The 105,251-nt window shown below is 35.7% G+C and overlaps 2 protein-coding genes and 2 long non-coding RNA genes across 4 annotated transcripts; 3 read left to right on the forward strand and 1 right to left on the reverse strand.

Annotated features, from left to right (window-relative positions):
- The first annotated feature begins 19,178 nt into the window (after nucleotides 1–19,178).
- LOC123540964 (uncharacterized) lies at nucleotides 19,179–23,164 on the forward strand. Its single transcript, XR_006684326.2, has 2 exons — nucleotides 19,179–19,449; nucleotides 19,925–23,164. It is a non-coding gene; the product is annotated as an uncharacterized LOC123540964 (long non-coding RNA).
- Nucleotides 23,165–40,905: 17,741 nt separating this feature from the next.
- On the forward strand, nucleotides 40,906–43,437 carry LOC123540774 (putative uncharacterized protein DDB_G0286901). The gene is made up of 2 exons (XM_053525956.1): nucleotides 40,906–41,210; nucleotides 41,246–43,437. The coding sequence occupies exons 1-2, from the start codon at nucleotides 40,906–40,908 to the stop codon at nucleotides 42,042–42,044; spliced, it is 1,104 nt and encodes a 367-aa protein (XP_053381931.1). The 3' UTR covers nucleotides 42,045–43,437.
- A 19,976-nt stretch (nucleotides 43,438–63,413) lies between these two features.
- LOC123540589 (uncharacterized) lies at nucleotides 63,414–80,550 on the forward strand. The gene is made up of 7 exons (XM_045325761.2): nucleotides 63,414–63,534; nucleotides 70,101–70,222; nucleotides 71,004–71,170; nucleotides 72,576–72,700; nucleotides 73,458–73,569; nucleotides 74,951–75,090; nucleotides 79,098–80,550. The coding sequence occupies exons 1-7, from the start codon at nucleotides 63,507–63,509 to the stop codon at nucleotides 79,160–79,162; spliced, it is 759 nt and encodes a 252-aa protein (XP_045181696.2). The 5' UTR covers nucleotides 63,414–63,506; the 3' UTR covers nucleotides 79,163–80,550.
- Nucleotides 80,551–92,509: 11,959 nt separating this feature from the next.
- On the reverse strand, nucleotides 92,510–94,347 carry LOC123539238 (uncharacterized). Its single transcript, XR_006683944.2, has 3 exons — nucleotides 94,066–94,347; nucleotides 93,286–93,474; nucleotides 92,510–93,024 (listed from the first exon to the last, which is right to left on the reverse strand). It is a non-coding gene; the product is annotated as an uncharacterized LOC123539238 (long non-coding RNA).
- Nucleotides 94,348–105,251: the final 10,904 nt, after the last annotated feature.

A 105,251-nucleotide genomic window follows, 5' to 3' on the forward strand; every position in this document is an offset into this window, starting at 1 on the left:
TGCTAGACTCTAAAATGATTTCGCAGACATATTTATTTGACAAATCTCTTCGAATTTCATCAATTCTTTTTCGTAAAAGCACTTTGCCCACATGGAGCATGGATAATTTTGTCTATATGGTGGTAAGAAAAAAATCAGAAAACCTTATCTGCTGGCTTTTCTTAAAATGTCTTCACGGTGCTCAATGTTTTTTGGGTGAACCTCTTCCAAATTCCACCAAATAATTCTATTTAGTGAAAAAATATGGTCTCCATGGGGATGGGCTAGTTTTCCCAATATGGCCTTACGGAAATTTTTATCCAGAATTATTGACCTTTTTAACATAGAAAATCAGTATTTCTCGGTTGGTTTTTGTTTAAATTCACTTTTCTTGAATACTTACTGTAGCTTTGAAACTTCATACATTTTTGCCATTGACTAAGATAAGTAAGAAGGCCAAGAAAGATTACTCTTCTTTCAACAAAGTTTCCAGCACTTCCAGACGAGCATTGGTAGGCAGTGCTCTTGTCTCCATCTTTTGATTAAATTATTTTCAGCAGAGTTATGATCCTTGATTTGTCAAATTCTTTGATGTGTGCTACTTCTTCTATACTGCTGGTTGGAATTCCACCAAATTTGTCCAAACAGGAGTTTCCACTGCTGAGCCTAGTTGTGTATATCATTAGAAGTTATGGTTGGTGATTTTAAAAGTGACTACAGTGCATGTTTATTGGGAACCTTGATCATGAAACAATCGTTTTCATGAAAACATTGACCCTATAAGTGGTGGAGTTTTTTTGGTGTGTTTTTGTCGAAATTATGCTATTTTCATAGAATAATAATTTACCACACCTGTTCTTTTAAATCCTTTTATTGTTTCTTACTTGAAATAATTTTAGCAATGTTTAACATTATTAGGGCAAAGATTATATTCCGGGTAAAATGTCCCCCCAACAAAGGAAGGGGAGTATCTGTTTCAGTCTGTTGCTGTTGTGATTGTATGTTTTGTCAGCGGTGTCCGTGACAATCTTGTGCGCATCTCTCCTCTACTTGAATATGAAATTCACCAGATTGTACCAACAGTAGTTGTGCTGGCATGTAGTTCTTAAAAATTTCAGTTATGGACTTTGTTTTTTTTTATGATAACTATATCTAGACCAATCTTGTAATCTCATCCTTGACACAATTTAATGAAACTCACACAGTGATCATAACAACAGTTAGTGTGCATGGCTGTTAGGTTCTTTCAGAATTTTTTTGCGAGTTATGGACTTTGTTTTTTGTTATATACTTTTTGAATTTATCCACCTGACATATTTAATGAACTTCACAATGTCAGTCAACGTATTGCATAAATTATTCTTAGGCAAAATGAGTTATACTTATGTTCTGTAACAATATGGGCCGGGTTATAATAGATTCACCGGACGTCCACCGATGGCAGGATTAATTTTTTTAACCATTGGACGAGGGCGCATAGCCGTGTGAAATTATTCTTGAGCGTATATTCCACCTTAGTATAGTAGTTCCAATTAAATATTGATTACACGATTAAAATGTAAATAGGTTTTGGTATAAATTATTTCGATTCTAATATGTCTTTAATCTAAAAGAGTAGATAAACTATAGTAGCGCTCTTTCTTGGTCTCAACAAAAAACATTGATGTCATCGCACGTTAAGTGACATCATTCTAGCGTAAGAGTGTTTTAACAGAGAAAAGCATATTAGAATGTATGATACACCATTGAACTTTTTATGGACATACTAGTATGCTTCCAAATAGAGTAAATTCTAGTAATCATGATTCAGGGCAAGTGCCAAAGTTCTTATGACCTTTTAAAACTATTTGCTTTCAAGGTGAAAATTTTGTTTGGATAACTATGTATAAATAAAGGTTTAGACTAGAGAACTTGTTTGATTTCTGGAATAGAGCGATTTTGGTTTGCAGGGGTATTTTTCAATTGAAATAGGAGGGTCAGAGGGGTTTCACTGTTTTTTAAAAATAAAACAAGAAACATCTATGGAGTGGGAGGTGTTTGTTTAGAAATCAAGAGCAGAAAAATTTTGTTCTACACCCACATCGTGGCAGTTGCAATAAATCAATAATCCATTATTCTGCAATATGGTTATATTTAACACCAAGTTCTGCAGTTGTACATCAGAATGTAAATTGATGGAGTTATTCATTTGAGAGATTTTGACTTGTTCATGTATACATAGAAAATGTTTTTAGCAAGTATGGAAGGGATTTCAAAGTAAATGAACTCTGCAGATGAGTATTTTGCTCTTCTGTTATGATTTGGTGTATCAGCATTTTAGTACAGTTCACAAATGTTAATATTACTTGTATTTATTTTTAAATGTTGTAAATTTGAAATGTTTAGTACTGAGACTGGTACCTTAATAGATATTATAAATTTACTTGCCTTCATTTGTGTTTGATTAATTTCACATACCTCACACTACTTAACCAGCAACATATAGTTTGCAGTGCCAAAAATGTAACATATAGATAACTTGTTCATAAGTATAATATATTAATATGAAATAAGGCAGTGCCTCAATCGGGAATCATTACAGTCCATAGCTTGCCCAGAAATATGCGTTTGTATCAATTTAAAGGTAGTTTTTGGAATAAACAACAGTACTGCACATATTTGTACTAATGTGCAAGACGTTGTGGTTCGGACAAGTTATGTGAATGCTTATTACGCACAAGGAAATAGCCTATTCTTCCAAAAAATCCGAAGTCAGATGCTCTGTGCACGTGCCGGAAGACCACATTTTTTAATTCGCTAGTATATCTCATTCAGTATATATCACATGTTACCGTAGAGGGATCGATTCCCTATTACAAAAGCATGGATCTCTATCAAGGGTTCAGCTGGCTTTCATAGCTAAAAATAGACAAAAACCTATAAACGACTTATTCTCATGAACCACTTGATGGATTTTTACCAAACATGGTCTATAGTATCCTTGTATGGTCGTTTATCAGGTTTGGTCAATGGTTCAGCTTAGCCTTGTAATGAGACCACCAAAGCTTAAAAATAGAAAGGCCTTTAAACAACTTTTATGAACCAAACTAGGTGATGGATCTTCACCAAACTTGGTCAGTAGCATCATTGTAAAGTCCTCCCTGAAGATTGTTCAGATGGTTTTGCTTGCCCCTTTTAAGGGCAACCAGAGCTAAAAATAGAAAAGAAAACCTTTAAACAACTTCTCATGAACCACTGGACGGATCTTTACCAAACTTAGTCAGAATCATTTTTGTAAGGTCCTCTCTAGAATTTGTTCAAACGCTTCTGCTTGCCTCCTTGTAGGGCCCACCAGAGCTACAAATAGAAAAAAAACGACTTCTTCTCGTGAACCACATGATTGATCTTCATCACACTTGGTCTTGAGCTTTTTTGTTTGGACTCAGACTGTGTTCAGAATTTCAGATGGATTTGCTTTGTCCCTTTAAGGGGCCACCAGAGATTTTAAACGAACTCGCCAGAGCTAAAAGAACCCTTGAAACAATTTTATGAATCAGTTAATGGATTTTGACAACTTGGTCAGAGGATCCCTCTCATGTTTATTCCAGTGGTTGTGCTTGACCCCTTTAAGGGGCCAGCAGAGTTAAAAATAGAAAAGGCTTTAATCAACTTGACATGAACCGCTTGATTGAACTTCTCTAAACGCATCACTGTATGGTCCAGTCTCTCAAATTTATTAAAGTGGATCTGGATGACCCCTTCCAGGGACCGTCAGATTTAAAACTAGGAAATACTGAGTTCCTTCAGGGCCAATGCCTCTTCGCTATGAACAGAAAGGTACGATGACAAAGCGCGGTACAATGAAGATAACATGGCAGTTCAATGGCTCAACATGCCAGTAATATATTTACAGTCAATCGTACAGTCATGCTTTGCTATCATTCTGTCGCGCTTCACCATTGCACTGTCACTCTTTACCATTGTACTATCACGCTTCACCCTTCACCATCATACCTCACGTGTCACATCGTACTGTAGCAGTTTGCAATTATGCTGTCACTTTGTGCCATCGTACTGTTGCGCTTCACCATCACTTCTCTGTATACTTATGAATCGACTTTAGTTAAAATTTGTATAGTATTGTCTACTCTATCACATGATCAAATTCGGCATGAGCATTGTTAAAATGAACACCACCAGACCAGATGTTATTTGAATGAATTTCACCCGACAGCTGCCACAAAATCTACTAGTTTAGTAACACGTAAGTTGTCCAACGATGACTTATTGATACTTAGGCGTACAAAAATGTTTGTTTCCGGTATCCCAACCTACCCGTAATTTTTGGCCCGACCCTAAATGTTTTTATGGCCTTGAAGATTTTTTTTTCAACTTTTTAACAAAAAGTTACAAAACTGCACGTTTTATGCTTTAAACATGGTCAGTGATGTTGGAAATCAACTTACTGATGCTCTAAAGGCATAACCCCCCTTATTTGTATTCATTTTTTGACACAAAATTAATTTCCGAAAAATCCCACTTAAAAAAAATTCCTTTCACCCCCCCCCCCCCCCCCCCCCCCCCCATTCCCCCTAAAAAAAATACCAACCTATCACCCTAATTATTTTGAGCACGTTGCCAGAAACACATTTTTACGCCTTTCTGTTGCCTTCTATACCCCCGCATTCTCAGAGAAGAGGGTGCATGTTGTTTTGATGTTCTGTCGGTGAAGAAACCATTTGGCTGGATGGCTTCCTCACATGAAGAATTCAATGCCCCGAGTGAGGCTCGAACCCACATCAATGAGGGGCAAGTGATTTAAAGTCAGCGACCATAACCATTCGGTCATGGAGGCCCCCTACTTAGATTAAGAAGTCTTTTGCCACACACGATACTGAAATGTTCTTGGCAACCCTCTTGGCACCCCATGTAAATGTGTCCAAACGATTTAATTCATGAGTCTTTAAATCTTTCGGACACATTTACATGGGGTTCCAAAAGAGTTCCTGAACCTTTCAGTATTGTATGTTGCAAAAGACTTCTTTAAGTGAAATTATATGCATTTTTCAAGTAAAAATCCCGTTGAAATAGATGTGTGTAAAACGGATGGAGGAAATTATAGCTTTTAACCCAACATACCAAACTCTTCCTGTTACCAGTACGAAATAATAAGTTTCCAAAAATGACTTTTCTTATTTTGACTGGGGCAGTCTTTTTAAGAAAAGTCAAACTGCACGTAGGAGTTGCTTCCCTTCTACTTCAGAAATATCTAGGTTAGGTAAATCACTGCGTAGAAGATTGAAGAAAAGAAATATTATTTTTTAAGTCCGATTTCTTTATTTCTTAAGCATCAACTTCAAATACTTATGCGGCATTACAGTTAATTTAACACATTTAAATGCACATTAACCGACAATTGCTTTTATAGAACACTCACCAAACACACACTATGTACAGTAAGATGCGCATAATGTCACTTTAATATAAGTACAGCTTTCCAGTTTCTGGCCCCAAACAATGCCTAAAATTGTTCATGTTTCTTGCAGCATACAATACAAAGGTGACTCAGGAATTAAATCTTTTGGACACATTTATATGGGGAGCCAAGAGAGTTCCTGAACCTTTCAGTATTGTGTGTGGCAAAAGACTTCTTAATCTAAGTAGAGTTTTCCAGTTTCTGGCCCCATGCAATATTTAAACTTGTTCATGTATACAAAGATGACTCATGAATTAAACCGTTTGGACACATTTACATGGGGTGTCAAGAGAGTTCCTGAACCTTTCAGTATTGTGTGTGGCAAAATACTTCTTAATCTAAGTAGAGTTTTCCAGTTTCTGGCCCCATACAATATCTTAAATTGTTCATGTTTATAGCAGCATACAATACAAAGGTGAGTCATGAATTAAATCTTTTGGATACATTTACATGGGGTGTCAAGAGAGTTCTTGAACCTTTCAGTATTGTGTGTGGCAAAATACTTCTTAATTTAAGTAAAGTTTTCCAGTTTCTGGCCCCATACAATATTTAAAATTGTTCATGTTTTTTGCAGCATACAATACAAAGGTGACTCATGAATTAAATATTTTGGACACATTTACATGAGGTGCCAAGAGAGTTCCTGAACCTTTCAGTATTGTGTGTGGCTAAAGACTTCTTAATCTAAGTAGAGTTTTCCAGTTTCTGGCCCCATACAATACTTAAAATTGTTTATTGTTTCACCTTTGTAATGCACCATTACATAATTCGTTATACTTTGAGAGAAGCAATTTTGATTGTCTGTGATTTCATTTATTTGGTGCAACAGTATTTATCTTTTTACACTCTGTTCAGTATCATTTTTGTGTATTAGTATTTAAGTATGACTGTACTTCCTCAATCTTTTATATAAGGTTTTATTGTAAATATATAGTCTACAGACTATAAACATGCCTCTTCAGGTCAGGCAATTGTGACAAGGACAATAATGGAAATTAGAAGAATATTCTCCTTTTAGTGTTATCTTAAAAAGTAAGGCAAATCATATAGCGACCTGTCCTTAACACCAGGTTTTCAAAATCGGTATAGATACAAGGAACTTCTAATAAAGAAATAATTCATATGTGAAGAAAGCAACCATGAGAGTAACAGCTGTATCACTCGTGCTTTTGGTCTTGGCGATGGTTTACACCACGTCGGCTTTCTCTGCCGAGAAAACCAGTGAGTATTGCAGTTTGAATTATTTCTTTCTCTGATACATTTACAATTACTTATATAAATTGTATCAAGTTTTGATTTATTTCACTAATCTTACTGTAAAGACAGGATTATTTCTTATTTCTAATGTCCTATTTAAATACCTCTAAAAATTCAAAAAGAAACAGAATAAAAAGGAATGTAGTTGTCACTTTAGTAAACATTTTTACTGTATTTCTAAGGTTTTAGCATAAGGCAGACTGGTACACATTTTGAGATCACTTGCATAAATCCGATTTTTAGCTATCTGAACCGAAGGTTCAGGGTAAGCTATTAGTATAGGTGGATTGTCCGTCGTCCATCCCCGTTGTCCATATTTTCACTTAAACATATTCTCCTCTGAAACTACTCGTCAGAATAAATTTGGTCTGTAGCATTCTGGCGAGGTCCTCTATCAAGTTTGTTCAAATGGGGGCACTTTAAAGCTGAACATAGAAAAACCTATGAATCGCTAAATAGATTTTCATCAAACTTGGTCTGTAGCTTTATTATACGTTCCTCTCTAAAGTTTATTCAAATGGGGGCACTTGGCCCCTTTTAGGGGCCGCTAGAGCTAGAAATAGAAAAAAACCTTTAAAGGTCTTGTTCTCATGAACCGCTTGATGGATCTGCATTAAACTTTGTCTGCAAAAGTATAATATTATGGTCCTCTCCCAAATTTGTTCAAATGGGGGCACTTGGCCCTTTTAGGGCCCGCTAGAATAGAAAAAAACTAGCTAAACTATAATAATGCATATTGGATAAGGGAGAAAACTGCTAAACAGTGTACTGTTAATTAATTCTCTTGAATAAGCATAAATTATATACATATATACGACTTTTTAAAATCTTCTTGTCTGAAACCGTAATGTCATGGGCTTAGATATTTGGCATGTAGCATTATGTAGTGGCCCTTTACCAAGTTTATTTCAAATCATGTCCCTGGGGTTAAAATTGGCCCGCCCCTCACTGGTTTTACATAGAATTATATAAGAAAAACTTTTTTTTCAAATTATTTTTTTTTTAATTTGAGTAATGAAATTTGTTCAAGCAAGCAACTAAACTCAGGTGAACGATATAGGGCCATCATGGCCCACACCTGTCTTTATAAATCTATTCTAGGGGATAGAAAATACCTACTGTATCTCGATGTATTAACAACTTGTTTATGTAAATCAAAAATATATGATAATTCTAGGTAAGTTTGATATCTTCAATCTCAAGGTCTTTTTACAAATTTTCATAGCGGTTTTCGCAAACAGTGAAGCACAACTGCTTGAAAATTTCATTCGTGATGCGTTTATCAAAAAAAGGAGAAAAGAATTAGAGAAAGCTTATCATACAAATTGTAAATATCGTGGTATGAATGACCTTGGGGACATCGGTTTAAAATATTCCTATTCGAAATTTTAAAATACGTGTTGGTACTACCATTTCTCTTTTAGGGAGGAACAGTGCGTGCCACAAGATTCTATTTTATCTGTTACCCTTTAAGCATAAAGATTAGTAATATAGTGAAATGTTTGTAATACTCCCACAAACGAAGTTTGGGTGGGTATATAGGAGTGAGCTTGCCGGCCGATCGGTCCGTTGGTTTTCATGGTTTCCGGACAATACCACATGAAAGGCTTGACAGATTTAAATAATGTTTGGTATACAGGTGTAACATAATAAAATACAGGTCAAGTTCGACTTTGCCTACAAGCCACTATTTCTTGACGTAGTTATGGCCCCTTTCAAACATAAAATTTGCCAAGCACATGGTTTCCGGACAATAACTCATGAAAGCTTTGACAGATTTAAATAATTTTTGGTACACAGGTGTAACATCATAAAATTCAGGTCAAGTACGACTTGGCTACAAACCACCATTTTTTGACGTAGTTATGGCCCCTTTCCAACTTAAAATTTGCCAAACTCATGGTTTCCGGACAATAACTGATGCAAGGCTTGTCAGATTTAAATAATTGTTGGTACACAGGTGAAGCATCATAAAATACAGGTCAAGTTTGACTTTTGCTACAAACCACCATATTTACGTAGTTAAGGCCCCTTTCCAACTTAAAATTTGCCAAACTCATGGTTTCCGGACAATAACTGATGCAAGGCTTGACAGATTTAAATAATTGTTGGTACACAGGTGAAACATCATAAAATACAGGTCAAGTTTGACTTTTGCTACAAACCACCATATTTTGACGTAGTTATGGCCCCTTTCCAACTTAAAATTTGCCAAACTCATGGTTTCCGGACAATAACTGATGCAAGGCTTGACAGATTTAAATAATTGTTGGTACACAGGTGAAACATCATAAAATAAAGGTCAAGTTTGACTTTTGCTACAAACCACCATATTTACGTAGTTAAGGCCCCTTTCCAACTTAAAGTTTGCCATACTTCTGTGACAAGGCCGTATTGTTGGGGTATCATTCGTCACAACTATGATAGTTCAAGTTTGTTTTCGTTTGGGTTTAGCGTTGCTATTCAGCAGTATTTCAGTTACTTAACGGCGGGTACTTAACCAAACCAGTGTTCCTGGATTCTGAACAAGTACATAACCAGCTCTCCGCAAGTAGTTAACAATTTCTTTCTCCACATGAATCAGTGGTAGAGGATGAATGATCTCAGACACCATAATTTCTTTCGTAAAACCTGGGGATCGAACTCGCGAACCGTAAATCTCCGCTTTTTGATATGGATACAATAAAACGCCAATTACAGCAGCGCTTGAATAAGTTCGAAGAAAATGGTTTTAAAGTTTCCAAATCAAAAATCAAAAACCAGACGTTTTGTTATTAAAGGACCAACTATATATATAACGTACACACTGGAATTTGAATTTCGAAGCTTTATTTAAATCGGTCAAGTAATAAGGAAATTATAGGCGAAAATATGTTTCTTGAACATGAATCGTGGTTTTTCTGTCTTTAATGCTTTTTATTATCTTAAAATCTATTAAGTAACAAGGAATTTTTGCACAAATCCAGTGAGCTTCACCGTGTGTACGACACCGAAATGTCATATAGGGCGCCACCTTGTGTAGGATGACGTTGGTGTTTATATGTGTTAATGCATGCATATGTCTGTTTACTATATAAAAAAAATAAGACTCTTTAAAATGGAACCACTATAACACCTATTCTAAACTTTGCATAGGTCCCGTCGTTTTTAACTTAAAATTACCAAATATATGGCTCTCTACTAGTCTTTGGGCTATTTCTATTGTTTTAAAGATGAAAATGTCCGATTTTGTAGCAATTCTCCTAGATTTGAAAGATGCCCTAATAATACTCTTTTTTTACATCCTATCAGAGCACTATCTTCAGCAATTTATCATAATTTTACAGAAATGATCAATTCACATAGATCTCTTATCAAGAATTATAAAACTACTGGAAAAAATTATTACACTTTTTACAACCAAATGGTTTGAGTTAGTTGATTTTGAATCACTTGTCAGTCACCTGCTGATTCTAGAAAAAAACACTTTCAATCAAAAGCTTGAAATAACTATATATCATAAAATAACAAATAACTTAAAAATATTGGTACAAATAACTTTCTCCCCTTAGATTCATAATCACCATTTGCAATACATGTATTCACAACATGACGAAAGACGCCAAAACAGGTAAGATGATAGTTTAACAAGTTTAACTATTGACTTTAAAATAATATACAAATAGTTACCTAGAACAAGCATAGGGTGGATACAGGATTTTTATCAATGTGGCCCGCTAAACTGCAAAATATTTCGTCGTTTTCATTTCCTACCATATTCAGGTCCGATTTTCAGCATTTTGATAATTAGTAAATTTCTTGAGGCTTGTGTTCGACAAACCTGCAAACCTACTGGGGGGGGGGGGGGGGGGTTAACAATGAAACATAATTGTTACTGTCAGTCTCAATTTCAATTTCTGCCTGTTAGATCTATACGCTGTATTAAAGGTTTTTTGAGAACCCTGATTCCATTTTAACCACTCTAAAATTGCTTGAGTTCGCAGGGCGTTGGAACGGGGTGGGGGGGGGGGACACGGGGGAGACGTGCCCCCGTTGATTCCTGGCCATAATTTAGTTTTACAAATGAAAATTTTGGCTGTGCCCCTTCCCCCCCCCCCCCCAACCGCCCCCCCCCCCCCCCCCCCCCTCAATATAATTTATATAATTATGAAAACATAAGTTGTGCCCCCAATCATAAAATGCCTCCTATATAGAAGACCCAAGTTTTATCTTCATCTTGGTTGGTCATTGCATATTATCGCTAAATTTTACAAAAAGGGGTCTGCTTTAATGTAATGTTCATTTCAATAATGAGGACGGTATCCGCTCGATTGACAGAAACAACGAGGATGGTAACATGGTACATCGTCAGAGGTATCCCTTTTTCTACACAATGTCTTCGAAAAAAACGCTCTAATTCTACTGTGCTTCCAGTTTTTGTGAAATGAAAGCAATGGCTAACACACAGAATGCCATATTTTCATTTTCTCAACAAACATTTCCTAATATAATCCTAAATAATACCATTATTTATGAAATAGATAGCATCACCTTAGAATATCTTCATTTTCGTGACAAAAAGACCCATATTTTTTCACAATTATTCATATGAGATAGAAATTGGACATGGATATAGTTAAGGTATGATCTTACACATTCAATACTAAAACTTTACAAATCTTCAGTAAAATATGGAATAAATACCTGTTTTAGGTGTGAATATCCAGTACACCTACATGTACATGTATATAAATCACACGAGGACGGTATCGACAAATGAATGTTATGTATACTTTAATATCTGTTGTTTATTTTGAATCGTGCACGAGGAGGCTAAGAAGATACTGCCGACATACAATATCTGAGAAATATACAGTCCTCGACCTTATATAACACGCAAATGTTGTGCAGATATTATTTTTCCAACAAGAGAACATTGATATTTACGTAAAAGCAAAGTACCAAGGGCTTAACCTTTAATGGTACGACTATGTTGCAGAAAAACAACTCTCCGTCCTTTATTTGAAGAAGTCTGAAGTAAGGCATAACTGTGACTTGCACTTGAATAGTCACAGTATCAATATTTTATCAAAATTAATGACACGTTTGGTTTTCCATATTTCAGATATGACATTCCTTTAGTAATCCAGGTGTGTAAGAACAAGCATTTCTAACATATCAAAACAAATCAAAAATATTTATTTCAAAGAGTTGTACTACACATATCCATTGAATTGTTTACCTTTGTGACAGTTTCGGTACTCCATTGGAGAACCTTCATCAGACTGAGACCTCCGCGGGAAACTGACGTCACATGGCGGGTTAACTGCTGGACTGGTTCCCAGCAGTAAACAAGGGCCTGTTTGCCTTGACGTTTGCCTCCCCCGCTGTGTGAAGTGACTCTCGAGCTTTCTAAGAGATGTATTGTCCTCCCTATCCATTATCTTCACCCCCTCCCAATCTATCACATGATTTTGTCTCGCAATGTGATAAGTCACTGCACGTGTGTGCTCTATCGATTGCAGATCTCGTGTAGGCTGTCGGACTGTTTTCGGGGTCTTTCGCTTAGTCGTTTCCCGAGCCTACGACTTGTCTCCCCGATGTACACCGAATCACAGTTTTTGCATGGAATCCGATATACACAGCAACATATATCTTCTTTCTTTGTCTTGTCTTTTGGGGTGAACCAAAGTCCTGCGCAGTGTGCTATGTGGTCTCATGGCTAACTTATGTTGTGCCTCTGACACATTCTTGACATTGGGATAAACAATCATCCCTTTTAGATATACTTTCAGTCTCTTTCTGTCTTTTACCCTTCCCTCTTTTGTCTTTGTTCTTCTTTTCCACTTGTTCCACTATTTTTGTTATAGTCCACTGAGGATACCCACATCCTTCCAGGGCCTAGCGTATGTGCTTGATTTCTTTGTCTTGGTCATCCTTCTCTGGAACCACCGAGAAGCACCTGTACACGAGTGTTCTCACGACACTATAACAAAAATAGTGGAACAAGTGGAAAAGAAGAACAAAGACAAAAGAGGGAAGGGTAAAAGACAGAAAGAGATGTGCGACAACGGATGATGTGAGTCAAATTGTAGATACTGGTCAGTGTGTGAAGTTTCCGGTAGATTAACAACTTCGCCATTCCGTCTTCTTTCCTTACTATCAACGTGTCCAAGAAAGGAATCTGACCCTCACTTTCTTTTTCATGTGTGAGTTTGATGCTATAGGTTGTATCCACTTGATTCAAATGCTCAGTTAGATTGTCCACTTGTCCTTTCTTTATTATCTCTAGAATGTCATCCACATATCTTTTCCAAAGTTTGTGCGCACACACAATTGGTGATATAGCTATCGCTTCCTGTTCTAACCATTCCATGAACAGATTCGCAACTAACGGGGAGACTGGCGATCCCATGGCTGTCCCAAACTTTCATGAATAGGGACGAGGGGGGGGGGGGGGGGGGGGGGGGGGGGCTACCAAATGAGTCCTATCTACAGGCCCTTGTTTACTGCTGGGAACCAGTCCAACAGTAAACTCGTCATGTGACGTCAGTTTCCTGCGGAGATCACAGTCTGATTTCTCGAAAGCAAAGAGCACCACAAACACAGCCACAGAACCACGCATTTGCAAAGTAGGCCCACAACAAAAAGAAGCTGTAACGGAAAAAAAATTATAGACGGTTTGCTTCAAAAATCTAACAAGTACATGACGAGCACAAACATAAATTTTGGAATTACATTTTTCTTAAATTCTCGATAAAATTATGTCACTGTTATAATCTATTCCCATAACTTAAACGGTTATGTATTTTTTGTAGATTTTATTAAGGTTTGTCATCACAAGCTATGTCAGAGACAGCTAAAAGCTTGTTGTCATTTCGGTTTTCTCACGTATTTTCTACCGAAAATACCTATTCAAACAGAAATGATGGTTTGATACAGTGAACGTTGTCTTATCAAAAGAAATTTGACTAAAATGCCTCGGTTACGGTTATTTGATTTAATGCTTTTTATTATCAATATGTATCATCCGTGAGAGACAGGGTCTGGTACTCACTGCTTGTTTATGCTGTTGCTTGTGTTGTCGTCGTTGACATCGATGATGAAGATGATGATGATGATAATGATAATATTGATGGTTACACTATTTTTAATTAGTTTACAAAGGTAAATAGAAGGAAATATAAATGTAATGCAACCACACAAAGACAAAATGCTATTACATGAGTATCTTTTCACATTGAATTAAACATTTGTTTTGTTTCAACGTGTTTTATAGATTCAGTGTGTTAAGATACAAATTATATATTTTTATCGCATCGATAGCTTCATCGAAATTCCTTTTAATTATATACCTATTATAGATCAAGTCTATTTGACCAACGTCTTCAAAATGGTGCATATCAAAGTATGAAATGTCATTTGCTACTCCCACGACGCCAAACATGTAGTAAAAACATTTACTTGTTATTTTCTGATAACACTAGCTATGCAACACTTTAAATAGAACGCATAGCAACGTATCTAAATTTATAACAAAATTGACAATGTCTGTTCAAGGACATTTTGCCGATACGCGGGCGACATAATAAACTTAATATCTTTTTAATCGTTGTGTAAAAACTACATGCTTTTTGGTGTGTTTTTTTTAAATAACTGGTCTCAAAATTATAAACATGTATTAACACCTGATAATTATGTTGTTAGTCAAATAAAACAATTTCCAACAAACATACACATTATAAACGAAATAGAGCCTAGGCCGTTGTAAAAATATAGGGTTTCTATGAATGCTTTCAAGATATTATATGCTTATCTTTCACTAATATACTAAAACAACTTCATAAACTTAAGGGAAGCGGTGGTCTAGTGGTTAGGGTGCAGGTCGCTCAACCTGGAGATCATGGGTTCCAACTCACAACCGTACCTTCTCATCACGCCATGTACCCGAATAATCCTAACTCTGTTCAGCGACCCTAACTCAGTGCCAACATGGCTGACAGAAAGACGATGTATGTAGTTAATTTCCTTGTCTTTTTTCGTGTTTTTATGTGAGTATGCAATGTTAGCGTAAAACTTTTGATAGTCATAATATCCTGTATTGATAACATGTTTTGTGTACTAAATATTTCAGTCGAAATGTCACATTATGTGGCTGGAATTCATTAAAATGTACTCAAAAAAGTCTTCAAAATGAACATGTTTTATGTTTCTAACTGTTTTAAAGTACCAGAAATTGCAGTAAGACCTTACTTATTAAATGTATTAGTTCCATAAATATATCTTTGACAATGTTTAACAGTATCAAAGTTTGAAATCGATTTTTATAGCTTAAAAATTGTATTGATTATGAGGTGGGTTTAAATTTGCTGATAATTCCTAACTGGTATAGGAAACAGTGCTGGATAAATACGAACTTAGAATGGATAAACACCTAACCAAACGAAAACTGCTGTTCGTCTGTGCTTTTTTATGGACTGCTGATGCTCGAAGTTCTTTGATCTACCCGCCCCTTCTGGGATGTGGGATTCCTTATCCAACTTATCCGACTCGTGATTTTTTGCGGGCGGACAAGTGCATTTTTCATTCTGTGTGTCCGCGGACAAGCATACTTTTTCAGGTATATAATAAGAAAACATAAAATCATTTAGATTGTGTCTTGCTTCAAGTGTATGGAGGTGATAAAGATAATGGGTTCTTTGACTAGGTCTCGCGCACACTGTAACTTGGTGACTATGATAAGATATCAGAGAAGATTTACATACAAGAAGATTTATTTAACGTCGGAAAGGTATAAACATATAACACTAGCTTAAAGCTATTTTCCGACAAACACATGTAAATAAGCTCAACATAAGTAAAACAGCTGTAATAAAATGCAAATATGTTAAAGCACATTAAAGCAAGTAAAGCATCTGGCTCTAAGTAGATAAGAAACAAATCACAAATTATCACATACATGTTACAGCGCATTAAAACAAAATAGCACATATGTACTAGCAAATAAAACGAAAAAGTAATTTACACATACAGATTTAGCACATTTAAAGCAACATAAAAAAATAACTGACACTACACAAAAATAAGAAGAGTCACATTTTACAACATGCATTTAAAAAAAACATAAAAGAAGAAACCATATACAGCTAAAAGGACATAAGAACTACTTAAAGTAACTGAAGAAAAATATTTGCATCATCAGCATATAGCATTCTGTAACTAAAACTAAAAACAAAGGAAAACAAGGGTTACACACAGAGAACTAAAAGGACATTTAAAGACATCAGAAACGTAAACAACTATAAAAAGTATTATGTCAAGTTTGTAAGTCGAATTCCAACTGCTGAGACAATAATCACTGTCAAAGGAATATTTGACCCAGTTAGTCAGCCAAATTAAAATCAAAAGCACACAGAGATCGCAAGTATGACTAAACAAGTCGGAACATTTAAGGTCTTTCTCTGAATTCATCTGGCTTTGCACCATTGCGTGGGGCAGTGTTTCGGGCATGACCTCAAAAGATCCCGAACACTGCTTACGCGATTTCAGACTTTATAAACGTTAAAGGCAAAATTTCAACAGCTTATATTTTACACAGTTACTGTGATATCTTTTCTTTTCATTGTCCTAAATAAAGAACTCGATCTCCAGTCTATTTGCGCTTTCATGAAGGTTTAATATTACAAATCAGAGCAAGTGAAATTTGACTATGGACAAGTGGATTTTAAGTGTCCGTGGACAAGTGAAAAATGTAAGAATACCCACACCCCTGTCCCGTCAGTCCATGCATCACTCCCCCACCCACCACACCACACACACACACACACACACACACACACACACACACACACACACACACACACACACACACTTTTCTTCCCTATTTACCGTCTGAAAAATATCATATTTAAATTAATCATAAATCTAATCCCATTTAAACAATATCAAAAATATTCCATTAGCACCTGTATAAAAATCTCTTACACTAAACGATATACAAGATTTGAAACAAACACAATTCTTCTGAAACAGTGTGTGTGTGTGTGTGTGTGTGCGTGTGCGTGTGCGTGTGCCTGTGTGTGTGTGAGAGAGAGAGGGGGGGGAGAGAGGGTTGGGGACTACAGAACTTCGAAAATCGGTGGTATTAGATAATTTCTTATGTAAATATAATAATTTTGACTTTTATACTGAGTTATTTTTAGGGTGTATCCAGATTTTTCCGAACATTGCTATTTGCATAGTATTAAAATTATGAAAAAATATTTGACGTAGTGGGCATACTATAACATCTTAAATTAATGACAAAGTTTGAAGACAATACGCTTATAAGTAATGTTACAATAACCAGACCATGAACATGTCAACTCATTCATTTCTATAGAATACTAGTCAGTTAGGTGTTTATCCGTCACACAATTTCGTGTAAGTTAGGTTTTTATCCATTCCTCAGTAAACTGAGTTCGGTTTTTATCAAATCAAAGTTAGGTTTTTATCCCTTTTCGCTGTCAGTACATTGAACATGTATTGTGTCAACATGTAGTGGGTTGAACAACATAGTGTAAAGGGGCATATAAAGCAGTATATCTAGCTTTCAAACAACAAAATAGTCGAGGCATCAAAAGCATAGAAGTATTTTTAAAGATTTTTTGTAAAAGTTTTCATTGAAAAAAGTTGTCTTGTTCGTCGTTTTTCCACTGAATACACAAGGTGATATATCTAACATGTTACATTTTGAAATAAATATACACTTGATCAATGGAGATAGATATAACAACAGAAACACTCCTTTATACATCGTAATTACACAGAAAACCAAGTTGTATCGGCTTTACATCCGCCATGTTGGCACTGAGTTAGGGTCGCTGAACAGAGTTAAGATTATCCGGGTACATGGCGTGTCATGTGACTCCGGTACTTTTTCCCAGGAAGCAGGTCCTATGTTCAAATAAGCTTCAAGTTTTTAACACAGTGTAGCTAAAATTAGTATAAATTAAGTATATGATATATCTAGAATTACATTCATAAGTAAATATGTGCTTACTGTCAAGCTTTTTACTGTCAGTAGAAGTTGTACTATATTTAGTATTGTATTTACTAAGTCTGCGCCCCGATAGCCTAGTGGTAGAGCGTCCGCTTCGAGTGTGGGAGGTCGTGTGTTCGACCGCGTCTTACCAAAGACGTGAAAAATGGTTCCAGTAGCTCCCTTGCTTGGCGCTCAGCATTAAGAGGGAAATCGGCCTCTTCTCGTGGATTCCATCAGGAATGAGGTGTCGAGGGTGATTTATATAAGTTGTAGAACTTGTTTCACAATTGACCTAAGATAAATTAGTATAAACTAAGTTTGCCAGACAGTGTTGTTTATACAAACAAACATGTTTTTGTGTTTACATAAATACTGTTAGGAAAAGTGAAAACTTGAAAATTTGATTTTGTTGAAAATATCATAATAATGTAAAAGGTTAAACAATTGAAAACATTAATATACACGGTAGTTTGATGTTATCATAAAGGTGCAACCACTGTGGTTAGAAAATAACCTTTGAAGGGATGAAATTAAATTACAGTAGAATTCCGCTATTAAGACCACCCATGGTTCTTTGTAAAACTGGTCTTATTAGCGGTCTGGTCTGATTAGTGGACAAGGCTATACGGGGAAGGTCTGGCAGATAATACACATCGGAATACAATCAAGACGCAATAATGGCAAACACATTGTTCAATTTATATGTAGCTTTATTTTCTTACGGATCAAACTGTGTATTAATTAAGGACGCACTTAACTGATAATGATTTGAATTTTGTTCAATTAAAGACAATTACAACAATATCAAACCTTTTCAAACTTCATTCTCCGCTGAAATCCCAAACGTATTTACATTAATAATAACAAACAAACACCGTTTAGATCTAATTAAATCCGTTTTAATCCAGTCAATTCGATCAGCGGGCATTCGTCTAATTACAAACAAATTAATTATTTCAACAATTTCTTATGTTGAAATAGCGATGTAAAACACCAAACATCTTTAAATAACAATTTCAGACAATCAAACAGTTTGATACGTTGTTTTAAAGACTTGTTAGCAATTAACGGATAAATACACAATCAAAGAGCTATAAAAATAAATAGTATTTTATACTTCTTTGACACAATGTACACGCTTAACGTGTTAACACGATGTCGCATGTGTTAATTCCCGCGGCGATTCGCGGTAACATACAGAAAAATTTGAGTGGTCGTAATTGCGGTGATTTATTAAGTGTGAAAAAACCAAACAGTTCTGAAAATGGTGGTCGCATTAGTGGATTAGCGGTCTGGTCGCATTTTCGGACAAACGACCATTGGTTTTAAGAAGGAAATATTCCGTTCTTTGCAAAATCGGTCGTATTAGCGGTGCGGTCGTAATTTCGGCGTGGTCGTAAGTAGGAATTTTACTGTAATTGTATTTCATCTATAACTGTTCATTTTGTCAATATTTAAAATTTTGGCATACCAACTTTGAAACTGGTTAACATTGATGTATCTGGTTTCATATATTATGTCATACTTCACTTGTCTTATTACAAATACACAGCATGCTTTTTTCCGAAAACTTATGCAATGGAGAATGAGTCAGACGCATATCCTTGAAAATACTTTGTGTGTCAAAATGCGCGGGACTATTTTAAGTATTTCCTGTTATGATTGAAATCACTATCAAATGAGCGCGCAATCATATTATGTAACATTAAGATAATTATCGCACGCATTTTCGGATTTGATTTAAGGAATAAAGAGGGTAAGTTGAATTTTGAAAATATTTCATTAAAGTATTGAGTTTAAGGTGAAATTTAAAGATACAATTTTTTTTTAAAAAGATAATATATTATCTTTGCAGTTAAATTTAACAGACAATGCGTTTTAAAGATTAAGAATAGAATAGTAAATATGAACGAAAAAATGTCATCAGGTTAAATTTTATGAGCACAGCTCGGTATTTAATTCAGTTACTCACACATGAAGAGGAACTGTGACTGAATATTCTTACATCCCTGTCGCACATAGGAGTATGTATATAATTTATTTTACAGTTTTGCGGAGATTTGATTATAATTATTATTGTCCAAGTTGGCTGCAGGTATATTCGAAAAATGTGTATTAAGCAAAATCTAATACATGTAATGATCTGCATAGAATGTTCTCTTAAAGATATATATGTGACTTTTTCTATTTAACAAAAAAGTAACTTATTCACTCTATTTTTTTATTTTCAGGTTGAGTCGATCTATTAGCTTGCAAGATCAATACGAATGATTATGAAGACTTTATGCTACAATTTGCTGTTACTGTTATGCATGCTTGTATTCATTGATGAGCATGTCCTGGCGTTGAAGACCAGTCGGAACCGTTCAGGCCACAGTGCACTTTTCAGAAGCAAAAGGAGAGCTTTACCCGAACTGAGATATGATTGTACCAAGATGCCAAATATCTGTAACAACATCCGCAATGCTCTTGCTGAAGGAAAGTCAAGATATCTCACTCGCTCGAACAGCGGAATTTCCAGTAATAGAAGAGCTGCATGTGGCGGTGTCAGTGCACCTAGTGGGATGTCATGTGACGAGTATCCATTTGCATCAACCAGACAAGGCGGGATAGGAGCTAGGACGGCTGTTGTTCCCATGAGAGAAAACTATTCTCAAGGGGGACAACTCAGTGCTTTTTATAGAAAAAATAACGTTAAAACCTACGGCCGCAATTCACATTTCTACTTAGCATACCCTTGAACTGATAAGAAAAAATATGAGTGACTGCTCAATGCTGTTCTGTGAATATAAATGGAATACTGTCGATTAAATAAATAGCAATACTTTTAATTATTTTCAAAATAATATACGTGTGTAAAACATTAACGCAACACTTAGTTTTAAGTAACATCTTAAGGAGGTAGGTTACCTTTATATTTGTATGTGCGCATGTCCAACCGGAAGCTAACGTGACGAATTACGACGACGTTTACGACAAACTAAATGTGTTTGTATATTCATTCTTCTAAAAACAAATCATAGACCTGTCGTCGATCTGACGCTTTATGGTTTAATAATGCAGAAATAATGAATAAATTGCCGCAGAAACGCTTCAAAACAATGTTGCCTTAAAATGACGTCATTGACGTCATGACGTTACGTGTCAGTTACCGCGCAAAATTAATAGCTTTTATCTTGAAAGAAGGTAATTCTGTGCATTTTCTTTATTCAGACTATTTTCAAGTAACCATTATTTGCTGAAATATTTTTTATGAATCTTTTGCTCTGAATAATAATCAATATTTTTCTTCTTTTATATAGTTATATTGAAATGTTATGCGGAATGTAAGAAAATTGATGATGGTAACCAATGTTATTTGGAATATAGTTGGGTGAAAGGTTACTTGTTACAGCCATTTTCAGATAAAAAATCTAGCAGTTTGATTTGTAATACCTATTTTACAGGTTCCGTTGATAATTTGTTACTTATATACTAAAACTAAGATCTAAAATTGTTCAAATTTCAGTAGAAATTGTGGTTTCTTGAATTGAATTGATGTTACCATGGAAACGAAGCCCGTGACCTATGTATCTAAATGTAAAATTCAAAAGCGTTGACACTAGTCTATTTAAGAAACACAGCTTCGGCTTTTTATTTTCATTTCAACAATATCCATGAGAATAAAAGTAGCATGCTGAACGATTTTTCCATGAAAATTCCAGATGAGGGGTACTGCTGTAAGTATTCTAAGCTTAGAAATTTGTTTGAATAAATGCAGATACCACGAAAATATAACTTACGTTAGAAATAATATGTTTTAAAGCTACATCAGCTAGAAAGATAATCTTATTCAATATTTTTTTATAAGAAATTACGACTAAAAGCAAGATATAAGCCATTTTAAATATCTCTGTTGCCATGGTTACTTTAAACTTTAAGAAGAATAGGGTACCATGTATAGTGCTTGGTATTTTGCTAATAATATTACCCAAATATTCCATGTTGGTCATTAACAGAATGGCACTGAAGCCGTCGAAAACCCCTATTTTTATACATAGTTGTTTAAAAATGAGAGAAAATGTGTTACCATGGAAACACGAGCCCCGCGACATATACATTTTAAGCTTATATTAGAAAGCTAACGTGCATACTGGTAAAATTATAGATTATGCTGACTTCTACGGATATCAGTGAAACTAAAATACAGTGAAAAGTGTTAAATATCCGTATTTTCCTTCTTCTTTTAATATGAAATACCTTTGGAGGGTCATGTTCTTCAAACCTGGATAAAAAATGAACTTGAAGGGACAGAGACAAACGAAACTGAGATTTTAGCAGTTAAAACTTCATATTACACGAAATACAAAAAGATGCTGCGGTTCAACTAATTTGAATTTACCCTTGTAACAAGGTAACCTACCTCCTTAAACGTTACTCTAGATACTTTTCTGAAAATTGGACTATCTGTAGACAATTATATTGTAAATGTCAAATAAAATTTCAATCAAATATTTTCGCTCATTTTTACGACAACGTCCCACTTGTCAAAGTCAGTTAAATTGGTGTTTCTATACAAGTAAATTTCATTTTCACACAAAAACAAATTATTAAAAGTAAAATTATCACTGTTTTGCCAAAGCTGGAAAGAGAAGCGAAGTTTTTGAAGATATTTTGGGAAAAAAGTATCTTCACTTTTGTGTTCATATAATATAAACTTTACTAAATAAAATGGCATCAAGGTCAACTATACTTTAAATGCCATCGGCAAGTGGCTGTTATTTCCGGTTGGAATTACAGACCTAAATTTTAAGAAAAAATGTCACGGCATGCAACAATAAACTGTACTATGGCTGTTGTTGACATAAGATTGAAACTGGAGTGGAACTGATGTAAAAATTAGTCCGTCTAAATTTTGGTATCGGGTCATATGACGTGGCGGCAAAATTATTATCAAGCTTTATCGGCAGTTATCACAGTGAATGCATGATAAAGCTAGTTGACTCCCATTTAAAACAAAAGTATCACTTTTAATAACTAAATGTAAATATTTGATCATATATGTTAATCAGATAAAAATGTGCAATTGTTGGGTTAGTATTATTATTAGTTAGCATTGACATAGGGCAAGAGCATTACATTATCTCACGGATGCCCAAGTAGACTTTGTTGTTTTGTGTTGCTTTTTTCCTATAAAAAATATTTTGGGACATTTTCTCTCTATTCTCATTATCTGAAAATTGAAACTGTTTTAAAACCAGTACAAAATATACTGAAAATCTTTAACAACACCAGTATATCTCGGAATAAGTCCAGTTCCAAACGAAAATGTTTTAGGCGATAGCAATATATATCACTATTACTTGAGGAACTGACTGGTGACATAACTAGGCACACCAGACGACAACCACTCTAACATTAAAGTCAGAATATGACATAAATTCATTAAAATACTGACTATTAATGGATGCGCTAATCGACTTGAAACTGTTTCCAACTCTTTTTTTTCCAGATATACATACACAGTTTTATGGCTAATTAAGTTTAAAATCTGAGCATTTACAATTGAATTCTCATTATAGATATTTTGTTATCAAACTTCAAAATGTTCATCCAACAGTCATAGCAGCAATACTGCTGTTACTGCCGTTACGTCCAACAGTCATGGCATTTTTACTGTTGTTACTGCCGTAACGTCCAACAGTCATAGCAGTAATACTGTTGTTACTGTCGTAACGTCCAACAGTCATAGCAGTAATGCTGTTGTTACTGTCGTAACGTCCAACAGTCATAGCAATAATACTGTTGTTACTGCTGAAACGTCCAACAGTCATAGTAGCAATACTGTTGTTACTGTCGTAACGTCCAACAGTCATAGCAGTAATGCTGTTGTTACTGTCGTAACGTCCAACAGTCATAGCAATAATACTGTTGTTACTGCTGAAACGTCCAACAGTCATAGTAGTAATACTGTTGTTACTGCCGTAACGTACAACAGTCATAGCAGTAATGATGTTGTTACTGTCGTAACGTCCGACAGTCATAGCAGTAATGCTGTTTTACTGTTGTTACTGCCGTAACGTACAACAGTCATAGTAGTAATATTGTTGTTACTGCCGTAACGCCCAACAGTCATAGCAGTTTTACTGTTGTTACTGCCGTAACGTCCAACAGTCATAGTAGTAATACTGTTATTACTGCCGTAACGCCCAACAGTCATAGCAGTTTTATTGTTGTTACTGCCGTAACGTCCAACACTCATAGCAGTAATGCTGTTGTTACTGCTGAAACGTCCAACAGTCATAGCAATAATACTGTTGTTAAGCTGAAACGTCCTACAGTCATAGTAGTAATACTGTTGTTACTGCCGTAACGTCCAACAGCCATAGAAGTAATGCTGTTGTTACTGTTGTAACGTCCAACAGTCATAGCCTTAATGCTGTTTTACTGTTGTTTCTGTCGTAACGTCCAACAGTCGTAGTAGTAATACTATTATTACTGCCGTAACACCCAACAGTTATAGCAGTTTTACTGTTGTTATTGCCGTTACGTCCAACAGTCATAGCAATACTACTGTTGTTACTGCTGAAACGTCCAAACGTCATAGCAGTAATCCTGTTATTACTGCTGTAACGTCCAACAGTCATATCAAAAATACTGTTGTTAATGCCGAAACGTTCAACAGTCATAGCAGTATTCCTGTTGTTACTGCTGTAACGTCCAACAGTCATAGCAGTAATGCTGTTGTTACTGTCGTAACGTCCAGAGTCATAGCAGTAATGCTGTTTTACTGTTGTTACTGCCGTAACGTCCAAAAGTCATAGCAATAATACTGTTGTTACTGCTGAAACGTCCAACAGTCATAGTAGTAATCCAGTAATCCTGTTGTTACTGCTGTAACGTCAAACAGTCATAGCAATAATACTGTTGTTACTGCCGTAACACCCAACAGTCATAGCAGTTTTACTGTTGTTACTGCCGTAACGTCCAACAGTCATAGCAATAATACTGTTGTTCCTGCTGAAACGTCCAACTGTCATAGTAGTAATCCTGTTGTTACTGCCGTAACACCCAACAGTCATAGCAGTAATCCTGTTGTTACTGCTGTAACATCCAACAGTCATAGCAGTAATACTATTATTACTGCCGTAACGCCCAACAGTCATAGCAGTAATGATGTTGTTACTGCTTGTAACGCCCAACAGTCATAGCAGTAATGCTGTTGTTACTGCTTGTAACGCTCACCAGTCATAGCAGTAATGCTGTTGTTACTGCTTGTAATGTCCAACAGTCACAGCAGTAATCCTGTTTTTATTGCTGCAACGTCCAACAGTCATAACAGTAATCTTGTTGTTACTCCTTGTAACGTCCAACAGTCATAGCAGTAATACTGTTGTTACTGCTTGTAACGTCCAACAGTCATAGCTGTAATCCTGTTTTTATTGCTGCAACGTCCAACAGTCATAACAGAAATCCTGTTGTTACTGCTTGTAACGTCCTGCAAACATAGCATTTTTACTGTTGTTACTGCCGTAACGCCAACAGCCATAGCAGTAACACTGTTGTTATTGCCGTAACGTACAACAGTTATAGCAGTAATCCTGTTGTTACTGCTTGTAACGTTCAACAGTCATAGCAGTAATCTTGTTTTTATTGCTGCAACGTCCAACAGTCATAGTAGTAATCCTGTTGTTACTGCCTGTAACGTTCAACAGTCACAGCAGTAATCCTTATTTTATTGCTGCAACGTCCAACAGTCATAACAGTAATCCTGTTGTAACTGCCTGTAAGGTTCAACAGTCATAGCAGTAATCTTGTTTTTATTGCTGCAACGTCCAACAGTCATAACAGTAATCCTGTTGTTACTGCTTGTAACGTCCAACAGTCATAGCAGTAATCCTGTTTTTATTGCTGCAACGTCCAACAGTCATAACAGTAATCCTGTTGTTACTGCTTGTAACGTACAACAGTCATTGTGCTCAGTAATCCTGTTTTTATTGCTGCACCATCCAACAGTCGCAGCGGTATTACTGTTGTTACCTCTGCAATTGATATACTGTTAAAGATTGAGAGAAGCGGTGGCCTAGTGGGTAAGGTGTCGACCGCTTATACCAGGGGTCGTAGGTTCGAGCCCCACTGGGGTCACGATCATGAATTCTCGTATGACACCAGTACTGGTTTTTCAAGGAAGCGGACTCGAGAGTGGTTCCAATAAGCTTGAAGCTTTTTTCACAATCGAGCTAAAACAAATTAAAATAAACATGATGCTAAACCCAAAATAAACAAGCGTTTATTGTAAAACATTTATTATGCATCATTTAACGCACATGTCCCAAGTTTCTTCAAGTGTTAATGGTAAAACTTTTAGTTTTAGTTTAACAGTGACTGAAACATTCACTAATAAAATGTATCTACATGCGTATCTATGTTGGAGGGGAATAAAATATTCTTGATATCATTATACAACATAATTGCACACACAACATGGCATGATTAATCATAACTGGAATACAACATTTCAAACGTACCTCGCGTCTTACGTAAAGGTTCTGGCCTTCATATAATAGAGAAAAAAATAGGTATCAGGAATTTAATGTTATACTTCTTCAGAAAGATACTGACAGACTATATGTTATGGAAACACATGAGAATTAGTTGTTTTTACTTATTTTCACACTGAAAATTAAAAAAAAAGAGTTTGTGACGCTTTACTCTAGGACGGTGAACTGTCTTTATTATAAATATAGATATTTAACACACGTTAAGTAATATTCCTCCGTGGTGTATTGGTAAAGACAGCTAATGCCGCTGCGGCCCGGGTTCGATTCCGACTCGGGCAACTTTTTCTTTTCAGGTTTTGGTATTAAGATAGTTTAGATACAAAAACTCACGTATTAATGGTCATAAAATGACCAAACTTCAAGTTTTAAGAAAGATCAGTTTTAACCAAAATCTAGAGGTCAGTGTCATTAACACAAACCGTTATAAATCTTCTAAACCTGTTCAAATTTACTGATTGTGGAGGTTTAACAGACATGAAACAAATTTATCCATATTTATGAAACTGTCAATTTAAAAAAGTAAGAGAGCATTCAAACTTTTTTAAAAATTATTTGCACTTTTTCAAATATTTTGTCTGATATTTCGGATTCTGTATTGAAACAAGTAGATCTATATCATCAACAGAACCCATGCACAAAGTTATGTTTTGCCTTAGTTTAGATGCACTTATTCAATTTCCTGTTTAACACGTCATACAAATAAAATAAATTTGTTTAGCAGTGTTGCATGAAAAATGTTTCTATGGATAACCAGATGTATATGTAGTAAGTATTATAAGTATATTCATACAAGCTCGTATAATTGAGGTCTGTGAAGTTGGCTGGAAGATGGGTATTGGAGTTGGATATTCAATATCTAGTTAGGTTCTAATTCCCAGCCAGCTGTGAGTTGAGTATTCAAACTATCAAACGCTAATATCCAGTCAGAGGCGAATACACAGCTAGCTATGAGTTTGGGTATTCACATCACATAAGAAAAATTAATACACAGCCAGAATCGTAAATCAAGCTAGCACTGAGTTGGGTATTTAAATTACCTAAGATGAATATCCAGCCAGAGGTGAATATACAGCTAGCTCTGAGTTGGATATTCACGACACATACGAAAACTGAATACACAGCCAGGATTGAATGCCCAGCTAGCTCTGAGTTGGGTATTCAAATATAAAAGTCGAATATCCAGCCAGAGGTGAATATCTTGCTAGCTCTGAGTTGGGTATCCAAATTAAATAAGATGAATATCCAGTCAGAGGTGAATATACAGTTAGCTCTGAGTTAGATATTCACGACACATAAGGAAACTAAATATACAGCCAGGTTTGAATACCCAGCTAGCTCTGATATAGGTATTCAAATATAAAAGACAAATATCCAGCCAGAAGTGAATACCCAGCTAACACTGAGTTGGGGATTCAAATAAGCTAAGACGAATATCCACCGAGAGGTGAATACCCAGCCAACTCTGAGTTGGGTATTCAAATAAGCTAAGACGAATATCCACCGAGAGGTGAATACCCAGCCAACTCTGAGTTGGGTATTCAAATAAAAAGATGAATATCCAGCCTGCTGTTAATCATGACCTAGCTAGCACTGAGTTGGGTATTCAAATTACCTAAGACGAATATCCACCGAGAGACGAATACCCAGCTAGCTCTGAGTTGGATATTCAAATTACATAAGACGAATGTCCAGCCAGAGGTGAATACACAGCTAGCTCTGAGTTGGATAGATATTAACGACACATAAGAAACTAAATATACAGCCAGGCTTAAATACCCAGCTAGCTCTGAGTTGGGTATTCAAATTACCTAAGACGAATTTCCAGCCAGATGTGAATACCCAGCCGGCTCTGAGTTGGGTATTCACGACACATAAGGAAACTGAAAATACAGCCAGGTTTGAATACCAAGCTAGCTCTGATATAGGTATTCAAATAAAAAAGATGAATATCCAGTCAGAAGTGAATACCCAGCTAACACTGAGTTGGGGATTCAAATAAGCTAAGACGAATATCCACCGAAAGGTGAATACCCAGCCAACTCTGAGTTGGGTATTCAAATTACCTAAGACGAATATCCAGCCAGAGGTGAATACACAGCTAGCTCTGTGGTGGATATTCAAATGAAAAAGACGAATATCCAGCCAGAGGTAAATATCCAGCTAGCTCTGAGTTGGGTATTCAAATTACCTAAGATGGATTTCCAGCCAGAGGAGAAATCCAGCTAGCTCTGAGTTGGATATTCACGACACATACGAAAACTGAATACACAGCCAGGATTGAATGCCCAGCTAGCTCTGAGTTGGGTATTCAAATATAAAAGTCGAATATCCAGCCAGAGGTGAATATCTTGCTAGCTCTGAGTTGGGTATCCAAATTAAATAAGATGAATATCCAGTCAGAGGTGAATATACAGTTAGCTCTGAGTTAGATATTCACGACACATAAGGAAACTAAATATACAGCCAGGTTTGAATACCCAGCTAGCTCTGATATAGGTATTCAAATATAAAAGACAAATATCCAGCCAGAAGTGAATACCCAGCTAACACTGAGTTGGGGATTCAAATAAGCTAAGACGAATATCCACCGAGAGGTGAATACCCAGCCAACTCTGAGTTGGGTATTCAAATAAGCTAAGACGAATATCCACCGAGAGGTGAATACCCAGCCAACTCTGAGTTGGGTATTCAAATAAAAAGATGAATATCCAGCCTACTGTGAATCATGACCTAGCTAGCACTGAGTTGGGTATTCAAATTACCTAAGACGAATATCCACCGAGAGACGAATACCCAGCTAGCTCTGAGTTGGATATTCAAATTACATAAGACGAATGTCCAGCCAGAGGTGAATACACAGCTAGCTCTGAGTTGGATAGATATTAACGACACATAAGAAAACTAAATATACAGCCAGGCTTAAATACCCAGCTAGCTCTGAGTTGGGTATTCAAATTACCTAAGACGAATTTCCAGCCAGATGTGAATACCCAGCCGGCTCTGAGTTGGGTATTCACGACACATAAGGAAACTGAAAATACAGCCAGGTTTGAATACCAAGCTAGCTCTGATATAGGTATTCAAATAAAAAAGATGAATATCCAGTCAGAAGTGAATACCCAGCTAACACTGAGTTGGGGATTCAAATAAGCTAAGACGAATATCCACCGAAAGGTGAATACCCAGCCAACTCTGAGTTGGGTATTCAAATTACCTAAGACGAATATCCAGCCAGAGGTGAATACACAGATAGCTCTGTGGTGGATATTCAAATGAAAAAGACGAATATCCAGCCAGAGGTAAATATCCAGCTAGCTCTGAGTTGGGTATTCAAATTACCTAAGATGGATTTCCAGCCAGAGGAGAAATCCAGCTAGCTCTGAGTTGGGTATTCAAATTACCGAAGACGAATATCCAGTCAGAGGTGAATATACAGCTATCTATGAGTTAGATATTCACGACAGATAAGAAAACTGAATACACAGCTAGCATTGAGTATCCAGCTAGCTCTGAGTTGGGTATTCAAATATATAGACGAATATCCAGGCGAAAGTGGATATCCAGCTAGCTCTGAGTTGGGTATTCACATTTCCTAAGACGAATATCCAGCAAGAGGAGAATACATAGCTAGTTATGAGTTGGACATATACGAAACATAAGAAAACTAAATACACAGCCTGCACTGAATACCCAGTCAGCTCTGAGTTGTGTATTCAAATATATAAGACGAATATCCAGCCGGAGAACAATATCCAGGTAGCTGTGAGTCGGGTATTCAAATATATAACACGAATATCCATTCAGAGGTTAATATCCAGCTAGCTGTGGGATGTGTATTCAAATTACCTAAGAATGATACAGAGGCTACTGGGACGCTGTTATCTCCCTTGGCACCTGTTCCAGGCACCGATTCTTGAAAGTCTGCGAATCCTCCTGAAAGTGTCGCAGACCGTTCTCTATTATTATGCTTGGTTGCATTCCATGCTTCCAAGGGATCTTTTTACAGATTTTATTCATAGGGTGATTAGAAATGCAGAGCAGATAGCCCCTTTTAATTTTGGATCAATAATTACACCGTCCCAGTAGCCTCTGTATCATTCCGACCCATTAAGAACGGTCTGTGACACTTTCATGAGGACTCGCAGACTTTCAGGAACTCGTGCCAAGGGAGAAAACTTCGTCCTTATAGTCGTTGTTTCTTTTTTAATCATTTAAAACGATCTGTGACACTTTCAGGAGGACTCGCAAACTTTCAAGAATCGGTGCCAAGGGAGAAAACACCGACACAGCAATCCCTGTGTCTTTTCAAACCATTCAGAACGGTCCGCGACACTTTCAGGAGGACTCGCAGAATTTCAGGAATCGGCGCAAGGAGAGATAAGACTTACCAAGTAGTTTCTGTTTTATTTTCAAATTATTAAAAACGGTTTGCGACACTTTCAGAAACACTCGAAGACCTGCAGAAACCGGTGCCAAGGAAGATAACACCGTCCCAGTATCCTCTGTATCATTTCAACCCATTAAGAACGGTCTGTGACACTTTCAGGAGGATTCGCAGACTTTCAGGAACCGGTGCCAAAGGAGAAAACATCGTCCCAATAGTCCTTGTTTTTGATTTTTTTAATCATTTTTAACAGTCTGTGACACTTTCAGGAGGACTCACAGACTTTCATGAATCGGTGCCAAGGGAAAAAATACCGACAGAGCAATCCCTCTGTCCTTTCAAGCCACTCAGAACGGTTTGCGACACTTTCAGGAGGACTCGCAGATATTCAGAAATCGGTGTCAGGAGAGATAAGACTAACCAAGTAGTTCATATTTCTTTTTTATATCATTTAAAACTGTCTGCGACACTTTCAAGAACACTAGAAGACCTCCAGGAACCGGGAGATAACACTAACCCAGTAGCCTCTGTATCATTCTTAGGTAATTAGAATACCCAACCCAAAGCTACCTGGATATTTACGTCCGGCTGGATATTCGTCTTTGGTAATGTGAATACCCAACTCAGAGCTAGCTGGATATCCACCTCTGGCTGGACATTCGTCTTATATATTTGAATACCCATTTCAGAGCTAGCTGGGTATTCAATGTTAGCTGTGTATTAAATTTTCTTATGTGTTGTGAATATCCAACTCAGAGCTAGCTGAGTATTCACCTCTGGGTGGATATTCGTCTTAGGTCATTTGAATATGCAAATCATAGCTAGCTGGATATTCACCTCTGACTGGATATTCGTCTTTTTTATTTGAATACCCAACTCAGAGCTAGCTGGGTATTCAATCCTGGTTGTGTATTCATTTTTCTTATGTGTCGTGAATATCCAACTCAGAGCTAGCTGCTGTGTATTCACCTCTGGTTGGATATTCGTTTTAGATACTAGTAATTTGAAAACCCAACTCAGAGCTAGCTGGGTATTCACTTCTGGCTGGATATTCGTCTTTTATATTAGATACCCAACTTATTGCTAGCTTGATATTCACCTCGGGCTGGATATTCGTCTTTTATATTTGAATACCCAACTCAGAGCTAGCTGGGTACTCACCTTTGGCTGGATATTAGTATTTTTATTTACATACCTAACTCAGAGCTAGCTGGGTATTCAATCCTGGCTGTGTATTTAGTTTTCTTATGAGTTGTGAATAGCCAACTCAGAGCTAGCTGTGTATTCACCTCTGGCAGGATATTCGTCTTATGTAATTTGAATATCCAACTCAGAGCTAGCTGGGTATTCACCTCCGGCTGGATATTCGTCTTAGGTAATTTGAGTACCCAACTCAGAGCTAGCTCGGTATTCACCTCTGGCTGGATATTTGTCTCTTTTATTTGAATATCCAACTCAGAGCTAGCTGGGTATTCAATGCTAGCTGTGTATTCAGTTTTCTTATCTGTCGTGAATATCTAACTCATAGCTAGCTATGTATTCACCTCTGGCTGGATATTCGTCTTAAGTAATTTGAAAACCCAACTCAGAGCTAGCTGGATATTCACTTCTGGCTGGATATTTGTCTTTAATATTTGAATATCGAACTCAGAGCTAGGTTGGTATTCAATCATGGCTGTATATTCAGTTTCCTTATGTGTCGTGAATACCCAACAGAGCTAGCTTGGTATACACGTGTCTGGATGGATATTCGTTTTAGGTTATTTGAATACCCAACTCAGAGGTAGCTGGATATTCACTTGTGACTTGATATTCGTTTTTTTATTTGAATATCCAACTCAGAGGTAGCTGGATATTCAATCCTCACTGTGTATTAAATTTTATTATGTGTCGTGAATATCCAACTCAGAGCTAGCAGTGTATTCACCTCTGCCTGGATATTCGTCTTAGGTAATTTGAATACCCAACTCAGAGCTAACTGGGTATTCACCTCTGGCTGGATATTCGTCTTAGGTAATTTGAGTACCCAAATCAGAGCCAGCTGGGTATTCACTTCTGGCTGGATATTTGTCTTTTTTATTTGAATACCCAACTCAGGGTTAACTGTGTATTCACCTCTGGCTGGATATTCGTCTTAGATATTTTGAATACCCAACTCAGAGCTAGCTGGATATTCAACTAAGACTGGATATTCGTCTTTTATTATACCTCACTTTTGTCTACAATGGTAAAATCCCATTACCCGAAAAGGAGATATTTTGACTATCAGAAACATTTTCAGTCTTTTTGACACGTGACCAAGCGAAAGTGACTGTCAGGTCATGTGACCGCGCTGATATTTTGAATGTCATATAAGGGCAAATAACTGCTTCAGGTTTTCAGCCATATGATTGCGTCCCTTGTACACAGTGTCATATTGTAATGACGTCGCTATTCAGTGTGTACACAACTGATTACCGCGCTAAAGATGAAACTGTTGAATTAAATGAACCAGAAACGTTTTTAAAACTTTTTTATGTGTTTAGTTTTGTTCGGTATAATAAAATAAATACCATATGGCAGCGTGTGTGACATTGATATTGTCAACCCTCGGAACAGAATGTCACCACTCGGCTATCGCCTCGGGTGACATTCTGCCCTCGGGTTGACAATATCAATGTCACACACGCTGCCATATGGTATTTATATAATATACTTGAATACCCAACTCAGAGCTAATTGGATATTCGATTCTGGTTATGTATTCATTTTTCTTATGTGGTGTGAATACCCAACTCATAGCTAGCTGTGTATTCGCCTCTGACTGGATATTACCGTTTAATAGTTGAATACAAAATTCAGAGCTGGCTGGGAATTAGAACCTAACTAGTTATTGAATATCCAACTCCCAATACCCATCTTCCAGCCAATGTCATGTTATACCAATGCTTTGATAAAACATGGCGGTGAGAAAGGTGAGTGTTGCCCGTTTTATGATACCCCAGTCACACATACGGCGCAGATAGCTACGTCCAGCCACGGGTAGAAACGTAGTAATCCGTATCGATCCGTACCTGAGCCGTACCTTAAAGTAGTAATCCGTATCAATCTGTATCAATCTGTACGGCACAGGTACGGATCGTTACGGATTACTACGATTTTCTGCGTAGCTAGACATAGCTATCCGCGCCGCATGTGTGACTGGAGTATTAGTCTGCTATTATGTTGCATGGTAACATTCTTCCAAAGGATCTTGTTGGCGATTTTATTATCTAATAGAACTGCTAGAGACAAGACTAGTTCGTCCAATTTCATATTAGATATAACTTGGTCAATATTGCACGAGAAGTTCCTTCTTAATGATATAATACGGTAATGACGCCTTGAAACAGGAAAAAAGCATAATTACAAACTAATGCACTGGCGTACTATAGGCCCGGGTTTGCACGTAAATTTTCAGAAATGGTCCTGTACGAAAATAGGACCTGTTTTACAGCTGTATAAAAGGCCTGTATTTTGAAATTACAGCTGTAAAAAACCTGTAAGTGGACATTATGACCAGAAATACAGTTGAAATTTACAGGTGTAAAACATGCAGGTCTAAAAATACAGCTTGAAAGTTACAGCTGTAAAATGGTCATGTCTCTAAATTACAGCTGTAACTTTTTTGGAGGGAAACATTAGCATAATTATCTGCCATCTTTAATGCATTTTGGAGAGATATAACTGACATGACAGAGAAAATTTAATTATCTAATATAATTATAAAAGGCAATGTATAAGTAGGCCTACATTATATACATTAACTATTTACATTAAAGTTGTTAAGTTTCAACGAAATAATGACAGGATTGTCATATGTTTTCATGACAAAGGACGATTTTTTTTTATAATTTATTTTTAATATAATCATCACATGATACATATTAACACATATCTAGCTAAATACTACAGAAGAATAATAACAAATTTCTTTTTTTAAGTTCTCAAAAATATCGTTTTCTATATGTGATGAATTTTTTTTTTTTTTTTTAGTTTGCAACAGAAAAAAAGAGAGATAATTTTCTGTCATAATAATAATAAAAAAAACCAAAAAACACTTGGAATAGATAAAAAAAAGGGGATTTTTTTTGTTTTGTTTTGTTTTGTCGTCAAATTTTTGTTTGTTTTGTTTTGTCGTTTTTTTCTTGTTTTGTTTTTGTCGTCTCCAGTTTCTATTTACTTACACTGTTCTAAATTATAAATAAACTGTCAAAGGAATATGTATATATTTATAAAACATGCATATACCTATTTTTTTTTTTTTTTTTTTTTTTTTTTTTTTCCTTTGAATATGATTTTCATCTGCTGTTATCATAAACATGGACCATTTTCTTTCATGATAGTTCATTTTACCACACATGAAGGCTATTTCTCTTTCTATACTGATTCTTATTTTCAAATAATGCATAAATGACTCAAAATATGGAACTCTTTTTCTATTTTTCATTTGAAATATATAATACTTCACCAAATAAATGATAAAGTTTAATACACTATTTTTCACATTATTTTGCAAAAAACCAAAACTTACACTTTCTATATCAAACTTTACTTCAACATTCAAAGAAAGATTTATAAACAAGATCCGATGCATTGTTTCTACTTTGCATCCTACTCTGGAATTTTGCAGTTGCTACACTGAAAACATATATCATATTTTTCTGTACTTACTGGAACATTTATCAGTTTGTCATTTTTGTAGTTATTGCTACACTTTCTAGAGAATTATGATTCATTTCTTAAACTTTTTGTATCTCTGCTTTCGTCCTTTAAAATAATTTCCTTTTTCAACACCTGTAAGGCGTAAAAAAAATTGTTCGTCTCCGGTATCCCGACCTACCCTAAATTTTTGGCCCGACCCTAAATGTTTTTATGGCCTTGGAGAATATTTTTTCAACTTTTTGACAAAAAATTGCAAAACTGCACTTTTTATGCTTTAAACATGCTCAGTGATGTTAGAAATCAACTTACTGATGCTCTAAAGGCAAAAGGTAGATCTTCAATCAATTTGTTTGATTGTTGGCACTTGAAACCTTTTGACATTAACCAAGATGATCTTACATGTAAAAATATGTTATATTTGTTTCATGTTTTTAGTTATTTTAACAATAGTCAACAACATCACATACAACATAGATGACGTCACAGTCTTCGTGTAAAAATGAGTTAGGCTAAACATTCTTTGGGATTTATTTATTTTTAGAAGTATTACATTTTAATACGAAGGTGTGTTTGTACTTTGTTCGTGCAGTAATAATGTACTTGTCTACCTCTTTCTAGTGAAGAAGTTCCTGAAAATGTTTTGACTACTGCGTGAATAAACAGCGTGTTCTCGGATCAAGGCGCGCAGCTCTGCAAATAGGCCTCCCTGTAAATCTGCTATAAATAGCACTGGCTTAAATCGGTCAATTTGTGCTATTTTTAAAAACAAAATTTACAAAGTAGAGATCTAAGGTTATCTTAATATATGTACATATATGTTCTCCCGTGACTGTGATACTGTTAAAATTGAGAAAAAATGCATTTAATAACTTAGCTGTGCGTGTGTGCATGCGTGCATCGTGTTAAAAACAAAGAAAATCTCCTATATAAGTGACCCCCACCCCCAAATACCAGACTTTTTAATCCCCAATATACAAGATCCTGTCTGGTCCAGTCTGATCAGGGTCCATAAAACCCCTGTAGACTTGACATGTAGCCTAATTATTGTCAGACAATCATAAATTTTATTGCCTACAGGTAAATTGGTTATTTCCTGTGTTTTGCATTTTATTAATTGAAATGCTGTTGTTTTTTTAGTCTTTTTTCAGCATGTACACAAAATTTTAATTGTTAAGATGCTAATTTTGATTGCTCAGTCATGTGAGTAATGTCCTGGTCAATTAAATTATATCTCTTATAGCAAAGCAATTCTCACTATAAAATAATTATTCAAAACTTAATAAGAGAAATTACAAGTTTGTTTATTCAATGATTATGATCTTTTTATCAAAAGTAACAAAATAAAAACGAAACAAAAAAGATAATTGCTGGATTTTATTAGAAATTAAAGAAGCGTTCAGTTGCATTTATAATAGATAGAGAAGGTATATAGACAGAAGGATGTTATATATTAAAAATGCTTAATTCCTCTTGTGTTGTTTAAATAATGTTAACTTTCTTTTATGTATAATAAAATCCAGCAATAAAGCTATATCATTGTTCACAATAATTTATTACTTCTAAAAGCTATGTGCCTGAATGCATTTTTTATATTTTTGATAATAATAAACAGCAATAATGAGATGTCATTGTTAAAAAACTTACTTTATTAAAAATATGATAAAACACTATTGTATCTTATCACTTTGTTTATTTAGCCCTAATTCAATCAAGCTTTCTAAACTCGTTATAAAGGTGAGAACTGATTTGTTATAAAGGTGAGAAATATCACCTGCAATTTATTTACTGCACAGTAGCTATACAGTAGCTTATTATGATAAACAGAAGCAAGTCTACCAATGGTCCCGACTTGTGTATTGGCCCTTATCGCCAATAGGCAGACCTTATCATCTCCATAGGCCACATACCAGGCATACCAGAATCAATGTCTTTAAGCAAACTGCTATTTCACTATGCCAAAAAAATCATGCCGAAATTGTCCGGAAAATGCATTGTTTAAATATAGACGGTTTTATTTTGTATCTATAATAGAAGTACTTTTCAAAACCATTCTAATTCCAGATGACAGTCTTCTTGTGCATACATGATAACATTATCTCGTGTATGTACATTATCGCAACAAGGTCAATGTATGTTTTTGCATATTACGTAGTTAACTTAGCACATAATCGGAATTGGTCTGAGAAAAAATATATAATTTACTGGTGAGACACGCTTATTTTTGGATTATTTCATTAAATAGACTTGTGAAGTAGTTCTACTGCATTCGTCCGTTCGTCGGCGTCGGCTTCCCGAGTTGGTCAAGTTATTGTATGTATTTGCTGCTGTCTCAGTAGATCTATATACTAAGGTAAATGGACTGAAAGTTCATACACTTGTTCAATGTAATAATCTGACATGAAGATTTGTGTCTATGTTCTATTTTATATCATGTTCAATAATCGGTCACATATGCGTTTAGATCTAGTTGTTTATATATCTGTTCAATTATCACATACAAACAATTAATTATGTCAGCATACGGAAAATTATAATTTACGACTACGTGGTACATTTTAAGGTGAACAAAGTATACATTTTCTATGGTGGGTGATTTCTGCCATTTCGCGTTTTCGCCAAGCGACCCCGTCGAGCGAAAACACGAGAATTAACAAGTTAAAATGGCGGGGACGTGGGGCAAAACCTCGCTATTTAGCGGGAGCGCGGAGCGAAAACTTGCTGTTTAGCGGAGTCGTGGGGCGAGATGAAGTAACTGGTATGTCGGGGGCGCGGGGAGAAAACACGATAATTAGCGCTGCTTAAACGTCGAGTTTTCACACCGCGCCCCGACATTCATGTTACTTAATCTCGACTTTTCGCCTCGCGGCCCCGCTGATTATCGTGTTTTTGCTCCGCGCCCCCGCTAGATAGCGAGTTTTTGCCCCGCACCCCCGCCATTTTAACCATCTTAATCCTCTTGTTTTCGATCGGCGAGGTCGCGGGGCGAAAAGTCGAAATGGCACAAATCAGTCACATAGATAATTTCAACATGTAACAATTACAAACGAAAATGCAAAAAAATCGAAATTAGAAAAATAAAACGGCGAGGTCGCAGGGCGACAACCCGCTAATTAGCGAGGTCGCAGGACGAAAAGGCGAAATTTAAGCATTACAAAGGCGGGGGCGCGGGGCGATAACTCGCTTATTGTCGGGGTCGCGGGGCGAAAAGATGAGATCTAGTAATTAAAATGACCAGGGCGATGGGGCGAAAACACGATAATTAGAGCTCTTCAAACGTCCGAGTTTTCGCACCGCGCCCTCACCATTAGAGTTATTAAATGCCGAGTGTTCGCCCCGCGACCCCGCTAATTATCGTGTTTTCGCTCCGCGACCCCGCTAATTATCGTGTTTTCGCTCCGCGCCCCCACTAAATAGCGAGTTTTCGCCCCGCGCCCCCGCCATTTTAATTTGTTAATTCACGTGTTTTCGCTCGGCGGGGTCGCGAGGCGAAAACGCGAAATGGCAGAAATCAGCCACCATAATTTTCTCAGAATCTGTTAGTATCATCCTTTGCTCGTGAAGTGAACTATATCCGACTCATAACCTACTGAACAGCTATCATAGCACGTGAATGAATTGTTGTATAATAACACACAGTTTTCAGCCTTCTTTTTTTAATAGGAAAATGAATCGGGTCATGTTAGAATAGGTTTTTATAAGTAAGCCGGTATCACAGTAACTAGATCTACTGGTAGGTACGGACTAACACTTAACACATTTGTTCTCCGTGGTGATATCACAGATAAGGCTCAAGTTTCGTAGCTCTATTTTGCATTTTTACCAGTTTGTAGTTATTCCTCTTTATTCGACTCAAGTTTTTGCACTTGTGGGAATAGATTGAAACTTCATACACTTGTTCACGGTGATAATACAGGACATGCAATGCACTTGTACCATCGTTCTGTTTTACAAAGTTATACCCTTTTCTTAACTTAGCATTTTTATGTAACCTGATACCTCATTAAGTACCGTTAGAGGCTCAAACTTGTTCTTTATGTCTTTGTTCTTATTATTTTAACCGTTAAATAGACAATTTTTGGAATGATCGACCGTTGCAAAACATGTTTATCGAGTTTGGGAATGTTGTTTTCCGACAGATGAATGTTATTCACATGTGTCATAACTGCGCGCCACTTGTCGCAGACTTTTTTATATTACTATGTAAGAGATTTCATGTTAAGGATATTTCTAGTTAAGCAGGCAGGTGCCATCACTGTTTTTAACACCATTCTACACTATCTGGACGATCTGTTAAACATGAGTAACCCGTATTTTGCTCCTACACATTTTTGTGTATATATATCCCAGACAGCTTCCGTTAGATAAGATACCATTGCTTCTTTTTTAGGTTATATCTCTAACTATTCATACAAATTATATGACAAGAGGCATTTTCGCTTATCTTCATAAAAATGTGCCTCGTGCAATATCTTATGTGGTTTATATTTCACAGCAGAGACAGCACCATGTCGAGGACTTTGACTTTCGTACTGTAAATATTATCAGAAAGCTTCTCCAGCATGGCAACCATTATCATAGACTTTGCAATCTGTTACTGACCTTTATGAAAGAATTCTGCATTAGTTTTTAAATGTTCCTGATTCTACTGAGATATCACAAATCGGGCGTAGCCATTTTAGACCGTTATTTATCAAATTTTAAAGGAGGTAATAAAATTAGCTCTGTCCGTATTGTTCTCTTTAAGGCTGAGCTCCTTTTCCGTTTGTCACTACGCTTACGTTTTCCCCTTTGATTTGGGAAATATATTTTAGTTTGCATGCTTTGTTGACAAACAAAACACGGTATCTGAACGAATAAAAAAGTCATATATTTGGCAACAAAGCACGCAAAACTAAACTCTATTTCCATTCTAACACGTTCGAATTACACCAGGAAGGGATACTAATCTGGAATCCCTATTTAGGCAGAATAGGCAAAAGCAGGTCATTTTGCGAAACGTGTTCTAATCGACAAGACAATACACTGTAAAATCCTTCTTTGTTTATATAAAAGAAAATCTTAAAAGTGTTAGAATGTGTGATAATAGGACAGGTGAGGGACTCCACGCTTGATAATAACGTCTTGCTCCGTCGTACACGTAATGGTCTTTCTCTTGGTGCTCTGGCTTCTGTAATGTAATCGGGTAAATATGTTAACTGTATTTTAGGTTTTGATTTATATATCTTAACGGGAGCATAATTGTGTTTTACTATGTTTTCCTGTTGTTACCTTTCGTGTGAAAGGGATTTCTCTGGTGAAGAGTGATTTTATGGGATAATCCACACTGTCTTTTGATGGCTGGTGTTGAAATGTGAGGTTTGAAGCCGGTAAACTAGTTTGAAACCCCAGTGATGGTTTTGCAAATGACCGTTCCAATGTGATACCTTGCTGCGTTCCTCCTTCATGAATGTTACTTCTGTGTTTTTTTTATATTACTGCATTCATTTTTGTTTATAGAAAGCTTTCTTGATTTTAAATGAGGTCGTGATTCTTTTTTCTTTTATTTCCAGATATACAATGAAGGTTTTCTGGAGTCTGTGCCTGTTACAAGCATTATTGTTGGTATATGTCTGTGCGAAACGGGGAGGAGGAAGCAGACAAAGTGCTGCTAGTCAGAAAAGCAGCCGAAGTAGCGCAGCAAGTACCGGAAGTCAGAAAAGCACACGAAGTAGCGCAGCAAGTACCGGAAGTCAGAAAAGCACTCGAAGTAGCGCAGCAAGTACCGGAAGTCAGAAAAGCACACGAAGTAGCGCAGCAAGTACCGGAAGTCAGAAAAGCACTCGAAGTAGCGCAGCAAGTACCGGAAGTCAGAAAAGCACACGAAGTAGCGCAGCAAGTACCGGAAGTCAGAAAAGCACTCGAAGTAGCGCAGCAAGTACCGGAAGTCAGAAAAGCACATGAAGTAGCGCAGCAAGTACCGGAAGTCAGAAAAGCACCCGAACCGGAAGTCAGAAAAACACCCAAAGTAGCGCAGCAAGTACCGGAAGTCAGAAAAGCACCCGAAGTAGCGCAGCCAATACTGCAAGTCAAAAAAACACCCGAAGCACTTCAAAAAGTAACACAAACCGGAATAACGTTCGAAATACTGCAAACAGTAATACAAATCAAAAAAGCACCAGCGGTAACATAAACAGAAAAGTAAATCAAAGGAGCACTCGAAGCGCCAAGTACAGTAACGCTCATCTGAAAAACAAACGGAGCGCCATAAACACCGTCAAAAACCAGAAAAGCAAACAAAGTGTTACAAAAACTGTCAAGAATCAGAGAAACAAGCAAAGCGAATCAAGAACTTTCATCAATCAGAATAGCAAGCCAAGAACCATACACACCAGTATAAATCAGAATAACAAGCGCAATTCTAAGACACCTTTACCATCGCTTATATTTGACTGCACACGTATACCAGAAAGTTGTAAAAACATGAAAGATGCTATTGACAACGGGAAACCTAGATATCGTTCTCGAACTAGCGATGGTATTTCAAGTAACAGACAAGAGGCATGTGGCAAAACCCGGGCACCGAGCGGGATGTCATGTGACGAATATCCGTTTGCTTCCACCAAGGAAGGAGGAAAAGGCGCTAAAATATCTGTTATTCCGCTCGAGGAAAACCGTTCCCAAGGGGGACAACTCGCAGCGTTTTATCGGAAACATGGTGTCACAACATCCGGTCGTAAATCAAAATTTAAACTGGAATATCCGTAATAAAAGACTGTGTTTTCCAAATGGAAAAACAATGATTAACAGCTGTCATAGAAGCAAAATAGAATATAAAAATCCCTTTCAGAAAAAAAAACTTCTAAATTTTTTCAGCGCATCTAACGGAAGTAAGTATCCACAAAGAAAACTCATTTATGAATATTGTTCAAAAACAAGCACTGAAAAAACATTTTGAGAAAGATTTTTTGTGAAAGCGATATGCATTTGCAATATAGTACTTAACATATTCTTTGAAAGTTAAACGTTTACTTCTGTAGAATTTGGAGATTTAATGCTTATATAAGTCTTTTTCTTACAAAGTACAACTATGGACGATCTAAAGTGATGCAGTAAAGGTGTGCAAATGAAGGTTTGATTCTAGTTCAAGTGCACATTTTTTGGACGCGATATAAACTGTTGTTCCATAAATAAAAATGTGATATTCATTGTTTATTTATTTAAATTATACAGTACTAGTCTGCAGGCTATAGTGCAGAATTCAGGAACTTCAACGGGGAACTACCGAAATCATTCAGAATTCATCGTTTAATTGACTAATCTCCCTTTAAATGATATACGTTTACCATGTATTCTGCTTTTAACTATGGACTTTCACAAGAGCGTTATGGTGGTGATTAAACTGTCATTCTTTTTCTAATTTTACCACACTTTGACGGTTCCATATACTAACTTAGCGAAATACGGTTGAAAAAAGTCAAGGGATGAATACTTCAAAATAATTATCCAGTGTTTGATTCAGAATGAACTACCGCCGTGTAGAAAACATATTGAACTTGGGTATGATGACGCTAATAAAGTCTTTAAATCGCACAGCGGAGCTTAAGCGTCAATTTATTAAATTACGGTGACAATCTGCCTATAAAGTGATGTAATATGCTCTACCTGTATAAGTCTAATGTGTCCAAAACTATCGAGTTTGACTCTTTAATTCCACGTGCATCAACCATTTTGAGATCGGAAAGTTTAGATCTTCTGATTTGTTGATTAAACTGACCAATGGCAAGACAGCAAACTCAGTCTTATAACTGGAAGAGGATCTGCCTTCGTCAAGAGGGCTAATTCCCCCATACGGGGATATTTTTTAATTAACGATTGATCTAACATTAAACAGTTGTTCCATTTTCAAGAAATATTAAAACTTTGAATGCTCACTTCATTCGCATGACTGGCCCCACTACGCTATGGACTCGAGACCGCGCAAGGGATATAAAATGCTTTCATGTGCTGGCTCACGGAAGATCAGGTTCTACCCAGGTGCCCGCTTGTGCCTGAATTTATGCTCTGAGAGGTACCTTATACCGTCTTCCATAAGCAGCCGAAAATTCAGCAAATGACCTGTATAAACAACAAATATATATATAAAACATTGACTTTTCTATTTTGTGTACAGTGTTATGTCTTGATGCTAAGACCTTGGACTTCCGAAAAACATATCATTTGTTTATATTGAAATTTTCGCAAGAAATCGGATACCTCAGTGGATGAACTGAATTAATATGAACTTGTGAGAATGTCGATGACTACTGCTTGAAGGCCACACGTTCAAGGTGTTAGAAATAATTCCCATTCAGAGAGCATTTGACGCTCCTAATTTGTCCACTTTAACATTGGGTTGGACCAGTATACCGACAGCTGCCGAAGTTATATGCATTATTACATGACTTCTTATATAAATCGCCGTTCCATAGTTTGTGTTTGTGTTTACAGAGCAAAAAACGCTAAAACTGTCGAAATTAATTTCTGAAGTCATGGAGACACAATGATGATGGTTTCGTTGCAAAATTTCTTATGACAACAATATCGATCATAAGGTCACATGATCTTATATCACTGGTCACATGATCAACTGACGGTATATCAAGAAAGGTATACGGCACCCTGATATCGGGTCGAAAATACTGCAAGTGACAGGATAAATTCAGGCTTCCAAGATGGCTGACAGTACTGAAATTGTTAGGCTCGTCATGCGACGTCGCAGTAAAGCCTATGACGTCATCAATGACGTCATTTATATTTAGGCTTCTAAGATGGCTGACAGTACTGAAATTGTTAGGCTCTACTATGAAAATGGCAAATTTCCATCTGTTGTGCGAAGAAAGTTGATTAAAATGCATCCTTCAATAAAAGCACGTTCCAATAAACAAATCATTTGAGTGGTTCAAAAATTTGAGCAGCATGGAACAGTTTTAGATCGCAAGAAAGATAGTACCGGAAGACTGAGAAGTTCCCGTTCCGAAGAACTGATTCAAGCACTGTCTGAAGATGTATTAGAAACTCCCAGAACATCTTAAGAAAGGTACTGAGTGACATTGCAAATAGATCTACGAGTAAATCTACAGTGTGTAGAGTTTTAAAATATGACAATATGGTCCTAGATATTCCAGCAGGATGTTTTTCAGCGGTTCAACATCGGCTACCAGGGAACATTTTTTTCGGAGTTCGCATTTAACACTGACTACCAGGGAAGCCATCAGAGATCCGAGACAGAATAAGGCTACCCAGAGGTTCAGGGAATGTGTCAGAGGTCCTACATAGTCTGCCAGGGAACATCTATGAGATAGCCAACATAGACTACCAGGGAACATCTGTCAGAGTTTCAACATGGGCTACCAGGGAGCATCTGTCAGCGGTTCAACACAGACTACCAGGGAACATCTATTAGAGTTTCAACATAAGCTACCAGTGAACATCTTTCAGAGGTTCAACACAGACTACCAGGGAATATATACCAGAGGTTCAACATAGACTACATGGGAACATCTATTAGAGTTTCAACACAGACTACCAGTGAACATCTTTCAGAGGTCCAACACAGACTACCAGTGAATATATACCTGAGGTTCAACATAGACTACATGGGAACATCTATCAGAGTTTCCACATAGACTACCAGGGAACATCTTTCAGAGATTCAACACAGACAACCAGGAAACATTTATTAGAGTTTCAACACAGACTACAAGGGAATATCTTTCAGAGATTCAACACAGGCTACCAGAGAACATCTTTCAGAGGTCCAACACAGACTACCAGGGAATATATACCAGAGGTTCAACACAGACTACCAGGGAATATATACCAGGGGTTCTACACAGACTACCAGGGAATATATACCAGAGGTTCAACACAGACTACCAGGGAATATATACCAGAGGTTCAACACAGACTACCAGGGAATATATACCAGAGATTCAACACAGACTACCAGGGAATATATACCAAAGGTTCAACACAGACTACCAGGGAATATATACCAGAGGTTCAACACAGACTACCAAGGAATATATACCAAAGGTTCAACACAGACTACCAGGGAATATATACCAGAGATTCAACACAGACTACCAGGGAATATATACCAAAGGTTCAACACAGACTACCAGGGAATATATACCAGAGGTTCAACACAGACTACCAGCGAATATATACCAGAGATTCAACAAAGACTACCAGAGAATATCTTTCAGAGATTCAACACAGACTACCAGGGAATATATACCAGAGATTCAACAAAGACTACCAGGGAATATATACAAGAGGTTCAACACAGACTACCAGGGAATATATACCAGAGGTTCAACACAGACTACCAGGGAACATATACCAGAGGTTCAACACAGACTACCAGGGAATATATACCAGAGATTCAACACAGACTACCAGTGAATATATACCAGAGGTTCAACACAGACTACCAGGGAATATATACCAAAGATTCAAGACAGACTACAAGGGAATATCTTTCAGAGGTTCAACACAGACTACCAGAGAATATCTTTTAGAGATTCAACACAGACTACCAGGGAATATATACCAGAGATTCAACACAGACTACCAGGGAATATATATCAGAGATTCAACACAGACAACCAGGAAACATCTATTAGAAGTTCAACACAGGCTACCAGAGAACATCTTTCAGAGGTTCAACACAGACTACAAGGGATTATATACCAGAGGTTCAACACAGACTACCAGGGAATATATACCAGAGATTCAACACAGACTACCAGGGAATATATACCAGAGGTTCAACACAGACTACCAGGGAATATATACCAGAGATTCAACACAGACAAGCAGGAAACATCTATTAGAGTTTCAACACAGGCTACCAGAGAACATCTCTCAGAGGTTCAACACAGACTACAAGGGAATATATACCAGAGGTTCAACACAGACTACAAGGGAATATATACCAGAGATTCAACACAGACTACCAGGGAATATATACCAGAGGTTCAACACAGACTACAAGGGAATATATACCAGAGGTTCAACACAGACTACAAGGGAATATATACCAGAGATTCAACACAGACTACCAGGGAATATATACCTGAGGTTCAACACAGACTACAAGGGAATATATACCAGAGATTCAACACAGACAAGCAGGAAACATCTATTAGAGTTTCAACACAGGCTACCAGAGAACATCTCTCAGAGGTTCAACACAGACTACAAGGGAATATATACCAGAGGTTCAACATAGACTACCAGGTAATAAATACCAGAGGTTCAACACAGACTACCAGGGAATATATACCAGAGGTTCAACACAGACTACCAGGGAACATATACCTGAGGTTCAACACAGACTACAAGGGAATATATACCAGAGGTTCAACACAGACTACCAGGGAATATATACCAGAGGTTCAACACAGACTACCAGGGAATATATACCAGAGGTTCAACACAGACAACCAGGGAACATATACCAGAGGTTCAACACAGACTACCAGGGAACATATACCAGAGGTTCAACACAGACTACCAGGGAACATATACCAGAGATTCAACACAGACTACCAGGGAATATATACCAGAGATTCAACACAAACAACCAGGAAACATCTATTAAAGTTTCAACACAGGCTACCAGAGAACATCTTTCAGAGGTTCAACACAGACTACCAGGGAATGTATACCAGAGGTTCAACATAGACTACATGGGAACATCTATTAGAGTTGCCACATAGACTACCAGGGAACATCTTTAAGAGGTCCAACACAGACAACCAGGAAACATCTATTAGAGTTTCAACATAGGCTACCTGAGCACAACTATCAGATAGCCAACATAGACTACAAAGGAAAATCTACCAGAGGTTCAACATAGGCTACCAGTGAATACATATCAGAGGGTCAATATAAGTTACCAAAGAACATCTTTCAGAGGTTCAACATAGACAACCAAATTTTCAACTACTGAAACACTGGTGGTAAACGCGCAATCCAATTCCCGCCGGGAATACGCTTAAAATGGGTTGCGCAACGTCCGGTGCTGGTGTTGCGCGTAAAAAAAGACGAAATTGAGGTATGTGAAGTTATGATTTTGCTTAGTATGAGACAACAATAAATTTTCTCGAAAAAAAGCATAATGCTATTCGACACAAATATGATAATACATCATATATGTAAAATATCTGGTTTGTAATTTACGATTCGGCTCTATTATCACAAAAACTCGGGCGACCAGAAGCGTGATAAAAAGTATGAAATCAACAAAAATAGAAGTTTCTGACCTCATATGCCTAATCTAAGGACATCTGATGCTTTTTATGATAACTTAACTGTTATAAAGTAACGAATATCAAAAATATTTGCCTCAAATCCTGCTTACGGGGACATAATAGACAAAAAAAAATAATCGGGAATGGGGTTGCGCACCGGGAATGGAGTTGCTCGTATACATCATAATGTATAAAATGTATACGCGCAACGCCATTCCCGGGGCGCAACCCCATTCCCGGTTATTTTTTTGCCAATCTTTCCCCCAAAAGCAACAGTTCATTCAAGTGTATGTAATATTCATGACTTTTACACGCCTTTGATCATTAGAAGCGTCACATTTCCAGAAAGAAGGCAACAGAGTTAGAAAATTTGCATTTTCCATGATTCCATGCTTTTTTGACAGCTCGAGTTTTCGTGATAACAGAGCTAATTCTTAAATTAATAAATTGGTATTTCACACATATGATCTTTATTCATTTTTGTGTCGAATAGCATTTTGCTTTTTTTCGAAAGCACCGTTTAAATGTGTCATTATTTACAAAAACAAAAACCCACCTACCTCGATTTTGTATATATTGATGCGCAACACCAGCACCGGAGGTCGCGCAACCAATTTTAAGCGTATTCTCAGTAGGAATTGGATTGCGCATTTACCACCCGTGTGAAATATTCTAGTGTGCTATTAAACAATGTTATGCTACACTGAACATTTGGCTGAGTCAAGTCCTCAGAATTTGATGAAAAAGTCCCTGCTACTAGCTCAGGCTAAGCTGCGTCAATCATCTTGTAAGCTCTTAAGTATGGAGTAAACTCTCAATAAATTCGTCGAGTATGAAACAAGACATTTAAGAAAAGCTTTGTTAAGGTATTAGGCCCATAATAGAGTACCTCCTTTTTGAAGAGTATTCAATTCCTATCATAAACCTACTGTGACTGCAATTTTCAGGGGGTAGGGGTGGGGGTGCGTAGGTTCAAGCCCTACTGGGACCAATTTATTTTCCTTATTATCCTTTTTTTCTAGTAAGTTTTTACTTCTTTCTATTGTACAAAAGTGGAAAAAATTCATTTGTTAAGCGATTTCTTGCTGTTCAAAGTGGATTAACCTCTGAAACAGAAGGGGTAGAGTTAGACATCTTTAAAAATACCGAGTTACATGCGGTAAAAGTTCTCTATTTTGCCTTCATTCATTAGATTACATGTTGTGGAAGAAATGTCGGTAGGTTTTACTTCAGCCCCAAGGTTATTTTTGAATGAAGTGAGCAAATTTCAAAAAATAGACCTGCAGGATTCGAGCTTAATTTTTCAATGTTGGGAGTAAGAATTCTGTCTCATTAAATCCGTTTACTTGAGGCACCCTAGAAAAAATTATATTGACAGTTTTATTTTAAGTTTTATAATTGTTCACCAATAGTTTAGTGTTTCTTTCATAAAAAATAATGGTTTAATGAATTATCTGCAAACGTTTTGGATAAAGGCCGCCACATTGAAATTTGTCCCTACTTGAGCTTGAGGAAATACCATAAATTACACAAAATTAATAAAAAATGGCACGGTAAAAGTTTTTAAAATTTGCAACAAAGTGTTGAAGCACGGTCAGCTGTAAGAATTGACCAAGCAAATGCCATTTTTTAAACATTACTATTAGGGGCCTAATTCCTTAAGGGATAGATAAATTGTTTCAAACAGACGCGAAAGAAACTGTTTGATAGCCTGATATCATAAAAATATTTTAATAATTAAATATCGTAACAATACTTTCCTTATTGGCACTATTTACAGACATCCTCATTATACTGTTGATTTTTGGGACAGACTGGCTGTATGTATTGATAAAGCTACCGAAATATCAAATAACATTGTTCTTGTTGGAGATGTAAATGAAAATCAACTTAGTGACACCAATACAAAATTAAACGACTTGCTCATGATATATAACGTGACTAATTTTATTACAGAAGCAACTCGCGTCTCAAATAACTCTAGTACCTTAATCGATCCTATAGCCGTTTCAAATGGCATTTCGGTGTTTCAGGCCGGTATTTTGAAAACAGAAAATTATATAAGCGATCATTACGGTACATATGTACATACTGAAATTAACCTTCAACGTAATATACCTTTTAAAAGAAAAGTATGGAATTATAAACGCGCCGATTTTGAAATGTTTAATAATCTGATACAAACAACTAAGTGGTCCTTTTTATACGACAATACTCTTAATAACGCTTGCGACTCCTTTGTTAGCAAATTTCTAGAATTAGCAAGAACATGTATACCGTCATCTTTTGTTACTGGCCGTCCTAACGACAAACCTTGGTACAATTCAGAGATACGTAAAACCTCGCGACAACGTGATCGGCTGAAAACCACCGCAATTCGCTCCTGAAAAGATTCTGATTGGCACAAATATAAATGTACACGCAAAAAAGTAAATAATATGATAAAACATGCAAAAGAGCTATTTTACAGTAATATAGAATTTACCTTGAATGACCTCACCAACACAGACCCGTGTCAATATTGGAAAATTGTTAAAATGTTAGTCAAAGAAAACACAAAAGGAAGTAACATTATCCCAACTCTTGTAAATAATGACCAAAGTTTTTCTGTGTCTGATACTGAAAAGGCAAATACTCTGAATAATTATTTTGTGTCTATTTCAAATTTAGATGATTCGAATGTTTCTCTTCCATCTTTCTTTGCCAAGACAGACTCTTTGATAAATGATATAACAATTTCAGAACAAGATATATTTGATGTTATTTCTAACCTGCAATTAAACAAAGCATCTGGACCCGACGAAATAAGCCATCGTATGTTAAAAGGAACAGCATCCACAGTTAAAAAACCACTTACTGTTTTATTTAACAGGTCCGTACAAGAAGGCATTTACCCAAACTGTTGGAAACAAGCTAATGTTATGCCACTTTCCAAAAAAGGAGAAAGTAACATCCCATCTAAGTATAGACCAATCTCTTTAAACAGTTGTGTAGGTAAAGTCATGGAACGTGTTATTTTTAAATACATGCACAATTTTTTAATGTCAAACGATTTAATATACAAAAGTCAATCAGGGTTTCTACCAGGACATTCCACAGTTTTTCAACTCATAGATATTTATAACCAAATCTGCAAATCTTTTGACGAAAAAAAAGCAACATGTATAGTCTTTTGTGATGAAGGCGTAAGCGCCGAAACGTTGATAAAAGATAAATTTGTTGTTGTTGTTGAATTTTACCATCGTGATATATCAAAAGCATTTGATAGAGTTTGGCATAAGGGTCTTACTTTTAAACTTAGACAACATGGCTTTTCAGGCAAACTAATTGACTGGATTACTCACTATCTTTCAAATCGCAGCCAAAATGTCTTCATTAATTCCTCTTTCTCAGACTCTAAAGAGCTTAAAGCTGGTGTTCCTCAAGGCTCAGTGTTAGGTCCTCTTCTCTTTCTAATATACGTTAACGACATCGCAGATTCACTTATAAGTACGACACGATTATTTGCAGATGATAGTTCTCTAGCCGCTTCGTCTTCCGATATACACGAAATTGAACTCAGTTCTCTAAAGTCTGACCTTATAAAAATATCAGAATGGTCAAAACAATGGCTGGTTACATTTAATCCTACAAAAACAGAGGCTATGTTCTTTTCCCTCGCGCGTAGACAATGTCCTAATCTATTGTTTGAAAATACTCAGTTAAATTGTGTCGATTATCACAAACATCTTGGCATAACACTCTCTAAAGATGGATCTTGGCACGAGCATATATCTAATATTGTAAAGTCGGCAGCAAAAATTCTAGGATCTATGAGAGCGCTGAAATTTAAACTTAGAAGGCACACCCTAAACAAAATCTATATAGCTTACTTGAGACCAGTTCTAGAATATGCCTCTGTTGTTTGGAATAACTGTGCGAATTATGAAAAAGATCAATTAGAAAAGATTCAACTTGAAGCAGCGCATATTGTTACTAGGCTAACGCGTTCAGTATCAATAGAAAGACTTCTTAACGAAATTGGATGGGTTTCTCTTTCTGACCGCAGAAAAATACAAAAATTAATTTTAATATACAAAGGAAAAAATGATGATCTTCCAACATATTTACTAGATTTATTTCCATCGATCGTGAATGACTCAAACCAGTACAATTTAAGAAACAATGCCGATTTTGAAACTTTAGCTTTACTCCCAATCTACTATTCCCTCTGCAATAAAATTATGGAATGATCTGAACATTGAAACTCGTCAACTACCAACTCTTTCGGCTTTCAAAAGTAAACTTAAAGAAATTTTCAAGCCTCCACAATTCCCTACTTTTTACTTAATTGGTGACAGACGATACTCTGTGTTTCACGCTAGGATACGAAACAAGTGCAGTAATCTAAACGCCGACTTGTTTAATAATCACATCAGAGAAAATCCAAACTGCGACTGCTGATCCGAAACGGAAGACGCAGAACACTATTTCTTTAAATGCACTCGTTTTTCACATCAAAGAAGAGAACTTTTTACTAAAACAAGATTATTTCACCCACTAAGTGTCAATAAGCTTTTATATGGCAATGATAATATTTCTATAGAAGATAACACTACTCTTTTCACAGAAGTTCAAAACTATATCAAACATACAAGACGTTTCGACAGTACATAATGTATTTCTCATGTCCTCTTGTCATTATTACGTTACTTTGGGATAGGATGTTTGTAATTACTGGGTAGACACTCGGGGATATAGAGCAGCATATATTTCTTTTTCTTTTCTTCTCTAGCTCAACTATAATGATTACAACCATAACTTGACTAATACTAAAATTTATTAATTATCATTGTGTAATTATTATCATAAATACTATTATTGTTATCATTTTGTTACTACATCATCGTGTAATTATTATCATAAATACTATTATTTTAAGACTCCGGTTACCATAATCCAACACACTTGGTTCGATTCCCGAACAGCTTGGTCTGCTTTGCGTAATAATTGTTTATGGTGGTCATTCATGTACATTTGGGGGAATCTCATACCCAAACGGAAGATTAGGTCTCCCAACAATAATTAAAAACACAACAACTTTACTTCAATTAAAGACATCATGTTATTATTATTATTATTATTATCATCATTATTCATATCGGGCAAATGCCCACACAGTGATAAATTTATTACAACTAGCACTATGAATTGTCACTTATTTAAACAGTCAGTGTCAATATGCTTATTTCAATAGATAGATCTTCTGCGGTACCAAATAGGTGACAGATAGATCAGATCCTCCGCGGTACCATATAGGCGACAGATAGATCAGATCCTCCGCGGGACCATATTGGCGACAAATAGATCAAGTCCTTAGAACACTGTTTTCAAATTAAACGTCTGTCCCTGTATTGCGTAAAGCTTCCTATAATTTGTCCTGCTGTCGTTGTGGAGATATGTGGCCGCTAAGTAATTCTGAAGTCGCGATAGAAACACAACTAAGCACATCTGACTGGCGCGTAGCGGAAACTCAAGCTTAAGGTGTTATGTGACAAACGAAGAATAAAAACTATTTTAAGCCATCCCCTGATTTGCTTGACCCAGTGGACTAATATGGTAAGTTATTAAAGTGTTACACAACACGCAAGATTTGTTACACCATGCACTACCGTGCTACACCATGTACGGACGCGCTACACCATGCGCTAACGTGCTACACCATACACTAACGTGCTACACATGCACGAACGTGCTACACCACGCACTAACGTGCTACACATGCACTGACGTGCTACACCATGCACTAACGTGCTACACCATGCACTTACGTGCTACACCACGCACTAACGTGCTACACCACACACTAATGTGTTACACCACGCACTAACGTGCTACACATGCACAACGTGCTACACTAGTATGCACCAACCGGCTGCAGGGCCCCCCAAAACATTAGCCAAACAACAAGGATTACTCGAGAGACACCAAAATATGCACGAGCGAACCTCGAGGCCCTGTAAGATCGTATTTTTAAATTTGTTGTACGCAGTAACAGGGGAGGCTTAAAATACGTTCACTTGAACACGTTTAATGGTAAAAGATTTACTAAGATTATCCGTTTTAATGAATTTCGAATAGCTGGAAAATACATGCAACTCTAAAGCTAGAATTTCCGCCACAAAATTTTCTCGAGAAAATTTCCGCCAAATTCTAGCCTTAGTTCTCTCGTCGAGTCGAAGTGCGACGCAAAGTTTATCAAGTGAAAAAATCAAGGCCGGAGTTACACGAATGGATACATCTGCGCGAAATAATGATTATAATTCTATCGCTTTATAAGAAATGTCAATTTTGAGAATCCTGTTACGACTGTTCTGAACTATTTCCTTATGCCCTATTCCATTTGTACGGCGAAGTTTATCAATGGACACGTGAAACGTTACACAAGGAGAGGACCATTGTGGTACCAAGGAGGTCTGTTGTAGGAGCATGTGTAACCTGACAGTTTCGAATTGAATGTTTAGAGTAATAACATTACCCAGCATAACCGTCAAACTAGGAATCAGGAACATTGTTGTAATTACTGGGTAGACACTCGGGGATATAGAGCAGCATATATTTCTTTTTCTTTTCTTCTCTAGCTCAACTATAATGATTACAACCATAACTTGACTAATACTAAAATTTATTAATTATCATTGTGTAATTATTATCATAAATACTATTATTGTTATCATTTTGTTACTACATCATCGTGTAATTATTATCATAAATACTATTATTGTTATCATTTTGTTACTACATCATCGTGTAATTATTATCATAAATACTATTAGGGTTATCATTTTGTTACTACATTGATATCATCATCATCATAATATTTCCCTTCTTCTTCTTCTTCTTTTTCTTCTCCTTCATCTTTTTATCTTTGTAGTTATTATCACTATCATATATCTTTGTATAAGGAATGCTTAATTAAACTAATACACTCGTTCATTTTTCATTTGCTATTAATGTTACGCACTTGGGAAGGGCTGACTTCTAATGTTGCAATAACTTGTAGCCCAACCCATTTGCTTTTGTTACTTATTATGTATATGTGCTATGTATTATGTGTTCAGAAGCAATACAATATGATTAAATAAAAAACATAAAAATATTTTCAGTTTTTAGTTCATAAGTTCATACTGTAATGATCAAAGTATTTTAGTAAACTGACACAAAAAGTATTTAATTTTACCTAAAATCAGTTCAGCATATCTTTATAGTCTTCGTTCAATTCATTAAGTTTCTTTTATTTTTGTTGTTTTTTCCCCTCCGATAACTTTTTGAACTCTAACCTTATATATAACAGTTGACTGACCGAAAGACTGTATAGCTTACCCTAAAATAACAAAACAAAACTTGGATATTGATCTGACATGAGTCGCATCACATTAAAATTTTAGTAAGACCACCCAGGGGATATTTTGAATTTTTGATTCATGCAAACGTTTGTATAAACTTTTCTCATTCGAACAAAATATATTTTCTGTGTTGGTTTATTGAAACATAACGGTTCACTATATCAGGATCAGGATCATGCACGACAATTTCAATGTAGTTTAAAAATAAGATGAGCCGAACCATGAGGAAACCAACATAGTGCTTTTGCGACCAGCGTGGATGCAGACCAGCCTGCGCATCCAGTCTGTCAGGATCCATGCTGTTCGCTTTCAAAACCTATTGCCATTAGAGAAACCGTTAGCGAACAGCATGGATCCTGACCAGACTATGCGGATGCGTAGGCTGGTCAGGATCCATGCTGATCGCAGATGCACTATGTTGGTTTTCGCATGGCGCGGCTCAGATTATAAATATATTTTCACTGATACGGAACATCCCGCTAAAGAATGTTATCGTATATAAACGGCAGGCATGTTATTACAATACAATGTAAAGGAACTGTCCTAATATAACAGAACCAGCGCTGTGAAGCTGCACATGTGAAACTAAAAAAAAATAAAACAGTTAAAAACATTGGAAAGACAAGAAATAAAAAGATATTTCATTTGTATTACATTTGTTATCAAGCTATCTTTCAAACTTAATATCGCACTTGAACATTTTCACTCTTAGCCATGTTACTTGTGAAAATATTTCATTTGATGTTCTCTAAGGCAAAGCTATCTTCTTCTGTTATCGGTATTTTATCTCCTTCTTTGAGAATAGACATTTTTAGATATGAATTGTGAATTCCGTAACAGAATTACAGCAATGACATCTCTGTATTTCTATAGTTTAACACAAGACTAGAATTGAACTGTTAACTGTTTAGCTATACATCAGTGTTTACCGTCAAAATCCACATTTTCATATATATCTGCCACGACTGATTGGTTTATCCTTCTACACAGAAATATAGCCCTGCAAGAAACTATTGTGGTTGTTTGTGTCGTTTTGTTATTCGTTCTTTGACAGCGACACAACTAAATGTCATTATGGTGCCCCGCCTAACGCAGCCCCGCCAAACGCCCGCCCCACCGAACTTCGCTCTGACAAACGTCGCCCCGCCTACAGAAATTTATCAGGGTAAGGGTTAACTGATTTTCCTAGAATAACATCTAAAACTCTAGATAGAATACGTCGCCCCTACGAAAGTGGCCCCGCCGAACGTCGCTCTTCTAAACGTTGCCAAACGTCCCGTGCAAAACATTCCCCCGCCTGACTCGAGGGCACGGATGTTACATCGCACTATTTCCCTTCAAGTGTTAAAGTAACTGTTCACATAAGATTTGACATGACGCTGAGCCAAGTGTGACATGATCTTTCAGCCAGTGATCTGGTGTTTGCTCAGTACAATCCATCTTACAGAGGCAAGCATTAAGTATTTTCCCAATGTACCAAAGCTATAATCTGACGGGCTGGCACGCACGCACGCACACGCGCACACATGCACACATACACACGCACGCACACATACTGCCCTCTGTATATCTATATTTCATGAATAAAAAATCTTGTTATTATAAGTTACAAATCTTATCATTTTTTTTTTTTTTGTATTTAGAAAGAAATTAACTTTGCCGTTATTATAAAAATACACCTGTGATGGTGTCGTTTATTATGGGGGCAAGGGACAGTAGATTTGAAAATTCCACAAATCTACGCTGATAACAGGGCGAAAAGAGTCATAAAAATCCAATTTTAAGAAATTCCAGGCAAATTTTGAGCGGATGTATTGCATATACTTAGCACTTCATTGTGTGACATTTTAAGCCTGCCGATTCTGTTGTTTCTATGATAAAAACGAATAAAACTCAGGTTTCAGGACACAAAATATAGAGACAAAAATGGCCCAAATGCACACCTTGCGCGACCTGTACCGTATTATCTGCAAATGACTGACCTAAAACACATGTATATTTTTAAAGCATGTGGCCAGACGAAAAAAATGGTGGAAAGAAAAGTGTCTTATAACCGTTTACTTCTTCCGCAAATTTGAGCTGAATCTGGATGGATGGATGACCGTTTCCATTTCGTCTGAATTCCGTTACCTCAGGTAAGATTTTAGACCCGGCCGTCTACACGGAGCTAGGAATATCGATTCAAGCACATGTTTATTTTACACAATAATTACTCGTACAGTCCATAAAATAAACAAACGTGTTTGTAAACATGGACGGATCCAAACAGAAGGGGAAGAAGCACTTTATAGAAATACTTCGATGGCAAAATACAATACATATCGTAGCCCTGACCAACCTAATAAACCGGACCAGTCTATTTTATAAGTACAACAACACGGTTGACCCATTTAAACGAGGTGTACGCAGGAATTCTTAGTTCTATAAACATCATAAATAACCAGTTGAATATATATGCCTTTAAAATACGTCTATCTATTTTATTTTTTAAAAAACGCCAAATACGTAACTGGCCCCTGCCAATAAGCAGAATGATTTTCATTTCCGTATGTCGGGTCCATGCTTTAAAGATATTTAAATTTCATCTTTCATTAAAATAATATATTATAGATACCAACATTAATCGCAGGAAATCCTCATTAAATAAATTAACAATTAACATCACTAAATATATTAACTTGTTGTGTTTGAAAACACCTTCCATTTAGTGATTATACACATTCATACTGCACTTAGCTATACATGTTTTAGGTGTGTTCGGTTTTAAACGTTACACACGGTTCATAAGTTGGTGCTAATATATCTTTAATCTATGTTATCCGGATAAATGACGTAACGCCATGACTTCCGGTTTATCAAACATGCAGAACTACCTTAAAAAGTTTGTTAATTATTTGAGTACTCGTTCACGTGTCTTATGGTCATTTGTACTACGATAGGTTTAGTTGTACTAAATCCACTAACAGGATCCTCACTGCCGTTTAATCAGAGCATGTCAACATATAGAGAAATATGACAAATATTCTTTAAAGAACGAAAAACAACGTATTTTAAAATTTTGTAATGTTTATATAGAAGCGATTGTTATTTGTACTGTAAGTGACTATCAAATTAAAAAAGATTTAAAAAGCCAGAATTAGACCACTGCTACATGTATATTAGGCGTAAAAAATTGTTTGTTTCGGTATCCCGACCTACCCTAAATTTTTGGCCCGACCCTAAATGTTTTTATGGCCTTGGAGAATATTTTTTTCAACTTTTTATGCTTTAAACATGGTCAGTGATGTTAGAAATCAACTTACTGACGCTCTAAAGGCATAACCCCCTTATTTGCATTATTTTTTTACACAAAAATAATTTCCGAAAAGTCTCACTAAATAAGAAAAAATCAAGAAAAAAAAATTCCGACATACCTACGAACACGTTACCGGAAACAAAGATTTTTTTTAACAATATGTGTTCCTGTTTTTTTTTCTTTCTATTCTCCCTCAATTCTTTCTTACTTTACTCTCATTCGTTAATCCATTCATTCAATCTTTCAATTATACAACCAGTCAATCAATAATTTAATCAATAATTCAACCGCTCATTGACTTATTATTTTTCTCTTCTTGCTTTATTTTTTCTTCGTTTTGTCTTTCTTCATTTTCTTACATCTTTTCGTTCGTCCGGTCTGCTATTCAGAAACTTACTATTTCTGTTTTCTTCTCTTCTTTCTTTCTTTCTTTCTTTCTTTCTGTTTTTATATATTTATTTATTTCTTCCTTTTCTTTCTTCATCTTTCTATCTTTAGTTTCCACTCATTTATGTAACGGTTATTTGGTTATGACTTTCATTCCGCTTTATTTAAGCTCCAGTTTTCTATTTTCTTGACTTGTGTTTTCCTGAGACAACCTTGGGTTTATTAATTATAAAAAAAAACCCTCGTCGTAAGACTTATACATCTAATTTTTCACCAAGAAACATGATCTTGGGTTAGATATTGTTTGTATTCAGTCTGAACTCGAAAACCCACCTTTCAACCCAGGTTTTCAACCCTCTCGCTCCAAAACAACTACTCAGCGCTGACGCGACTTGTTCTATCAGAAAAGTCATTAACCGGTCATTTTGAACAAAACCTTATATACAAAATATATACATCCGTGTACGCAGTGGTACGTAGTTATTTTAATCTTTAATATCTTGGTTTCTAATGTGACAAAATATCACAGGAATACTAAAATTTGAAGCCGGAAGTTAGGTATCGGACTTTCGAATCCGAATACTTTAAACCTGCCAATGAAATTAATAGCTGAATCCTGATTGGTCAAAATGATCCGTCGCCGTTCTATTTATCACACACTTTTTACGGTTAACTTTTATCCTAATGAACTTGTCCATCTTTTAATTTGGACAGTATCATATAAAAGGGGTGCTTACCAAAAAAATACTGACTGAATGGCGAACGGTGAAGATCAGCACGGATATATGCAGGCTACTCTGGCACGGTGACTCTGGTCGCAAAGGCAGAATCAATCGTGTTTATCATGATATGGGTTAATAGATTTTATTCCGCTACTGGAAAACTGTAGAAAAAAAGTAATGATCACCATGTTCATATTTACTTAAACAGTCGACCAGATACCTTCTAAATCTGACTTTGACAGGATGCAATATATGTATGTACCCTTATACGACTATACCCCCAGCAGAGCTATTGTAAAAGTGTCGTCTTACGGTTGTAAGCGGACACTTTATAAATAGAAGTGCCCTGTATGCGGACACTTTATAAATAGAACTGTCCTGTATGAACGCACTCTATCAGTTAACTACCTGCACGTGAAGTTCGTGAACAAAGTCATAAACTGTGCCTGATGTAAAAAATGTCCGTTTTCAAGGTGAATTAATTTTAATCTTCTAGCTGTTGAAGGTATCAGTATTTTAGAATTGCAATATAAATAAAGCTTTTTAAACAACACGAAATATTAATTTACACTTATACAGAACGGAAATGATTACCACAGTCATCATAAAACATCTGCAATATCTGACAAATTAAAAATTAATGGGCCGCGCCATGTGAAAACTACGGTGTTTCGTTAGGGCCAGCTCCCTACGAAGGCGAAGGTACAAGTGAACGATGACGAAGCGCGCCAGTACGATGGCGATAACACGACAGTCCGATGGCGAAGCGCGACAATATGATGGTGACAGTCCATCGTACTGTCGCGCTTCGCCATCGCATCTTCGTTCTTCACAATCGTACTGTTGCCTTCCTATCAATCATGCGCAGAACTTATTTGTACGACGTATTACCGCCCAAGTGTATAAATAGTGCTCAAACACGGTTTGCTATATATTTTATTATTTCGATTCTAATATGCCCTTAATCTAAAACAGTAGATAAAATGAAAATTTAGTAGCGCTCTTTTTGGGTCGCAACAAAAACTTTGACGTCAACGCATGTTTACGTCATATCATTCCAGCGTTGAGACAAGCATATAAGAATTACTAATAATATTCTGTAACGTAAATTTACAAGAAAAATCCAAAATTATTGTTTGTTTGTTTTGGGTTTAACGCCGTTTTTCAACAGTATTTCAGTCATGTAACGGCGGGCAGTTCACCTAACCAGTGTTGCTGGATTCTGTACCAGTACAAACCTGTTCTTCGCAAGTAACTGCCAACTTCCCCACATGAGTCAGAGGTGGAGGACTAATGATTTCAGACACAATGTCGTTTATCAAATAGTCACGGAGAACATACGCCCCGCCCGAGGATCCAACTCGCGACCCCGAGATCCTGAGCTAACCGGGTGGGCTTCTGGACCTAATCAAATGTTATTTATATTAGATATTTTTAATTTCACACGTGCAGAGTAAACAATTTGTTATTTGATTAAAAATAACACTCTGACTGGTGATATTTGTTTGAATAGTTTGTTCGAGTTAGATACACAATGATTAAGCAAGGGAGACCTTAGAGTGTAATCAATGTTAAGGTGAACCAGGCATTCAGCATCATGTGCTCAGGTAAGCTTAGTTACCATTCTTTTTGTGAGCCTACATAGCTCCGTTTTCCGTTTAACTGTCTGTTTTAAAAACATTTGAGGCGAGTATATTGCTAACAGATATTATAGACACCTTTTATAAAGTCCATTATCAAATTTACAACAAACCTCTATTTAACTGGTAAAACGTAATATATATATATAAAGTATATGGTACCTACATTACAAAATGGCACATCCAGCAACGGAGCTCCGAAGCCTCAATGTAAACAGTAAGGGGTGGTACTAAGAGGTCAAGGATTCCGTGTTGTTTGTTCGTTTCCTCGTTAAAAAGCATTTGTCATTTTAACAACTTGTATCATGTAGTGATGTATACCAATGTACAAACAAATGTACACCCACCCGTTTGAAATTTGAATGCACGAAAATTTCGGGTAATACCACTAGCTGATACAAGATGTCTAGAAAGGCACACGATAATAATTTAATGTTTATCTTTCGAAAAAAAAATTATTTATTTATTTATTTATTTATTTATTTATTTATTGAATAATATATTCAGTACACTTATCGTCGTATAAGTCAGATACAGTTACTCGTTTTTTCTTCAAAAGTGTCCTCTTACAGACGTAAGAAGCCGTTTCGCTAGGACGAACACCAATTTTATTCTCGGCTTCGCCTCGGACAATATTGGTGTTCGTCCTAGCGAAACGGCTTCTTATGTCTGTAAAAGGACACTTTTGAAGAAAAACTCGTACTGTATCTATTACATAAGTTTTACCTTAGAACAGGTAAAGTAGATGTTATGCATATTTGCAAGATTTCGCATGAACTTGTACAGTTAGAGCCACAAAGGGAGGTTATCGGAAACAATGAATTTGTTAATATTTCTGCTATGCTAATTAATATTCAGACCTGAGGAAACAATTATCGAAAATAGGATTGACCAATAAATTCGTATAGTTTTGTTTATCGCATAGTCCTTAACTATTCCTACTTATAACATTATTTACCGTTTGCATCCATATATCACGTCTAAAAAATGCGGTTTCTGGTCTGGTCTCTGTCTGTCCGTCTGTCTGTAAATCCGACGGTCACCAAATCGTGGAAAGATTTTTATATTATAACATTGCTGCAATTGTTAATCTTTCGGTCATATTGGTTAAAGATCAAGGTCTCACTCATTATCATTTATCATTCCACCCTTTCATTTTAAGGCAAACAATCACTTACTTATTTATTCATTTATTTATTTATTCATCACTACATAGAAAAAGGATAGTATCACATAGGTATTTCAGATACAAGTGATATAGCCAAAAGTTCGCTGTTCGCTATGCTCAACCACCCGGAAAACGCCGGGTATTTCATTACGATATATTTCATGTATGTCACGACTTAAATAGCTTTTTACGGTAACTTTAAACTTGTATAAAAAATAACATTATGCCACAGGTTGTTAACCTCGTACAATTGCTATACATATAAAGCGGTGGTATTTGCTTATAATGGTTGTAGTTTTCATTCTGTTATTTTCGGTTTTGACAGTGTTTCAGCCAGGTCTGCCGAGCTGCACTGATATTAGTACAACCCAAACTGCGTTTTTCTTGCGTTATAACAACTTCATAAAGCTTTCCCCTCTTATGCTACTAAATTAGATGGTTTGTCGGAAAAGGAACAACTGTGGAAAGCAAAACAGTATAATGGAACCTGTACATTGCATTCAGATCACCACAACGGTTAATGTGACACCAGCTTAAATTCAAAAACATAATCAATCTGTGCATAGACGCCGACGCCGACATAAGTTGGTGTAGTTCCTCTGCACATTCTTCAAAACGTCCAGCTAAAATAACAAGATGGTATTTGGGAGAATCGTACGTATCAGAGACTTCCGTTCATCAGTCCTGGCCGGAAACTAGATTTTGTTATTTGTTGTCCTCTCTGTATAATTGCTGAAGAACGTAGGGATAGTATTCTTTAAATTCTTTCATGTTTATATTTGCATACAAAAAAAGATAATATCGATAAGAAGCATTTTTCAATGGCCGTTTCCAAGGCGATGAAATTTGTAACGATTACGGTTATGATGTGACAAATACGACGACGACGGCGATGATGATAATGATAGTGATGATGATGTTGATTGTGATGACAATGACAATGACAATGATAATGATGATTATGATGATGAAGATTGTGACGACAGCGACGACAATGATGATGATGATGGTGACGATGATGATTGTCTCGACGGCGGCGTCGGCGGCGACGACGACGACGACGATGATGATGATGATTGTGACGACAACAACAATGATGATGCTGATCATGGTGGTAGTAATATTTTTGCAACAACAGCCAAACAGGACAAAACTGATCAGTGTTGATTCACGTGATTATGACTGTCATATTATGTATTCTAAATCGTATCTAAAGTTAAAAGTAGAAATATAATATACCCCAGTTACCTTACACGCTGTGTCCCATTTCAGACCATGGTATATAAATGCACACGCTGAAAGATTTTGTATAACTGATACAAACAGGCTTAATGAATATGTCGGTTACTGTAATATATGGTAAGTGTTTACATTTTAAATTATGTTTATAATAGTAAATTTGAATTTGATCTGATAAAAAAATTGCCGGTCTGGAAGCTACGAATGCACAACCTTGTTTTTAATTTGTGTAAATTTGTTTGTATTTTGATTTAACTCTTTTCTATCGAGATTATTTCCAAAAATAATTAAGCTAGTCATGATCAGTGAGGGTGGGGGGGGGGGGGGGGGGGACTATTACTAATTTTTCGTGTTAATTTTGACGTAAGTTCATAGTGGATAAATCGTGTTTGTTTATAATTGCTATTTTTATTTCTGTTTTCTTTCTTGTCAATTAAGTGGTCTAAAGATTAACATAACAACAAGTTTTAAAGTAAAGTTGTCATTGTAAGGTTCATATGTGATACAAATACAGATCAGTTGCTTTTATCATTATTAATGATTGACAAAAAATGTCGAATTCAAAGTACATAATTATGTATTTTAATGTACAATTATAATACGATGCGTTGCAAAAGTTAAATACATGTTATGTATAGAATAATCATCAAATGTTATTCTATGTTGTTGTTTTATTTTTGGGTTTTTTTTTTTTCAAGCATCCTTTTACATTTTTGTTCAGAAAATGGTTTAGATCGTTTTTCCTTCTTTTATTTATATGAAATTATTTTAAATCTTGGTCATTCTCGGAGGTCCTTGTTTGTGAAAACCCTACCTTTAAACATGTTCTCTGCCTAAGAGCTTCCTTTCTGTATAAACAGTATTCGCAAAATGTTCAAAAGAAAAGAGTGAATTAATTCAAGGACGATATTGGCATACATTAAAAAAGCACCAAGACGACAATTCAGAAATTTGGCTAAATATTGAAAAAAAAAACATCATCAAGGCATGGTCTTAATATTAGCATTAATTAATGATGGGATATTCAAATACGTTCTACTCTTTTTAAACGGAGTTTTTCATTCTAAGTTTCATGTATTGATTACTTAAGACAGCGAAAAAACATTTGCCGGAAGAAGAAAAGGGAATAACATGGATACAGTACATAAAATGAAGTCGTCCGTATTTTCTAACTGCTAAAAATCCCAAAGAACATTCTCTATCATAGAATACACTATTCAGAAAATTAATAAGCTGAGCATCAAACGTAAGTAAAGGTTCACAAAAGGCAATTAGTGTGCGAAAATTCAATTGTGTATATATGCATTGAAAAAAAAACGACAAGATGACTATATGCAATTGTTGTTCTAAGTTTCTGAATTTTAACATTAATGAATACAAGCCCAGGTTTAGACTTATAAAGTCTGTTGAGATCAAATAGTCTGTAATAATATTAATTTCTTCACACTGACACTAAATTATTTTCTCAGAAAAACATTTTCTCTCTAGGCTCATCTCAGAGACAGAGGCAAGAGATATTGTAAATTTTTTTAGAAAGTGGTATCAGAGAGGATTGATTTTATGGCCAGTTGCTTTACATTCAATGACTCTAACGACTGATGCCAGTCTAGCCCAAGTTCTGCAAAAAGGAATGCGAGTTTGGAGACAAGCTTTTCTCATAATAGGTCAATTTCTACATTCTGGGAAAAAAAACAATCAATCAATTATTAGTTTGTGTTCTGAGGCCACCAGCCAGAGTCTTTCGGCAGTAGCTTGGGGTCTAGTTTTTTAACAAACTGTTATATAAGGAACTCCTGGGTCGTGAACAGTAATAATTATCGTCTGGGATCGCAGAAATATCGTCAGTGGTGGCAGGAATAAGGTCAGGGATGGTAGGAATATCACCAGAGGTTGCAGGAATATCGCCAGTGGGGCAAGAATATCGTCAGGGGTGACAGGAATATCGCCTGGATGGAAACAATATCGCAAGGAATATCGCCATTGGTGACAGTTATGTCACCACGAGTGGTAGGAATATCGCCAGAGTGGAAAAAAATATCGCCAGGAGTATGCCCAGGGGTGGTAAGAATATCACCAAGAATGGTAAGAATATCGTCAGAGTGGAAGGAATATCGCCAGAAATATCACCAGGGGTTGTAGGAATATCGCCAGGGATGACAAGAATATCGCCCGGGGTGACAAGAATATTGCCAGTGGTGGCAGGAATATCGCCAGAGTAGAAGAGATATCGCCAGAGTGGAAGGAATATCGCCAGGGGTTGTAGGAATATCGCCAGGGATGACAAGAATATCGCCCGGGGTGACAAGAATATTGCCAGTGGTGGCAGTAATATCGCTATGTGTGGAAGGAATTTCGCCAGAGTGGAAGGAATATCGTCAAGAATATCGCCAGGGGTGACAGGAATATCGTCAGAGTTGATATTTACCGCCAACAATATGTTCTGCACTATTCTCTGTTCTCTTTTTCTAAAAACTACTGCTTGCTCAATGCATATTCGGACAGACACTAATGACATTTATAAAAATCGCGGGCAACTGTAATCTCTATTCAGTTGAACAGTTGCAACAGTTCAGATATTTTTCGCATTTGTCTTAAATCATACCTTCCGCATATTGATATCGTTATCATCGCAGATTTTTGGTCTTCCTCGGACACGATGTCTGAATGTACCGCAAAATATCTACGATGTCACTATAAAATGTGAAACATTCTAATCCCATTCAACATATTGCATTCAAAGTTTCAAAGTTTATTCCATATCAAGCATGTGATAAAAATAAGATAAACACAAATTGAAAAACAGTAGCAAGACATGCTATTCAAGGAATGTACAAGACTAAATACGGAATGAACAAACCCACAAAAGTAGCCGATTGAAAAAAGTACCAGAAAATATCTGTTAAAATTTACAATTTTGTCATCGGCGAATGAGTCTAATTAAAACAAGCTAAAATATTCCAGTTTACTACTATCATTCATGAGCTGACTTCACTTTAAAGTATTTGGATGTCTCGTATAATAATTGGGAATGTATTTTTTCTCAATTTGTGAAAAATGGACAGTGCATTCAAGAATCTGATGTCTTTTCGCCTTCCGTCGATCGCCACCATGATTACGTGATGCGTTTATTAATCAAATTTACGTATATGCATAAAACGAATAGTGTTCAACAACAGATCATTATTTGGCTCCACGACGACAGATGTTAGCAGATGCGTAGTTCAATATTTTTGCACTTAACGGGTTGTGTCGCTCACATATAATAAGGTTATGATAATAGTAGCTCGATATGGGATGCTGTATTCGGCTCCAGAAGGCGCGCAAGCGCCGAGCGTAAATCCACGAGAGTCAAAAATCTTAAATGTTTGTTGATGTTAAAATGAAATGAATGATGTTTTTGTGCGCTATTTATATAACTGTGTCAGCTCACGAATATTCAATGAAAGCAGTCCGGCAATATACAATACAAAAAGGTACAATACGGATTTTTTTCTGCCTGGTTATATTCACTTGTGAAATACAATCCGAATTTTTGACAGAATTTATATAGCTATATAATAAATCGGGATATAATAGAAACTCAAAAACTGTTTTGGTGAAGTTATTTTTAAACCATTTCTTGTTTCTACGTGTGTGCAGTAAAATAATTGGAAACGGACGTCAATGAAAAAATTATATTCCCAGATTCGGCTGTCGTGTTGTTGACATAAATCCTAAATTTAAAGTCATTGACATTTGTGAAAAAAATAAATGTCAATCCATTTTATTCAACGGGGTGTCTAGTTTCGGTCGTTGACCTTTAAAACGTATTTCCTTTACGGTCTATTTAGACGAGTGTTTTATACACGGTTAACAATAGAATGCCTTAGAAGTATAAGGTCGTAAGTACTATAATATTTCTATAGAGTTACGGCCTTGTATAATATCACGGGTAAATGTTTCACATTTTAAACAGACGTCCTCTAAGAAAGACAAAACGTCCTTCAGACCTCGGGCTGTAGTTTTGTCTCTTGACTGGCTGGCCGTCAACAAGATTTACCTGGAGTAAGCTATTCTTCAAATCCTGTTATATATCTATGGATTGCCAAATGATATATGACATATACTTGTAATGCTGAATATCAAATGTTAAATGTCAGATAGATAATTCTTATCCTTGCCTGTTTATCTTGTTCAAACTTAATTTGTACATTTAATACTGAGAATAAAATATGTTTAAACTTTAAACTAAATAGCTATTGTTTACTGCCAACTGATAAATGCTAGTGGTCGAAAGGTCCTAAACATATGAATGTAACTTTTTATTATTTACCAATATATATAATGTTCTATAGACTAGCCACTAGACTGATAATAAAGAATTTGTCGCAGAATTTCAACTTTTGTAATTTTTCTCTTATTTTATGTGATAGTGACAACTGCAAGTCTATTTTAGAGATTTTCACAGAGAACTGGTTGTAATATTATCATATTGGACATAAGATATAGACTGGCTACGTTCACATTTTTAAAAATTAAAATTAAAAAAAAAATATATAGTCTAGGAGCTAGTCTAAATGTTCTACTAATCTGGCAATACATTCTACCGGTCATGGAAACATGGGAGCGGAACTGTTAACTCTAAAAAGTGTAAAGAAACGTTTTTGACAGTAGCAAACTTATGTAACGAAGGCTGATGTCTATTTAAAGCATGCATTTATCCATTGGTATATTCAGTCCTTTATTTTGTTAAGCGGTTAGCAATAAGCATTTTTGACATTTATTGTTTTGCATTTCACAATTTAAGGTCCATCATTTGACAATTACTGTTTGAAAGTCAATATTTGACACCAAGCATTTAGCATGCTACTTCCATGCGTAGTAGTCTTACTCTATCCGGTAGTTTTGTTGAGCCCTTCATTCTATATACTTGAGCCGATGAGCAAGCAAACCTGCATACAAAAGGTGAAGCCGGCCAATGAACCCGCCTAGTTTCATGTTCTGAACTTTTAAACTAAATGAAACTTACTATCTATAGCACGCGTTCCTTTTCACAATGGTCATTTTAGGGTCACCACAACCATCTTAGATAACAACCGCAAACATCATAATGTGTGTAGGTCATGTAGACAAAATTAACCGGACGTTGAACTTGGACATGCATTAAGGTAGTTATACACGTTCGGATATATTTGTAGAATTTTATAGAACTCTGATCTAAAGGCATTACCATTTAGCCTGTAAAACAGATAGGATTTGCTCGAGATTTTGCTAGTTTGATATTTTCATGATACGAGTCTATGGACAAATCGGATTTTTGATAACATATAATCCCTGACAGACAAATATTCAAGTTATTATTTCAGTTTTATCAGTCGTACAAACCATTTTTTCACCAAAACGGACACATACTTGTTAACCGTATAGGCGCGTGTGCTATATTTTGAGATATTTGCCCAAGATTTTATAGAATGTCAAATTGATTTTTTTTATAATCATTTTACTTGCAAACAGTTTTTGTTTATTGAATGTCATCTTAAGAAAGATGGTAACGTTTCTATTTAAATATCAGTTCAATGAAATGCCACATCCAGAGCTTAATCCAGAGATGCATTTTAATTACCTGAAACAGAATCCATATTCTGAATGTTGTTTCTATTTCAACTGTCTAAGTATTTGAATGTAATGAAAATATAATACCGAATTGGATGAACCACCACCGGAGTACAATGCAAAATGAATCAAACTAAAAATCTGCACGACTAAGTCTAAAATACTTACAAAATTCATCCAAACTACTACAGAACAATAACTGCATCTGTTTGCATCAGCTCTTTGACAGAAAACAGCCAGTATGTTGCGCATTTCAGCTATGTAGTTAGGCCTATGCTGTTGCGTTAAAAGTATTTGACGTGAAGAAAATAAAAGTAGCTGCAGCTGCAGTAGCAGTTGCTGCTGCATATTTCTTGTCTGTGGCCATTTGAAATCTGAACATGAGAAGCATAGGGAAACATTTTATTTATTCACCGAATAACCATTCGGAAACCGGTTTCCGTTTCAAGTTAATCAAATGCATAAACTTCCGGGGTAGCACCGTTACTAAGGCCGTTACTAAGGGCTGCTACACAAATCGCATATGCAGTGGTTTCCAGGTATGAAGGTAGTAATTCGACAGGTATGGTGGTCTGTGGTCCGCTCGAATGTAGTCTGAATCAGTATACTAGTATATAGGACCATTTTCCCCGCCAAGTAAAGGCCATTTTCATACTAGCTTCATTGATAGGAATGTCTGTGGATGATTTTAAGCTACGTTATAAGCTTCCAAGTTTATGTAAATACATGTACATGTATTAGCGTTTTCGTTGCCTGTCTGGGTCACATAACCATTGATTTATTGCATTATGTCCAACCATCCTATATTTGCTGTTGTTTTTTTTTATTGCATACATACGGACTTTCAAGACAAGGGTAATCTCTCAAGAAGTGAAATACTGGAAATGCTGATAAAAATATATTATACATTGTTGTTTTTACATAGAAAATAGCAGCTGAGGCATTTAGTACCATCTAACCGCCACTTAAATAAATAAAAGACTACAAGGGAAGGTAATAGACGCGGCTTCCGTGTTTAATTTTCTATAAAATAGGTACATTGTAAATCTTGTATATATGGTGTAATACTTAATATATACAATTACTTTATCCAGGCTGGCTTTTGTGCTGTCTTCTGCTACATCCGTCTGTGGCTAAAAAATGTGAATCTGAGGACACACACGACTTTGTTTATTACCCGAAGTACCCACTGTCATTCGAGGACTTGAGGCAATACGTAAGCATACTTTATACTCCGCCCCGGTCTTGTATATAAAACAGGAAGTGAAAAAAGCGGCAACGGTGTCCTGTTCTTCGATAAAAAAAAATGTTAATGTACAAGATGGTACGATGACGATGAATCGTTTCTGTTTGCATATTTTGCTAGAACAACTGCAAATTGCCATATAAAGTTGTCATTATTAACCCTTAGCATGCTGGACACGATTGGTTCTGCCTTTGCGACCAGTGTAGATCATGATCTGCACTGTTCGCTATTCAGTCAGTATCTTTTTGGTAAGCATCCCTTTTAACAGTTAATGGTGCTGTCCAAATTCAAAGATGGACAAGTTCATTATAGAAATTTAGCAGGGTAAGGGTTAAACTTATTATTAACAGTGATATCGGAACTGGCAAGTGCGTCACCAGGCTTAAGGTATGAACAGCCTAAATTTTCAAAGATCACTTTTTCATTTTTTTATCATTGAAAATTCTTGACCAGCAGTGAGGAATGGATGTTACAGTATTTCTTATGTGTAGACGAACACGGAGTCACTTTCTCCTACATATTATGGTAGATTTGCAAGAAAGAACATTATTTTATTTGCAAAATGTATGTTTTATCAATAAAGAGACATTTCATGCTTTTGGGATGAAAATCTGGTCATTGTATCAGTTCGATGTAGAAATAACTAAAATTTGAAAGAAAAGTGTCTTGTTTTATGTCTTGTCTATTATATAAAGGTTTTGTGACTATGGTTTAAGAAACAGAGATAGTAATAAATATGAACATTTACCAGGTAATAGGTGGTGGACCGCATTCCAGACAATACTTTGAAGTGTACAGTTTTGACCCCGCAGACTTGAAAATAAACTACGGGTTACCAGTTCTTAGAAAGGTTGCTATACAATGGAACATAATTACAGAAGGGTTCCCGGGTAACTTTACCAACGACTATGCAGGGTGGTGAGTTTGGTGTAAATTTGTTTTTCTTTCTTCTTACAATAGCGAGCAAAGTTTGAAAATAACAGTATTGTGAATTAAAGAACTGAATTCAGTGCATACAAAGAAAAATCAACATTGCCAACGAAGAAGTAAGTACGAAGCTTGTAATCATACCAATGGAACGTTTAGATGAATTTTTCATGATGTGAGAGGATCCGTCAGTGTCTAAATCACCCAGTTAGCAAACTTACTTCTGGTAGTGGACCCGTAACTACACGGCTATTTCCGTGTGGACCCGTAACGACACGGCTATTTCCGTGTGATTAAGTTTTCTTGTTAAGATATTCGGCATTCTTCGGACGAAAAGAGAGCTTGACATGCACACGTATGGCTTTCCGCGAAAACCGGAGATACAGGGATTAGTTTTTAATTGTCATGTCACGGGTCCACTAGATAGACTAGGCTTCCTTATGCCTGTATAAGAAATGTTTTATCAACACTTAGGATGTAAATCGGGGATCTTAACCACTTGGTCATGGAAACCATTGGTATGATATGCTACATGTAAAATGTTAAGACGTCTATAATAGTCCTCTTGGGGCAAAGCCATTCCAATTCTACTTTTTGACTCAAGAAGAACAAAAAAAGAAGTACATATATTCAATCAGGAACAAAAATGATTTTTTGTTTCAAAATGTCATTTTGTAACACCTTATACTCAAGAGTCATTTTATTGTCTGTTAAACCCATATCATGCTGGACACGATGCAACCAGTGTAGATCATGATCAGCCTTCACATCCGTGCAGTCTGATCAAGATCTGCACTGTTCGCTATTCAGTCATTATCTTTTAGGTAAGCACTCCTTTTAACAGTTAATGATACTGTCCAAATTGAAAGATGGACAAGTTCATTATAAACATTTAGCAGGGTAAGGGTTAAAGTACAGCGCATGGCCTGTAACCGTTAACACGATAATTCTGCCAACATTTACTGTTGCTCTTGCGAAACCTTGAAACAGTCGGAATGTTTTCATATACTATGAAGCGCAGAACTTGAATATTTTTAGTTTGAAAGCTTGAAACTTTTTTAATGAGTAACTAACCGAAAAATCTAACTAGAATTAAATATATTTTTTTTCTCATAGATGGTGTGTAGAAAGTTTGTTCCTATTATACAGACAGCTAAATATTCGTACTGATGAAGGAGGAAAATAAAAACGCCTCTGCTATATGCCGGAAAACTACCTATGATCATGTTATATATTTTGTTTTATCTTATATGTGTTAAATACATTTGCACAAACATCAGAAAATGTAGCTTAAGATATCGGACATATGTTTATATGTCAAGCCTATATACGTACCATACATCTGCACAAACAACACGAAACTGCAGCTAATGAAAGCCAATATTTTTTGTTTCAGGTTCCCATACACACCCTTCCTTCCGGATACTAGTGGCAAATGTGAAACTGGCGTTATTGAATTCGAGACTCTTGTAAGGAAGGACATGAAGCTGAGATTCAAGTTCCTTTCAGTGTACCCTTCTGGTATGTATATGATACATACAATTAAGCCCCTTTTACCACTCCGAGAAAACGAGCACCCCACAAATACGCTTTACAGATATACGTCCACTGTTTTCTATGGTACCATGGTAAGCTTACAGTAAATATATTGTTTCATTGTGTAGCCACTCTCCTTCGAACTTTTACGGGTATTCGTCGCTAATAAGTTGAAATCGCTGATTTTTGAACCACTTGTTCCTCACCGCTGTGAGTTCAAAACCACACTTGGGATGTAGGTCACCTTTATAAGGGAAAGTCCTCTAGATAGCATGTGGAAGGTCGGTGGTCCTACCAAGGTTTCACGGCCGTGTCAATCTGACCTAAAACACATGAAACATTTTAATTTACTCGTCCCACTGAAGAGTAACCACTATATTGCTGAAACAAAATACTGAATAAATAAGTATCTAGATACAGATCGGTACAGTAAAGCTAAGAGGTCATTACGGAGGAATACAAAACGATTTAATATAGAATTTGACTGTGGCTACCAAAGTGTTTTTATAACATATGAACCAAACCCAACAGAAAATATTGAAAGCGATGATGTGCTGAGTGGAATCTTTTAAACCAGTACGACTTGTCAAGTTACAAGCGGAAAATAACTGTCTCCCTTAGACTGCGTGTAGATATTTCTAAACCAAACAGATTCAACGTAGAAAAAATACACTTTCCCTACCAAAATGTACTTCTTTCATACTTGCCATTCACTGCTGTTAGTCATATCTGTATATTCCAGTTGAGAATTTTATTGGAACATCGTTTTCGTCATGTCCGGAGAGTTACTTGATAAATTGGTACTGCCCGGAGGTCAACATCGTGTATGGTAAATTTGGCATCGACCGTTGCAAGTAAATATTTTGCTCTAAATCATTTTTTTCAGGACTCATTACTAGCATATGTATCGTTTAAAATACTCGTAACCGCCTCGGTAGCCTAGTGGTAGAGCGTCCGCTTCAAGTGCGGGAGATCCCTGGCCGCGTCATACCAAAGACGTAAAAAATGGTACTAAGTAGCTTCCTCGCTTGGCGCTCAGCATTAAGAGGATAGTGCTAGGACTGGTCAACCCGGTGTTAATATAATATGTAACTGGGTGAAGTATCATGTCACCTGTCTACGGCGTGATATTCCAGTGAGGTAGTACTATAAAGTTGGGTATTGTGCAGACACCGTAGCTAATATGCCTGAAAAATTAAACCGAACACACACACATACTTAAAGTGCCAACAGAATGGACAGATGGACAGTAGAGCTACGTACATTTTCGAAAAAATATCTTCTAATTTTTTAAAACGAAGAATATGCAATATTTGACAAAACTATTTTTAGAAAGAGCCGGATGTAAACACACACAAAAGATAGAGAAATTATGATATTATCAATTAGTTAAAGAAAGCCTTTAGATATAATCAGTTCAACGAAAGTGAAAAAAAAATTTGGCACAGAGACGCCACCGTTCATTCCTTATATTTGAATAACCATATTTTATTGTAAGTTATTCAATAGCAACTAAGATAATTACAGTCTGTATGTTATGATATAATAACCATCTTAGTTTGTACGTTAAGATTTTAGTTCCCATTCAGTTGTATTTTTGTCATAAATACCAGTTTTGGTAAATGTCTATATATGGCCAAACGATGACGTCATTGTGCCCGAAATGGTTTCCATTTCATTAAATTGCTAATGAGAAATGATGCACTTTCCCTTTTAAAGTGGCATTCTTCCGGTTTGTAATCAGCATACATAGGATTACACCATGTCTTATTGTAAGTCTCTGTTGTGTCTATACGAACATTATTTAATGGAGAACACTGGTTCTGGTGCTCTACATGAATCATTTTAAAGTGGTGGAAAAAACTCCGCAGGAGTGAAAAAGCCAAGTGGGGGAACAAAAGCCACGTGTTGGAGTAAAAACTTTACTTTAGGACTTAGCCTATAGCTTATTTACATATTGTTCAAAGTGTATCTCGTCGGAAGCCAAAAGGAAAATAATGTTTCTTAAATTAATACCTACGGTAATATAACAATCTTGCAATCTTGGTTGGGCAACCAGGATTGAAAATTCAAATTTTAATTCTCAGAAAATACAGATAAGTATAAATGATCATTTGTTTAACTTTCGGAGAAATTGATAACTTTATCAAAATGTATGTTTGTTTTCGGGCTGGATTAAATATGCCGTAGAAACTGTGTAACATATCAACATATAAAGGTATAGTATATTTACAGGAGTGGAACCAGAATGAGTATCTACAGTTCCACTGGTCCTAACAATATGCCGTGGCAACTCATTGTAGAGGACTTGTGTCGGAACAAGTCACCAAAGATGGATGACAAAAGATGGACCATGACCCATGATGCTCCAGAACGTAATTTAATTGATTTTTACCTTTTGTTTAAAAAGTATCAGAATACATCCATCAAACAATCCTTTTAACACTGATAAAATTCTTATCAATAGGATTTCTAATATTGAAAAAAAAATAATAATGGATTTCGAACTATCGATTGTTCAAGGACAATTTACTATGATTTCTCAGGTTTTACGAACGAAACAATTATAATTATACTAGTAGATCTATTTCAACATTTTTACTGGAATGTTTATGACAATTTTCTAGTCAGCCTGCATCGATAGCAAAAAATATCAACTGAATCCGACTCCGCATTATATTTTATACTGCCATTTAAATTGAATATCCGCATTTTTCGTTTTACACACCTAGTCACTAGGTTCTAGGTGTTTATAGACATAAGACGTTGACTAGAACTGACAGTGTTTTGCTCTCTAAGTTGGGCAGTTTTTACCCAGTTCCCATGAAACTAGGTCCTAGGTGTTTATAGACATAAGACGTTGACTAAGATTGGGATTGTTCCCGCGGTATTGGGGTTCAAGTCCTTGAATTACTAAAACTATGAAAATTGACAGTTTCTGCCCTCTTGCTTACGTGGGTCATATCCAAAGTAAACCAAATTTGGTTACTATGTTTATAAGTAGAATATCACGGAAGGGTTAAATAACGAGTCGAATAGTCCAATTTACTCTTGAGTTATGGCCTTTGAATTACTTAGAATTGTGAAAATTGACCGTGCCCGCTTTATAGCAAATGCAGTGTTCGTACAATTTTCACCAGACTTAGTCAGATTGTCTATGGGCATACAGTGAAATATTTATTTTCGTCCGGGCCTAAATTTGAATTAAACCACTTCATGTACCCAGGAAATGGTCAAACTGGCTAAAATCTCGGAACTTTATGCCTACAAAATTAGTGATTCAACAGTATAATTATAGCCGTTTAGCCATAGTTCGATTACGAGTAGTATAGCCTTTGTCGCTCTGGAGTTACTGCCCTTGAATTTGTGCAAAAATGATACAATTGGTTAACTATTCTGATCAATAAGTAGAGTAATTTAGTCAAAAGAAATTTTCTGTGACGAGTGTATATAGTGACAGTTTGGCATTCACGTGTTAGGTGTTACAGATTTGAAGCCATGTACACTTGTTATTTTATTAACACTATCTGGACTCTCATAACGTATACTAGTAACTGGCGAAGTTATATATTTTTGTATGTGCACCATAGTCCATCTTTCAAGACAGCTTGGTCTGACAGTGTTCTCAATGTGGATGATAGAGTTATGCTCTTTCTTTGGATATTTTTTCCGTATTGTTATTATGTCTCCCCTAGGAGACATATTGTTTTTGCCCTGTCCGTCCGTCCTTCCATCCGTCCGTCCGTCCGTCCGTACGTCACACTTCATTTCCGAGCAATAACTGGAGAACCATTTGACCTAGAACCTTCAAACTTCATAGGGTTGTAGGGCTGCTGGAGTAGACGACCTCTATTGTTTTTGGGGTCAATCCGTCAAAGGTCAAGGTCACAGGGGCCTGAACATTGAAAACCATTTCCGATCAATAACTAGAGAACCACTTGATCCAGAATGTTGAAACTTCATAGGATGATTGGTCATGAAGAGTAGATGACCCCTATTGATCTTGGGGTCACTCCGTCAAAGGTCAAGGTCACAGGGGCCTGAACATTGAAAACCATTTCCGATCAATAACTAGAGAACCACTTGACCCAGAATGTTGAAACTTCATAGGATGATTGGTCATGAAGAGTAGATGACCCCTATTGATCTTTGGGTCATTCCGTCAAAGGTCAAGGTCACAGGGGCCTGAACATTGAAAACCATTTCCGATCAGTAACTAGAGAACCACTTGACCCAGAATGTTGAAACTTCATAGGATGATTGATCATGAAGAGTAGATGACCCTTTTTGATTTGGGTCACTCCGTCAAAGGTCAAGTCACAGGGCCTGAACATTGAAAACCATTTCTGATCATAACTAGAGAACCACTTGACCGGAATGTTAAACTAATAGGATGATTGGTCATGAAGAGTAGATGATCCTATTGATTTTGGGGTCACTCTGTCAAAGGTCAAGGTCACAGGGGCCTGAACATTGAAAACCATTTCCGATCAGTAACTAGAGAACCACTTGACCTTCATAGGATGATTGGTCATGCAGAGTAGATGACCCCTAACGATTTTGGGGTCACTCTGTGAAAGGTCAAGGTCACAGGGGCCTGAACATTGAAAACCATATCCGGTCAGTAACTTGAGAACCACTTGACCCAGAATGATGAAACTTCATAGGATGATTGGTCATGCAGTGTAGATGACCCCTAACGATTTTAGGGTCACTCTGTTAAAGGTCAAGGCCACAGGGGCCTGAACATGGAAAACCATTTCCAATCAATAACTTGAGAACCTCTCGACCCAATATGTTGAAACTTCATAGGATGATTGTTCATGCAGAGTAAATGACCCCTATTGTTTTTTGGGTCACTCCGTTAAAGGTCAAGGTCACAGGGGCCTGAACATTGATAACCAGTTCCGATCAATAACTTGGGAACCACTTGACCCAGAATGTTGAAACTTCATAGGATGATTGAACATGCAGAGTAGATGACCCTATTGATTTTGGGGTCAGTCTATTAAAGGTCAAGGTCACAGTGGCCTGTTCATGTAAAATCATTTTTTGGAAATAACTTGAGAACCACTTGACCTACAATGTTGAAACTTAATAGGATGATTGGACATGCAGAGTAGATGACCCCTATTTATTTTGAGGTCACTTGATCAAAGGTCAAGGTCACAGGAGCCTGAACAGTGACTTGAGAACCACAAGGCCAAGAGTGTTGAAATTTAGCAGGATGACTGGACATGCCAAGTAGATGATCCCTATTGCAGCCAACCATCAGTGTCTCTTTGACTTTCGCTCCTGACCCCTATTGACTTCTTGCCTATAGGACTTTGCATTGGGGGAGACATGCGCTTTTTTACAAAAGCATTTTCTAGTTTAACATACAATAATGATACTTTTTATGTCCCCACCCATCGTTGGGACGGCATATAGTAACTGCAGCGTTCGTTCGTCCCCGATTCGCGTCCGGTCTGTAACTTTGTCACCCATCAAGATATTTTATTATTACTTGACACACGTGTTCACAATAATGAGATGATACGTCATGCGCAAAACACTGACCCCTGGATCAAAGGTCAGGGTCACACTAAGATCAAAGGTGAACATGGCTTTTTTTCCTGTCCGTTCTGTAACTCAGTCGTCCATCTTGGGAATTTAATACTACAAGGCACAAATGTTCCCCATAAACAGACAATGTGTCATTCGCAAACCTAGCATCCTAACCCAAAACAGAAGGTCACACTTGGAGAACAAAGGTCAGTAGTGTTTTTTTTTCCTGTCCGGTCCGTAACTCTGTCATCCTTGAAGGGATTCTAATATAACTTGGCACAAATGTATTCCATGATGAGATAACATCTCAAGCGCAACACCCAGACCCCTAGCCAAAAGGTCAAGGTCACACTCAGTTCAATGGTCAATTTTATCCTGTCCAGCCCATAACTATGTCATCCATCAAATGATTTTAATATTACTTACACAAATGTTTCCCATAATGAGACGATATGTCAAGTGCAGCATCCAGATTCCTAACCCAAAGGTCAAGGACACACTTGGAAGTCAATTCAATAGTTTGTTTCATGTGCGGTCCATAACTCTACCATCTATCAATGGATTTTAATACTTTAGGCACAAATATTTCCGAGAATGAGAAAACTTGTCATGCAAAATGCCGATACCCCGAGCTCAAAGATCAAGGTCACAGTCTGAAGTCATAGGTCAACCGGGTTTCTTTTCTGTCTAGTCTATAACGTATAGGTTGCGAAAGATTTGACCAAACATTCACAAATGTATCTAGATATTACATATCAGTTACCAGTTACATTCAAATGAAGCAGTCTGGGATGCATTTACTTTTTCAAAAGTAGTTTCTTGTTTCTCGTTCTAGAATGTGACTTCGGGAATGGTGACCACAGGAAAAAGAGATCAACGGAAACGCGACATTACCTGTAAACACATTGAAAACTGACTTTTCCACAGTTTGAAGGGCTGTCAAGCACCAGCACTAAATGTATCAACCACAAAGAGTTCTGACTTGAACAAAATGAAAATTTACCCAGTAATTCTTAACGTTTTTCCACTTATATACATTATAAAACAGTCATACCTCAACAAAATGCAATATGTATTTCTCAAAATTGCTTACTCTTTATGCCTGAAGCAAAGTGCTACAGAAGCTAAACACTGTAAATATTTCATCAATTTTCCTAAAATAGATTTACTGGCGTCTAGGAACGTCAGTATCATTTCCATTCTTACTTGCCATACATTATTTTTCAAAAAAAAAAACTGAGTTATTTAAAGTAGAGTTTTATTAGAATTCATTTATATTAGCATACAATCTAATGACTTATAGAGCCTCTCGGCAACCCCTTGTTCAACTTAATAGGAACTAAATGATCTGTGGCTATGACTTAATTTTTAACAGTGTGTGCATTAGTCATAAGGAAAATGGTAGTACATGTATATAGCCAGCAACATAATTAGAAAAAAATTAACACTGATAATTGAATTAACATCCTTTCTTCATGGTAGTTTTAACAGCACAGTTGTACAGATTTTTAATGATTTTCTCATGTTTTCTTGCTTTTGTACATTTGTATTATAATTAAGGCCATTGTTATTTCTCAGTAACAGTTTTCTTCACTTAGAACTTGATTACTAATTATTTAGGATAATAAGTCAGCTGGGCAGATCAGCAAAATACTTTAAGTATTTCATATTTTCTTAAAAAGGAAATGTTTTAAAATAATATTAAACAAGCAAATTCGATGAATTGGTATCCCCCGCCGAAAGGGTTTGTGGTGAGGAATGGCAAAAAGATATATCCGGCAAAAAGTTAAGGATGTTAATAAGAAGCAAATAATTTCATTAGTCAAAATCAATTTAACAGAAAACAAATGTTTAATTAAAGAGTACATAATAAATGTATGATACTTTGATCCTGACTAAAGAATTTATTTTGAATGGGATATGCTTACTGTAATAAGCTTAGCTTTTAAAATTAAATGCAGTTAATTGAAATGTGAGCTTGAAGTTTAACTGGAATGAAATATTGTCTTTGAGTGGTTTGGCACCAGGTGTTGCTGTTTTACAAGTAAAGATCAGATGTCCTTAAGAGAACACAGGTAAGATATCTTGAACATAGCTGAGGGCAAGGTTTGTGCAGTCACAACTTAACATGTTGGAGGTTTGAACATTTAAAAAAAAAAAAAAAAGGAATGGAAATAGGAAATATATATATCTATATATAGATATATGTATATATTTATTTTTTTAGGGGGTGGGGGTGCAGGGGAACGGGAGAGGAAACAAAATTTCACATGTTGATTATAAATATTGATTGAAAATTAAAAATGAAAAAAAAAAAAAGGTAAAACGGTGAAGCTGGGGGGGGTGGGGGTGGGGGGGCAGAGGATGCATGATCAGTGGTGGGCATGACTGGGTGGAGAAGTGAGGTGGGGGAATGGTACAACTTGGAAGGTTTGAAAAAAATTTAAAATAAGAAATGAAAAAAAAAAATTTTTTTGGGAGGGTGGGGGAGGGGGGTTGGGAGGGGGAGGGGTGTGACCAAGGCAAGTGGGTGACCAGGTGTGGGTGCGCAACTTCACATGTTTATAATAAATGTTCACAGAAAAGAATGAAAGAAATTTAATGAAATTCTGCCAAATGGTAAGTTTTTTTATGTACAAATATGTGGATTTTTAGACAATTAAAGGGCAATAACTCTGAAGTTACAAAAAGAAATCCATACAAAATTGTCTGTGCACAACCACATTATAGTGCTCTAAATTCTGTTAAAGTTTCATAGTTCTAGGTCAAATATATCAAAAGTTATGATGCAGAAATTGGCATATCTATAGATCTATAGTACCCTATTTGTTAACACTAGAAACTTCTAAGGGCCATAACTCTGGTGTTACTTGGGCAATCTGTCTGAAACTTGATGGGCCCCATAACCTCATAGTGGTGAACATGTATATGAAGTTTGTTTGAAAAAAATCTAAAATAAGGAATGAGTTTTTTTTTTTGGGGGGGGGGGGGGGGGGGGGGGGGGGGGGGGGGGGGGGGGGGGGGGGGGGGGATGTCGGGGGAGAGGTGTGTGATCAAGGTAAGGGGGTGACCAGGTGTGGGTACACAACTTCACATGTTTACAATGAATGTTCATGGAAAAGAATGAAAGAAATTTAATGAAATTCTACCAAATGGTAAGTTTGCTATGTACAAATATGTGGATTTTTATACAATTAAAGGGCAATAACTCTTAATTTACAAATAAATCCAAATGAAATTGTGTGTACACAACCACATTATGGTGATCTAAATTCTGTTTAAGTTTCATAGTTCTAGGTCAAATATAACAAAAGTTATGATGCAGAAATTGCCATATTTATAGCACCCTATATAGTTAACACTAGAAACTTCTAAGAGCCATAACTCTGGTGTTACTTGGGCAATCTGACTGAAACTTGACGGGCCGCAAGAACTCATTGTGGTGAACATGTATATGAAGTTTTAAATAAATATTCCCAACCATTTCCTAGATATGGCTCCGGACGGACGGACGGAAAGACCGAAGGACGGACGGACGGACGGAAAGACGGACAACGCCAAAACTATATCCCTCCGACTTTCGTCGGGGGATAATAATACCAGTGTGATAATTACATTCCACATATTAAATTAATCAAAGTGTATTTATACCGATATGCTGAACTGCCATATTATCCCAGCTGATTTGTAGAATCTTATACTATAATAATTATGTTGTTGTTGTTTCTGTTACTATTGTTGTTATCTAATATGCAGCAAAGATCATTTGAAAGCCATATTTCAATGGAAATACCTACAATTTAAATATTATATGTGTAAAATAAATAAAAACGGATTCAGTAATGTTCAGCGTCACAGTGGAATTTGATAACAAAAAAACTCAATCATATTTAACCCTTAGCCTGCTGGCAGCAAGTGATTCTACCTTTGCGACCAGTGCAGACCAAGATCAGACTGCACATCTGTGCAGTCTGATCTTGGTCTGCACTGTTCGCTATTCAGTCAGTATCTTTTTGGTAAGCACCCCATTTAACAGTTAATGGTACTGTCCAAATTGAAAGATGGACAATTTCATCATAGAAATTTAGCAGGGTAAGGGTTAAGCACTTGCACTTACACAAGCCTTTTGTACTATTTGTAACCGGTGAAACTTCAGGATTCGAATTGCTGTATCCAGTACTGTTTATCTGTAAATATTGTTTTGTATCAAAGTATATTTTGTATCAAAGTATGAAAAGACATATAATTAAAAATAATTAATTTCTGAGTTTTGTATTTGCATTATATTTGTGCTGTTCCATTTACTGATATCTAACTTGATTCTCCACATTGCTGAACAGGGGAGACAACACATTCATTATAAAGCGACTGTTTGATCCAGTTTATTTCTCCTTAATATTCACACACAATTTTCAAAACCTCTCAGGGTGGTAAATGTAGTGGCAATTTTTTATAGATAAATAAATTGAATTTATCATAATAAAAGGGCATTTTCCACTATAATATTTCACCCATTTTGTATACCAAAAACAGGTTTAAACATTAGGATATCATAGTTTGCATAAACAAACATTTCATTGGCCAGAATTTTTACACACAGTAAAATATACATTTAGGCCATATTCAAGACGTTTTAAAAGTTAAAAAAAATCTCTCCAACTCCCTTGAAGACCTTACAGGCACTGACCTCCGGCTAAAAATAATCTTTCTTTTAGAATATAAAAATTCCATATCAAGAAACAAGAGGCCATGATGGACCTATATCGCTCACCTGAGTAGAGTTGCTTGCTTGAACAAATTTCTTACCTTAAGCTTTAAAAACAAACAAGTGGGCCATGAAGGTCCTGTATCGCTCACCTGATATACTGACCTAAAGATCATCAAGATTAACATTCTGACCAAGTTTCATTAAGATATGGTCATAAATGTGGCCTCTAGAGTGTTAACTAGTGTTTCCTTTACTGTGACCTAGTTTTTGACCCCACACAACCCAGATTCGAACTTAACCCAGATTCGAACTTGACCTACAGATCATCAAGATTAACATTCTGACCAAGTTTCATGAAGATACAGTCATAAATGTGGCTTCTAGATTGTTAACAAGCTTTACTTTTGATTTGACCTGGTGACCTAGTGTTTGACCCCCACCTGACCCAGATTGGAATTTAACCTTAAAATCATTAAGATTAACATTCTGACCAAGTTTAATGAAGATACAGTCATAAATAGGCTATTAGATTGTTAACAAGCTTTACCTTTGATTTGACCTGGTGACCTAGTGTTTGACCCCCACCTGACCCAGATTGGAATTAAACCTTAAGATCATTAAGATTCTGCCTATGTTTCATGAAGATATAGTTATAAATGTGGCCTCTAGAGTGTTAACAAGCTTTTCCTTTGATTTGACATGGTGACCTAGTTTTTGACCTCACATGACCCAGATCTAAACTTTCCCTAAAGATCATCAAGATTAACATTCTGACCAAGTTTCATTAAGATAAGGTCATAAATGTGGCTTATGCTCCTTGCTTGAACATTTTGGTAGATGGTTATGTATGAAATTATTTTGAAGTAATGCCGACAATAACATTTTATAAGTTGCTATTAAAAAAATATGGGCAGGTATTGTGTGTGTGTGTGTGCGCGTGCATGCTTGTGTGTGGTGGTGGGGGGAAGGTAATTTAAAGGTTAAGACATTGGGGGAATGATGACATTGCTAAGAAAAAATATCAAACATTTTCCACTATATACATATACTGACATGTTTAAATACCAGGAATATAATATCTGTAAAGGGTCACCCAAGAAAAATTGGTGTAAAATTATTTTAAAATTGCGCTAACAGTAACTGTTTCACACAGGAACACTTTTAAAGTTTTCACTTTAAAAATATATGAAAAAGTGACCACAAGTGACCCTGCCCCATTACTAGCATTAGCAGCCAAGTTTTTTTTTTTTTGAAGAATCGACAATCTCATATAGGGTCACACAAAGACCATTTGTATGAATTTTTTTCAAAATCAGACTAGTGGATTGAGAAGAGATGCCATTTGAAGATTTTTCTAGTTTTAGCCCTGGTAGCTCCTATGTTCAATCAAGCAGAACAATTTGAACAACTTCTGAAGAAGAACATGCAAGGAATTAACTTCCAGGCCAAGTTTCGTCAACTTCCTCCAAACAGTTTAAGAGGAGATGTTGCGCCTGAAGAAAAGTTTGGACAGAAGAATGGATGGCAGACAGATGGCGAGTGATCACAATAGCTCACCTTGAGCACTTTGTGCTCAGGTGAACTGAACACATGCGTATACTGTAACTTGCTGGACTCTATCCTTTAATCTCAAATGGGTACAATAACTAAAGTAATTTTACGAAATATCATATTATATAACAATAGCCTTTTCAAAGTCTATACTATAGCTCACACCAATCATTTTATAAATAAAGCACACATGCTCTTTTCTAACTAACTATCCTGTTATAAAATATCAGCCATATATGTAATATTTCAAACTTTGTCACTTTCCTATATACAGATTACACCTTCAGTGTCACTGTTCCTTCAGACAGTGCGATTCATAAAGATTATTATTTAGCGTCATTGAAGAGTTTATCTAATTTTTTTGATACAGCAGATTTCATCTCCAACATAGTTTAGTTAACCATCTAAGAACTGGGAGTTCAGGAATACTGGCAGTGGTAGTATTAGTATATGCTGGAGTGTTAATAGACCAGCATATAAGGGGTGAGGAGCCAGCTCACTCTCAAAATTATTTGTCTAGTATGCAAGTAACAGAATTTCTTGCCAGGTCTGAAACCAAATGTTTCAAAGCATTTCTGAATATTATGTATACAGGCCCAGGCCTAAAGTGGCCATATGGACCTACATCAGTGATATAATTTGCTTCTGTTTTATTTGCCTCACAACTTCAAAATTTTAAACACCACTGTCAAATTTCTTCATAGTTACTTCATGATAATTTATTTTCAGACCTCTGTGTCTAGGATCACAGTTTCATTTGATTCGCAACCTAGAATATCTATATCAGAACCTTGTCAAACTTCAACATAGTTAAATTTATTCATTCTCACACCTCTGTCTCTTTGGTCACTAGTTCCTTCTGCCTTGCAACTTGAAACACCGTCCTAGGAATGTTTATTTCCCATGATGCAGATCTTTCTGGCAGTACTGCTTACGGTACGTGAAATTTTGTTAAAGATCTATGGCTTAAACTCTGGTATTGTAACTGTTCGAATATCTCCTAACCTCAGTGTAGCCTCTGGTATCACACCTATCGGAGTTTGTAAATTGCTTATTTGCACTGCATGGACATTAATATCCATTGCATGCAAAGTTCCAGATACTTTTGTTTTCCCATACATGTTGATATCTGCTTGTTGATCATTTATTGCAGCCATCAATCGTAGATAGCGTTCTCGCAGAAATGTTCTTGATTCCTGTTTGGTTTGGTCTGTCAAAGATGGATCCATTGGTAACAGCTTGCTGTAATTTAGTATATATAAATGTAATCATTTCATGATAAAAACAAGCTGTCCGTAAGACAGCCAATGCTCGACTATTCAAATTGTCCCAGAAGCAGGAATATTACCCTAAATGTTAAAGTACCTACAGAGTTTCAATCCAGTATCTGCATTAATTTTGGAGATAGTAACTTGCATGCAAAACAGTGGGCATAATTTGGCCAAAAAGCATTTCAGAGTTATGGGACTTGACGCTATCACCTAGTTTTATAACCCCGAAGACACATATGAAGTTTCAATTCAATATCCGCATTAGTTTTGGAGATAGTAACTTGCATGCAAAACTTTCTAAGTCAAAAAGGAGGCACAATTTGTTAACTTATTCAGTTGTATCATAACTGAATATTTAGTCCTATGACTTTTATTATGAAATAAATATTAATAAAACAAAAACTTTTGGTTAATATTATTGCATTACCAGCTGCGTATTACTATTATAAGAAAACTTAGTCCATAATATCGACGTGTTGGGACAGGACTCCTGTATTTTGGAAAAGGACCCTTCAAAATTTGGACCCAATGGTCCTGGGACTCTTGGGTTTTCAGGTCTAGTGGAACCCCTGCATGATATGATGATAGCTAAAAAAAGTCAGCTCAGAGATGTTTATAAATTAGTTCTGGCTACATATAACTTAACTGCTGCTAGTTTTATTTTCTGTTTGTAGCGTCAGAGATCCGTAACAGCATATATAAACATCTCTGAGCTGAAATTTTTTAGCTATTTATAAATATCTGAATATGCTGTTACGGATCCCTGACGCTACAAACAGAAAATAAATCTAGCGTCAGTTAAGTTATATGTAGCCAGAACTAGTCCAGCAACAGAGTACCTGTGTTGAATCTATAAATACCATAAATAAATCATTTACTTTGGTAGCAGGGTACATTTTCGAATTTTGGCCCCCCGTCAATATTTGTTATAAAGAGAACATCGTGATTTTGGATGTCTGTAAATTAAGGTGAGAGATAATGATTACTAATTCTTTAGAAAATTTATACAGCCGATACATGTAAAATTCTGATGTCAGTTGGAAAACTAACTGCTGGTAGCTTTGTATGATCAATGAGACACCATTTCGCGGAAAAATTCTATTCACGGAAGGGTTCTGTGCTTGTTGATTGATACTCAGGAACATTTTCGTTATTTTCCGAAAAAACAAGCTGGATGGGCCCCCATTCCGTTTATGTCCTGACATTCAGTAAGGACTATTAAATTAAGAAATGCAATAAAATTGGACAGTGTTCTTGCAGCGGGATCATTGTAGACTCAAAAGGTGCAAAATTGATGATTTTGGCACGCTATTTTTCATGGATGATGTAAACCTTTCGCTTTGATAACTTTCTTTATTCTTGTATGAGAATCCTGATCTTGCCATTAATTAAAAGCACAAAACATGCACGCAATTTATAAAATAGCCACCCAAATTTTGCTCATAGGGGAAGTGCAATATTGCGACTCGCTACATGTAAGACCGTCCGTGCCCAAAATTTTCGCATCTAAGTGTACCTTGCTACCTTAAGGAAAATCTGCCAAAATTAAATTTTGAAAGAACTCTTAAATTTGTGCGATTTCAAATAGTTTAGAACCTCTTCTTCGATATTCTAAACTTTCTGGGCACTTAAAACCCTACCTGACGGCACAGCAGCTCAAAAATGTTACGGTGAGGACACATAAAAGTCAATATACACGCATACGATTTTTTTTGGATTCTAGCTCCAGTAACAAGGTTCTGGTACAGTAAAAACATCATTTTTATCGTTATTAACCCACACAGCGCATATTTGGCCCACCAGCTATGCAGTTCGTCAATCAGGGGGATGGTCGGACGGTGGGGACCCCATGAAATAAGAAAATAAGGGGTGGAGACATTTTATTTTCGCAAAATGGTGCAGAATTGCCCTTTTATCATTCCTAATGACAAAATACGTTAAATAATGTCAGAAAATGGTAAAAACGGATGTATTGTACGTTCTTTGTCTCGTATCAACGATTTGTAAATTTTGGCTAAATTTGAGCATTAGGGGTGGGCAAGTTTAGAGTCTCTCATACAGATTTCTTTTTATGCTATTGAAAACATTTTTATTTGGTTGAATTGGCGAAAGACATATAAAATTTCAGAACAAGTAAAACCCTCTTTTGTTTATTAACTGAAAAATCTTAAGGTAGCAGGGTACACTTTCGAATTTTGGCCCCCGTCAATATTTGTTATAAAGAGAACATCGTGATTTTGGATGTCTGTAAATTAAGGTGAGAGATAATGATTATTAGTTCTTTAGAAAATTTATACAGCCGATACATGTAAAATTCTGATGTCAGTTGGAAAACTAACTTCTAGTAGCTTTGTATGATCAATGAGACACCATTTCGCGGAAAAATTCAATTCACGGAAGGGTTCTGTGCTTGTTGATTGATACTCAGGAACATTTTCGTTATTTTCCGCAAAAAAGAGCTGGATGGGCCACTATTCCATTTATGTCCTGACGTTCAGTAAGGACTATTAAATTAAGAAATGCAATAAAATTGGACAGTGTTCTTGCAGCGGGATCATTGTAGACTGTTCAAAAGGTGCAAAATTGATGATTTTGGCACGCTATTTTTCATGGATCTATGGGCAAATTCGTTTCACTCAACCTGGGTCACGCCGGTCATGCGGGCGGCAAGAAAAAAATCTTGCCGGTTTATTAATAAAACGAACGTTTCGGCGTACGCCATTCAGCCACAAGAGCTGCAAAAACAAAAAAAAAATAAATAAATAAATTTCCAATTTATTATGATTTTCTCTTGCGGCCTTTTCCAAATAAGTTAGCAAATAGTTCTTGCAGCATGTTTCTACATTTATTGGTACTAACCCAAATATTCAAATGTTTACTCGATTTTGTATCGCAAAAATATATGATTTGCCGGTTAGCCTATCTCGCAAGACCGGTGCACATCGGCGTACGCCGGATACACTCGGGCAGAGCTGGCAAGCCAAACATCATAATTAGCAAAAAAAGGAATGACAGACATCTCACCCCGATGACATTTCACCCCAAAAAATAGGATGACATTTCACCCCAAAGAGACAAATCACCCCAAAATAGAAGACGACAGATCACCCCCATTTTTTTTTTTGTTTCTTTTAATCATATTATTATATTGTTTAATAGATTGAATTATTATACACTTACATAATCTATTTTATGCAATTATTATCTCGTCTATTGATATTTTGTGAAAATTATGACTGTAAAAATTTAATGTAAATATATGACATGTCACCTATATAAAAGCTGTTTATTTGAGTATATATAAAATATACTGATTTTAATCATCTTTACAGACGATTATTTAGTCTGATGACATGTAAATGGATCATTTCAGATGTTGCCTTTGTATGTCATTTAATATCATTAAAGATGGTCAAACACATTTTAGCAACAATTTATGACATGTTTCAGTCTTCTGTTACATATTCTGTTACAGATTCATTTAAGGAATTAAACAATTATACATAGAGTTGTATCTATGTTGGAAATATGTATTTTATTACTTTTTATGAAATTTTGTAATTATCTCCCTTTAATAGGAGTGTTTTTTTAAGGGAATTATTTCTTTTGATTTCAATACTTGGTCTACTGTTGCATTTAATGAATATTTGGAAATTTCAACAAACTCATTCTTGATTCACCCCAAGCAACTGATTATCTGTATAGATATCATAAAACGTATTCAAAACACAAGCAATAGTATTTCATGTAATATACCTTCTAGACAATAAATTACAACTGGGTAAGATGTTTACTGGTTTATTTAGATATTCATTAATCACATGAAAAAACAATACATTTATTTACATGACTTATTCACATAGCAAGCATTATAGCAAATATATAATACACCTATCACAACTCAATTGGGCAAGTTTCAAACTTCATCAGACACAGTGGCACAGTTAATGTTGGTCACAATACATCTCCTTATCACCTAAAACTGTCCGTAATACGTTCCCACATTTCCAAGGAATTCTTCACACACAATGTCATGGTTATCATACTGATCCCATAAATCAAACAACCATTCGTCACTGAGGCGACATCGACGGGATGTACTTCCTTCAAGAAGTCTGGTCACTTCTAGATTCACCAACTTAGATTCTACAAGGAGGATCTCCAGAAGGCGGTAGGTCTTGACCTTCCCTCTGCCGGCCTTTGTGTTCAGTTTTCGGTGCCACCCTGAAATTATAACAATTTCCCATTACATTACAACATAAAATTAAAAACAGTCAAATTAACTGTCAGTTTTGCATTTTAAAATGAGAAAGTAATAATTTTGATAACTTATTTATGTTATAAAATATATGAAAATATTTGTATTTCTTGTTAATGTGATTTAATTCAACTAAGAAATTGAAAATTACCCAGTCTGTCTATATCTTTCTGGAGAATAAAGACTCTGTATCAAGTGTCAGTAACTGTTGCCAATCAGTGACACATGGGAAATAAACAGGAATTTACAGGAATTTCATAAGAATTCACACTTAACATACTAACATTATCAGTCAAATAAGTTACCGGACTATCTCCTAAAATTATTTTATTGTTTTAGCATATATTCCAACTTCTAACATCTAAAATAAGTGGAAATGATCAATATCAATCAAACATATCTTCATTAAAATCTATATATATTAATATATCAAAGACCAAAAATAAAAAAATAAAAAAGGCATTAAAATTTAAATCAAAACATCACCCTACTATTCTTACCTTATCAAATATATGTTATCAAGGTTATAACTATTGGCTCACTATAATTTGGTTGATATGTTTAAATTAAATATCCCAAAGGAGTTTTCATAAAGAAATGACTACCGTTATAAAAAATAATTCATAACAAAGCTAATATAACATACCTGTGCCACATAGTCTATGGCGCCACCTGTCACACACGTCACATGTTACAGCTTCACATTTTGCAGTAACCTCCCTATCACAAACAACACAATCATTGTCAGACATTGTCCACAATTGCACTTTTATTAATAATCTGATATTAAATTCAGAAAATATTCCAACTTAGGTTAAATACACAATGTTTACTATTATAAATATTCCGTATCACAATAATTCAGATTCAAAGTTTCAAGAAGACATGCAACTAAGAAAATAAGTCTACAGTATATATAATAATCAGAACCAATTAAATTCTCTCACTTTTAATTGCAATCAATTTTTGGTATAGAATTATTGTTTGATTTTAAAAAAAATATTTTATCTAAGAATATTTACAATAAAAAGCTACACTATTAGGATAATATTAATTACTCACTGTTTCTTTCATGTTTTCCTTTGATCAGAAATTCTTCAAAAGACTTCAAAAGCACCATGGAAATAATCGGATTATCCCCGAAAAACTGATAATCTTTAATTGATTGATCAGTAAGTGGTCAATCATGATTATGTTTTACTCAATTTAGAGTCACTAATTGGTTGCCTAGCACTTCTTTAATCAATTGAATTTGAATTCTTTTATGTCATTTTCAAGTGACATATTAATTGTTAATTGCACTTCTTTAATCAATTGAATTTCATTTCTTTTAAGTCATTTCTAAGTTGCATAATTATCTTTTAATTTCTTATTTATGGTCAGACAGACAGACAGATAACTTTATTCACCCAAGGTATTATATAATACTATATGAGGATATACAAATAAATTTGAATAAAGCCAAAACTAGTTCCGGTAGTAACCTGCAAAAAAAAAAAAAAAAAAGAGTGCAATCAATTGTTAACAAATACATGTATATATGTATTGAGGGGGAACTCATTTACTCCTTTAACACAAATACATGATAAACTCACGTTTAATAACAACTTCTAAAGAACAAATATGGAAAAAAAGATGTTTAGTTAATTGACAAAAACACAGTAATACACACACACACACACACACACAAGGGAGATTACGAAATATATAAGTTCAGTAGGAACTACATAATACGTCGCAATGATTTAAAGTAAAGCGTGGGAGTATGTGATTAGGCTTTAATGACCTGTCATTCTATATTTAGACAAAAATAAGTGTTTGCTTATATGGATCAATAACAGCGAATTACAGATAGGTTACACGTGCTCGGATTTACTCTATGAGGTTTGTAGGTCATATATATCTACTATCTTAAGTGTTTTGTATTTTAATTACTAACTTGAGAAAAAAAGGAAGGTTATTTGCGTATCTGCAACTGGGAGGCAATATCAAAACTTAGAAATAATAATTCGTAGAAAAGAGCAGAGATGCACTAGCGAATTTGCGTCTGTTGACTGTATAATTTGTCGAAATGAAAGATCGCTATCCTGAATATTCGAATCGCGCAGGTATCTATTTCTTTCTTGCCTAAAGAATTCGCAACTGAGTAGATAATGTCGTTCATTTCCGACGGAGTTATTACTGCACAGTGGGCATATACGTTCCTGAAATGGGGTTCCATCATAACGGCTTGTTTCAACTGGAAATCTGTGGTTGCTGGTGCGAAATTTAAGAAGCGTTAGATAATCTTTCCTACTTAGTACATTGAAATAATTTTCATATTCATGGCAATGTTTAAAGCTATTGTAAAACAGACCTTTTGTTGAAAGCTGCATTTGGCTATGCCAGTGTTGTTTGAACTGGTCGACAAGAGTTTGGTTTATTCTTTTTGGTGTACTTTTATTTAGTGCTACATCTTGATTAAGCCAGGCCCTTCCCCAGAAATTTTTTAAGGCGCTGGGGTAAAGTTTGTGTGGCGGGATAAGGGGTGGGTGCAGGAGGGGTTTCCCCTCCCCTGTTCGAATTTTTTTAAAAAATCGAACCCAAATGGTGCTTTTTTAAGTATACCATATGCAAAAAAAACACAACAACATGTATTTCATTACTTCTACATTTTCACATAATCATATAACCATCAATATATCATATACACTACACAGATGTCCACTTCTTTTATAAGTATTTTCGAAACAACACATATGTCCTTCCACTTCTTTTGTACTAACACTAACAACACATCTATATATAGGCATTTTTTTATAGAAGTGTCTGTCATTGGCACTGTGCCATTCTTTTACTGCACCACTGAAATTAAAGTCATTCAATTTTTGTCCCTGCATGGACACCATGAGTAAGGCATTATAAGCACTTTCATGCTCACTGGTGAATGGTGGGTGGTCTTTACACATTCAACTGCTGAAACCTCTCTCACAATCTGAAAGTACAAAAAAAGTATTTTTAATTTTCCCAGAGCAAGGATAACCAAGGATGGATTTATATTGTAAAAGTTCCTAAGATTTGACATTTATCTTTTGTTCTTTTGCACAATGAATTGCAACAGTATTTCTGTTAAATATTTGTGGGTGTTAATAACACTATTGCAGCTTTTTTACACAGAGAAGCAGGTTCTGTATTTCAAGTTTAACTATGTATTTTACTGCAAGCAGCAAGTTTCAGAAAGAACATGTATACACACCAGCTGTGGAGGTTGGTAGAAGCAGTCCCACTGTAGCGACTTTGCACAGGTTTGGGTGAGACTCGGACAGATTACCAATAATCCACTCCATTGTGCTCAAAGTGTTCATCTGTGGTAACGGTGGCTTTCACCTGTGCCCATTCCAATAACTGCCCAGTCTTCTTCAATGGAAAAGTGTGTTGAAAGAGCCTGAAATGAAACACACCTTACAATAAAATGACATGTTTCAATGACTTGACAAAATGAATCATAACTTTTTTGTTGTTGATAAGTTTCTTGTTTTTTTTTTCTAAAATTCTTTGGACCATACATGATGCTGTAAATATATTCAGTAAATAGAGATTCTAAACAAATCAATGTTTTTTTCGCATAGAAATATTGACTTCCTTGAAAAGAAGCAGAATAGAATTCATTCATCCCTTTTACCGACTAGCCCGGTTCTTTAAGTGAGAAAGTAGGCAGTTTATTTGGAACTAGTCTTTCCCAGGAATGATGGTAAGGTAACCTTCCCTAAATTATGTTATTTCACTGAAACTTGTATCACTTGGTCTTTTCATGTTTACTTTGAGAGATACAAAAGCAAAGTGAAACAAAAATATCATAGTTGTTAAAGTTTAATATTTAGAAATTAATAGCACCTTAAACAATAGTAATTAAACATCCTTGAAAAAGTTTGCTTCCGTTCATCCAGAACAATGATTTCAAACTTCTAACAATCACTGGTCATTTTCATACAGTTGCCTTTCTCTGCTAATTATTACACGATAACAATTAACTTACCCATGCATGCCGCCACCAACTGTTATCCCATTTCTTTGCATAGACTAATTATGATCCTTAACTAATTATATTCCAATCACTCCTGTTCCAATTAACCGCAAACTTGTGAAAACACACACTTTCATCAACACGTGTCGTATTTAAACCCTTATCAGTACACGGTAAACAGCCAGCTACACTGTGTATTCATAAACTTTACCTGAGGTATTTCACGGGGATGAAATTGCTTACCGATTTAAGACGCTGCGCTAATAATTGAGGCACCGCGCGGGATATTTAAGCGCTGCGGGAAGCTATATTTCGTGTTTTAAGCGCCGCGGTAGCGCGGCGCCTTATGCGGCTGGGGAAGGGCCTGATTAAGCCATAAGTCTGACCTTCCAACCGAATCCAGAATTTCTTTGATTTTAGAGATCCATTTAAAACTAACGTCATTTTGGTTAAGCATATATTTATACATCAGAAATGAAATCTTATTTTCTTTTCCTAGTAGCAATCTTGTCCAGAAGGATATCATCTTGAATTTTATAGATATTGAAACTGGGAACGTCCCAGTTTCTCCATATAACATGTACATTGGAGTACTTTTCCTAGCATTCGATATTTTTCTAAGAAAATCATTATTTATTTTTTCTAGCAAATTAATATTTTCGAACCCATAAATTTCGAATCCGTAGGTAAGAATAGGTAGAACCGTGTGTTGGTAAAGTTTGATAGTTAAGTCTACTGGCAGGTGAGCATTTTGGGTTTTTGTAAATAAAAGATACATGGCTTTGCTGGCTTGTTGAGCTACGTGTTTTCTGGCTCTTAGGAAAGATCCATTACTGGAAAATAGTGGTAATTGTCCGTTATTTCAATTTCTACGTCCCCTAGTTTAAAGTTAAAATTAGAATTATTTCGAGAGCCAAAAACAATTATCTTAGTTTTTCTTTTGTTTACCTCCAATTTCCATTGGTTACAATAATTATAAAAAGCATTTAAACTATTTTGAAAGTCATATTGGTTATTAGATAATATTACAGTGTCGTCGGCATAAAGCAAAAGTTTAAGCCAGGTTTCCCCACTGATTGGGTCACTGAGACTTATGCCTTGGACATTATGTGTTTCTAAATAACTTCGCAAATCATTCAAATAAAGGGAAAACAGGATGGGGCTTAGGTTTTCACCCTGACGAACCCCGATTTCAGATAGAAAAAATGGAGACTGTGTGTTATTGTGCACCACACAGGACTTTATATTTTGATACATGTTGAAAATTACCTGAAAAAATTTGCCATTTACAGAGGTTTGCAGTAGTTTGTGCCAGAGACCAAACCGCCAGATCTTATCGAAGCATTGTGAGAAATCTATGAACGAACAGAACAGTTTTTGCTTCTTTTTCTTAATAATTTCAATCAGTGCATGTAAAGTAAATATATGATCAGAGCAGGAGTATCTGCTCCTAAAACCTGCCTGATTTTCATCGAGTAAGTTAAGGTCCTTGATATAGCTAGTAAGTCTGCGATTTAGAATGGAAGTAAATAATTTCCTGAGACATGATAGGATGGTAATCGGTCTATAAGAGCCGCAGTCCGTGGGGTTACCTTTATTTTTGTATATAGGAATGATCATGCCTTGTGACCAAGATTTCGGAATGATACCCGTATCGAGTATGCTATTAAAGAGACGGTTATACACAGGGAGAAGTAACGATTTTGTGGCTTTGATATATTCATTTAAGATATTGTCTGTCGGGCAAGACGCTTTTCCATTGTTCAAATTATCTATGCATTTAATTATTTCAAGATCCGTGATAGGCATGTTAAGAAACAAGTTTGAATCATTTATAAAGTTTGGATCATCTAGTAGTTCATCTTCATCAATGTCTACACTTGGCTTCGTGTTAATACTTTTAAAGTGGTCATAAAACTCATTTATGGACGGATGTTCTGTGTTATTGGTTTTGGGTTTTAAGCTTTTCAGAAATTGCCAGTATTGCTTAGGGCTTTTAGAATGCATATTTCTGAGCTTATTCGCTTTTTCAATCTTGTACTTGTTAATGAAATAATTCATTGTTCTTTTATATTCTTTGCTGGCGTTCTTTAGCCTAAGCTTGCTATTAGCGGAACGGTTATTGCGATAGTTTGATTTAGCATCATGATAATTTTTCCTAGCCTTATTACATTTTGTTCCAAACCACGGCTTGCTATTTCTTATGGAGTAACTATTTCTTACATGAGATCGGTTAACTTTAGGGAAAGAACAACTTGCAGAGTTTTCGAACAAAAGCTGTATTTCATCAGTAACATGTTCAATTGATAGCTCTGTCTGCGGTAAGTTTAATGTGTTTAATATGGAATTTAAGTGACCTGAGTTAATATTTTTAACAAATTCGTCCTTGAGGTTATCTCGCCAAATCGGCTTTTTGGCTACTTGAGGACCGGAGCCGTTAAAACTTGGTAAGCTTTGTTCACATTTAAGAGACCAGTAAAGCGCACTGTGACCGTTGGAAAAAAGCGCATCCGTTTCGTTTATTTCAAATTCGGATAGGAATTCGTAACATTCTTCGCTTGCAATTAGGTAATCTATCACTGACTTATCTCTAAATGTAAAAGCACCTATGTTGCTGTCTTTTCCAAGCCTCCCGTTTGCAATAAAAAGATTATTATTCCGACATAAATCTATGACTAATAAACCATGCGTATTTGTTTTCTTATCCTTGGAGGTGCGGGTAAGGGGTATAGACAAATTTTCTAAAATAACGTATTTATCAAAGTGCATGATAGAGTCCTGGTCAATTTCAAAGATATCATTCAGATACGTGTCAGATGGTATATATTCATTCATTTGAGCTATTCTGCCGTTAACATCACCGGCCAACATGACATATTTATTCTGGCTACATTTAGAAATAATTTCATTTTCAAAAAGATTCAAATCGTAGTCATTAATGAAGCGTGAATTTTCAGGAGGGAGATATATCACACCTAAAATTAAATTTTCATTCATTAATAAAAGCTGTTTGTCGACATTAATCCAAACTTCTCCGACCTCCTTGGTGCGTGCACGTCGCGGAGAGGGCACATATGGCGCTAACTGGGTCAGCGCCCTAACTAGGTCAACGCTTGATCTAGTTAGCGTCACATGACTAAAACCAAGGAGTGTGGCCATAAAAGGGGGATCGTCTAGTCAACTTGCCATCGTGTTGGACCTCTTTTCTACAACCGGGGTGCCGGGTCTGGTTGATCCCGGCCAACTCGATGCCGGATTACCATCTCTGAGGGATCGCTTTCCCGATACCTCAGCTGGTTCATCGACGAGGCTGATGTTGGCTCGAAACCCCCGACTCGATGCCGGATTACCATCTCTGGAGATGTTTATATTGTTTTACTCCAGCTGGTTCATCGACAAGGTGGGACATCGGAACCAGGCTTCCGGATGCGGCACTTCGGACAAGACAGTTGGTGGAGGCGACGTACAACGTGGTGGCGAGAACCTTTAGACTGGAGATCAGACCGTTAAAATGTAGACGTAATAACAACGTTGTCAACAACACCTAAGATGAATCACACAACAGATGTCACAGAAACACGACGACATACATAATAGATGACACATAACTATGAAGACATATAACTACGATGCACTATAATTGATGTTCTATAACGGGAGTGAAGAAAAGACGATGTGACGAAGGAGGAGGGAATAATTGCAGCAACAGTCGCCCATATGGTATTAACCGGTGGCGACTATAAAGAAACTCAACACACACACACATTAATCCAAAGGATATACTCATTATCATTATAAATAATTATTATATATCTGTTTAAATAACAAAAGAAAGAGAATAATCATTAATAAATAAAACTGTCCATACAATCAACTTTGAAATTAGCAATTGAGTTTTATTAATAGATGTACTCCTGCATTTTTCAACATGGCAAAAAGTAACATTATATATCAAAATCTGAAAATGGGGTGAAATGTCACTTCCAAAAAAATGAAATTTTGGGATGAAGTGACATCGGGGTGAAATGTCATCCAAAACAGGGGTGAATTGTCATGGGGTGAAATGTCATCGGGGTGAAGTGTCTGTTATAGCATAAAATTAGCGTTCTGCATAATATTAATACTAAGTGTGAATGTCCCTGATAGTCAGTACATTACTTATGGTTATGTTTATATATCATTTTAAATTACCATGGTTTGTACAAATAAACTGATAAAATCAAAATTATACTGACCTAAATTTTAACCTTAGTACACGCACCTGTCATGTCATAACTTTGCATGCAAGTCCTAAAGGATTAGATAAATATTGGGATCCGAATTTATTTGAAAATTCTTGAATTGAAATTGAATTGAATTTTGATACACTGTACAATAATTTTTTCATTCAACAGTTTCCTGGCAAACTATAATTAATGACATATAACATTTGTTCATTCATCATTTCTATTTTTATTTGCGGATTTCAAAAATCTTTCTTCCTTAAGATTTGTTGTCTATCCGGAAGGAATTCCAGACGTTTCACCCCCAAGACTTTTCCTCCCCTAGACATTTCACCCCCAAGACATTTCCTCCCAAGACTATTCACCCCCAATTTTACAAACCCTAGACTTTTCACCCCCAGTTTTTAATATAGTGAAAATATAATGAAATATTTTGTTATTTGATATTTAAAATCTTTTTTGTATATTTGTATAGGTTGTTAGGGCATTTATGAAGATAATTTGTTACTTTACGGACCATAATTCTATAAAATATACACTGAATTTAGGGTAAAATACATGTAGTCAACGTCATCAACTGATCTTTTTTAATGTCAATTTGTTGAGACTTCTTTATGATTAATTTTCTTTCGATGTTATTCAACTGGATTCAAGTTTCACAATACAATACAATACAAATCTTTATTGTGATTTAGGCCTCCGGCCCATACACCATCAATCATATACATTATACATATATACAAACATAACATTTACATACAACAACTCTTATAAGGAATAATGAAGTAAATATTAACTATTTATATCACTCATGTCATAAAAAGCATTTGTTTTGAGAAAGAGGTTTGTACATAATTTCTAACTTTTTAAAGCTTCAATACATGCCTGTCCATGTATCTTGCCGAAACGAAATAAAGAAAAGACATGGACAGAATAGATTAATATCTGTACCTTTGTTACTATGCCCAACTATCAGCCTTGTCAAGGCAAGACCAATATCTTGGCTATAATGAAAGTAATGCTTTTTCATAAAATAAAACTTATACAAAATATAAATACAATAGTTATGGCATATGTAAAACATACAACACAAAATTTAAACTATCTCTATCTCAGACAGCCGTAACTTTAAAGCATTATATATATAAACTGCAGTATTTTTAATAATATTTTCATTTTTGGAAGCCAACAAAATATTAAATTTATGAACATTTGGATTTTCATAGAATTTTTTTGGTATGTATTTTTCTCGAAGTGTTTTATACAAAGGACATACTAATATAAAATGACATTCATTTTCAACAACATTTTTGCAATAAAACAAAATCTCCTGTCTCTGTCTATACCAAAATAACGACCTTGTTCAGTCATTAGCGGATGTGAGGATATTCTCAAAGTACTGAAAGCATATCTATATTTCTTAATATCTAATATATCAAGATAAGGTTCATACATAAAGGTTGTTTTAAAGTGCCTATAAGAGATCAACTTGGCATTATTATTACATTCTTCCGACCATTCTTGTAAATATTGATCTTTTAATCGCTGCACATACTGGCATACAAATAATTCAGGGTTCTGACAATTCTGATTTTCCCAAATATACCCAAATCCATTTCTGTATAAATTTAATCTTACATTCGTTACCCAATTTTGGTAACCAATACTATCATAATAATATAACATCTGATAACATTTCTTAACATATCTATAATCAGGCATATTTATTATCCTGAGCCAATACCTTATACAACGTTTTGATGCTATAACATGCATAGGATATCTTTCACAATCACCAGCAACAGCTGCATTACAAGATTTAAGAGGAACTGACATAAACCGTTTACAAGCATACATTTGTACCTTTTCAATTTCATACATATAATCTAAACCCCATATTTCAGATCCATATAACAATATTGGGGCTATTTTAGCATCAAACAACTTAAAAAATGTAGTTTTCGTCATAGGCATTAAATGATTCAAAGATGATAAAAGAGACACTAAGATCCTTTTTGCTTTACAAGCCATATGATCAGACATTTTATACATAGAAAGTTTACTGCTAAAAAATAAACCTACATAACAAAAACCGTTAACTACTTGGATTTTCTCCCCATTATATAACCATTTTTCATGTCTTGATAGATGCCCACCGTTCTTAAAGACAATTATTTTTGTTTTTTGAATATTTACACACATTTTCCATTCATGACAATAATTAGATAATATATTTAACTGTTGTTGCAGACCATTTACTGTATCTGCAGTTAAAGCAACATCATCAGCAAACAGTAACATTAAGATCTGAATCATATCTGGAGTTAATTGTATACCAGAGAGGTCTCTTTCATCCATAGCAACATATAATTCATTTATAAATAATGAAAAAAGAACAGGGCTTAAATTACAGCCTTGACGTAGCCCAATAGGGCAGTCAAATATGTCACTACACACAGTTCTGTTTCTTACACAGGCTTTAACTGAATTATATATACTTTTTATAGAATCTAGAAGGTGTCCTTTGACACCATATTTTGACAAGACAGAGAACATTTTTGGTCTATCTACACTATCAAATGCTTTTTTAAAGTCAATAAAAGCAACATATAACTTTCTTCCTTTTCTACATAAATGCTTGTTTGCAAGTGAATATAAAATAAAACCATTATCTATTGTTGAGTACCCAGAGCGAAATCCAGCTTGTGCTTCTGTGATTTTGCTATAAGCATTAGTAAAAAATGTTAGTCTTTTATTTAAAATACTCACATATATTTTACTCAAAATTTGTAGTAATGTTATTCCTCTGTAATTGTCAGGGTTATCTATTGGTCCCTTTTTGTATACAGGTATTAGGACAGATACTGACCAATTTTCAGGAAAAACATTACTCACAAAAATTCTATTAAAAAGTTTGCGCATATAAGGTAACAATACATTCACTGTGGTAATAAAATGCTCAGGTATCAAAAGACCAGCAGAGGATTTATTTCTGTTCAATTCATTTACAGCATAAATAATTTCTTCATCAGTAATTTCACCATTGAACAATACATTTTCAGAATCATCAGTGAATTCCAAATTTTCATTTTCATCAATATAATCATCAACACTGATATCATCGCTATTTTCAAAACCGGACTGAAAAACTGACTCAAAATGTGCTTGCCAATCTGCAGTTGCAATTTTTGGAATTGTATTTGGTATATTCTGTGAAGATTTAATTTGACTCCAAAATTTCTTTGAATCTCGGACAGATGATGTAATAGTGTTAAGATTATTTCTATAATATTCATGTTTCTTTGCTTTACAAACTCTATTAAATGTTTTTTTTTACTTTCTATGTAAGAAGTCAAATCATTAACATCTTTACTATATCGGAACTTCCTCAACAATTTATTTTTTACATTTCTGTTTTTTACACACTCATTATCAAACCATTTATTCTTATTACACTGTCTTTTACATTTTTTTACTCTTTTCATTTCTTTACAATTTTCTAAAATAAGACATTCAAAATTTGTTATGATATCATTTATATCTGCTGACATGTCTGACAACTTTCTATCTAGTGAATCAAAATCACCATTAAGAACACTATTTTCAATATTTTCATAGTACCTTTGCTCCTCATCTTTGCTATAAGATTTATAGAAAGTTGAATCTGATTGAGTGTTCTCTTGACAAATATTGTCATTCACTGTATTTCTGTTTTGTGTACATAATGAACATGTTACAGGTAGATGCTTAAAATTAGACATAGCATCAACACAAAAGTTACACATATTTATAAATATAGCTTTAGATGCAACAAAATAGTCTATAACGCTACATCCTACAGAATCAATAAATGTGAAATCACCTTTATAAGCATCTTTATCAACCCTCCCATTCAGAATTGAAACACCATATGTTTTGCAAAAGGCTATTAATTCTTGTCCTTGTTTATTTATAACTTTGTCACAGGACACTCTGTTTGTAGTAATTGTATCATTAAGAATATTTGAATATTCTTGAAATAATGGTACATTTTTGTCTGACAATACAAAATCATCCAGTTCTGCAGTACGAGCATTAAAATCACCACATAAAATAAGGTCAAATTCATGTAGATTCTCCATATTAATAATTTCATTTTCAAGGCTCTGTAGTCCAGACTCTGACTTATTGTCATAGAAAGGTGATCCAACTGGTGGAAAATATATACACGCATATAAGAGTTTCTTCTCAAACTCAGTTACATGTTTATCTATTTCTAATATAACGCCATACTGAAAATCCTGGCTAACTTGTTTAACATATTTAGTCATATAGTCCCTAATCAAAACAATTACACCACCCATATTCCGACCACCTCTTTTAGATTTTATGGCTGGACATATAAATATTTTAAAATCATTAAAATATGGAATCACTTTCTGCACATCAGTTTCCCACGTTTCAATAAAACCAATGATATCAAACTTCTGGCAATACTTTATGAAATCAGCATCTGTCAATTTGTTAGATAAGCCTTCTACATTCCACTCTAGAAAGGAAAGTTTTTTAAGATTGGTAGTAGGTATAGGGCCTTGACCTGATTCCTAGATATCAGTACTTATGCTTCCATGTTTTTGGTTTGTATTCTCAATTACTGAGTTTATACTTATATCAGATCCACTTTTGGAGATTTTGCGCACGCCCCGTTTAAATATGCGAGTTTTAAATGCATCATGAGTTTCATCAGTATCATCTGTTATTATTTGTAGCCGCCCACCTTTGTAATAAGCTTTTTGTCCCTTGGCTCTCAATGATTTCAAAACTGTACGCTGTCTTATTGTTAGGTCATTTGAAATTCGAATTCCGTTTTCCCTCAGCTCATCACGACCGTTAAACATTTTCAATTTCAGGCTGAAATCACTAAGTTTTATAAGCACCATACGTGGTTCATCATTATCAGTTTCACCATATCTCTTTGCAAATTTGATTTCTTTTTGATCAATACTTTTATCTGGACAGGCAATATCAAGAACATTACTTTTGACAAATGACTTTAAGGTATCTGTATTTTCATTTACTTGTTCCGGAAGGCCAAATATACGCAGGGAGTTCTTACGTTGTTCAGCTTCTAATTTATCTACCTGTTCCTCAAGCTTTTCGCATTTGTCGCAATGGTTATCAAATTTCATATCAAGAGCATCTAAATCATTGGTTACTAATTCATTTCCATATTCTGTATTGCAAAGCCTGTGTTCAATTTCGACCACCTTGTGCTCTAACATAGATTGCTTTTGTTCCACCTCTTCGACCCTAGATTTCACAGAGGATATTTCGGCTTTAACATTCAATAATTCAGATTTCACTGATAGGATCTCGCTTTTAACTTCACTTATTTCTTTAGAAGTTTTAGAGTTGGAAGCTGCAATAGCGTCTAGAATGGTCTGTGTTTCTGAAGATGGCCCTGGGTTTAACACGACATCAGATGCTAAAAGGAGTAGACGTTCAATAAAAAAGGCATACATGCTTGTAAACATGTCACCCTCTGCACTGTACATATCCAAGCTGGTTCCGTAGTTGGTGCAAATACGAGTCTCTGAAGGAATTTTCGAGCAATTATCAATACCAACAGCATCATTAAAGTTGATGCTCTGACTGGCCAGCATTGCATATTTATACCCTAGCAGTGATACCAAGATCACTATACAAGAAGAAAAAACTCGCACATAAATGTCTGATGATTTGGTATAAGGATTGTATACATATTTCTGTAAATGTTTACGACTATTTTTATAAGCAGCATGATGACGACCACCTCCAAAGAATCCAATCCTTGCTCGATACAAAGAGATATCTATTCCCATAACTAAGTTTGAGTTTTTGATTACCATATATTCTATGCCCTCTAGGTGTCCTAAAATTTCACATTAATCCATACACAATGGAACACAATGAAACATAATTGATGGATTAGTTGGTACACTTGAATTGTTAGTGAACATTTTTCCAATAGCAGTCTATTATATCTATTATTCTCTATTGTTCTTCAAGTTTTAATTATGTAATATAATTATGAAAAATATGAGTAGATTTAGATTACAATAGTAGATGTAAATATTAACTAGGGGTTAGAATTAGAGGGTATATGTTTATCCTTTAGTATATTAATGATAGTCTAATTGTGATAACGTAATATGGGTATGTATAATAATAATAATAATAATAATAATAATAAATTCTTTATTTAAAGAGGGTAAGACTCATTAAGTTTCATACATAACATACAAATCTTATTTTCAATGAGGCCCTCTAACAAACACAAAACCATTTACTCATACAAATGAAAATATCACAGGCATTCCATAGAGCAGACTTGTAAAGAAAAAAATAAACAAAAACAAAAAAATGTATGTATAAGTGCAATATGATGTGGAATTTATTTTTATGACATATTTTTATATATTTAACAAGATATTTAGTCTCAGGTAACTCAGTATTGAGTGACAGCATTCGATATGTTTAATGTTATTATATGTAATACATGTACATGTATATACTGTGATGTTATTTATGTATGCTGATGAGACTGAAATAAATAAATAAATAAATAAACTAATATTACAATTTGAAAGTCATTCATTTCATTGTAGGTCAATATTTTAAACTCTTCTCAGGTGTTGTGATTAATCAACACCTTTTGATTGACAGAAATAGGTGTTGTGATTTAATCAACACCTTTTGATTGACAGGAATAAGTGTTAAAATATAAATGGATTAACTGGCTAACCTGTAGTATATTAAACTTTAATGAATCTAAACCTTGACTGATCCTATGGAAATAAAAAAAAATAATCATACTAATCACTCAAAAATGATGTTGCTTCAAAAGTCACATTTTCAATCATTGAATAAACAAATGGATTAAAAGATAACCTTGTAAATAACTTATATTTAAAGTTTATGGTCATCTCTACTAACAAACAGCATAAAATATTTTTT

This window comes from Mercenaria mercenaria, chromosome 16 (assembly GCF_021730395.1).
Source record: "Mercenaria mercenaria strain notata chromosome 16, MADL_Memer_1, whole genome shotgun sequence".
In the NCBI taxonomy this organism is placed as follows: Eukaryota; Metazoa; Mollusca; class Bivalvia; order Venerida; family Veneridae; genus Mercenaria; species Mercenaria mercenaria.

What these genes read in the sequence shown, in the direction of transcription:
- LOC123540589 (XM_045325761.2), top strand. Translation starts at nt 63,507, where the DNA reads ATGAATATGTCGGTTACTGTAATATATG. An exon ending in TCGAGGACTTGAGGCAATAC is followed by an intron (nt 70,223 to 71,003) that starts GTAAGCATACTT and finishes AACATTTACCAG; the next exon opens with GTAATAGGTGGTGGACCGCA. An exon ending in ACCAACGACTATGCAGGGTG is followed by an intron (nt 71,171 to 72,575) that starts GTGAGTTTGGTG and finishes TTTTTGTTTCAG; the next exon opens with GTTCCCATACACACCCTTCC.
- LOC123540774 (XM_053525956.1), top strand. Translation starts at nt 40,906, where the DNA reads ATGTCTGTGCGAAACGGGGAGGAGGAAGCAGACAAAGTGCTGCTAGTC. An exon ending in AAAGCACTCGAAGTAGCGCA is followed by an intron (nt 41,211 to 41,245) that starts GCAAGTACCGGA and finishes CACATGAAGTAG; the next exon opens with CGCAGCAAGTACCGGAAGTC.